This window comes from Pelobates fuscus, chromosome 13 (genome assembly GCF_036172605.1).
Source record: "Pelobates fuscus isolate aPelFus1 chromosome 13, aPelFus1.pri, whole genome shotgun sequence".
In the NCBI taxonomy this organism is placed as follows: domain Eukaryota; kingdom Metazoa; phylum Chordata; class Amphibia; order Anura; family Pelobatidae; genus Pelobates; species Pelobates fuscus.
In genome coordinates this window covers 53,186,578-53,330,756 of record NC_086329.1, presented here as the reverse complement: position 1 = coordinate 53,330,756, position 144,179 = coordinate 53,186,578, and the positions used below count along the sequence as shown (strand labels likewise).

The 144,179-nt window shown below is 40.7% G+C and overlaps 1 protein-coding gene across 1 annotated transcript; it reads left to right on the top strand.

Moving 5' to 3' along the window:
• Nucleotides 1–53,970: 53,970 nt before the first annotated feature.
• On the top strand, nt 53,971–143,961 carry CCDC85C (coiled-coil domain containing 85C). Its single transcript, XM_063440194.1, has 6 exons — nt 53,971–55,085; nt 121,393–121,469; nt 128,235–128,339; nt 138,751–138,846; nt 140,828–140,926; nt 143,536–143,961. Exons 1-6 carry the CDS (start codon nt 54,365–54,367, stop codon nt 143,623–143,625), a joined length of 1,188 nt encoding a protein of 395 aa, XP_063296264.1. The 5' UTR covers nt 53,971–54,364; the 3' UTR covers nt 143,626–143,961.
• The last annotated feature ends 218 nt before the right edge of the window (nt 143,962–144,179 follow it).

The window sequence follows — 144,179 nt, the reverse complement described above, 5'->3', positions numbered from 1 at the left end:
GCAGGGACAGAGAGGGTGTGTTTTGTCATCACCAATGACAAACACGCCCCCTCTCAAAGTGAGCATGTTGGTTCAATGCTCTTCCAGGGCAGACCATGCGCAGAACTCTGCTAAAGAGCTCTAGCATGAGAAGAAAAGTCCTGTATTTGTTCTGCACAGTGCAAGCAAATTTAACAACATGCTTTCACTGTGTTTCCTTGCAACTTGTCTCTGTTGTGTATATAAATGGATACCAGGAGACAAAAGGGCCAGGAAAGAGTATTGTGCATGTGTTTGGAGCCTGCTTGAGGGATTGCGTGTGTGTAGAGTGAGCTGATTTTCGTGTGGTATTGTGTAATAAGGTTGGTTTTAGCCGTGTTGTGTTTTTGGTGTAATGTAATGCATTTATGGCTAAGGACTGTAGAGAATGTGTGTATAGGGGATGTAGTAAGTGTGTGCATACAGGCTATAGTGTGTGTGTGTGTGTGTGTGTGTGTATAGGTGATGTAGTGTTTGTAGAGGTTGTATAGAGTGTGTGTTTAGGGGTGTAGTATGTGTTTGTTTACAATTAATCTAGTGTGTTTATAAGGGATCCAGAGGGTGTATTTTAGGAATGTAGTGTGTGTGTGTGTGTCTGTGTGTGTGTGCAGATGGTGCAGTGTGTGTGTATACAGGAGTCTAGTGTGTATTTGAAGGACCCAGAATTTGTAGGAGATCTAGTGATCCAATGGCCAGTCCGGGCGCCTGGAAAGACCTATGGGATCATTTTCCTCTGGGAAAACACTGGATTGGTTGAGATCATCAGTTTGGATGATCTCAGCCCAGGTGGTGGAGCTTCCCCATGGAGAATGGCGCTGCAAGGTAGAAAATGCAAGTTAAATATTTTTTTTCACTCCTTGCTGGTGGGGTCCGGCTCCAAAACAGCCAATGGGCATTATAGCTATATGAATACATATTTGTATTCCTAACACTATAGTGTTCCCTTAAATAAAAGCAGACTGATTTTATTCTGCAAACCTCAATGCCATTAATATATAAAATAACATGGAAATCTATTTATTCAGGATTCCTCTGAGGCCAAAAATTGTGAATAGAGATTAGAAACCTATTTCTTGAGTACTGCATTGCTCTGGTGCCCACTCAGTAAGGATTATGAAAAAGAAAACAAGATAGAGGCCAATCATTGTAATGGACAATAAACTGGCTCATTGCTCAGCGGTGTTCTGTAAATATGGGATTTTATTGCCTTGACATTAAACTGTGATAATTGCTTTTCCCCGCTGTATCTACTTCTATGTTGAAGTTTAATATTTAGTGCCCAATATCTTCTGCCACCATAAAGTGTTTGCATTTAATGACATCCTATGTGCTGATTCAACCTTTTTTTCCTTTGGCGCAAAAATCGCAGACATATTCTGGCCAAAAAGGCTTGCCAAAAGCACCGGCAGTATCTGTCCTGCAAAACAAACTTGATGAAACTATCTCTTCTCAGTGGTTTATCCGTTTAATGAAGAATAACGGAGATTGCAAATTCTAGTCCAAAATAGCTTAGCTGGGATATATAGTCGATGATAATTTATTTAGTTGTGCTTAAGTTTAGTAATTTCCATATCTACTTTTAACCAATTCCCCAGCTTAGTGAATTAGTATTGGTTGCATGGAGATTGGTTTCCCACTGCAATAGAGGACAATTTTCGGGGCAAGTAGGTGGTCAGCTGTACTATTAATTTGCAAGCCACCACCTACCAGAATCTCGGAGAAACCATTTTGAAACCATGTTGTGTGAGTCTGGACATCTTTAGTTTGGTTCTTGATTCTGAGTTCCAGGATGAAATGGATAAGAGGCTGTTTTTTTTTGGATGTGGGCAAATAAGTAGATTAGGTTTCCATGATGGAGCAAACTTCTGGTCATTCTTGTGGGCTGGATCTCCTACCAAATCAACAAAAAAGATGGTTAGAAGACAGCCAAATAATGTTGCTTTTATTCACAGGTCAAGACGTACTGTGATGTAATTCCAGTAAAATACAAGTTTAGCAGGCTAAGATTGCCACAAGGCATATGTATGTATATGTGTTTGTAGTATCAGTTAGTTAATAACACGTAGCTAAGATACTGTCATCACTGTACTGACCAGGTGCAGGAATGTAAGAACTGGAATTACGCGTCCCTCTCCTTTGTATCAGATGAGCCACGTGGTTAGACCGGATGGATGAGTTTAGACTCTATTTATTAAATAGGTTAAGGGTATGTGTGGGTGTAGTTAATTGTGGGAGGAGCTACAGTGCTATATAAGGAATGTACTCTATGTATTCAGTACTCAGACTTTGCTGTATTTTGGTGACGCTAGTCCCTCTGAGTCCCGATCGGTGATCCAATAAAGAATCTCTTCCTTCCTGAAGAAACCTGTGTCCATCTCTCTGTGCTTGGCTTCCGTCAGTTTCTCCGGTATCATTTGGTGCATTGGCCGGGAAGCTCATCGTTCAACGGTAGCTGAGAGGCAGAGGCGTGAGACGGTCTATCTTTGCCCACGTTCTCTACGGCTGCACCCCTGAACTTCTGCGTGGACCTCCCTTCGTCTCGGCGCCACTGGTCTGTTGTCCAGGAGATCATCGGCCTCTACGTGAGAAGTGCTGGGGTGTCCCCGTCGATGAGTGTGAACTCAGGTTCAGGAACGAGGAGGTAAGATAACTGCTGTTTTAGACGGCAGGACCCGCTAGGGGTATACCGATTGTGCGGTAGGCCCAAAGGGGTTTTTGAATCTGTATCTGCCCCCTCTGTCGGAGGGAAGGAGCGAAGGCGCACCGCTCGATCGAACGCTCTTTAGTCAGACCGTTTGATTTGGTTAGTCAGGCGGGGTCCTGGTGTAAGATAGCCCTAGCCGGACACCGGTGTCTTGTCTAGACTAGCGTTCTAGGGTGTATATTACGTTCGCTAGGTCGGAGGGACCGGGAGACTAAGCGGCGCCTGTGTAAATTCGGTTCGCTAGTTCTCATCCTATCTGGGCTAAGTGGGAAGGCGTGTAAATTTGGAACCCACTAGACTTTTGATAGTACGACTAAGAGGCGCCTGTGTAAATTCGGATCTCTAGCTCGTTGTATAGTGCGACTAAGAGGCGCCTGTGTAAATTCGGTTCTCTAGCTCGCTATGTATATGTGGTGATTGGGCAGTGTGGCTAACCAAAACGGGTGTATATAGTTTTAGGTAGTCCATTCAAGGTACTGGCCAATAGTTTAGTTGGGAATTGTAAATGTGTTAACGATTGTTTTAGTAAAGTGTATATCTTGTTAGATAGCGCGAGCTCAGCCGTCTAGCGAGAGTGTTAATAGTGTGTTGCTGTATTATAGTGCACGGTACCATAACCCTGTATATTTACTGACATTATATAATAAGTACTAATCATTGTCGTCCATTGCATGTTTAACACCATAACCACTAATAATTGTATTGTGACCTTAACTTGTGCTTTGACCTATGCTAACCGTACTGTAACCGCTATTTGTAAAAGACGATGTTACTGGGGTGTGTTATAGACGGGTAATTCGTATATAGAGAATTATAGCGTGGGTGACTGTGTAGTTACGCCAAAGGGCATAATATTGATTATATAGTGACTGGTGTAGCAGCTGTGTGTGTACGGGAATTCCCTGAGTGTTTATTGTTATTGTGTACGTTTCACTTGGTAACCGTACCACGTGGTGCTGTTGCCAGAGGAAACGGGTGTGACTGTTGAATAGTACGCGTGTATAGTATTCGTTGTCGACGACGTTCCATTGTTAAGTATGGGTGCGTCGCAGTCAACGATTCCGGATCCCTTAGGATGTATGGTTAAGAATTTTAAAAAGGGATTCAAAGTTTGTGATTTTGGGGTAAAGATGTCTCCTGTACGTTTGGTCACTTTGTGTACTAGGGAGTGGCCTACTTTGGTTGCGGCATGGCCGCCACGTGGCAGTTTGGATCCAACTCTGGTACAGCGCTTACACGTGGCTGTATCGGGTAGGCCTGAACTTTACGGCCAGTTTCCTTATATTGACTGTTGGAGACAGGCCGTAAATGACTCGCCAAAATGGCTCCAGACATGCCACGAGGAGCAGTGTCGCCTCATGGTAGCTAGGACTTGCTCGTCCACTAGGACTGGTGTTAGGCCCATTTTGGACACGCCCCCTGAGTCCGAGATCCCTTTGCCGCCCCCTTACTTTCCGGTAAGAGGAAGTGACGCAAATACAGGAAGTCCTGTAACCCCTCCCCTCATTACCCTCATCCACTTCCGCTTCCTCCTCCAGTACAGGATCCACCCCCCCTCGTACTAAATCTCCCCTTCCGGAACCAGAATCCACCCCCATTAGAAACGAATATCCTGATTTGGCGCCACTTCAGACTTCCGGTCAAGCTTCATCTAGCTCGGCCCGAAGTGTTCTATTTACGACCTTTTCCCAAAACCGACCTCCCACATCCCCATACCCTATCTCTCCCCGACCGGAACCCATGACTGACGCCTCTCTACGTAGCCCCATCCAAACCCGACAGTTGACTGGTGCCCAACAATTAAAGCACTATCAGATGCCTCTTCGTCTGAATCCCGGGTCAGCTTATATCGATGCCGCAGGTCAAATGGCACACGCTGACCCAGTCTTCGTATATGTCCCATTTACCACAACCGATCTTTTAAACTGGAAGACCCATAATTCCTCGTATACTGAGAAACCACAAGCTATGACTGATCTGTTCACCTCAATAGTACAGACGCATAATCCGACATGGGCTGATTGCCAGCAGTTACTAATGACTTTATTTAACAATGAGGAAAGGACAAGAATAAATCAAGCAGCCATTAAAGCATTAGAGGATAGAGCCCGTGCTTTGAACCAAGCCAATCCAGCAGCATGGGCCGCGACACACTATCCCAACACCGATCCCGATTGGAACGTAAATGGTGCTGATATGGTTCAACTCAGAGCCTATAGAGACGCTATAATTGCTGGCATGAAAGCCGGAGGAAAGAAAGCCATTAACATGTCGAAGACAGTTGAGGTGATCCAGAAAAGCGATGAAGCGCCCAGTGTCTTTTATGACCGATTATTGGAGGCATACCGCTTGTATACCCCCTTTAATCCGGAAGACGCAGACAATTCCCGAATGGTTAACTCCGCCTTTGTCAGCCAAGCATACGGAGATATTAAGCGCAAGCTACAAAAGTTAGAAGGGTTTGCAGGTATGTCAATCTCCCAACTAATGGAGGTAGCTAATAAGGTCTATATGAATAGGGAAACAGAAAGCAAGAAAGAGGAGGAGCGCAAGATGCGTAAAAAGGCTGATATGCTAGCGGTAGCGATCGCAGGCGTAGATAAACGGGGCCCAGATAGAGGCAATAATAGATGGAGTAGGGAGCCTTTGAGTAGGGATCAATGCGCGTATTGCAAGGAAGAAGGGCATTGGAGGAACGAATGTCCGCAAAGAGAGCAGTACGAGAGAGACCAACCCAGGGCAGGCTACGGAAACTTTAGAGGTAGAGCGAGAGGTAGAGGAGGCCCCGGAGGGAGTAATGGTTATAGAGGGAGTAATGGGAACAGAGGAAGTGTTAGGGAAGACAGGTATATTCCAGCAGCGCAAAGGTCCCGCGATAGAGAAGGTAGGGACTTTGTAGGATTGGCTGACACTGTCATGGAGGACTATTGATACCGACCGGGCTCCATCCCCCTTGGTCGAGCGGAGCCTATGGTCGATGTATCAATAGGGGGGAAAAGGAGTGCGTTCATGATCGACACTGGTGCTGAACATTCAGTGGTGACTAATCTAGTTGCTCCTCCATCTGGAAGGACTATTACTGTGATAGGAGCAACTGGAAGAAGTGCTGAAAGACCGGTTCTTAAAAGTCGACTCTGTACATTGGGAGGCCACGTAGTAAAACACCAATTCCTTTATATGCCTGAATGTCCAGTCCAATTGCTGGGACGTGATATGCTATCAAAATTACAAGCGCAGATTACGTTCCTACCAAATGGAACAACATCCTTAAAGTTTAATGGACCTTCAGGTATTATGACTTTATCCGTACCAAAGGAAGAAGAGTGGCGACTTTATACAGTGTTGACTAGCCAAAACCCTAGGAGTGATGAGACATTGTTTAACATACCAGGAGTTTGGGCAGAGAACAACCCACCAGGACTGGCCCGCAATATTCCACCAATAAAAATTGAACTGAAACATGGGGTTTATCCAGTGAGCCTAAGACAATATCACATTCCGCAGAAGGCTAAGAAGAACATCCAATCCTATCTGGATAAGTTCATACGGTATGGTATCCTAAAATTCTGTACTTCCCCCTGGAACACCCCATTGCTGCCTGTTCAAAAGCCCGGTACAGATGAGTATCGACCTGTACAGGACTTAAGAGCAGTCAATGATGCGGTTGTTGGCATACATCCAGTTGTACCCAATCCATATAACCTGCTTGCTTTAATTCCGGGCGGGGCTACTTACTTCACAGTCTTAGATCTCAAAGATGCCTTCTTTTGCCTCCGAATTGCCGCAGAAAGCCAATGTATTTTCGCTTTCCAATGGGAGAACGCTGTAACGGGCTCAAAACGCCAAATGACTTGGACAAGACTGCCCCAAGGGTTTAAAAATTTACCTACCCTATTTGGTTCAGCCCTAAGTCAAGATCTATTGGATTTCGAGTCCATCCCAGGAGAGTGTGTATTGTTACAATATGTAGATGACTTGTTGATAGCAGCAGTTACAAAAGAAATCTGTCAGCAAGCAACGCACGATCTACTACACATTCTCTGGAAGGCAGGATACAAGGTGTCTAGAAAGAAGGCTCAGTTGTGTTTGCCAACTGTCAAGTATCTGGGATTCCATATCTCTGAAGGTCAAAGAATTATGGGGCCAGAGAGAAAAGAAGCTGTCTGCCAAATACCAATACCCAAGAATAGAAGACAAGTGCGAGAATTCTTGGGGGCAGCAGGCTTCTGTAGGATATGGATTCCCAGCTATGCGATACTAGCAAAACCTCTGTACGCAGCTATCAAAGGTACAGAGCACGACCCCTTCTTATGGACCCAAGAACAGCAAACGGCATTTGAAGATGTGAAGAAGGCTTTGATGAGTGCCCCAGCATTAGGTCTACCTGATCACACACGACCATTCTACTTATATGTACACGAGCAAAGAAGAATGGCTGTGGGAGTATTGACACAGTACTTGGGATCATGGCAAAGACCTGTTGCCTACATGTCTAAGCAACTGGATGCAGTGGCCAGCGGACTTCCACCTTGTCTAAGAGCCGTAGCTGCAGCCGCCCTGCTAGTAGCTGAAGCCGATAAACTCACTCTGGGTCAAGAACTTTATGTACGAGTCCCACATGCAGTACAGACGTTGTTGGATTACAAAGGAAATCATTGGTTTAGTAACAGCCGTATGACCAAGTATCAAGCAATGTTGTGTGAAAACCCAAGAGTGCATTTAGAGACTGTAAACACCTTAAATCCAGCTACCCTTTTGCCACAACCTACTGAAAGTCAACATGATTGTTTGGAAGTAATGGATGAAGTATTCTCAAGTAGACCAGATCTTCGTGATTTTCCCATCCAGAACCCCGATGTTCAATATTACACCGACGGCAGTAGTTATGTGAAAGAAGGGATCCGCTATGCAGGATATGCAGTGACAACAATAGACAAGGTGATAGAAGCTCGGCCACTGGCGAAAGGAACATCAGCACAAAAGGCAGAATTAATAGCACTAACACGAGCGTTACAATTGGCTGAAGGTTTAAGAGTAAATATCTATACGGACTCTAAGTATGCGTTTTTAACCACTCATGCCCACGGAGCTTTGTATAAAGAAAGAGGACTACTGAATTCAGAAGGCAAAGAAATCAAGTACGCAGCCGAAATCCTACAACTATTGGAAGCAGTGTGGGAGCCGAAAGAAGTCGGTATCATACATTGTCGAGCGCATCTGAGAGGAGATGGTGATGTAACCAAAGGAAATCGGATGGCAGATAGTGCAGCTAAGCGTGCTGCTGAATCAGGAAGACAGGAGTATGTGGGGCATATAGCTGCTCTTATACCAACTCCACTGTCCCAATGGACTCCAGTTTATACAGCTCAAGAAGAGGAGTGGTTAAAGACTGAACCGGGAAAGTATTTGGAGAACAAGTGGTATCAGCTAGAAGATGGAAGAATAGTCATACCAGCATCACTAGCGGTAGAAATTGTCCAAAATTATCACAACGGGACACATTCTGGGAGAGACAGTACTGAAGAATCTCTCAGGAAACATTTCTACATACCAAGATTGTCCAACTTGACTCAGGCCATTGTACGCAGATGTGTAACGTGTGCTAAGAATAATGCAAGACAAGGACCAGTAAAGCCACCAGGAGTCCAGTTTATGGGGGGACTCCCCATGTCCGATCTACAAATAGACTTTACAGTAATGCCTAAATCGGGTGGACATCGTTACCTGTTGGTAATTGTGTGCACCTATTCAGGCTGGGTAGAAGCATGTCCTACTCGTACAGAGAAAGCAGGAGAAGTTGTAAGATTCCTGCTACGAGAAATAATACCCCGATATGGACTACCCTGTTCTATAGGATCGGACAATGGTCCAGCTTTTGTTCATCAGTGCCTACAACAACTGACTCATATGCTTGGTATAAAGTGGAGGCTTCATACTGCATATAGACCCCAGAGTTCTGGTAAGGTAGAGAGAATGAATAGAACTATAAAGAACCAGTTGGCTAAAATGTGTCAGGAAACCCAACTTAAGTGGAACGTTCTCTTACCCATAGCTTTATTGCGAATCCGCAGTACCCCTACCAGAAGGATGGGCCTCGCTCCTTTTGAAATCATGTATGGGCGACCACCTCCCGTACTTGGTAACTTAAGGGGGGACTTGAGTCAGTTGGGAGAAGGAATTACCCGGCAGCAGGTTGTAGAGTTGGGTAAGACTATGGAGGAGGTACAGAAATGGGTACAAGATAGATTACCTGTGAATATTTATCCCCCTGTTCATAGTTATCATCCAGGAGATCAAGTGTGGATTAAAGAGTGGAATAATGTACCGTTAGGGCCCAAGTGGAGAGGTCCTTATGTTGTTCTTTTGTCTACCCCTACAGCGATAAAAGTAGCCGAAGTAACTCCGTGGATACATCACTCCAGGGTTAAGCCAGCAGCAGTTGATTCTTGGCAAGTTACAGCAGATCCAGAGAATCCCTGCAGGATCCGGTTGAAACGCACTACTCAGTCGGAGTAACGAGGAATTATTGTGGATTACAAATTTTATTGTTACAGGTGTGAGTGAGAAGGCCATAATAAAGCCTGTCCGCTTACCATCACATAGTGTATAAGCCAGGAAAGTCTCGAAGGGACACCTGTGAAGATGAGCAGAACTCCATTCCCTGCAGCCCTCACATCCTGGAAGCTGAGGTTCCATCGCACGGACGAAGACTGAGGATGACGGCGAAAGATGTGCTTTTGATTGTGTTTATTTATATGTGTTTTTATATTCAGGAAGGTAGAGGTACCGACACTCCTAGCTGTGAGGTATGCATTAAGACTACGAGAACAGGTAACCATATTTCCCAAACCCTAATTTGGCATTCACAATACGAATGTAAAGGAGAGGTATCAAGATGTAGATACCTAAATATAGACTATAGTGTGTGCCATTTAGGAGTAGGAGAACCTAAGTGCTTCAGTCCAGAGTATCAACCTCGTACAATTTGGTTGACTCTCAGGAATGGAGATCCTCAGGGGACCCTAATTAATAAGACGGTGTTAGAATCCGTATATTCTTCGGGTGTTCTGCTATTTGATGCATGTAAGGCGATATCAAGTGGTAGAAAACCGTGGAATGTATGTGGGGATCTTAGATGGGAGAGGACGTATGGGTCTAATGATAAATATATTTGTCCCAGTAGTAAAAATAAATATGTGAGTCCTAGATGCCCAAATAAAGACTATAACTTTTGTCCATATTGGTCTTGTGTGGGGTGGGCGACTTGGGGACAGACAGTAGATAAAGACATGATAGTGACTAAGTTGCCGACTAGCCCTTATTGTAAGTCTATGGAATGCAACCCAGTCCATATACTTATTAATAACCCCGACAAGTTCCTAGATAAGTATGGAAATTTATTTGGGTTTCAGATATACGGGACGGGTTTAGATCCTGGGACATTATTGTTTATAGGAATAGAGACTGATACGGTATCCTCCCAGACTCAAGTATACCATTCCTTTTATGAAGAGATGAGTATAGATAATAAGATCCCCCATAACGCTAAAAACCTGTTCATTGACCTAGCTGAAAGTATTGCCGGTAGTCTTAATGTTACCAACTGCTATGTGTGTGGAGGTACTAACATGGGAGACCAATGGCCTTGGGAAGCAAAGGAGGTAATGTCCGGTTCTGAGGCAGTTGACCAACTAATATCTACACAAGCCGATTATCATTTGAGTGTTAGAGGTAAATCTGAGTGGAGATTAAAGACCTCCATCATAGGTTATGTTTGCATAGCAAGGAAAGGAATAATGTATAATACTTCTGTAGGAGAATTAACTTGTCTAGGGCAAAAAGCTTATGATGATGATACAAAGAATACAACTTGGTGGTCGGCTTCAAATGTCTCAGAACCATCTAACCCGTTTGCTAGATATGCCAATTTAAAGGATGTGTGGTTTGATCTATCCATCACATCTACCTGGAGAGCCCCAGCAAATTTGTACTGGATCTGTGGTAAGAAAGCCTATTCGGAGTTGCCACAGGACTGGGAAGGGGCATGTGTGTTGGGTATGCTCAAACCATCCTTCTTCTTGTTACCGATTGAAACAGGTGAGACTTTAGGTGTTAAAGTGTATGATGTGAATCATAGGAAGAAAAGGGGACCCATAGAGATAGGCGCCTGGGAAGATGATGAATGGCCTCCCCAGCGTATTATAGATTACTATGGGCCAGCCACGTGGGCTGAAGATGGTACCTTTGGTTATAGAACCCCAATTTATATGCTCAACCGTATTATAAGATTACAGGCGGTGGTTGAGATTATCACAAATGAGACATCACAAGCGCTCAATCTTCTAGCGAAGCATAACACCAGGATGAGGACAGCAGTCTACCAAAATAGATTAGCCTTGGATTACCTTTTGGCAGTAGAGGGAGGTGTATGTGGGAAGTTTAACCTGAGCAATTGCTGTCTTCAAATAGATGACGAAGGGCAAGCAATAGCTGAGCTTACTAGCCATATGGTTAAACTAGCGCATGTGCCTACTCAGGTATGGAAAGGGTACAATCCAAGTAGTTGGTTTGGTAGCTGGTATGAGTGGTTTGGAGGGCTTAAGGCAGTGGTAGGTGGAGTCCTACTGATTTTACTGTTGTGTCTACTCCTACCGTGTCTTATACCCTTAGTAGTTAGGTCTGTGCAAAGCCTGATAGGAAGTATAGCAGAGAGGAAGGCTGCTGCACAGATAATGGCGATATATAAGTATAAGGCTCTAGATCAAGGAGAACCAATGCAGGAAGATGAGTGTTAAAAGATTCACATCATAAGATAAGTCTGGTCTGGTTCATGGTAACCTGAGGTATATGCAAACCAAGGTTAAGTGATGCCTCAAGTAATTGTGAAATATCAGAGGCATCAAAGGGGGGAATGTGATGTAATTCCAGTAAAATACAAGTTTAGCAGGCTAAGATTGCCACAAGGCATATGTATGTATATGTGTTTGTAGTATCAGTTAGTTAATAACACGTAGCTAAGATACTGTCATCACTGTACTGACCAGGTGCAGGAATGTAAGAACTGGAATTACGCGTCCCTCTCCTTTGTATCAGATGAGCCACGTGGTTAGACCGGATGGATGAGTTTAGACTCTATTTATTAAATAGGTTAAGGGTATGTGTGGGTGTAGTTAATTGTGGGAGGAGCTACAGTGCTATATAAGGAATGTACTCTATGTATTCAGTACTCAGACTTTGCTGTATTTTGGTGACGCTAGTCCCTCTGAGTCCCGATCGGTGATCCAATAAAGAATCTCTTCCTTCCTGAAGAAACCTGTGTCCATCTCTCTGTGCTTGGCTTCCGTCAGTTTCTCCGGTATCAGTACTTGAAAACCAGAGTAATCTGAATGTACTTCTCCTGGTTAAATACTTTGTTATTACATGGAATTATCTTCCTTTAAATAGTTTGTCTTATCTGATTCTAGAAACATTTTTATAAAACTCATAGATTTTTTTTTTTTTTTTCCGAAACAAAATATTAAAGGACATCATTAATATGTATATGAACAGGTTGTTGCTCCAAGGAGAAGTCTGATTTCCATTATGGAGTCAAGAAGGATTTTTTTTTTTTTCGTTTTTGTGGCACAATTGTAAATAGCTACAATTGTCTTCTTTTGCCTTCTGTTGGAATCACAGCATAAAATAATAGGGTTTAAGATCAGTGGCGTACACACAATCCATGGAGCCCCATGCATAACATACCCCTTGACGTGCGGCCCCGGGCAATTATACCATGCGGCCGGGGCACCCGGTGGCAGGGGTCCGCAGGGCGGCCGGGCCCCCCGGAGTGACGAGACTAGGTCACAGCTGCGACCCCTGCGACCACAGTATATACGCCACTGTTTAAGGTTAAACTTGATGTACTATAGTATTTTTTCAACCTGGAGTGTTATGTAACTACGCAAGTATTATTGCTGTGACGATGTGTTAGACACGCCAACAATATACCGCTCCTAAAAAATATTCATTCAGTATTTTTGAATACATTTTTCAAGTTATTTATTATTTTAAATAAACCTTTAAAGTGATATTTTTTTCTCAAAATATTAAAATTTTCAAAAGTATTTAATATATATATATATATATATATATATATATATAAGTTTTTTATATATTTTTCTAAATATTAGATAATTTTAAAAGTTTATCCCAAAATATTTAAATGATATGGAAAGCTTATGCAAACATTTTTAATTTAGGCCTAAGATAGAAAAGAGGGACAGAAGGATTTGGTCTCAGAATAGGGACTGTCCCTCCAAAACAGGAACACTAAATCAGGACGGATGGCTAGAAGGCAAAGGATAAATTAGGAACAAAGGAATTGGCACTAGGGTAATAAAAAGGTCAGACTTCAAAGATGGTATAAAGGCATAAAAGACAGACAGATAGATGGATGAACCAACAAACAGCAAGAGATCTACCAGATCAATCTTTCAAGTTTGAAGAAATATATTATATTCTACTGAGGTGGAAGGTTTTATAGATCCCGAAATGTCCTCCCTGTCTACAAAAATAAATCTGCTGGTAGTGTGAATGACAAATGCCTGGAGTTTAGTGACCTCTGTTCTGGGATACACAGAATCTCAGGTCAAAGTCTTAAAGTTTTACTATTTAATACATCACCTATTACTTTGGTTAAAAGGGATTTGTCAATTCTCAGGATTTGTTGTTGTTTTTTTAATTTAATTAAATGTTTTGTTAGTGAAACAGCAAAAGAGTCAAACCATGCAATTCACAAAATAAAGCAAAGTCAGCAGTTAATTCTCAGTTTTATATTATGTTTACTTAAGTCCAATTAATAAGAATTTTTACGGTGTGAAAATGTTTTAAATTAAATAACAGAGAGCCGTCATGCTAACTTCCTAGCGACCTGTCAATCAATGTTAGAAGCATGGTCCTTTGCACCTAGCAGTCAGCATAGGGAAAAAGGGGAGATAAGGCAATGTCTCTAATTCTGCTGGTTTGCAATGTTTGGATTGTGCTGAATTGTGATGTAATTTGCTGAATTATTACTATATATATTTAAAACAAAATGGAATATCCTATGAAAAAAGTTATTGGTGATTTACACAATGCTCTTCTCTAAATTCAGAATTTTCACATATTAAAAAATCCGAATGGCAAAACTGATGCAAAAATAGCCAAGATGTGACTATGGCTAGATTGTAGAATCTTGCCAGAACAGCTACTTTTGTCTGAGTTTTTCCATTCATCGATAAAAAATAAATAAATCACTATTTAGTAGATATACATCCAATGAAAGTATTGCACTTATTGCTGCATTTTTCATTGGGGGTATAAATTGAAAAACAAATTGCAAAAGCCTTTACAAGCCCTCAGTCTAAGCAAGTTTGCCCAATACATCACACTTGACATGACTAGTGCACAATCTCTAGTGGACTTGTGGTGAATATCATGTACCCTGAGCCTTAAAGGGACACTATAGTCACCCAGACCACTTCAGCTCAATGAAGTGGTCGGGTGCCAGGTCCGTCAGGTTTTAACCCTTCAGATGTAAACATAACAGTTTCAGAGAAACTGCTATGTCTACATTTGGGGGTTAATCCAGCCTCTAGTGGAGCGCAGAGCGTTGATAGGAAAGCATTGAGAAATGCTTTCCTATGGACTGTTTGAATGCGCACGCAGGACTTGCCGCGCATGCACATTCGGCTCCAGTAACGTCGGATGCAGTGGCAGATCCAGGGGGGGCAATTGCAGGTCTGGCAGAGAGGGAGAGAGGACCCAGGAGCTCAGCCTGCAGCTCCTCCGGGTCCTACTCTTGCGAGCACGGAGTGTTGCCGCAGTTACCACGGCAACGCTCCAAATCTCGCGAGAGTAAACTCTAGCCCTGGAGCTGCGGGCTAGAGTTCACTCTCACCACTAGAACCAACAGGGAATCCCCACCAGACCACCAGGGACTAAGACATGTTCCCCCTCCCAGTAAAGGTAAGAAGGGAGGGGGGACATAAATATATTGATTTTATTAAATACATTATTGTTTTTTTATTAAAAAGCCTCCCTACCCTCCTTCCCCCCCATACAAACACTGCCCCCATACACACACTACACACACTGCCCCACAAACACCACCCCATACACACACTAAACACACTGCCCCACAAACACTGCCCCATTCACATTCTGCACACCCATACACACACTGCCCCACAAACACTGCCCCCCATACACACTGCACACCCAAACACACACTGCCCCACAAACACTGCCGCCCGCACACACATTGCCACACATACACACATTGCCCACACACACATACAGTGCCCCCATACACACACTCCTCCAAACACACATACAGTGCCCCCCATACACACACTGCCCCAAAGACACATACACCGCAAGCCTCACACACACACTGCACTGCTCACACACACACATTGCAGCTCTCTCACACACACCCGGGAGCTCTCTCACACACACTGCAGCTCTCTCACAAACACACTACCCCACACATACACTGCCCCCTAACACACACACTGCAACCCTGACATACACTGCCACCCTCACGCACTCGCACACACACTTCACCGCTCACACACACACACTTTACCCCTAACACATACCACTGCTCCTATGCCCTGTATCCCAGCAGACCCCAGGTAAGTTTTCAAACTGTTCTTAAATGGTTTGACTACTTACTCTGGGATAGGATCCTGGCACTACGGGCACCATAACTACTACACTGAGCTGTAGTGGTTATTGTGCCTGGATTATTTCTTTAAATAATCTACAAGTGCCCCTCCCGAGATCAGGCTCTGGATCTGCCACTGGTCGGATGGGGGAGCTGACGTCGGATGAAGAGGAGAGGTCACCAGCACCGAGAGAGCCCGGCGCTGGATTAAGGTAAGTGGCTGAAGGGGTTTTAACCCCTTCAGCGCCGCGGGAGGGGGACCCTGAGGGTGGGGGCACCTTCAGGGCACTATAGTGTCAGGAAATCAGCATTGTTTTCCTGACACTATAGTGATCATTTAATTATAAAAAATATTTATAGGATAAGCTGTCTGTCTGGTAAAAGAAGAGTGAAAACGTAAAAGTGTATTAAAGGGACACTATAGTCACCCAGACCACTTCAGCTCAACGAAGTGGTCTGGGTGCAATGTCCCTCAGGTTTTAATCCTTCACATGTAAACATAGCAGTTTCAGAGAAAGGGGTTAAGCCAACCCCTAGTGGCTGTCTTCCTGACAGCCGCTAAAGGCGCATCTGCGACGCTGGATGCGAATTTCAAATCCATTGCGCAGAGCGTCCATAGGAAAGCATTGAGAAATGCTTTGCTATGGACTGTTTGAATGCGCGCGTGGCACTTGCCGCACATGCGCATTCAGCTCCACTTGGGAGCTGACATCGGCGGGGGAGGAGAGGTAACCAGCGCCGAGGAAGCCCAGCGCTGGATTAAGGTAAGCTGCTGACCCTCCCACTTTGTTTTCCTGACACTATAGTGATCCTTTAAGGTGTTCAAGGCCAACAAGGGTGTGAGGAGTTGTCCTACTTCCAATGTAAGGAGTTACCATATTCCCAATTAGAAGTCTACATTACTATTAGGAGAATAGACAAAGAATGGTATATGCCAAGCCTGCCAAGATAACATTTCTTTATGTTTTTTTGTTTTTTCTTTCACTGATACAATGTATCATTATTCTGCCCTCTGACTGTTTCATTTCATTTTCAATGCCTTTCAGATGGTATTGACTATTTGGCTAACAGAAGGAGATGGCAAGTGAGGCTAGACATATATGGTAAGATGGGAATGAGAAATGAGGAGAGACAGGTGGGGTGTAATGTGGAGGAACAGGTGGGCAAAGAGAAAGGGGAGAGAGGTGAATAATATAGAGATATACAGATGGTGAATTTAATAGGGAGAGACAATTTGGGGGAGAAATGGGTAGGGACAGGATGTGTGGCAGGAAATAATGTTGTGCATATATGTGTAGTTGTTGAGGACCTCTAGACTGTAAGCTCATTCGAGTAGGGCCCTCATCTACCTATTGTTCCTGTGTCACTGTGTAATTGTCTCATTTGTTGTAAATTCTCCCCCCACCCCCTTCATAATATTGTAAGCAATGCGAAATTAGTTGGGGCTCTATAAATACTACTAATAATAATAATCTATGTTTTGGCCACCCTTGCTGCATTGGTGATGGCATGGAATCTTGCACTGTGGTCCTCTGTTTCTTAGTTCCACTGCTTGTGTGTCTAGTAACAAACCCACACGAAAAGACAAGTGTGAAATATTGTTACATAGTTACATATAATTACATAGCTGAAAAGAGACTTGCGTACATCAAGTTCAGCCTTCCTCACATTTGTTTTTGCAATTGTAAGATTGATATTCACTTTGAATTCTAACTTACGTAAATAAACCATTGAATATCTAATAGCTGTGAAAATTATCTGTAATTACATCATTTCATCGCTAGATGGAGCTTCTGAGGCAAATGTGTTAACCATTTCACTCAATTTCAAACCTGAATTGCTGAGCATTCACCTGGGTCAGTGGTTCCCAACCCAGTCCTCAGGTACCCCCTACCAGTCCAGGATTTAGGGATTACCCTTTTGTATCTAAAGTGTTTTTTTTTCTTTCTTTCTAAAAACACCTTAGGCACAACTGGGTAATCCCTAAATCCTGGACTGTTAGGGGGTACTTGAGGACTGGGTTGGGAACCACTGACCTCGGTAAGGCACATTTAAGTAAAATTTGCCCAGCTAAGACAACAATTTGTGTTTCCAATGTGTCTATTACAGTCTAAAATTTACATTTCATAAGTGAAGTAAAACAAAATCACATTTTAGCGAATAACCCTTTAAAAAGTCACTTGGGTAGCCACTCGTGCAATTTCAATTTTTTTTTTTTTTTTTTATTATCTGGCATATAAAATTTTGATAATGTTTTTTGGGCACCTACTACCATGACAAAATACAGGGCATTAAATTCAATAACGTGTGTCTAGTTCTTTTTAAAAATAGGATCATAAAAACCTTATAGAACTGCATTTAGCATTAGTTCACCTTTCTAAAAGACTATCAGCTAGGATTATTCAGATATATTCTCTATTAATCATGAGTTGAATTTAAAAACTGTTTTGTGAGATATGTATATATATTGTGACCGAAAGCAAGGCCTTGTGCTTTATGGAGTGTATATATCTCCCCAAATTCTGCAAGGTGTAATGCAGAAGATTTTGTGCAATGTGTAAGATTACCCCCAGGGAAATGTGCTGTTTTAAAATGAATATTGCACTTTATATAAGTGTATGTTTGGGCCCTGGGGTGAAGCACTTAGAGAGTAGGGTGGGCCAGTGCTCCACTCCACATTTTGGAGGTTGCTTGGAAACTGCAGGTGAGGAGTCCAGTTCCAAAGTTTCAACATTCTGATTTACCTCACCTGAAAAAGATTGTTAATTGCAGGTGCTATTAAGTACTCCCTTGCCAAAGGAGGAGTGGAGAGTGTGTTTGATTCCTGTGAGTGAGAAAGCTGAGAGAACCTAAAACAGTAATGTGGATATTTATGTTGCGAAATCGACAAGCCATCCAAACCCAGTTAGTTTATTATTTTGTAAGTTAGTGCTCAGAAGGGCAAGGATTTAGTTTTTCTTTATTTTGTTACACTTTACTGCACATTTTCTTTATTTTTGTTACACCTTACTACACATTTTGGAACCACAAGAGAAAGAGCAAGTCCTTTTACTTTATCCAGTGTGTGCAGTGTCTCGGACGTCTGAAAAGACTGTGTGTGACAGCCTAATTCCAGGACAAGGTACCAAAGGACAGTACTTTTGTCACAATAAAGGTGAGGCTACCTACAGAGGATAGATGCAGATCTTTGGCACAACATATTTGTGTATTAGGGAGGATAGGTAGGTAGTAACAGCATTTCTTAGAGATTTGTAAGCACTTAGCAGAATTTTAAATTGAGTCCTATATTTGATGGGAATCTAATGTAGAGACTGACAGAGGTAGGAAGCATTGGAGGTGCGGTAGGACAGGAAGATGAGCCCCACCATCACATTCATTATAGACTGTAACAGGGCATCTTGGGAACACTTAAGACCGATAAGAAGTCAAGGCGACAGAGAATAGCAGCACGAACAAGTACATTAACTGCGTCCGTCATTAAATTGGGGGAAGATGAGCGCAATGTTTTTATGCTGGAAGAAGCAGGATTTGGTGATTGACTGAAAGTGAAGGGGGAAGGAGAGGTTGGAGTCAAAGAGTTCACCTAGGCAGTGAGCCTGCATGGTGGAACTGATGGTAGTGCCTAGTTGGAGATAGACACGGGAGTTGCAACACTTGAGGTAGGAAAGACAAGAGGTTCTGTTTTGGACAGGTTAAGTTTAAGTGAGTGAGCAGCCATCAAGTTAGAAATAGCAGAGAGCAAGTCATAGACACAAGTCAAGAGGGGCTGCGAGAGATCGGGAGTGGATTAATAGATTTCTGTGTCATCTGCACACATACTGTTCCACCATGTTGCTGAAATGCTGCCTCCTGCTAAGACGTTCCATATCAGATGGTGGTGCTGGTTGTTGTGGTGTGCTGACAAAGCTTTTCCACATTTCGGCCATGCTAACCCTGCCTTCTGAGGGTCTGGCAGTGCCCCAGCTGCGTTGGCGACCTCTTCCTCCTCCTCTGCCTTCACCTTGTGCCAGATGGGAATGCCCTCAGCAGCGCCTCTACCAGCGTGCGCTTGTAGTTGCGCATCTTCCGATCACGCTCCAGTGAGGGAATTAAGGACGGCACGTTGTCCTTGTAACGGGGATCCAGCAGGGTGGCCTTCCAGCAATCAGCACAAGTTAGAAAATGGGCAACTCGGCAGTCATTGCACAGGCACTGCAGCATGTAGTCGCTCATGTGTGCCAGGCTGCCCAGAAGCAAGGACAAGCTGTCCTATGTGAGAGGTGTATTGTTTGTGTCCTCCGTAACCCCCCAGCCACGCTCCAGTGATGCCCACGAGCTGCGTTGGGTGCCACCCTGCTGTGAACACTGTTCCTCCTCATCCTCCAGAACTGTGCCCTGGCTGGACAATTGTGTACCTGGCCTATGCTGGTGCAGGAACCCACCCTCCAAGCCACTTGTGAATAACTGGCCTGATAACCGTGGAAATGACCCCTCTTCCTCCTCCTCTTCCTCCTGTGCCACATCCTCTTCCATCATCGCCCGCAGCGTTTTTCAAGGAGACATAGAAGTGGGATACTAAGGCTGAGAACGGCGTCATCGGCACTGGCCATGTTGGTGGAGTACTCGAAACAGTGCAAAATGGCACACAGGTCTCGCATGGAGGCCCACTCATTGGTGGTGAAGTGGTGCTGTTCCACAGAGCGACTGACCCGTGCGTGCTGCATCTGAAACTCCACTATCGCCTGCTGCTGCTCGCACAGTCTCTCCAGCATGTGCAAGGTGGAGTTCCACCTTGTGGGTATGTCGCACATGAGGTGGTGAGCGGGAAGGCCGAAGTTACGCTGCAGCACAGACAGGCAAGCAACAGCAGGGTGAGAATGCCGAAAGCGCGCACAAACAGCATGCACTTTCTGCAGCAGCTCTGATATATATGGGTAGTTTTTCAGGAATTTATGCACCACCAAATTCAGCACATGCGCCAGGCAAGGGATGTGAATCAAACCAGCTAGGCCCAGAGCTGCTACGAGGTTTCGCCCATTATCGCACACCACCAGGTCGGGCTTAAGGCTCAGTGGCAACAACCACTCATCGGTCTGTTGTTCCATGCCCGCCCACAGCTCCTGCGCAGTGTGGGGTTTCCCCCCCCAAACATATGAGTTTTAAGACCGCCTGCTGTCGTTTCCCCCTGGCTGTGCTGAAGTTGGTGGTGAAGGTGTTACGCTGCCCGGATGATGTTGTGGTAGAGGAGGAGGAAGCGGAGGAGGAGGCAACAGGAGGCAAAGAGAAATGCCCTGCTATCCGCCTCAGGCCCAGCCGCCATTACATTTGCCCAGTGTGCAGTTAGGGAGATATAGCTTCCATGCCCGTGCTTGCTGGTCCATGTATCTGTGGTTATGTGGACCTTGCCACAGATGGAGTTGTGCAGTGCACACCTGATTTTCAGGCCCGTCGCTACCCGACAGGCAAAACAAGAAACTGCTTGGGGCCCCGAGCTGGCCCGGGGCCCCATGCAGAGCCGGCAGGGGCATGCGGTCCTGGGGGGCCCGGACTGCTCAGGTCGTCCGGGCCCCACATTCAGTGGGTACATACCGGGTCGCATACCTCTGAGTGCTTCCTCTTCAGCTCCCTCGCGCACCGTACTGATGCCGGAGCCGGAAGATGACGTGATTTTGGTGTGCTCGGTCCCTGGGTGTGGTGGGCAGTACCTGCTCTGCTCCCTCTTATGCTGTGCTAGTGCCTCTGAGCGACCACCGCCTCTTCCTCTAAACTGCACACGTCACTCACATGACCTTGATTCCATGTGGGGTCTAGGACCTCATCATCCTCTACATCATCTTCAACCCACTCCTCAACCCTGCCCTCCTTGCCGGTCTGCACACTGCAAAAAGCCACAGTAGTTGGCACCTGTGTTTCGTCATCATCAGAGACATGCTGCGGTGGTCCTTGCATGTCTACATCCTGACACATAAGTGGTTGTGCATCAGTGCACTCAATCTCTTCCACTTCTGGGGCAGGGCTAGGTGAATGGCCCACAGAAACCCCGCCAGCAGAGTCATCAAAAAGCATAAGAGACTGCTGCATGACTTGTGGCTCAGACTCCTTTGCTGATTTGCAAGGGCTGCAGATGCCAACTCTGAGCTTTCAGCAGGGGGCTGGGCGGGAGACAATGTGCAGGAACTGGAGGCACTGTCAGCCATCCAATCTTCTATCGCCTGTATTTGTTCTGGCCTCACCATTCGTAGAGCGGCATTGGGACCTACCAAATAACGCTGAAGGTTCTGTCGCCTACTCGCACCTGAGGAAGGTGTTTTACTTGTGCATGTAGCTGGCACAGATCGATCATGTCCTCTCCTTGCAACAGGAGCTCCACCAACACCAGCAGCACCACGACCAGGGCCACGTCCCTTATTTGACGCTCTCCTCATTCTTTGCGTTCTCCGACTAAACTAACAGGCGGTTTATGTCAGACGACAATGTAACCGCCAATAGTCAACAATTTATTTATTTTTTTATCTTTTTTTCTTTTCGTTTATTGGACTGCAAGAAATGCACCGCAGGCCGCAAATGTACTGTTTAGCACCCAGAAAATAAGAATGTTTACAACTGCGCAGTAAGCGCACTATTTGACTCTCAGATATGAAGTGCACCCCCAAAATGTACTGTTTAGCACCAAAACAATAAGAATGTTTACAATTGCGCTGTAAGCGCACTATTAGACGCTTCTATTTGACTCTCAGATATGAAGAGCAGGCCCCAAAATGTACTGTTTAGCACCAAAACAATTAGAATGTTTACAATTGTGCTGTAACCGCAGTATTGGATGCTTCTATTTGACTCTCAGATATGAAGTGCACCCCACTAATGTACTAGTTTGCAGAATTATTTCCTAAGCTGTCCCTCACAGTGGCAGCATTCTCTCCCTACACTAATAAGAGCTCATGTTCGTGCGGCGCTACGCAACTCCAGCTTATATATAGAGGCTGGGTCACATGCTGCACTAGCCAATCACAGCCATGCCATTAGGCTGTGATGGCTTCTAAGGGCACACGAGTCAAACGCTTGTTGATTGGCTGCCTGCAGCCTTTCAAAACGCGCCATTAAATCGCCGAACTCCAACCCGAACATACAGTGATATGTCAGTGTTTGGGTCCAGTGTACAAAAAAAGTAATGTTCGGTACAAACCCGAACTTTACAGTCCGGGTTCGCTCAACTCTACTGGCAATCCATTACAGTTATAATATTATGTTCAAGTTCCTTTTGGTATTTGGTATTTCGGTGCATATTTATGAAGACATTTTAATACATCTTAAATGTTTTATGTTAATGTAATCATATTCTTTCAATCCTAGTAATACAAAGTAAATCTATGCAGTATTTGGGGATTTTAATGGTTATAATTATGTGTTATTCTATATTTAAAACTTTTTTTATGCAAATGGTCACTTACTTTGTTGATGCATTAATATTGTACATTTTATACTATACTTCAACTTAATATTGATCATTATTTAGTACTTATTTGCACATGAAGTGATGGAGCCTGAGAACTAGTTTGTATATATATCACTAATTAGGGTTGTGTTTCACTCCTTAATGCTGGTGTTGGCTTTGAAATGCATTGTATTAAAGGGACACAATAGGTGCTGACACAACTTTCTCTTAATGAACCAGTTATGGTGCATAGATCATGCCCCTGCAGTCTCACTTCTCAATTCTCTGATATTTAGTAATTAGTGATGTCCCGGTTCGCTGGCAAGTAGCTCCCGGCGAACATCGCTTGTTCGCGTTCGCCACGGATGGCAAACATATGCGATGTTCGGTCCGACCCCTATTTGTCATCATTGAGTAAACTTTGACCCTGTACCTCACAGTCAGCAGACACATTCCAGCCAATCAGCAGCAGACCCTCCCTCCCAGACCCTCCCACCTCCTAGACAGCATACAATTTAAATTAATTCTGAAGCTGCATTCTTTTTTTTTGTATTATTATTATTATTTTTTTTGTTTGTTTATTATACATTATCTCCTCCATAGCCAGTAACCTGTGTTTATTATACATTATCTCCTCCATAGCCCGTAACCCGTGTTTATTATACATAATCCCCCCCATAGCCAGTAACCTGTGTTTATTATACATTATCCCCCCCATAGCCAGTAACCTGTGCTTATTATACATTATCCTCCCATAGCCAGTAACCTGTGTTTATTATACATTATCCCCTCATAGCCAGTAACCTGTGTTTATTATACATTATCCCCCCATAGCCAGTAACCTGTGTTTATTATACATTACCCCCCCATAGCCAGTAACCTGTGCTTATTATACATTATCCTCCCATAGCCAGTAACCTGTGTTTATTATACATTATCCCCCCCATAGCCAGTAACCTGTGCTTATTATACATTATCCCCCCATAGCCAGTAACCTGTGTTTATTATACATTATCCCCTCATAGCCAGTAACCTGTGTTTATTATACATTATCCCCCCATAGCCAGTAACCTGTGTTTATTATACATTACCCCCCCATAGCCAGTAACCTGTGCTTATTATACATTATCCTCCCATAGCCAGTAACCTGTGTTTATTATACATTATCCCCCCCATAGCCAGTAACCTGTGCTTATTATACATTATCCCCCATAGTCATTTAACGTTGGACCTAGGCAGCATGTCTTAGGCCGGCCCAGAGAGTGCGTGAGTGAATAATATATATGTTCAGAAACATATTAGTAACATATGTAAATCGGGTTCATGCAAAGAGGGTGAAAAGGTATTAAAGAAAAACACACTTATTGCATCAAATTTACAAAGCCAAACTTTTCAAAGCTTTCCTCATTTCTTTCTCGGGATGAGGAATATATCGGTTGTAGACTGAGGATTTCCATCTGTCCAATCTTTTAATAATATGCACTGGAGTGTCAGTGTTGAAGGAGACCGAAGCTGCCCCTATTCTAAATGAAAGACCCGAGACATGGATACAACCCAATCTTAGGAGTAGTGTTCTGATGTAGAAGATGAATTTAGCCGTAGTCAGAGGGATTCAGTGAGAGTAGTGGTGAAATGTGTGTGGCATGACTGAGTGTGGGTAAGTAAGAGTCAAGTATTTTAACTGGGCACTAGTTCTAGGTGGGATAAAGTGGTATAGCGGATGGATGAGTAGTTTGGTTCGTTTTAGAGGTTTGTAGAGAAAGTATATAGTGATCATGATTTTTAACGATATCCAATATTTTTAAGGTGGTCTCAAACAAACATAAAATGCTATGTAAAATTTGTGGGAATATCGAATAGTCGTGTACAGTAAATCAGAGAGGGCTCATAATATCGAACCATCGATCGGTAACCTGGATGAAGTAGGGGGTCTATCTGTTTTATTAAATACGCGGTAATATGCTTTTAATGGGATAGGACGTTAGGAAAGGTGTGTGTGATTGGGATACGTGGTTGTGGCTGTATTTACCTTTTCCTGGGACCGACCTGGCTCCTAAGCTTGAGCCGCGCGTGGCTGGATCACTCCTGCCCTCACACGAGCCGCATGCGGCTTGATCTCCTCTTCTGACTTAGCCGCGTGCACTGACCACAGTGATCAGTCACGTGGCCCGCCTGGCACTAGGACGACGGCTCGAGTCACGAGCTCGCTCTTAAAGGGGCAGTGGGAGCCAAAAGTTGATTCAGGCTCCCATTGGCCCACGTCATTCCAGCACCCCCACACACGAACGTTTTGGGGGCACAGTAGCTTGCATTTAAAGGGCAGACAGCTGGGTCAGTTGTGCTGGCGGCCGCAGGGGGGAGCTGGCTCTTCTGGCGGCCGCAGGGGGAGCTGGCTGTGCTGTCTCTGTTCCCCTGCGCGCAGCTTAACGAGACCGGGGCCGGAATATGACGTCATATTCTGGCCCCGTTCCTATTAAGTAGCGCGGGGGAGCAGAGACAGCACAGTCAGCTCCCCTCTGCAGCCGCCAGAAGAGCCAGCTCCCCCCTGCGGCCGCCAGAAGAGTCAGCTGTCTGTCCGGCCCCAGGTGCCAACGGCCCACTGGGAAATTTCCTAGTATCCCGGTGGGCCAGTCCGGCCCTGAACTCAGAGCCAGGTTTATAGGCTCTGATTAAGGTGAGCAGTTCTATTTATTTCTCTCCACTCACAAATATTCTCGGACACACTGCATCAGATATTGTTTTTTATCTTTAAAGGGAAAACCCAGGAGTCATCATCTTAAGGTTCCGTGTCACCTAAAACACGTATGCCAAAGTGATCTGAGCCTGTCCTGTTGAGGCTCAGTACCATGTGAGTGAATCCATATATATCTATTATATCATCACTCACTCAAAACGTACCACACCATTCTCTTTTATTCCCCCCCGTCAGGTCATCCACAAGTCCAGGGGGGTGAGTTATTCAACTCTGAGCGCTCCACCTTATTGACTGGTGTCGGTTTTTACACCATACAATTAATCAATTTAGGTAGTCCCTGTTTTTCCTCACTTGTGCCATTACAGTAAGATTGAGAAAGCCGACAGGGTAAAACGCATCTTGGACTGTCTACAGGTTTAATCACTATATTCCATTATAGTTAGAAGGGCAGTCCCGACCTGAAATGCTCAGCACAAGAGATATAACAATGCCAAATGATCATTTTGGCCTTCTTTGGGCCTGCTCAGCAAGGTGTATTGGAAATCCCTCTAGGCACAGTGAACATAGGGTCCATGTCATTGTCTGGATTACCACTTAATTTAGGAAGAGCCTTAGTAAATGCATTGCAATAAAACCAGAGAATATGAGAACGAGCAAAAGCTCAGATAAACCTCAGTAGCTTGCCCTCTGGTGCTTTTATTAATTTAAGGTTCAAAAAGCTGTTTATTGAGCAAGGTTATAGCAGTCAACAGTACAATTGAGTATGCAACAGATAAACTATGGCTGGTACATGTTAACAGATTAAGCTGCATATTGCAGCCAACATGGTTCCTATAATTCAGGCTAAGTATCCTTATAACAAGTAACATTTTGCAGTAACAGCAGGGATTGTATAATGATCGTTTCAATGTAACGGGACAGCAATACGTTTGTGAGGCAATTTCAACATTCAGTGATTCGGTTGTAAGTGTAGCAAACACATTAGATACATAGGTCCAAATGACAAGCTAAAGTCAATATCGGAAGCGGCAAAGAAGCTGTCATCAATGCATGCTAAGTGTCAGTGTAGTGTATATTATTGTTCAGGAATAATAGGGGCAGTATCTTGGCTCGCTCCATGCAGCAGGAGGTGAGTAAGGATGTTGCATCTTATGTAGTATAACATTACTAATTGCGTAGCGTTCAATGTTAGAAGAGCCGTCAGTGCGGGTATACGGCAGTGGGTTTGCGGAGTGTCTGTTGGTTGCTGTGTCTGTAAGCAGTTTAGTATCACCTCTCCCTGCCATGTGAAGGGCAAGTGTAGGTACAGGAGCTCGAAAATATTTTTGCTCACTTGTGCCATTACAGAATAAACTTATACTATTTGCACATCAGACTGATCCTGCCCATAAGGACAGTCCAGATCTAAAATGCTAGCAAGAAATACAAAAAAAACAGACTATTGTTACAGCCTTCTAAGGGCCTTGGCAGCAAGGTGTTGCTGATACCCCTCTAGTCACATTGAACATTGGGTCCACTTCCGAATTACCATTTTAAATATTGAGACTATAAGTAAATGCATTGAAGCAAGTACACAGAATATGAGAAGACAGAGAATGAACAATATATCATAAAAACCAATAGCATGCCCTTCGGGTAGTACTCCTCTGGTCCCAAAAAGTTCCTTAGATTCTGTGTTTTTGCTTCCATTAATTCAATGCATATCCTTAATGTGGGGGGAAAGCAGACGTAGATTGTGATAACAACGGTATGAATCATAAAGAGGAGGCAGTGTATGAGATATAAAAAGACCATCAGAAGAAGGGAACATAAAAGGTCTGTGAAAAAAACGCTAAATTCCTAATGTCAAATTGGGTCAACTGAAAAAAGCATAACTGCTTGTATAGTAGCTGCTCATACAAAACTATTTTAGCTGGTTCACGACCATGTAATGACATTGTAAGAAAAGGAATGGAACAGGTAAAATAAAAGGGATGGTAAATTGCTGGAATTTTTTTTTTTTTTTAAATATGATTTTTTATTGAACGGTTGTTGTATCATACACAGACTTATGCATGGGGATCAGACAGCGTGCATGGTGACTAGCAGGTCTCTACGATATATACCATATGCCGTATGCATCCATGTGTGCTCGCAGGCTCGACTTTTATTAATTTATTTTTTTAGGTTTATTTTGAGCAATTGTTGTTTAATACAAAGATTTATGCATGGGGATCAGATGGTGTGCACGGAGACTCGCAGGTCTCTATCGTATATTCCACATACCATATGTACCTGTGTGAGCTCGCAGGCTCCATGGTTTTCAGTGCTGTGTTTTGGCTCGCGGGCCTCCTGTCTCACCTGGTATGTGTTCTCTCGTGCCCATGTCTTACAACCTTCCCTTTTTGCTATCTGTGATGTGCGTTTTTTTCTGTTGCGATGTAGGGTCTGCGTGACTATACAAGCGTGTCCGGTGGCCTCTCTTTTATATTAGGGGTTTGATATTTCCCGGAGTAATTGCTCTTTTGCGTTCTTGTGTGTCTATCTCCTCACCTCCGTCTCCCTGTGTTCTTCTTAGCTGTTAGTCTGATCAGTTATCGTCTATGGGTGTCTGGTAGTTTGTTATTGTGCGTGGGCGGTGTTGTGACGTGAGGTGTTGTCCACCTCATATTCTTTAGCTGTTATTGCGTTTCCTGTGTGTGTTATCTTGTCCGGTTTTGCCTGTTGTGTTCGTGTCCCTGCGTGTGAGTTAGTGCGCGTTTGTGGGTGTTTGCAACTATATTGTGCCTCTGTCACCCAAACTCAATAAAGATATAATAAGCAAGGCAAACATAGTATACTAAACCCAAAGCATAGACCAAGACCCAAGGGCAGAGACAATCAATAATATAAATCTGTTAGGGACTGACATGCTCCTTGGATCATCTTAAATAATCCATCAAAGGATGAACAAACTTCTTTAAAATCTAATACAAAAATGGGTAAATGCTGCAGAAAAGATAAATATTTGTGTCTACAGCCACTACAACTTTAGATACATCCACCTTCCGGCATCAAATTGAGATGAGAAATCCTTTTTAAAGATCTCTCCAATTAGGCCTCGATATAATAATGCTCTAAAAGCTTTCTAAATTATTTAATATTTCTGGGTAAACTTTTAAATTATTTAATAGCATGAAAAATATTTTAATTTTGTAATATTTTTTTATATATTGATATATATATTTTTAAAGAAATATATGTTTTGATATTTTGCTGTATTGAAAAAATTATTTGAAAAGTTTATCCAAAAATAATAAATTGAGGCCCTTGTGTGTTATATTTGATTTAATACTTCAATCTGAATCCTACAATGCGAAACACCGGCTGCACTATTCCTAAAGGAACAACTGATCCATTCTATACTGGAAGATTTACAGTAGGAAACACAGCCTAGGACAGCATCCAATATATGTAGGTGGTCTGCAAAGAGAAGGACATAAATAAATAGTGAGGTAATGCAATAACAAGTGGAATCATCACCATGACAAACACTAACATCATTATGAAACCATAGGCAGTAGTCCATACAGAAAAAATAAATCACACGTTGTGGCATGCAGTGGGAAGAAATAACAGGATACATGTAATATTCTAGAGATGCTGCAGCTCTTGCAAATGTCTAGAACTGTTAGGCAGGATTGTCAGCGTAGCTTCTGCATAGACAGGACAATGACACCAGACATTATGTGTCCAAGGAAAGAACCTTGGGTAACACCAACAGTGGAGAAGAGGCAGTGGAATAGAGGCAGAGCCAAAGAAAGAAATGCTGACAGAGCGCTAGGAGAGGTAGGAGGAACACCAGGAAATAGCAGTATCTAGTAGACCAAGATTACGGAGATGAGAAGAAGTTGTTGATGATCAATAGTGTCAAAAGCAGCAAAAAGGTCAAGGAGAAGTAGCATAGAATAGTCACCATTGATTTTGCAGCAATTAAAGCATTGGATACTTTGGTCAGGACCATTTTGACAATGACGAGTGCGGAATCTAGACTCAAGTGAATCAAGCTGACATGGTCACTATGTGTTCACTGGTCTTCCTGAGGTTCTGCTATCTTGGATAAAGTGCTACAAAGTTAAAGCTACTAGGAGGGATTTGGAAAACCAAGGACTTTTCGCAAGTTAAAAGCCATAAGCCAATTAGAGGTTATTTTGTAAAAACATGTACATTGTTCAAACAACAGTAAAACAGACAGGTACTGAAAATAACAACACAAATCGCAACATTGGGAACAACAAATAAGCTGACGTTAGCTGACAAGGACCGTAACGTTATTTACTGCAAGATGCCAGTTAAAATTCCTTACTAGCCAAGAAACATCGACTGACAATCCAATAGCTTCTTTTATGAGCACTTTAATAAGTGTGGTCTCTTCTTGGCAAGAACGTTCCAAAAGAAGCAAAAACTGTGACATTTCTACCAGATTTCCATAGGTGTCAGAGATACAAGCTTCCGCCCTGAAGGAATTGGCTCTGAGTTCCAGGTATTTTATGCATCCCTGTATAATTTTCAGGGCTCATTAACAGAAATATAGTTTGTGACTAGGAGAAAAAAAACTCAACAATATCTAGTTAAATATGTACCTAGAGCCCTAGACAAGGACTTAATGTCCAGCTTAAAAGTGGAGATAACAGAGGAGGAATTGAAAGCTACAGTTAAGTATTCCTACACCAACAAACCCCCTGGCCCACATAGTCTGCCCATCCATTGCTATAAGACCATTGAATATATCCTGTATCCACATAGACTACAAGCATTTACTAGCCTGCTACAGGGAAATAGCTTTCATAGGGACTCTCTCCTAGCAAAATAATAATTATCCTCAAATATGGGAAAGATCAAAATCTATGCAAGAGCTATAGACCCCTCTCTCTGCTTAACGCAGACTTGAAATTATCCCCTAAGGTCTTAGCAATGAGGTCCCTGACCTAGTTGGCTCAGACCTGGTAGAGAGGCAAGGGAGAACACAACTAGGGTCTTTAATATTATGGCCCCTAGCTCTTTGGGAGCATCCTATGGTAAGGGCGATCCTGCTGGTGTGGAGTGCCCTCCACTTTAAAATGGAACTAATCACAGTACCGGGTCCAATGCTGCCACTTATTAAAAAAAAAAAACACCAGCTACTAAAGGGAATGTCCCTCAGATGTTTGAACCAAGACGGGGGAGATGGGAATCCCCATCTGAGAGACATATGCTTGGTTAAAGGTATTGTGCAGATAACTTGTCTTATCCAAGATAGAGTGCAGACTGCCCTCTAGTGGTTTTGTTAAAACCAATTTCAGCGCTCCTATCCCCTGGACACAACTTACTCTGACCACTGATAGGCTTTCAACAATGCATGAACATCTAGACAGAAGAATATTTACTATATACAGACTTCTATTTAATGTAGTATAAACCCCATCCTAGAGGTTTACACCAGCCTTCTGCTAGCACATATGTCTACCCTAGACTCTAAAATTCAAAAGGTGAATTATAAGCTCCTTACACAGTGGTATTTAACACCGGTGGCTCTAAATACGTTTGCTCCAATTGTCTCCCCTATATGCTGATGATGCTGAGGTACTGAAGGTACCCCACTCCATATATGGTGGACCTGTGCATTTATTGCTTCCTTCTGGAAATCAGTGGGAAAATGGCTAAGATACTGTGAGAAGCTCCTACGTTCACACCTGTAACTGTACTACTCCACCTAACACTCGAAATACAACAAGAGCATAACAGGACACCCTCTAAATGCTGCAAAGACCTTAATACCAATCTCATGGAAACAACGGTGGGTTCCCACACTACAGCAGTGAAGAGAAAGGGAAAAGCAGATGTATGGCATGGAATCACTGGCAGCGGAACTCCAAGGCAGAGCTGAAAAATGTTCTGATATGTAAATGCCAAACAGCTTGATAAATATCCCTGAAGAGATTGAAATGTTGCTGTATCTGTCATGTTTTTCCAATAAATCTACTGATGTATGAAGACCTTGAGTGCCTGAACTACTTTGCCGCCGCTCAGGGGTGGGGGCCGGGGGGAGGACAATAGCCCCCCCCCTATTGGTATTTAGGGCCCCCACCCGCCGCTCAGGGGTGGGGGCCGGATGGGGAGGACAATAGGTACCCCCCCTTTTTTTACTTTAGGGCCACCACCCGCTCAGGGAGGGGGGACCCTTTTTTTTTTTAAACAGTGAGCAGCCACAGGCTGCTCACTGTTTAATAGACATGCCCCTACTCGCGGTATTGCGAGTAGGGGCACAATTTACTAATACTAAGTAATTTTTACCTATTAGTAAATTTGGCTGAAAGACCACAAAAAAGAAAAAAATAATAATAATACAAAAAAAATTAATGCAGCTTCAGAATTAATTTAAATTGTATGCTGTCTAGGAGGTGGGAGGGTCTGGGAGGGAGGGTCTGCTGCTGATTGGCTGGAATGTGTCTGCTGACTGTGAAGTACAGGGTCAAAGTTTACTCAATGATGACGAATAGGGGGCGGACCGAACAACGCATATGTTCGCCATCCATGGCGAACGCAAACACGCGATGTTCACCTGGAACTATTCGCCAGCGAACCGTTCGGGACATTACTAGTCATTTTTTTTTTAATTCTTTATTTTTGCACACGATAGGCAATGCAAGAATAATACAACTTGAAGGCTTGCGCAGAAGCCAAAATATAAAAGAACACACATAGAAATACAAATAAGTCGACATTAGCACATACGACAAGCCACTCTATGAATTCCATACCAATTGCCCCCTATCGAGGATTTTCGTTTTTCTATAGTTACATCATTTAAATTCCTTGCTTTTGCTTACAAGAGGTATAGCGAGAACAACTCTGTGATGAAGCTTGCGCAGAAGTAGACAATGTTAGATATCATCCTCCAGAACTCAAATTAAAACATTGACCCTAAAGGCAAGCCTCCTCAGGAATTCTAGACTACCTGCCTCCCATCGAGGATGTTGTAGTGCTAATCAGGCCATGTACCCTAAACAGGAGCCCTAATTCTACCCAAATAGGGGTGTACTTTAGGCAACCCCAGCTCTCCGTCAGGACACTCATGCCTGAGCGAGGAAAGAAAACAATGAAAATATGGACTGAGACAATATTAGAAAGAACAAGTAAAAAATGAGAGGTACCCTTGTATACCAAGGGTTATGTAACAAGAAGAAGAAAAGTGAAAAAGAGAGAAAGAGAAACGTAAGAGTGAAGGGATATTACTAGTCATTTGTTGTGTTTGCAGCATATTTACTGAAATCAAAAGCTATTCCAATCAAACTTATAACAACATTTTAACCTTTTAAACATTTTAACAGGTCATGTTACATTTTAACATAGGACATGTTTGATAGCAGCTTCACAAGTCTTGCATCCATTGAACTTGTGAGTTTTTGGACAGTTTCTGCTTGAATTTGTTTGCAAGATGTCAGAATAGCCTCCCAGAGCTGCTGTTTGGATGTAAACTGCCTCCCACCCTCATAGATCTTTTGCTTGAGGATGCTCCAAAGGTTCTCAATATGATTGAGGTCAGGAGAGGATGGAGGCTACACCATGACTTTCTCTCCTTTTATCCCCATAGCAGCCATTGATACAGAGGTATTCTTTGCAGCATGAGATGGTGCATTGTCATGCATGAAGATGATTTCATTACGGAAAGCATAGTTCTTCTTTCTGTACCAGGGAAGAAAGTGGTCAGTCAGAAACTCCACATACTTTGCAGAGGTCATCTTTACACATTCGGGGACCCTAAAGGGTCCGACCAGCTCTCTTCCCATGATTCCGGCCCAAAACATGACTCCTCCACCGCCTTGCTGACGTCGCAGCCTTGTTGGAACAGGGTGGCCGTCCACCAACCATCCACTACTCCATCCATCTGGACCATCCAGGGTTGCACGGCACTCATCAGTGAACAGGACTGTTTGAAAATTAGTCTTCATGTATTTTTCTGCCCAATGCAGCCGTTTCTGCTTGTGAGCATTAGTTAGTGGTGGCCGAATAGAAGGTTTATGCACAGTTGGAAGACTCTGGAGGACTCTACACCTTGATATGCGTGGGACTCCAGAGGCACCAGCAGCTTCAAATATCTATTTGCTGCTATGTAATGGTATCTTAGCAGCTGCTCTCTTGATCCGATGCATGGATTTGGAAGAAGTGTCCTCAATGTGCCTTTATCTACACAAACCCGTCTGTGCTCTGAATCCGCCACAAATCTCTTAATAGTGCGATGATCACGCTTAAGTTTTCGTGAAATATGTAGTGTTTTCATACCTCGTCCAAGGCATTGAACTATTTCACTCTTTTCGGCAGCAGAGAGATCCTTTTTCTCCCCATATTGCATGAAAATGGTGCTCTGCTTAATAATGTGGAACACCCTCCTTTAGTAGTTTTTCCTTAAATTGGGCTCACCTGGCAATCTAATTATCACAGGTGTCCGAAATTGTTTTCAGTGATCAAACGAGCCCTGAGACACAATGCCATCCATGAGTTAAACTGAAAAACTAAATATTTAATCTTTGTGACACTTAACTAGAATTTGCATGATAATTTGGAACAGGGTATATATTATTCCTTATATGGTGTCCACAATTCATAGCTTAATGTAAAAAAGCGGGTAAGATTGTTACCTATCCACCTATATATGCCCAAACCCCTATAATAGAGTGCATTCAAGAACCCTGTCACTTTGCCACTCATAGTGCCAACCACTCACATATAGATTGATAGACAGATACCATGCTCCCCCCACCACCAGGGCCTGAAGGCCTGGGTCAATAAGTAAACTACAATGTCAATTCAGTTGGGTGATGTAATTATTAAATATCCATAGACTCCAAAAGCAGAAGTGCTGCTTTATCATGCCAGATACAGAAGAATACTTATTATTGTCATTAAAGATAGGGGAACATAAGTGTTACTCTTAAAGGGACCCTATAGGAAATAAAACAGTTTTTAGTTCAATCTCATTGAATTGGTTATAGTGTCTGGAGTCATAAGCTGCTCTCTGATTATGGGATTTAAGTAGCCGCCAAAGGCTGCTCGTGCTCACTGGGGTTTTGCAGACATACACAGACATACACACACATACATACAGAGACACATACATACAGACAGCCATATGATTGAAAATAGAACTTTGCCTACAGATATATCAGAGAGATATATCTATAAGTGTCGCACAGTGAAAAAAGTGGAGAGGTACTATCGTGCAAATTATATATAATTGATAGACCCTAAAATAAAAGGAAAGAAAATGGAAAAGAAAAAAATATATATTCAGCCACATACACGTTGGAGGTTAGCAACAAATATCTCAGCTCATATCTTAAACGAAAACTTTGTTTCAGATCCCTTTCACGTTTCAAATGGAACTAGGCAGGGGTCACCATTATTGTAAGTCTTGTCATTAGAACCACTGGCAGCAGCAAAAAGAACTGACACATCTATCTACGAAGTGACCATAGGAGAGAAAGAATACAAACTAAATGTATTTAATGATTATGTCCTCCTTACTCTATTCCAGCCATTGATATCTCTCCTGAATCTAGAAAAACAGTTGCAGGAATATATCACTCATTCTTATTATAAACTAAATATAAGTAAAACGCAAGCCTTAGGGATTGAGTTAGAAGAAAAGGTGATAAACAAGCTTTAAGAATCTTTTAACTTTGACTGGAGATCAACACACTTAACCTCTCTGAGTTAAATTTACAAAAAAATCCACAGATCTGTTTCAACGTAATTACAAACCAATAATGCAGGAGTTTGAAACATTCGAGACATGGGAGGGGAAAATAATTTCCTGGATAGGGCACATAGTTGCAGTGAAGTTGTGCCTTTTACCAAAATTACGGCATCTATTCCGATGCTTAAAAATACCCTTACCAAAAAATCTGCCTAGTTTAAAAAAATATTAGTACGATTCATTTGGCTAAACAAAAAAGTAAGAGTAGCTATGAGACTTCTTTAACAGTCAGTGGGATTAGGAGGTCTTGGCTTCCCAGCCCTCAAGCCTATCATAAAGCGGCTGTAGTGAGTACCATGGTTTCAGCCCATAAAATGACCAATCCGCCCCAATGGGTAACCACAGAGTCCCACTGGACAATAAAAAAGAGATCTTGTTATCTTTTCTGGGTGTTGCAAAAAATGAGCTACTGTCACATAAAATTCTGCCCTCCACCATAATTACCCTAAAAATATGGGACCAAGCACGGTCTACTCTGTGTAGATATCATCCGGTCCCCCGAAAAAGTTATTTTCTATAACTCGAGGAGTACCAAGCTTAAATAGCAGTATGTGAATACAAAAAACACAGATTTGAAAGTGCAACACAAATTTATCATTGACTACTATTTTCCTCTATCTGCGGCTTAAATCATACTTAGCTAACATGAAAACCTGCCCCTATTGGCAAGAGTTTGAACTGCTTTAATTTTCCTTCCCCAAATTTTTTTTTACAACTGAGTAATTGTAGAAAGGCGAGTTAATGGGGATGGACCACATTCAGCCCTGGGTACATTGATGCTTGGTACAAATACTTTGGACAATCATTATCACATTACACAATGGGAGAGGTCATTAAGTATTCATAAAAATTCTGACATCCTCTGTGTCCCACTTAGAACTCATGAGTAAAACACTATACCGATCGTATTTGGTCCCCTTGCTCTGATCTATCCGGCTAGTTTGAATATATATGTACAACATATAGCGGACATTCCCACAAATAATGCCATACTGGTCGCAGGCATGGGCGTCCACAGGGGGGGCAAGGGGGGGCACTTGCCCCCCCCCTGGATTTTTCAGCTTGTTCTGCTATTTTTCGTGTGAGATTTAAAATGAACTGCAATACCGGCTTATGGAGAGAGACAGGGACAGGAAGCTGCATCTATCCCTGCTTCTCTCTGCTGAGTGTAACCGCAGGGGAACAACACATGCAGCCAGAGACAGCCTACAGACCAGGTAAGTGAGGGATGGGGTGAGGGGGTTTAAAATAGCCTACAGATTAGGGGAGTGAGGGATGGGGGGGCAGCCTATATATTAGGGGAGTGAGGGATGGGGGGGCAGCCTATAGATTAGGCAAGTGAGGCATGGGGGGAGGGGGAAGGCTAAATGAAGAGCCAGCAAGGAGCAGGGGCAGCAAGGAGCAGGAAGGGTCTGTAAGGAGCAGGGCAGCAAGGAGCAGGAAGGGTCTGCAAGGAGCAGGGGCAGCAAGGAGCAGAAAAGAATCAGAATGAGAAAGGAGCAGAAGGAGCCAAATATAGAAGACAGTGTCAGAAGAAAAAGAAGACTGTCAAATGAAGGAGAAGGAAAGGAGATTGGTGCAGGAAGGACAAATGAAGTGAACCCTCCACTTTATTCTGGACACCACATGATAAGGCTTTGGTATCTGGGCCTGGCAGGGAAACTTTGGACCTTCTCATCTCCCCAGGTAAAAAAAATATCAGTGTTAATGTGTTCACTTTTATTTACTGAGTGTCAGGAAGCACAGAATGCCGCTGGGTAGGGGTGTTGCTGATTGGCTAGAGCGGTCAGCTGGCACTCTAAGCCAATCAGTAGCTCCCCATTCATAAAAAAAAGTTAAAAAAAATTATGAACCGGGAACTAGCGGTTGGCTTAGAGCGTCAACTGTCAACTCTAGCCAATCAGCGGCACCCATGCCTGACGTCAATCTGCACTTCCTGACACTCCGTTTCAGATGCCATTTCAGATACCACTGAGGGACCTGGAGCTGGAGGAAGCCTTTGGGGATAAACCATTTGAGAGCGGTTTAACCCCTTAAAGGAAAGAGCACCCAGGGGCTTCCTGGCATCATAGCATTTTCATTTAGATGACGTTGTTATGGTGACCAGAATGTTCCTTTAATTTGCTTAAAGGAACACTATAGTGTCAGGAATACAAACATGTATTCCTGACACCATAGTTGTGAAAACGCTATTCACCCTGGCTTTATGTGATAATCACTATGCTCCTCCCCTTCATGACACTGTCAAAAAGGGGCCAAGCATAGATGTCATTACAATTATGCCCCCCCCCCCCCCCCCCCCCACCGGAAAAATTCCTGCGGACGCCCATGGTCGCAGGTTGCCCAGCCTTTCTAATCACAGACTTCCCAATGCAGCTCAATGAGAAGTCTTTGCAAGACAGGTACTCTGGGCAACTGCTGCCTCTTGAGTTTAGCTCCACTGAGCTAACCAAACCAGGAAGTAACAGGACCTGTTGTCTGATTGACAGCCAGGATAAATTAGAAAAGTGCCAATTTTTATTGAAATCTGCACTTTTTGTAAATTGAAAAAAAAAAGAGGAAACACTCTTCACACATAAAGCACTTCAGCAAGTTAAAGTGCTTGGGGCACTTGGAGAGCCCCTTTAATGAATAAAACAAGGCCCAAATAATTATATGTGTAGATCATGCTTTTATTGCATATGGAGAACTTGCTACTCTTCCTGCCTGCTCAGATTTGTCCTTACACCTTCTGAATATAATGCAGGTCCATTAACCATTCCAGTAAAATTTTACCTCTCTGGCACTTGAAGGGTTTTTAATACTTGTTCAGTTTCCCTCTCAGTTTCGCGTTCTTTATTTGAAAGCGCAGTATCGCTAGGCAACCTCCGCCACATGTCGGGGAGCAAGTGTGAGACGGCGGTGAGAGGCTATTTTTAGATGCTTGCCAATAATTCGCATTCATTACAAGAAAATAGTGTTCTTGAGAAGCGAGCGTTCAGCTGAGAGAGGGATGCTTCATCAAGCAGAAAGAAAAGTCTATAACAAATTGATGGGAATGCTTGATGTGAGACGTGATGCAATGTTTATGGGTGCTGGGCACTGGAGATCTGACAGCCAACCATGTTTTTTTGTTTTTGTTTTATTTCATCAATTTTTTGGTCAAAAATTGTAAAATTCACTTTAAAATCCTGGTAATTTACACTTCAGCGAATAACCCTGTGTATTTTGCTGAATTCATACAGAATTACAAAGTTTGAACTAAAACATCGACGTGGGAAAACATCTACAACTGAGCCGTTTTATCTAAAATGTGCTTAAAGGTGCATGTTAAGTACCATGACCACTACAACTAACCATAATGATCCTTTTCCCCCCAGTTTTCTATTAAACCATTTGGGAGCTATTTATAAAACCGTGAGTCCTCCACCTGTAGCTCACCCTCTCTGCAGCCAAGCTTATAATGTGTAAACTACATTTCTGTGTTATCCTGTGTGAATCTGTTCAAAATTAGAAGACGATTACAGGTTGAGAACACTGGGGGCATATTCATTTAATAAAGTCTTTGCTGAGCTGAATCCTTGCTGTCTATTGGTGAGGAATAAAACCTGTATTTCCCACCAAGAAAGAATGTATACTCACCTACTCAACTTTTGAGTGCCCGGTTCTTTCCCAGTGTATTGATATTTAGAGTGCTATTCATAAATACACACACACACACAAGCGCAGCTCTAGAGATTGTGAAGCAAAAGTTGAACATAAGACCCTATTGACACTCATAAAGAAAAAAGATCCCCAAATGTTGTAAAACTACAATTCCCATGATGTTTTGCATACCTTTAGAATGATAAACATCATGGAAGCTGTAGTTTTAAACCATCTGGGTCTCTACCTTTTGGGGACCCTTGTTGTAATGGATCTGTGCCATCACCAGATGCTATATTTGTTTAGTCATGCTCTGATACGATATGCTATCTCATGAATCCCTAAAGGAAAGCATGGTAAGCGGTCAGTGTGTGTTTATAGAAAGAAAAAAAAAAGGAGAATTGTGGTCACACCCGGACCATGCATTTCTAAATAGTGGCAGGCATGTAAAGACCAAATTATATACAAAATATAAATTGGGAACAACGCCCACACACACAAAAAAATTACAATGTTTAAAAAATACAGTTTTAATTTTGACAAGGCTACATAAAATCACCTACGGCCGGTGAGATAGCTCAGTGGGCTAATGCATCAACACTTGAATCTGTCCAATCCTTGGTCAACTCAGCCCTTCATCCTTCTGAGGTAGATAAAATGAGAACCATTAAATTGGGTAATAGTATCATCCCCTGGATGTGGGGAAAAACTAACATCCCCAGTACATACTTGAAAACCAGAGCAATCTGAATGTAACTGTCCTGGTTAAATACTTTATTATTATTATTATCTTTGCAAACAAATATGGTGATTCAGTTCCACCATATTGTATTAAGTCTACCACTATGTCACAGTACCCCAATATCGGTGGGTCCTACACTCATTTATCATAGGAGATTAACATGCTAACTGGAACACTTACTGCTTAATCTGCTTCCAGAGATTTACCACAAACTTATACTACAGATGCCCCTTTGGAGGTGACCACAAGCATAAACTGACGGGAAACAAGTTCAGTTCCCAGTTTGTTTTAAAAAAAAATTTACCCATCCCCCTATCTTTTTTGATGCCTAGTGCAATGTTTTGTTTTGTTTTTTCACGTTAAGATTTGTTTTTTTGTTTTTTTGTTTGTTTTTAATTCTTTATTTTTGTGTGCAGAGTAATACAAATGGCTTTGCAAGGCCACAATAGCATTAGCAAGCATACGAGAAGACATGCATAACAGATTCATGGTCTTGATAAGTAAGCACATTTTTGTTAATAAGATGATTGCTACAGGCTAGCTAGCATACGTCCAGATTGCTATATTGCAGTATATTCTCAATTTTGTTTACCAACTGGACTGTGAGAGTAGATTAAGGAACTGTGTAATACAACTATTATCAAAGATATATGATCCTCAGTGCGCATAGATTGGGTGATCCTACCATGCCATCGGGTATATGTCACGTATAGGCTGACTAGAGGACATATAAATCAGGCTTAACTCGCTGAGCAGGGTGGGTGCCATTTAAGTGGGACTGTCATATATGCGTGAAAACCTGTCATTCTTGCCAGTAGGCAAGTTACACTGAGGTTTTTGATTGGAGACACATGTTAAGACTACACAGAGTATCAAGAACCAAATAAAAGGGAGAGTTCTAACAGAGTAGTGTAGCAGGGGAAAGTTAGGGTAAAGTAAGGGTGGAAAGAATAGAAACTGCTGGGGTCCCCCAAACAACATGAAACTTTTAACAGCTCAAATACACAAGCTGAGATACAAATGTCCCATAGCCAGTCAGTTTCAGCCCACACCAACCCGATAGAGGTTAGGTGAGAGTTCCAGAGTCCCCAGCAAGGCATCCCTCCTGTCCCAGACCATGTTGTTTGACTTGCAGCTCCATCCGTTTTCGTCGATTATCAGCTTCTTGTACATGCCATGTGTTCCCAGGGAGTGCGCCATGGAGGGGATAGGGACCCCAAGCAGATTGCGTTTTGGGTGTGTGGTAGTGCAGCTGGGCTTCCGACGGCGCTGGTCCCGCTTCGGTCTCTCCCGCAGTTGTCGTTTCTTCGTGTGGGGCATTCTGCCATGTGAGGTCGGCCATCCCCGGAGGAGACCTCACGCCGTCTTAGGTGAGTGTGGCAGGGGCTTCCCAGTACTCATGGTCGCTGCAGTACCGGGTGGATCTCGTAGGAGTGGTTTGGGCACTGTGTGTGTTTGCGGGCGCTGGCTTATTTGGAGCCAAAATTACTGGCATAGCTGCTCGAACCTTGCCTCGAACATAGCTGCCCAGTTCTGGTGCTCTGGGATGGATTGTTGTGATGGGGGTTGCACACCACGCTGTCTCAGGATCAGCTTCTTTCGGCTCAGCTGTGAGGTGAGTTCCCCAGCAGGGACCGGGATATCCCCCACCGGTCCAGAGGGGGGGGGGAGAGTGAGTCGCTGTGAGCTACACGGCCCCAGGTGGGAGAGAGGCCGTCTCTCCTCACCGATGGGTCCACAGTCTCTTTAGGCCAGACGATGGATTGCTGCTCCAGATTAGGATTTTTGAGGGTTATAAACGTCCCCTCCTGTAGCGTTTCGTGTTCTGGATCGAGTTCCGTTGCTGCTTAGTCTGTTTAGACCATTTTAAGACGGTTTTAAGATTTCAGTGGCCGGAGCTGCTAGCAAATGCGTCCGGCCATCTTGAGAGTCAGGCCCCGCCCCCCGCCTAGTGCAATGTTGTGATTCTACAACCCATATCTCTGCTGTTTATTATGGTGTGCCTGCCCTGAGTAATATTGTAATAAATCTGCACTACAAGGATACTCGTTCTCCCGATATCTCTTCTTTTTCTTAAGTTCTTATGAGTACAGTATTGCTATTTTGTGAGAATTTATAGAAGTGTTGCAGTTAGTATGTTACTCTCCCATGCTAAAATAAGTGTAGGACACACTGATAATGGGGTATTGTGACGTGGTGGTGGGCTTAACACAATATGGCCATATGGTGGAACTTAAGGCTTTTTGCAGTAAACACTGTCTTATCAGACAAGATGCAGTGTTTACATTACAGCCTAGCCCTAGGGATACCTCCAGTGGTCACTCCTCAGATGGCTACCAGAGGTGCATCCTCTGAATGGAGACACTGAACTTTCCTTATTATTATTATTTTATTATTTATATAGCACCAACAAATTCCGTAGCGCTGTACAATGGGTGGACTAACAGACACATAATTGAGATCAGACCACTGGACGTACAAGAACAGAGGGGGTTGAGGCCCTGCTCGATGAGCTTACATGCTAGAGGGAGTGGGGTATAGTGACACAAAGGGTTAAAGTAGGGGAATTAAATGGTTTGTTAGAGAAGGGTTTATTGAGTGCTTGGTAGGTCATTTTTGACAATTGCAGGAAAGGAGTCATGGGGTGGGGGATGAGAAACCTGCTGACAGTTTAATTGATACGCTATAATGAAGAAGTGAGCTTTCAAAGATTTTTTTGAAGGAGTGGAGGCTGGGTGAAAGTCTGATTGAGGAGGCAAGGGAGTTCCACAGAATAGGTGCAGCCCTGGAGAAGTCTTGAAGGCGAGCATCAGAGGTGGGGATCCGGGCAGAGGAGAGTCGTAGGTCTTGGGCTGAGCGCAGGGGTCTCGAGGGGACATACTTGTGTATGAGGGAGGATAGGTATGTTGGAGCAGCATTATGTAGGGATTTGTAAGCAACCGCCAGAATTTTGAATTGGGCCCTATATCTAACTGGAAGCACATGCAGGGACTGACAGAGCGTGGAGGTGTGGGAGGTGCGACCGGACAGGAAAATAAGCCTCACAGCCGCATTAATTATAGATTGCAGCGGTGCAAGCTGGGAACATGTAAGACCGGTGAGAAGGGGATTGCAGTAGTCGAGGCGAGAGAGAACAGCAGCATGAACCAGTATCTTAGCCGCGTCCGTTCTTGAGTTGGAAGCAACAGGATTTGACTATCGATTGGACATGGGGAGTAAAAGAGAGGTCAGAATCAAAAAGAACCCCTAGGCAGCGAGCCTGCGAGGTAGAGGTGATAGTAGCGCCGTTGACTTGGATGGAGAGAGACACGGGAGTAGCAGCACTTGAGGGAGGACAAACTAGAAGTTCTGTTTTGGACAGGTTGAGTTTAAGGAAGTGAGCAGCCATCCAGTTGGAAATAGCAGAGAGGCAGTCAGAAACACCAGTCAAGGTGGGCGGGGAGAGATCAGGGGAGGACAGGTAGATTTGCGTGTCATCTCCATATAAATGATATTGGAAGCCAAAGGAGGAGAGAACAGTAGGGGGCCGAGGACAGAACTTTGGGGGACGCCGACAGAGAGGGGTTAGGGAGAAGAGGCAGTACCAGAGACATAAACACTGAAAGAGCACTGGGAGAGGTAGGAGGAGCACCAGGAGAGAGCAGTATCCCGTAGGCCAAAGTTACGAAGAATGTGAAGAAGCTGTTGATGATCAACAGTGTCAAAGGTAGCAGAAAGATCAAGGAGGATTAGGATAGAGTATTGGCCGTGAGATTTAGCAGAAATAAAATCGTTGGATACTTTGGTCACAGCAGTTTCGACAGAGTGACCAGCACGGAATCCAGACTGAAGGGGGTCAAGCAGAGAGTTGGATTCGAGGAAGTCTGTCAATCTGGCGTACACAACTCTCTCGAGGATATTGGAGGCAAATGGCAGTAGCGAGATAGGGCAGTAGTTGGATGGGGAGTTGGGATCAAGGTTGGGCTTTTTCAGGGTTACGGTTGCATGTTTGAAGGGTGAGGGAAATGTGCCAGAGGAAAGGGACGGATTGAAAATGTTAGCGAGAGGAAGAGCAAGAGAGGGAGACAAAGTGTGGATGAGATGCGAGGGAATAGGATCGAGGGAGCAGGTGGTGGGGCAGCAGGACAGGAGCAGAGCAGAAACCTCTAGTGCTGTAGCAGGTGCAAATGAGCATAGGATGGTAGGGGGAGTGGGGTTGGGTGATGTATTGATAGGGGTAGGAGATAGATTAGAGATCTCTTTCCTGATAGTAGAGATCTTCTCAGTGAAATGAGATGCAAAGTTTGTGGCGGACAAGGTGGTGGAAGGAGGGGTAGTCACAGGGCGAAGAATAGCATCAAAAGTGTGAAACAGGTGTTTGGGTTGATGGGACAGTGTGTTTATGAGGGTGTTGAAGTAGTTTACTTTTGCAGAGGAAAGAGCCATGCTGTAGGAGCGCAGCATAAATTTATAGTGGACAAAGTCAGATGCAAAGTGAGACTTTCTCCAGCAGCGTTCAGCAGTTCTGGAACATTTTTGGAGGTAACGGGTCAGCTTGGTGTGCCAGGGTTGTAGTTGGAGGCGCTTGCTGCGTTTAACTGTAGGAGGTGCCATGATGTCAAGTTGAGAGGAGAGAGTGGAGTTGTAGAGTGAGGTTGCAGAGTTAGGGCAGTTGAGATTTGAGATGGGTAAAAGGAGTGTTTGGAGTTCGGTGGAGAAGTGCTGGAGATCGAGGGAGTTGAGGTTTCTGTGAGGTTGGAGAGTTGATGGTGGTGACATTTTGGTATAGGGTATGCAGATGTTAAATGTTAGCAGATGGTGGTCAGACAAAGGAAATGGAACAGTGGAGAGATCAGAGGTGGTACAGAGATTGGTGAAGATGGGGTCAAGAGTGTTTCCTGCAGTGTGAGTTGCTGAGGAAGAAATCTGTGTGAGTCCAAAGGAGGAGGTTACAGAGAGCAGACAAGAGGCATCAGGGCAGTTGAGCTTGTTGATGGGGATATTAAAGTCCCCAAGTATGAGAGAGGGAGTGCTAGAGGAAAGAAAGTGGGGTAACCAGGAGGAAAAGTGTTCAATAAATAGTTTAGGGTGACCGGGGGGGCAATAGAGACGCATTGATTTATTGTATCTCTATGAAGATATGCTGATTGGCCAGGGCTGTGTTTGGCTTATGCTGGCTCTGCCCCTGAACTGCCTCCTTAACAAACTCATCCAATCCAATGCTTTCCTATGTGAAATCATTATGATTGGCTCAGAGAATGACTTCTGATGATGTCAGCCAAGCAGGCAGATCATGGGCAGAGCCAGCAGCAGCAGCAGACTGAAATAAAGGTAAGATTTTTCTTTATTTAGGGGGGTAAGGAGGGACCGAGGTTTTAACACTATAGTTTCAGAAATACATGTTTTGTATCTTTGTTTTTTGGTTGTAGTAAGCTGTTAAAAATGCGTATATACAGGAAATATTAGTGTTGGCTTCAATTGCTGCCCCTCTTGTGTGCGGAGCTATTGTCCATTGTCTTAATGGCTTGCTGCTTGCTAAAATGTCCTGATCCACTGATATTTGGTTGTAACAATGAAACAAAAAGAGCATGAATAGATAATGGCTTCATTAATGCTTTGCACGTAGCCAATAGAAGGACATCGTGAAATCCCCTTTCTGGCTCTATGCGACGTCCTTGGTTGGAGTGTAAAGCATTTCCCCAGTGTATGGTCTCTAATTAAAGGCAACTATAAAATGAATGGTTCCACGTGACTGACCAGCTAATGTTACTTTCCTCTTCAGTTCTTTTAAAGGATCTCTTATCTCTGTAATCCACACTTTGCCACCACAGACTATCTATTTAAAACTCCAGATATCACCTTGCAGATCTGGTGCTTCTGGAAAATCTCTCATCCACCTTTCCAGACAAACAATGGGCTTGTTAAACACATGCATTTACCTTATCTCAGTGAGCAATCTCTTTAAAGGACAAACACCATGTGCTACCACACACATTCCTGCAGTCAGTACCAGTCTGTCCCAGGACATACCAAGAACAGCAAACATTTCTTTGACTGAAAACGGCCTCAGATTTACCTACAAAAAATACCTCATTTGCAGAGGAAAACGTATAGGATTATATTTTGAGTCCTGGACCCACTGTATGCATGTTAACGGGTTTCGACAATTTTACACTATTATTTAATGTAGTTAATGCTAATGTATTACAATAGATATAGGCAAAAAATTTAAATGAAAAATGAAATACACATTAAATTACACAGCATGATGAGATGCTCCAATCAGTATCATCTAATTCTGGTTTATAGGGACCAATCGTATCCCATAATCTCCTATACAGGAGATGATAATGGAATAAGTGGTCTATCCCCAATAAAACAGTTCCAATCATCACAGTGACCTGCTTTTTAAAGGAATAGTAATACTAATACTAATAGACTAGTAGCTATAGCAAATCTACCGTCATTTTATAAAGAATAGAATACAAAGGAGATGGCACTTTCCCAGTGGGGCTTTTCCCCCTGTCTCCTCAATTCATATTACTGGACCACAGTGTTAGCTCCTCTTGCTTGTTTGTCCTGTATGCAGTACCTGGGGTTTTACTGCACTAATTGAAGGAATGGGAAAGATCTTCAAAGACATAGAAACATAGAATGTGATGGCAGTTAATCTTTTGGCCCATCTAGTCTGCCTAATTTTCTAAATACTTTCATTAGTCCCTGGCCTTATCTTAAGTCTAGGATAGCTTTACGCCTATCCCACACATGCTTAAACTCCCTCACTGTGTTAACCTCTACCATTTCAGCTGGAAGGCTATTCCACATGCATCCACTACCCGCTCTGTAAAGTAATATACTTTTTTTTAAAAAAAAAACCTCCGCCCCCCTAATTTATGTCCTCTTGTTGCGGTAGGCTTTCTTCTTTTAAATAAGGAGGTTCCCTAACTGGGATTTTAAAAAACCCATACTAATAATTCAGAATCCTAGCAAATAGAATGCAACAAAATATGTAATATGTGTATCGTCATCTTTTAGTTATAATTGCTTTTATGCACTATAGGCATGCACCAATAAAGCCTGACTTGTGAATTTAAATTGCTACATTTTGATACTTAAAGGAACACTATAGGGTCAGGAATACAAACATATATACCTGACCCTATAGTGTTAAAACCACAATCTGGTCCCCCCCCCCCTCCCCCATATGTCTCCCTAAATATAGTAAAGTCTTACTTGTATTCCAGTCTACAGCTGATGCCGCTGCTCCTGATGTACCTGCTTGGCTGACATCGTTAAAAGTCGTAGTCTGAGCCAATCACAATGCTTCCCCATAGAATTGGCTGAGACTGTCAATGAGGGGCAGAGCCAGCATGATTCAAACACAGCCCTGGCCAATCAGCATCTCCTCATAGAGATGCATTGAATCAATGCATCTCCATGAGTAAAGTTCAGTGTCTCCATGCAGAGGGCGGATACTCTAAATGGCCGTGCTGCACAGTCCCAGGAAGCACCTCTAGTAGCCATCTTACAAGTGGCCATTGGAGTTATCACTCAGTTGTAATGTAAACACTGCATTTTCTCTGAAAATACACTGTTTACCGCAAAAAGCCTGAAGGAAATTATTCTACTCACCAGAACAAATACAATAAGCTGTAGTCTGGTGAATATAGTGACCCTTTAAGAGTGAAAATACACACACTACTTCTTTTCTTGCATTCTATTAGCTTGGATTCTGAATTATTAGTACGGGTCTTTAAAGTACCAGTTAGGGAACCTCTTTTTGACTATCTTTCCAGTTCTTTCACTATATTGTTTATTACTTGGGGTACATGCACATACACAATCGTTGTCTTTTCACTTGTGGTGTTTTATAGTGTTGTAGTGGTTTTACTGCACTGATCGTTGGTATTTTCTGTTCAAAGTTTACCTTAACAACTAATTGGTGTTTTGATTATGTTGTTATTGATAATATCCTAATAGACACCTGCTATGCATTTTCCTGTTCTGCATTTGCTCAGGAAAGTTTATTATGTCAAATATTGTCATTCCTTTCTTTTCTTGTAGTACTGCTAGTTATGCTGCTTAATAATTATTGGAAACAAAAGAGATGGCAGTCACCAAGTGCATCGGTAAAATAATAGGTTTGGAGAACACAGGATCGGGTGGCATTCCTAGTGTAAATGATGCAATGAAGATCTGTCCCACAAACTTTTAAATCTGTAATTTCTCTAGACACAAACCAGCAATGTTTGAACCTTTTCACAGCGACAATGAGGGCTTATCTCAAGCTGTCCCAAGGCTTGGGAAATGCCTTATTTATGTTGAAATGTTACTGTTGTGTTCGTAATAAAATTGCTGTTTTGTGAGTTTGTGATTATCAGATCTTTTTTCTTGCAACAATTTATACACAGTCAATGTGACTAATACTCCCTGGCCACACTAGGTCCTATTATTTCCCTGTTACATACCATATTTAAAATGTTATTCCTTTGGCACACAATTATTGTGTTTCTTTGGGAAAGTTTGTGTGTTCAGTAGAAAAGATTACAGGTTTATAAGAGTGGCACTTCCACCATTTCCACAAGGGGGCAGGCCCAGCAAGTAAAGTCCAAACACATCATCACCCAATTTACCAGTATTCTATATGTTTTATCTCACGCTCTTTCTCTTACATTCTATTGATACTGAATTTCAGAATCCGTTGATCCTAGTGCAAATATATGCAAGCATACCTCCCAACAGTCCTGGATTTGATGTAATAGTTCTGAATGTAGGCTTCTGTCCCATCATTCCAGGTTTCCTGTCTGCTAGCCCAAATCTCTTAGTCCTCGGCTCATCGGCTACTCTCATTGGGTGTGGCCAGCGCTGGGGCTAGTGATTGTACATGTATATAGGCCCCTTTTTTCAGATCGTCTTTATCCTTTGTTCATAAACTATTTCCAGTCCCATGCCAGTTCCATACCTCCCAAATTTGTAAGGCATGCGATGAAGGGTTTCTAGAGACATCATAATGTGCCATTGGACCAAAAGTTATTATGATGTTCTTTATATTAAACATATTATTGCTATTCAGGGGTGTTCACGAAAGTGTAAATTGTTGGGAATTCAAAGTGAATTAAGTAACTATTTGAAATCTTTGGTCAAATGGAAAACATACCTGGCTGCCATTTTTTTCAGTTTCACTAATTTGGCTAATTTTAAGATCCATTTGAATTCAGAGCGATTTTCAAATTGGTAAATAACCCTGACAATTACAATGCAATTCACTAAACCACTAGTTCACTGACGTCCATGATCTATTTAGTAGGATGTTCTTCTAATTAAATACAAGTGTAAATATTCAATAAAGAATAAGATATACTTAAAAGAAAATAAAGCAAATTCTACATAATATTATACTCAGTGTTGGATGACCTATAGAGAGGTGCCCACCATTTTGGTGTAGCCTTTCAAATGAAATAGATTGTGAAAGTCCGTGAACTAGTAGAATTAACCTAGTTGAAAAATTTAAAGTTCCTATGTATTTATGCTGATATAAATTAATGTTCCTGTTGAACTGCGTGGATGAGTACAATCATTTAACAGATGGCAAATGAGTCCCCCTCCCATGGGCAGAACCAATTGGAAACCAAGATAAGATATTTATGTTTTGACAATCTTTATTTTTGATTCATTTCAGTACATTTTATTAAACAGAGGTATGAGACCAAAAGAGGATTATTATATCAATCTCCAGCCTGTCAGAGCATTACCGTGGGTTACTACAGCAACGCTCTGACTGAAGATCGCGAGACTTACCATGTGGTCTGCAGCTGTGCACCCGGCGGAGCTGCAGACCCGAGAGAGAGAGGGCACCCACCAGACCACCAGGGGAATCCACCGGACCACCAGTGAATCGTTTTAATAATAATAATTAAAAAAAAAAAAAGATATTTATGAACCCCCTCTACCCCCTGTCACTGCTCCTCTACCTCCTGTCACTGCCCCTCCACCCCCCTTACCCCTGTGACTGCTCCTCCACCCCACCTAGTCACAGTCCCCCTGTACCCTGTCACAGTCCGTCCACCGTCTCACCTCCCACTCTGTCACAGCCCCTCCAATCTGTCACAGCCCCACCAACCTGTCACAGTCCCCCCCCCCACCCTGTCACAGTCCTCCCCACCCTGTCACAGCCCCCCTTACTGGCTGTGGGATGACAGTACCCCCACCCTGTCACCCCTCCACACACACACACCCTGTCACCTCTTCACACACACAAACCCTGCCCCCCCATACACACACACACACCCTGTAACAGCCACCCTCCACACACCCTGTCACCCCCACACACCCTGCGACAGCCCCCTCCACACACCCTGTCACCCCTACACACACACTGTCCCCCACACACGCACACACTGTCACCACATACACCATTCAGCTCCAACACACTGTCACCCCCTTCACCCAGCCACACTCACATTAAATCCTCCTAATCCTGTCACTGGCCATCACAGACACCTGACGTGAACCTCATAGAAAATATGGGGTGGGTTTTGAAGAAAGCAGTTGCAGCACGCAAACCCATGAATATTACTGTATTGGAGGCCAAGGGCAGAGTTCACAGGAACGCTGCGAGACACTGGTGTCTGGCTATGCATCTTGTTTGCAGCAGGTGATTGCAGGTCAGCAAAAGGGTGCTCTGCTTAGTACTGAAGATGATTGCCAGAAAGGGTTGAAGAATTTTGAGACTGGAGAAGTCATTACAAGTTGCATTTTCAGTTGAATTTGAGGCAACCACTTGAAGCATGTGCTGTGTTGAGCTATTTCAATTGCTTTTGTTTGATTTGTCCATGTCAAAGTCTGTACATTTTGACAATAAACCTGATTTTCAATGGGGGTTGAATAATTTTAATAACAACTGTATATCCTAGATCAGGGGTCCTCAAACTCCGGCCCCCCAGATGTTGCTGAACTACAACTCCCATGATTCTCTGGCTATCTATGTAATTCAAAGAATCATGGTAGTTGTAGTTCAGCAACATCTGGGGGGCCGGAGTTTGAGGACCCCTGTCCTAGATTGTAAGCTCACTTGTACAGGGCTTTCTTTACCTGTTCTTATGTCAACATTATTATGTTTATAAATTGTTGTTTTATGTCTCAGTCCAAAAGCTGTAGCACACTGTGGAGTATGTTACTGCTACAATACAGTGAACACAATATAACGAAACAGGGAGAGCACAGCATGCAACTTACATTACTGATCCGTCAATCATTCATTGTGAATGAGTAGTTTGTGGGATTCTATATGAGGGGGGGGGGGGGGGTGAGAGATGCACTTGTAAGAATATTTAATATTATGAAAAATATCTTAATTTTGTAATATTTTCATATATTGATATATTTTTATATAGGGTATATTTTTTCATATTTTAATATGTTAAAAAAAATATTGTATACGTTTTATTGCATTTAAAAAAAAATATATTTAAAAGCTTACTTATCAACATTAATTTGGAGCCATAGGTAGCTACTTTTTCTGACCAGCAATTTTAGTCTAAAATATAAATTCACTTTTTTTTCCAACAATTTGCACTTTGATTAACCCTGTGAAAGTCTTGAAAGTGAAACTTGCACTTTACTCACTTGCATTATTTAAAACATGTGGAATTAATTGAACAAATGTGTTGCCGCAGGAAGTTTCCCGTGAATGGAAAAAATTATCACAATGTATACTACTATAGTTTGTATTTCATGAAAAGGATCTACCTTTAAGAGAAGGGACATAGGCAGAAACTGGTGTGAGTTTAAATCAATCTCAATGATGGGGAGGTAGGAATGGAGGAGGGAGGTGTATTTAAAGAGACTCTTTGCACAGTGGGGGATGTGTGGGACTCAGACACCCCCAACTGAACTTAAACAATAAGATTTTTCCATTCACAGTCAGTACCAACACTTTCTAGGAATTTATAGCCCTATTTTTCACTAAAAACTACAGACCACATTACTATGATTTTTTTAAAAATTCTTTATAAAGTCAAATCAGATCTTTATGAATATACATAAGCTGCTTTTTAAAAATAATTTTTGTTATGTATATTTTTATCTCGCTTATTATGATTATTATTAGTAAAAGTACTGAGGTTCATTCTTAATTTTTTTTTTTAATCATTTGTACCTTTAAAGAAAAAAAATATGAGAATACATATTTTTTTTCAACAAGTAAATTTTAGTAATTATAGACAAAGCTACATCCGAAAGTCAGATTTCTTTGGACTGTCGTTTCAATCACGTACAGGCAAAGTTATGCACAGTATATTGCAGGGAATTAAATCCAATTGACAAAACTGAGGTTTTAAAAAAAAAAAATCTGATTTAGAGACATTCTACCACTCAGTTATTCACCAAAGTGGAAAATTCAAAGTAAATTCATAGTTTTTTCTTTAAATTTAAGGTCAGAATAACTGAACTGGAAAAGTTCTCTAAGTCAGCTATGCTTTTAGTTCGGCTACTCTGGTCTTAATTTTAATTTTAAATTCAACTTGAATTCACTTTAAATTCTCACTTTATTAATTAACCCATTGTTTAAGTCAGGCTTTGCAGCTTGGATTTACTTAGTTAAAATGAAAGTATCAAGCTGTGATTTTATAGGTCTGCATTAATCAATACTAACTTTAAAGGAACACTATAAGAACCCAGACCACTTCATGTCAGGCATGCAAAGAATCATGGGAGTGGTAGTTCTACAACATCTGGGATCTACCTTCTGGGCACCTCTCCACTAGAGGATGGGTTTCCAGGAAGTAGCAGACTAAAAGTCTGCTATTTCAGCCGGATGGTCCGAGAAGACCATTTGATTGGCACATTGCAGCTTTTTGCAGCGCATGTGCCTTAGCCTCCTAATACATTTCTATGGGAAAGCATTGTATTGGCTCGATGATCTCAGCCAAGGAGTCAGGTACAGAACAGCGGGGTGTAGGAAACAAGGCAAGATAACTCTCGAGGACTTAACTTTTAGCACTCGTCGGGGATGGGGTGGTAACCTCAAGACTCATTTGTAGTCCTAAAGCTACATTGTTCCTTTAAATATTGATAAAACTCTCACCAGACTCATACATACATATATAAACTTATGTCACTCAAGTTGATGAGATCTATCACTCCCATCATGCACAATCACTCCCTTGCTTTCCAACTACTGCACTTCAGTCTATGAGGGCTGCAATTTATGTTAAATTCGTTTTTATTGAGACAATTTTAGAAACCGTGTTCTCTCGCAGGGGATGTAGTGCATATACAGCTAACAATATATTAAACAGTTATGGCAAAGCATTGATATACTGATGTTCGCCTGTGCAGAGGCTATATATGCGTTATCTCTAACATAACGGCCAACAAGGCAAACAGGTTTCCCATGCAGGGGACGTATCGTAGGCCGTGCAGGGAATTTTAGGGTATAGTTTCAAATTTGGTGTTAGATCAGTGGTTATGATATGGAGCATAAACCAAAATTCCCATGCTGGGGAGGCAATGCACATTTAGGGAGCAGTATAGGGTCCATTATTGGTATCGCTTTGGTACCTCAATATTTGCCTGCGCAGAGGCATAGTATATTCTAAATCCACGGTTGTTCTGATTGATCTGTTAGCCTAGTTTCAAGCATTTTACAAATAAAAGGGTTTATTTACTAAGCACAACATTTTTAAAGGGTTTGAAAACAAACCTGGAAAATGAGGTCAAAATAATTAACTTGGAGAAAATAAAATCCCAGATTGTGAAATCACAACGAGTCACTGTATAAAATAATAAACCCTTAGGTGTAATAAATAAGTACATGACTTGTACATCCAAAGATAAATCTGACTAGCAGTTTGGAAGTCAAGAAGGATTCCCCCACCCCAAATTGTGAAATGGTTAAAAGGTTTGGATGATAATGCATTTGTTTTACCAAAGGGAATGAGAAATCACTTTGATGAGACATAAACCACAGTATTAGGTTTATTATGCATGTGATCATTCAGTAAACAAGCTACAGAATAAGTGAATCCAATATTTACATATAGGTATTAGTCTGACAATACAAAGTGTGGTTTATTTACAAATCCTGCTTCAAACAGAATATAATGTATCGTTGCATGGAATGCAGGCTGATCCAGTGCCATATTGCAGCTCCCTTTCCTTCCTGAGATGTATCTATCTGTTTCTATAATTCGGCTGTTGTTATTTTTTAACCAGAGCTGAACGTTGACCTAGTTTTGTGTAAGAGCCTCCTGCTCACCCTTCTTCAAATCCCATGTGCTGTGTCAGGATCAATAAAGCTCGTTGAGTAAAAAAAAAAGTAAAAAAAAAAAAAAAAGGCAGTCACACATAGAGAAGCACAGAGGGCTGGGAGGGCTTAGATGTGTTTGAGACACCAAGGCTGTGAGATCCTGCCTGGCTCTTGCAAGGGATTATCAGCAAGCTGGAGACTTCAACTGGATCCTGATCCTCATGAGAACTGCAAATAAGAAACTGGGGGATATCTGGCATTCTGTTTAGGAACTCACTCACTAGCTGAGTGTTACTCTCAGCAAGCTTGTTGTGAGCCAAGTTCCTGGAACTCTAGGACCTGTCAGCAATGAATGAGGGTTTGGTCACTGGCTTTTGCTGTATTGCATATTTTAATATACAGCAATAAGATGCTTTGCAGGTGCAAATAAGGGGAGGTTTATTTGGTCCCCCCCCCCAAAAAAAAAAAAAAAAACACCTCCAGCTTTTATCCTTGGAGACCATGGCCAAGCAGGTCCTGAGCCAATGTGGATCTGCAGAAGATCTGAGCAAGCTTTCAGATGAGGAGCTTATGAGGTGGAGCAAGGAGGACATTGTGAAGAGGCTGAGAAAAGTGGAGACTGAGAAGATAAATTTGATGGTGGAGCATGGGAACCTGATGAAGGATGTGAACAGGAGGCTGCAGGTCCACCTGCATGAGATCAGGGGATTGAAGGAGGTCAACCAGAAACTTCAGAATGATAACCAGGAGTTAAGGGAGCTGTGCTGTTTTTTGGATGATGACAGGCAGAAAGGCAAGAAACTGGCCAGGGAATGGCAGAGGTTTGGGAGGCACACTGCCAGTGTCATGTGGAAAGAGGTCGGGGCTTACCAGCAGAAGCTCAAGGAGCTGGAACTAAAGCAGGAGTCCCTCGTGAGAGACAATCTGGAACTCAAGGAGATAGTTATCATGATGGATGAGGAGAGGAACGGTGCTGGGTCCAGGAGCTCCATTGATAGTCAAACCAGTTTGACTAATTTGAATGGGGGGTCTGGCACTAGAGATGTAGGAGATGGAAGTAGCACATCCAGCACGGGCAGTGCAGGGAGCCCTGACCATCATCATCACCACCACCACATCCCTCACTCTAAACCACTGGAGAACAAAGCTGGCACTATCAGGAGGTCTGCAGATGACTTAACCACCCAACCTCACCACAGGAGTATCCCCAATGGTCTTAATGGTGAGTCTATCCTGCTCCTTTTCCAATCACTCTCTTAGGCTTGTTACCCTGGTGATCAGAGTTGTAACTTCTCAGGAACAAAATAACGTTGTCGTTAAGATACCATATGGGGTAGATGGGAGATCAGTTGTCCTAAATGTTTTAAAAACAAAAAACGTTTGTGTATATTTATTTTAACTGTATTATTGTTGTAGCCTGGAAGAAAAAAAAAGGTTTATTTAAAAATAAACCAAAGCAGGAAGATGTTGCATTTGAAAGTGACAGCATGTACATTTTTGTTGTGTTTAATTAGCATAACCTAAACTCCTTAAATACATGTATTTTTTTTATTGTGCAAGGTTTAGTATATAGGTAAATTTATTTGTTGCTGTTTTTCATTGTACAGCACTGCTGACTATTTTGGCTTTTTATAAATAATTTGTGTAAATGCACAATGTATAACCGTACAGCGGAAATTCTTATAAATGTGTTCTAATGGACATAGCATTAATATCTGTTGGTTTCTATAGCAATTACTTAATTATATTACTTCATTTTCCACACACCTGACAATCCTCCATGTTGTATGTATGTACTATTTTTTTTGTGTATGTGGTGTCACATTATCTACCTGTCATTAACCCCTTAAGGACACATGACATGTGTGACATGTCATGATTCCCTTTTATTCCAGAAGTTTGGTCCCTAAGGGGTTAAACCTGGGTTTGGCTGGAAAACCAAGAGCGTTTCGGAATTCAGGAGTTTGAATTGTGATAATTCATTGGAAGGGTTAATGTATAGGGAACTTATCATTTGGAAAGTTGGGAAAGTGGAGCAGTTGCCATGGAAATCAATGAAATGTTACTGCTGATTGATTCAACTTTGCCTCCAGAATTGCTCTCAATAAATAATTACAATTATTTATATAGCGCCAACATATTCTGCAGCGCTGTACAAAACATGATTGACATACTCGAACAGTTGGTAAATTGGGCCCTGCCCCAACAAACTTGCAATCTAAAACCTCCGTCCGCCCTATAAAGGAAGGGGTTCTCAGTGATTTTCAAATTTAAGGCTAAAATAGCAAAACTGGAAAAGTCCGCTATGCATCTAGTTCAGCTACTATGGACTTAAATTCCCGACAATATTCACTTTAGTGAATAAATCGGTTTTATTTGATGTAACAGGATGGACTAGGCTCGATTTGTTGCCTGAATGTAGTTTAACAGTTGCTTCTGTACTATAGATCCCCAAATCATTAGTCGGATCATGGCAGGTCAGATACTGGCTGATTGTCATGGGAGTTGCCATTTTAAAAACGTAACTGTTGCTTATTCCTATGCAAAGGCAACAGTTTTAGTAAATGTTCAGTTAAAGATATCCCATACTGTAATCGCAGACTTCAGCAATTTCTGTATTTGCAACTTCTGCTGGGCATCTCTCCAATGGATGTACTACTCCTGCTGCACTGTAGTGAAATGCATTCTCTCTTTACCCATTAGATTACCACCTGAAAACTCCAGATCATGGCACCTTGTTGGAACTTTTTACAAAAATGTATTTTAATACAATTATTAGTTTTGTAGAATCAATATTTGCACATAAAAAAAGGAATTGCTTGCAGATTCTAAAACCAGTTGTGGATACAGGGGAGGGTATTCAAGCAAAGGTGGTAGAGGCTTTTAATTAACTGTAAAGGAATTACCTGGGATTGGCATAAGGCTGATCTGGCTCGGAGGTGAAATATAGTTAAATCTGCAGATTAGATATGCAGAGTGGCTTTTCTATGCTGTCAAATATCCATCTATATTCTGTCCTCCTGAGGTTTAGAGGTTTTTTTTCTTTTTTTTTTTTTTTTTTGGGGGTCATGCATAAAATCTTTGTTGAAGCGCAGTTTTCCCATCTCCTGTCTGATCATGTTGAATTTTTTTCAGAGTAATTAGACAAGCTCATAAAACATATTAAGTATTCCTTCAGAAATACTTGATGTATATTAAAATTCAAGCAGATTTAGTGCCATGCAAAACACAATACACAAACCAGAATTGTATGGAAGAACATATCTATCTAAATATATATCTATCTATTTTTTTTTTTTTGTGTGTGTGTGTGTAAACCTTTTTGTTGCATTGTTTGTTTAAGAAGGTCATAAATGCTGCAGCTATTGCAGCTTACTACAGCCGACTTTGATCATTTTTCCAGAATTGCCATTTTTGCCTAAATATTGACATTATTTAAATTACTACATACTACAGTTTAGTGAACATCCCAGTATGCAATTTGGGATTTTTAATTTTATTATTTTTATCCAAAGTTAATGGATAGATTTTTTTTTTTTCTTCTTCAGATGATTTGGCTTTCAGAGTATACAGTAAAAAATAATAATAATTGTGTTGTAAAAGTGAGTTAAAAATTGTATGCTATCAGGGAGATGCTGTTATAACGTATGTAATGATTTACCAAACCTTGTAGTGAATTGAAAAGTGAACATTTTTTGGTCTGGATTGACCATGCTGCAACTGTCAATGAGTAGTAGAGTTAAAACGCTGTGTGTTTGTATTTGCTCTCACATTACACATCTATGTTACATTGCTGCTTTCCACTCCATGTGTACCCATGTGCTACCCCTTACTCTCGCTAGAGATTTTACAGTTAGGTGAAAGTGACAGTGTGAATTGTTGGCGTAGGACCTTGATGTTGGCAGGTGAGCTAAATTTGCACAGGGATTTTGGAGAGTGTATGGGATACCCACTCCCCCTAATTGACTATTTGCCCTACATTTTTACAATTCTGTTTCAATTTCCCTTTTTAGTGCATAAACCCCAAAGTGTTAAGAGTTAGGGTACCCCCCAACCTCCGTTATAATGCTTTGGTTTGGAGACAATTTGCCTGTTTGTAGTTAGAGGGTAAAAGCTACTGTCATGTCTCAGGCTCTTGGAGATAATGGGCAGATTCTCATGCTGTTGGAGTGAATTGACAGATTTGCGGGGTGAATGGTCACGTTCTCTGGGTAAATGGGCAGATTTCCATGACTTCAGGGCAAATGGACACACCAGCGTGTCTGGATGAATGGGGTAGGTTCTTGGGGTGACTGGGCAGACTCTCAAACTCAGTCCTTCTGACACAATTTCTCCATTGGCTTAAAGGAACACTCAAGCACCACAACCACTGTAGTGATTGTGGTGCTAGGAGTGCCCTGTCTATCTTTCAAGGATCTTACACTAAGCACAGTTCCAAAGGTTGTATGATTAATAATTAACCCTTGCCATTGTTTATAATGCCTGCACGCTGTATCCGCTGGTAAGATGATAATTCTATAGGTAGGATTAAAACTTCTGTTGTAGTGACAGAGGTCACATACTCTGTACTGCTTATTTTTTGTAGTGGCGTTAGTTCCCTGTGCTGGATTTAGTTATCGAAGGTGCGCTGTGAGATAGAATGGGTGGAACTGCATCTTTTAAAGTTGTGGAGTGCAGAGTTAATTTACTAGAGGTTATGTTTGAGGGTCACATGACAAGCTGGGGGTGAATCGTTTTCCAGGAAACACCTTGTACTATACACCAGCCTATGGAACATCATAGGGGAGCTTGGCATTGTACATGTATAACATGCAGGTGCAATGCATGTAATCCAGCTAGTCCAGTTGGGAATAAATACCTTTTTTATTGTAATCGATTCCCCCATGCATTGCTTTCTGTACTGTAACCACCAGATTTGTGTGTAAGCCAAGATTAACACTTTGCGGCCTGGAGGGGGGATGCCAGAGTAAAGATTTAGTGTGTTGGAGCAAGGGTTAGCCTCATATGGAAGGAGATGAAAACCAGAGCGCAATTTTTGGACCTGAGGGATAAGCAAAAAATCTGATCTTTTGAGGGCTGGAGCGATGAGGGTTTTAAAAAGGGTTTAAAAAAAACAACCAAAAAAAAACCAATAACAAAGTACTCTGTGTAAAATAGGCGCTTAAGTACAAGTGAATATACGGTAAAATGAAAAAAAATGCAGATTCTACACTAATGTAAATCTCTCCCTGACGACACACACAATCATAATCCTGAAAAAGGTATACGGAGTGTCTTAAACTACCACCAGTGCATATAGTGCAGCGCTAAATGGCATACTTACCCTTACACAATAGGGAGTGTGGTATACAGCAAAGACTAAACAAAACAAAAAGGAACCATATGGTGCAAACTAGTCTATAGGTAAGTATATTAATCCACTATATTAACTCCTGTCATGGCTGGACCTATGACAAGAGTCTTGGTTAACGCTCTGAGGTGAAAAAGGGGACAGATGGCGACTATGGGTTTAGCCCTTTTAAAGCTCAAGGGATATGGGCACAGCCTGTTAACCCTTTTGAGACATGAGCATAAAGATATGATTAATCGATTGAGATACTGAGAGATGAGAGAACACAAATGGCTTATTACAGGGCCTAATGGGTGAACATAATGCTAAGGCTACTCATTTGTAAAGGGTTGTTAAATTTTGTTCAGGCAAAGCAGTTTCTTCCGGCCTATCTTGGGCCGTCAGGAGGTCCTGTTTAATTGAAAAGTCTGTTATAGTTGCTATCAATGGATCTGGGTTACCAGGAAATATATCCTCAGCTGTTGTAGAACTACAACTCCCATGACAAGTCTTTAGGTTTAGTGGTTAGTAAGATGTGCTTTCCCCCCCCCACCCCTTTTTCATTTTATTTATTTTTTGATGCAACTTTGTAGAGAGGGATGCAATTGTAACCTATTCTACCCCGAAGGATGAGGTTTTTTTTATTTTTATATTTATTTATTTGTTTTATTTGGGGGCTGTTTTGATCATTTTGGATGGGAGTTTACTGTAAGACCAAAGGAAATGAAAAGTGTAGAGGAAATTACTTTTACCAGAATGCTTGTCATGAGATCTCAAATATCTTCCATCGCTTCAAGGAATGAAATATTTTACATAGGTACATGAATGACATTTGTTATAGATCCGACTTGCTAAAAGGAATTCCAATATACGGTGAAACTTTTGTAGAGCAAACAGATGTTTTTATTATATACAACTTTAACCTGTCACGTGCCAAAGTGCTGTCCTATCAGCTGCATTCCTGCGCGTAAACAATGGGGACAATGTTTAACTCCACTGTTCTGGGTGTATGGGATCCCATCCCTTGTCTTCTGAATTAAAAGGATTAATAATGTGTCTTATTTGAAATAGTGGGGAAACCTAAAATAAGATTAAGATAAAACAGAAAAATAAATCCTAAAAGGGTACCCCACTCCTTCATTTGCTTTTTATCCTGTTTTTATCTTATTTCTTTCATTAACCCCTTAAGGACACATGACATGTGTGACATGTCATGATTCCCTTTTATTCCAGAAGTTTGGTCCTTAAGGGGTTAAACCTTTCTGTCGACTTCTCTACCCAGTCTTTCCTCAGTAATTTTGTTCGGCATGTTGTGGTTATTCAGATTACCTTGCTTGTTTTAATACAGGTTCTGTGCCGTCTAATTATTTATTTTTATTTTTTTATGATGTTTTGTTTCTCTGCTTCTTGTCTATATTTGATTCATTCTGCTAAAACTTGTGAAAACTTTAATAAACCCTTTAATTACAAGGTATAAATCTTCTAAAGGGAAACTGTCACATCACTGTTTATTTTATCTTGGGTTTACTTATCCTTTTATTTTACAAATCTGTTTGAGAGAAGTCCTGAAAAATGAAATTTTACTCCAACCCACTGTAGTGGTTATGATGTTACGAGTATCCTGACCCTGTTTCCAAGTAATGGGGCAAAGCATTTTGCAATGGCTTGCCATGTTACCTGGGCCCCCAATTGCCACTGACACCTGGCTTCTGCAGAGTTGCAGAAACCAGAAGTCGATCATGCTGGCCATCCATTAAATGATAGTCAGCTGACCATTCTCAGCCAATTAATGCATTTCAGCACCAGCAAATATGCACAGAATTGACATTGTCCCAGGCTGGCTAACGATTCCCCTATGACGCTCCCAGAGGTGAAGTTACACTTTCGGCAAAAAAGTTATGTATGTGCAGCATTTCCGAGTGGAGTAACTTTTTTTTTTTTTTTTTTAAATGTTGAAATTGCTGTATTTATCCTCAGCTGCCTCCATCTCGGCTCTCTTTTTGTTATTATAAATCCTGCCTTTTTCTATCATTGGACATAGCATAGTGAGGTGGAGCGAAGATAAACCAACAATGTTTTGGTGGTGTTTTTTTTTTTTTTCCTCCCTCCAATGCATTGTTTGCCCTGGCTGTGCCTGAACTAAACCGGATTCTGATTTCAACTGCTAAATCTTCAAAGTACATTTAAAAGCTAGCGGGGCATCGCTTGAATAAAAGGTTGACAGAAGTTTTATATATGATTTTTAGTGTAATTTCCATAAAGTGCCACTTCCCTTTCCCTCTCTTTGCAGTCACTCTTGGGGTAACATACATGACAAGATATACTTGTGATAGAAAATCAACTTGACTTAAAGTTGAAGAGCCGACAGCTCAATCTACAAAAGCTTTTGAACTTGTCATTCCTGGAAGGTTGAAATGCAGATTACAGCACAGCCCACAATCATTTCAGATTCTTTAGAGAGCTGGCCTTGTAGAAAAAGGGAAAGCAAAACTATTTGGCACCAGTTAGCTGTGAGTAAGCACAGGCCGAAGGTCGGCTAGCAACTTTGCCACCCTAAGGCTGTTAACCCTTTAGTACAATCAGGGAATTATCGGTGCTTTGACACCCAAAAAGGCTCGAGCAGCATAAAACTATCTCCCCAAAACTTCACATCATGTGGATGCCAAGATCAATTCGTCAGCAGATCCATAATATCTGATCGCTGTGACAAATGTATAACTCAAAGTAAATATTTGTATTAATTTTTTGTTTATTGTTCGCCATCGTGTTTTTTTTTTTTAAGATGGAGGTTGGTTTTTAATTTTTTTATTATATTTTTTTTAATATTTTTTTTTGTGAGTTCGCATAGTGGACTAAAATTCCATTGACGTATTCAAATGTTGCAACAACCCTGACATTAAAATGGTTAATACTAAAATGTATCTACTGGTAACGACATGATGTTGGCTGCTATCCTGTATATGTTACTGGCATCCTGTTACGTGTCTCCAGGCAGACATATTAATTATGGTTTTCTATTTAGACAGGAGTTAATCCTGAATTAGGCCTCTCTGCTCTCACTGGCGTCGGATCTCTTATAAGTAACGCTCCTCGGCATGCAATGAGGACTATCATATCAATGTTGTGTGATTCGTAATGTGTTCTGTTGAAGAGGGCTTGTTGCAAAGTACTGACAGCAAACTGTCGCTAGTACTTTTCATTACTTTACTCTAACACACATGTGCTCTTGGGTAGCTCCGGGGGATAGTGTTGTTTTAATAATGAGTATGTAACCATGGTAACACTGAGGTTTTTCACAGTGCTATGTATTCCCATATAAAATGACTTTGTGTCACCTTGAGTTGTAACTACAGATGTTTTATAAATGTACCTCAAATTTGGACCAAAAGGAATTATTTGTTTTTGACTTCTCACAATTTTAAGAAAATGTTGCAGTAAATTGATTATCATTTTTTTTTTTTTTTTTAAATTGGGGAGGTCAAAAGGTAGGCCCCAATGTCACAATGAAACTTGTCAAACGTTTTTTGAATGGTTTGATAACTTAACTGGATCCTGTCAGGCAACCCCAGGGATGCCCCTCCCCCCCCCCCCTATTTCCTTTCCTTTTAAACCATGTTAAACATACTGAGGATTATATAGGGCTACATTTATTGTCTGAGAATGTCAACGGACCGTGCATAGCTGATTAGTGATTGTGCTTTTCCTTTAGGAATAGACTGGACGTGGGGCAAGTGCCATGGGGAACCTGATCATTTGTCAAATCATTTTGAAACGATATGATATTATACTGAAACAATGCCAGGTTACCTGGCACCATAATCCTATAGCAGGCTTCATCTCAATTAAGTTGTTATGGTGTCAGGACGTCCGGCGCTGTGTCTTGCCTTAAGAGCATGGTAATGATTTAACTTCAAAGTTGTGAAGATGGTGTCTGCCCTAACTCTTGGTTTCCAGCGGTAGTCTGATGATTCAGTGAGGAAGCCCCTGACTAGGCACTGCTTATAGGTTACGAGAGCATCAGCTGACACCCCCTGCCTATCACTAGTTTCCCATCCCCAAAACGGTACAAGAAAGGTACATACCTTTTTCACACAGTCAGTTCCATCCAGCCAGAGACTTCTTGATTAAGGCCTCTGTCCATCGCTGAAAAGGAGCAAACAGATGGTCGCCATTTTCACAACTTTGGAGTTAATCAGTTTATGAACCCCTTAATGTAACACGGCACCTAGGCCTCCTGACACCATAACAACTTAAATGAAATGCCTATTCCTTTTAGTGCATGTTTTATTTTGTCGTTAAAGAGCAGCTTACTTTTTGGCCAACCCAATTTTCCATTTTTAAAGTATTTCTCTACAGATATCCAGGCAGTTTACCTAACCCCCTGGGCTGTATTTTTAAGTAACTAGATTGACTCTCCCTGAGGTACAATCATTCCCTGCAGTAGTGACCCATATCTACTTCCCAGAGCACGTAATATTATGCTCTGAGCGTGTCGGAGAAAACTACACACATTCCCTTTGGGATTTGTATTGATCTCATTTACAGCTCCATCATGCTAATCCCAATCTTTAACCTGGTTTATCCATAAGCGCCAGTAGATGAAATATCTTTTTTTTTTATTATTGTAATTAAATTATTTTGACTGTTTTTAAACGGTTAATCAGGTCATGGAAAATGGCTGGATCTATGATATAGACTTTTTACTTATGCTATATCTGAAGTGTTGCTGTGCACTTAAAAGCTTTGGTGTTTAAAGCATTCTCAGAAAACACATTTTGTGACTTCTCCCCCTTAGACTGGATGGCTGAGAGAAATGGGAATAGTTTTCACTATAAAAAAAAAAGAAAATTCTTGTGGATATATATAATTATTACCATTCAGTCTCTGGTAAAATCAAATTGGAAATAAATCGTATCCATTTCAGGATAGGGGGGAGCAGTCCTTAATTGTGGAGTCCCGTAGCAGGGAGTGGGGGGAACTGTATCTCCCCTCTGTCATGCTATTCTCTATGTTGTAACAAGGTGCATCAGAGAAGGAGCCTGCACGCCAGAGTGCCAGGTTTCTTGGCACTGTAAAAATGAAAATGGAGTGCTAACATTGATATCTAGTTACACCACTACTTGCCACCATAGGTGCTTCCCGTGTCAGTGCTGCACAGTGTGCCGCACTGGCGTTCAGCGTCTCCACGCTCTGCATGGAGGCACTGAGCAATCTTCATAAAGATGCATTCATTCAATGCATCTCTGAGAAAATGCTGATTGGTGTAGTGTGGCACTTTCCTATGGAAGAAGCATTGGATTGGCTGAGATCATCAAAATTGATTATCTCAGCCAAGGAGGCAGAGCCAGCTGCGGTCAGACCAGCTCGGTGTGGGAGAAAAGGTGAATAAAATCCAATTAAATGGGGAAACCTTTTGTCCTCCGAAGGTTGACTTTTTGAGATGACCTGAAGAATTAAACTTTCAGCCACAAGCAATAGGCAATAGAAGTACTGTAACCATAACCACACAGTTATCTCACCAACTTACCTGAAAATTAACAGGTAGGAAGAGAATAAATGGAGCACAGTACTAGAACAGTTGAAGGTCTTGCCTACTCGTATCATATTTTTGTAAGGGGAGGTTTGGTTTTCTGCAAAGAGCTCCCAGATGGCAGACTTATTGCTGTTGGCAAAACAGGAGTTACAGCAAACAAGTGCCTGCAAATGTTGTTTCACATATACTACACTTGTAATGGCAGCAACTTCTACCAGGCTTTTACAAAAACAAAAGGGAAAAATAAATTTGCGCAGAATGGGAGCTGACCCATTTCTACAAATAGATCTCTCAAGGCAGAGCAACTCGCATTGTCTGAGGGAATTTTAGATTTGAGCGAGTGCTGTAGCAGAGGCCAGGATGGATCACGTTCTGTATATTCCTCTGCAGCAGCAGAAATATTCTTGAGTAAAAATGCTCCTACCTTCACTGCTCAGGGAGCACTGTCTGTTCTCATTACTGTCTTCAGTTTATGTGTTCATGAAAAATAAATTAAAAAGCATAATCTGTAAAATGTATATGTTTCCTTAGCTGCTAGAGAGCAAATGAAGAATCTGAAAAGTGTGTTTGTTGTGGAATCCTCAAAGACATGTATACACTAAGCTGACATTTTTATGACGAATTGTGGGTCAAAATCACCAAATTGGCGAATTTTTAGTTTTATTTTGTGGCCTATTCTCTTCCAATTTCTTTAGAATTTCCAGTTTGGGTATTGGAACATAAAGGAATTTATTCACTTACATTTTTTTTTTCCTCCAGATTTCAGACTAAAATTGTCACTACAGTATTTTGGTGATCTCTTGCTCCCCCTACCATATTGGCTATTTTCCCCTTAACTTTGGAAATCTGTTTTCATTTTGGCATTTTGCGATTAAGCTCTATTGTCTTATTTTGTTTGATATTGTGGGAACTTTAAACACAACGTGCTGTGACAATTGGCTATATTTTTTTAGGTCCAAATAACAGGAACCTAGTCCAATGCAAAGCTGCTCATGACTTTTAGAGGATTGCTTCCTGGGTCTGTTTAAAGCAACACTATAGGCACCCAAACCACTTCAGCTAATTGAAGTGGTCTGGGTGGACTGGCCAGTTTAACCCTGAAGTTGTATTCCAGTTATTAAGAAACTGCAATAATTACTAACCAGGGTTAACTCCACCTCTAGCTTTATTTATTTGAGGGACTTCCGGGTGGTTAGGCGACTTTTGGTCACCTAACTGACGCTGGACATCCTTACACTATGCATGAGGACATACGGCGTCACCCAAAGTCCCATAGTAAAGCATTATACAATGGGGGGCACTATGGACAGCTATAGTGCTAGGAATACAATATTGTATTCCTAGCCTTTAGTTTCTCTGTTAAATTTTCTGCTTTTGGGTTTAAAAAAAAAAAGTTAATGCAATAAATTATGCCATAATTCACACTTTCTTCTGGCACTACCGTGACTATCAGCTCTTGGCTGATCAGGGAATTTATACTGACGTTCATCCACCTGTACAAAGCTTTTGAGCGTAATGTTGAGTGACATCCTTATGTATAGAGGTACAGAGAGCTGTTGACAGATTGAGGAAGCAATCGTGAGATTACTGTTGGGTGAAATGGAACTGAAATGGTTTTGGTTAACCCGTTATGGTACTGTAAGGGGTGTAAGAAAAGTATTGTGTATCAAGAAATAATGGCGGCGGGATAAATGGGCTTGTTTGCTGTGGTTTAATGTGTTTGTTGTGATTTTATCAGAATGAAAGGTTTTTTTCAATAAAACATTTGGACATCTATTTCCTGCCTCTATCAGAGGTTTCTCCCCCTCTCCAGAATGTGTATGTGCACGCACGCGTAACACATTATTGACGTGGCTTGGGTGCTGTCTGTCAGCTTCTTAAAGGATCACTTCAAACACCATAACTAATAATGCTGCAGTGATTGTGGTGCCAGTGGTACCTGCCCCCTCTTCCCTCTCCCCCTTCTCTCTCCACCCTCCGCGCTGCAAGTTGAAAGTAATTAATACATCTATTTTAGAATGGTTTGACATCTTGCTTGGGGTCTGCTAAACTCTGCTCCCCACCTTGAATACAATTGACAGTGAAACAAAATCTGAGATTGACAGAGTGACCAGCCGATGCGCTCAGCCAATGAGCTAGATCTGCACTGCAGGGCTTAGCTCAGGAGAGCCAACGGAAACGTCTTAAACAGTTTAGCTACTTACAATGGTGGAGAGAGTTAACATTGCACTCCTGGCACGGAATCACTGGAGCATTCTGTTGTGGTTATGGTGTTTAGAATGTTTCATTAATTTCATGTTCATTGTACAAAGGTCATACACATTTATAGGCAACGATAGGTTGTGAGTGCTTATAGGGAGGACTGGATCAGTGCTCTCAGGCTATCATTGCTATCTAAGGTTGGACAGCTTTCTGCAATTATTTCTCCATAATCTTGGCAGCAGCAGAGTGCCTGGAGTTTGATTGCTGGGAGCACCCTATTTTTTCCTTTTCAAAGCTTTGAAGTGTTTTAAATAATAACAGAGGGAGTGGACTCAACAAATGATTGCACCATAACCACTACAGTATGCTGTAGTTGTTCTGGTGCTTGGAGTGTTACCAAACAAAAACTGTATTGTGTGCAAAAAAATATTAACAACGTGCACTCCAGTTGATATTCTTTATTGATTAAAGTGCCTATTATGAGGTGTCTAAGATTTTCTTGAAGAAAGAGCGCGTCTCCCCACTTTATCGTTATGATTTCCTTGTACAGGGCAAAGACCTGATTGGAGAAGAGCTGGAATAAGTGGAAACGAGGGTTAGGGGAAATGCCATTCCAGCGCCCTCCGAGCCCATCCCCCTCTCCCCTTTAGGCCCACTAAAGAGCTGACCCATTGGGCTTCCCCCTCTCCCCAAACTAGATCCAATCTTGGCAAAGTATAGATTAATAGGAAAATGTAAAGAATATACGTAAGGTTTACTTTGAGAAATGTTTTTTTGTTTTTTTCACAGTTTAAGAATAGGAGCCAATTTGAAAGAAATGGCATAAAACGACAGAGCGTGTCGCAGTGAGTCTCCTTAACCCTTTGAGATCTGCAAGCTTTAGGTTTCCGCTGGCATTCAGCTCTTGTCTTGTTCCAAGTTTGATCGCCTGACCTCCAGGGCTGCGCTTGTTATCATCGGAGTTAAATGCGAAATGAAAAGCAAACGACACATGCAAGTTATATTTGGTGTCTTTCACAAGCTGGTTGCGTAACGCAGCAAGGTGTGATGAGATGACTCATCGGCCTGCAGAAAGTACCTTGAGAGTGTTCTAAGCCCCGCTGTGCAGCTATTGTGTTGTAGTTTGTAGGCAGAATACATCGGTACGACAGCGGGTAAAATGAAGGCTTACAAGTCAAACGGTCTAAAAATCTTTAGCGCTGGATACTTTCTGCTGTGTCCAGAACTCATTACTCTTTTTAAAATCTGACGTTTTGCTGTCATTTAGCCTGAAAAGAATCTGCAGTTTTCTATGTTGTAAAAACAATGTTGTCCCTAAAGTTTGACCTCTGGCACGGAATGACAGGATTGTCAAAAAATTTTCCTAATGGGTGTAAATCTTTTTCTGTCCTTTAGAGCAGTTTTACTGCCTAAAATAAATTTAAAGAAAATGACTAACCACTTTAGCTGAATTATTATATATATATTTTTTTTTATTTTTTTTAATGCATGTAGGGTGTTGGGCAGAGTTTGATAGGAAATGTTAGTCCAAACAGCACATGGGAAGGTGATTGATACTGCCATACGTTGCATGTCTCCTTTCTGATAGAAATGCTGCATTTTGTCAGTTTTGCACCTGTTTTGTTAGCGCTAGCAGGAAATCCGTCTGTTATTGGGTAAACATTCTGCTGTTTGTCGTACTTGGCGCCCATAAGGGAGAGGAACAGAAAAGCTATTGATTTGCCGTCTTAACCGTCTGCATCGCATTGTGACGTTGGCAAGGAACACAAACTCCTGTCTGCTCCGCACTCTGCTTATCCTCTTAACTCCTTATACATACATAGCCTATTGTGCAGACTATCCAGAACTGGTACTTAAATAATCTGAAATACCATACCTCCCAAGTGTTAATATTTAGGAAGGAAAGTCCCTATTCTGAGCTGCAATCCTTCTGACTTTTTTTTGTTAATTTTTTTTTTTTTTTACCATCAGTTGCATACTTCTGGTGTATTTTTCCCCTTTAAAATTGTTTTTTCCATAATGAGAAAAAAAGCATTGGTGTTGGATTAAAGGAAGAAAGCATTGAGTATTTGGTAAAAGAACAAAGCATTGAGGGCCATTTTCTAAAAACACCCTCTGTTGGAAGTGTTAAATCTACATAATTAATGGTGGTTGGGTGTTAGGGGTAATATTTTTAAAAATATATTTTTATTTATAATTTTACAGGAAGTGGAAGGATTATCCTTATGATTCTAGGAAGCTGGGTGATTCCCTCTTACCCTCTCAGTTCCTGTTGTGTTGACATGTGGCTTAATGGTGGGAAGTTATTTGTTAAGGAATAGAAAGAAAAGCCGCACGACACAAAGAAAGTGGAACTAGGTAGACATATCCAGGTGGAAGCGTAAAATGGCGGACGTGAGCTTTTGGTTAAGGAGCTGCAGCTGGTGGAGAGTTTAAGTATTTTGGACATTAATTGTTCAATAAAGCTGTGGCCTAACCCTCTTGGCAGTATATAAAGTTGTTTGTCGTTGTTCATTGTGAGCGTTATATGGTTGTGTCTGCTTGCCATAGTCCTGAACAGTAAAGAAAACAAACGAGGAAGAAGAAAGTAATTTGCTTCATCATGTTTTGCTTTGCACAGAATTAGTGTCACATTCAGTACTTTAAAGAGGAAATGTCACTTCTCTATAAGTGACAGTTCCTCCTTTCCCAACACCAGTAAACTTTCTACAGTGTTTACTGTAGTGGGGAGAAAAAAAAGCACCAAAGGTATTTTAACAATACACTTCCTTCCATTATTATATTATACATTGTGGGCAAATTTGCCACCATATGATATCTTGGGTAAGCTCATTCATGCACTGGCATCTACACAAAAGTGCATGCATGCTTGGACATGGCAAATAAATAAAAATGAAATAAATAGAAGCTACTAAAGAAAAAAAAACAGATAAAGATTGAATAGCACAAGCAAGAGCTAACTTTTGGTGCGCCGTTTTAAGTCAACTGCTCGTTCTGTGAATTTTGGCCCATGCCCATAGATTACAATCTGCATTGTAATTATAGTTTGTGTGAGGCATGTCATGGTTACGGGCTGTGAAAGCTTTGACTTGAGCAGCCCGCAAGCATGTGTTTCTAATTTTTTTTTCTTCTAACCTGTACAAGTGGATAAATTCCCTATTTTTTTAAATATTTTTTTTCTAACTTCATCAGGGCCTGTGATCTGCCAGGACTAACAAGTTCCTGAAGTGGTTAAGCCAGTATGTGATAACAAACACAGGCTTGGAACTCAATGCGAAATCTGAGCCTTCTGTGTCTTAAAGGAAATTTTGAAATTTTAAACGGACACATTGAAATAAAGACACACAGAGCCTCATTGAATGGGTTGGAATAAAATCTGTCTTGTATTGAATAGACCTGGTCTTGCTGCTGGCCCACGTCCTGTAAGTGAACCCTTAAGCTTAGTAGACTGTGCCTGGGGGATCACTAATCCACTGGAAACTAAAGGGTTTATTCTGGAATCGATAGTGGATAGCTCCCAAGAGCCCTGCAAATTATATAACAAATAGACTAAACATTATGTAGCTCCGTTAACTTTGCCAAAAATGGCAAATTTTACATCAAAATTGTCCAGTATGAACAAAGATCAACCTTTCTTTCCAGCTCAGCCAATTTGGCCTTAAATTTGCTTTTCCATGGTGAGTTCCCAACAATTAATGGTTTGGTTAACAAGTCTGATTCGCTTTTACAAGGTTTTTGTCAGTTAAAGGGTTACTCCAAGCACCATGACCACTTCAGTGATTTCAAATGCTTGTGGTGCGTAGAGTGCCTTTATACAGCCTTTCAGTAATGCCGCACAAATGAAGTTTAACACCACTGCTGCCGGACGTGAAACTCTATCTCTGGCAATATCATAGGGAGTCACTAGCTAGTCCTGAAAAGCTCTGGCCTGGGTTATATCAATTCTGTGTAAAATTATCTGACGACAGCAAGTGGCACACCCGCTCCCACCCTCAGGGATCCTCCATAGACCTCAATGCTGTACTCTCACACATGTGCGAAAGTACAGCACTTACGTTGGCACCTGGCATCTCATGGGTCAGGAGCTAAAAAGGATGGTAGCGCCTCAAGAGACTGGTCCAGTTATGTAAATCTCACCTTTGCCTAGACAATTACAGTTCTGCTTTAAGTATGCGTATGTTTTGGGTTTGTCAAAATGCCTTTTATTTTATGAGGCATGCATATGCAAGGTGGTGAAAATGTTATACTTTAGTTCACACACTTATGCCGTCAACGTAGGGATGTACTCAAGCAATAGGCATTGTGGGAGTGCAGAGCACAATTGTTTACGTCAGGATAGTTTATCCTTTAATATATACATTTGCTTGTAATTTTTGCACAGGTTGTAGTTTCCTTTATATTTCATACTTGAAACTGACTTTGCCATCCGAACATTTGTGGAAATTTCAGCGTATAGTTCTGAATGGTGATTTGCAGCGGCATTGTGCAAGGGATTTAACGTAGCGCAGACAGGTATTAGTTGGGTGAGCCAGAGGTCACTTGTTAAATAATGACACTGGGATATGAAAGAGCTGGAAGCTTTTCCAGGTGGGTGAGCAGCATTGGCTCCCGGGTGCACAGCTCGCTAAATTATAGAGAACAATGTGTCAAGGGGGGGGGGGTGTTATAGTGTGCTTTGCATTCTCTCAGATAATACATCAATAAAACTGCAGAGCTGATACAGGGGAAATGGAGGACATTGCTTGTAGTCCAAACTAGGGGTGTTTAAATGTGTCCCTTCCCAGAATTCTTTGCTAGCTAACCGCAGCAAAACCTCACTTGGTTGGGCACTCCTGATCTGAAATAATATGGGTGCGCAAAATAAATAAGGCGGGGATACTTCACAAAGCCATTGAGTGGATTTTAATATGGGAGTATATTAAAATTAATAAACCTCAGAAATTTTTAATGTTGAGCTAACTGCAGAGACAATGATTTATAGTCCATGAATTAACTTCATTAATTAGCTTTTCATAACAATGCATTTCTAGCTGTTTGTCTACCACATCACACTCCTAGATTTGCCACATGGATGTTTATAGCCAGGAAGGTTAATGACATTTTTTACAAAAAAAAATGAATTAAAGGGACACTATAGTCACCAACACAAGTTTAGCCTAATGAAGCAGATTTGGGTATAGATCATGCCTCTGAAGTTTCAGTGCCCAATGCTTTGCCATTTAGGATGAAATCACTTTTTCTGTTTATGGAGTCCTAGCCACACCTCCCCTGGCTGTGACTGACACAGTCTGCATGAAAACCAAAATGGGTTAATTTGATATCAGATGTGACTTGCTTTAAAAGTTTTATATCCTGTGCTGTAAATTGAATCTTAACTACATACAGAAGGCTCTTGCACGGCCCAACAAGCGATTAACAGAGCAGGAGATAAGAAATTTTAATTATTTGCAATAAAGGAAGTCTAAACATTGACTCTTTACAGGTAGTGTTTAGGAAGGCTGTGCAAGTCACTTGCAGTGAGGTGTTACTAGGACTGTATAAACAAATTGATTTAACTCCTAAGTGGCAGAGGATTCTGCAGGGTACAAGATCTATACACCAAAACAGCTTCATTAAGCTACAGTTCTTTTGGTGATTATAGTGTCCCTTTAAAAAAAATAAAAAAAAAATATGATGATAATTATAAGCGTGATACAATGTTCAGGACCAGTGCGCTTGCAGTATTTTGCCTCAGTAAATATTCCTAGTAAGTAGATTTTCCCCATCACTGCCCAAACAATATTCTAGCACAAATTAAAGCACTGACATTGTTGGACATAATGGGCTCATCTTCCTGAAAGCCCAGCTGACTTACTTTAAGTGCTGCTTTCCCAGGCTTTAGATATAATTTTCCCAGAGTCAGCCATGCCTTTTAATACAGTACTTTTACTAGAAAAGGCCCATTGCATGGGACGCTGTACAAGCAGTTACACCTGAATGCTCAGTGAATGACAGTGCAGTAAAACCGCACCTTGCTCCTTCATGTACAAGAATGGCTTGCACAAGGAAATACATTCATTGCATTGTTCCCATGCACAAAGCTTTTACAGCAGAGATTGAGCTACAATGGGTTTCTGTTTAAAAAGTTCCTTCGTTGCATCCTTCTTTTGAAGTCTTTACATTAGTTAACCACTAATCCTTCTTATACCCAGAGCTGAATATTCTAAGGTGGCAGTCACCCATGGGTCTACTGAACCCATTAAAGTGGCATTGTCATTTCTCTGTTCTTCATTTCTTGATATAGAGAGAATCTTTTTTGAAAAACGATCACTATATTGAGTTTATGTTTAAAAATAATCAAAAGGTTTCTAAAAACAGAAGGACTACTCGGTCTTGTGTTTGCCCTTAGAAATGCCTAAAATGAAACCGTGAATGTTTTTGCTACTTCCTGTCGGCTGTTGCAAAATTTCTGTTTGACTGAAATGCGCATGCACAAGTTATAGTAATAGATCTTCTAACTTAATAACTTAAGTGTTTGACTTTATTGCTTATACAGGTGAAGGCATGAACAGAATTTATTGGATGCCAGTAGCATTTCCTTCAAGTCACAATTTCCGCATTTATTCCTCCTAACTCCAAAGCCTTTAGTGGTTGGTGCATTAACTTACAAACCTGCTCTGCTCCAGGGGCTATTCATAAATCCCTTTCTGAATATCCCTCTTTCATCCTTTGTGCTGAAATGCTGTAGAATTTGGAACAATGTTTAGACTAAAACAAAGCAGTGGGTTGTATTGGAAGATTGGGAGCTGGATGTCCCTGGTGTTTCTCTGAGCCCACTCCTGGTCTGTCCTCATTGTGGCATTAATTGGATTTCAGACGATTGTCCGGGACGATTGGAAACGTGAGCAGTGAGTAGAGTTGGATGGAATCGCTGACAATGTGAAAGTGATGACAAGGCCAAGAGAAGGAACAAAGAAACACGGCTCTACGAGAGCCTTCCATCTCTAACCCCAGGGAGAAGAACCCGTTCACACGGAACCAAAACAATTAGCGTGCGAAGGTTGTGTCCGTGTGACAATATGCAAATGGCTCGTAAGGGAAGTTTTCGAAATGGAAGTAATTAGACACAGCACAGAGAAAATCTGTTGTACAAGTAATACATTGTTCCCAGCAAAGAAGGGTTAACGTTCTACTTCCCTTTTATTTTGTAGACATGGGAAAAAGAAAATTATATTTGCATATAATTTTAAATGCTATAATTGTAACTATAATGAATAGAATTTTTTTTTCATATTTGGCCACTTTTGTTACAACTCCCTATAAGGGATGTAAACATCCATTAGAAGCAAATTAAGCACCATGTTTCTAATTGTTTGTTAGTAATTCTAGTGAAAGTAAAGCCATTTCGAAGTGGTTTTCAAGATTTGACTAAAACCTGTACTCTCACGGTACCCAAAGACTTCTGCTGCTCATGTCATTTTTCTTTTCTCATTTTAAAATGTTTTTTTGTTTGGGCATTGCCTGTACCACATTTCAGATCTTGCATAGGAATTACATGCTTACAGGGGATTCTATAGTGTAAAGAATACAAATAAATACTATAAAAGATTTGAAAACCCTTTTAGTCACTTACTCGATTCCAGCGCCAATATCCCTCGGCACAGGATCAGCGTTCCGCCTTCTCGGTCATCAGACGGGGGGGCTAATGCGCATGTGCGGTGAGCACCACAAGCATATTAGACCCTCCCTATAGGAAAGCATTGTTTCAATACTTTCCTATGCGGGTTTTACAAATGCTGGATGTCCTCATGCAGGGCATGGGGACATCCAGCATCAGTTAGACAACCAAAAGTCCGTTCACAACCAGGAAGTGCCTCTACTACCTATCTGACAGTCACTAGAGGCAGTCTTATTCCTGCAATGTAATTATTGCAATCTTTCAAAAACTGCAATGATTTACATTGCAGTAGTGAGTGGGACTGGGACACTGCATCTAGGCCACTTCATTGAGATGACGTGATGTGGGTGACTATAGTGTTCCTAAGAAATTAAATGTCTCTAGATGTCAAAGGTAACCTTTTTTCTATTTATTTTTTATTACGGTATATTCCAACAGCCAATCTTAGAAAGTCCTACTACTTTTAATTTGAAGTAGCAATAGGCGCATAGTGTTGGTGGTGCGTCTGCAAGTGGCATTATACAATATATCGCATAATACCTACAGAGTGCCATGGCTCTCTGTGTAGGCCCATGTTATCCAAATTTTCCTCTGTAATGGATTGTTTAACTTATTTAAACCTATAACAGGCTGGGCATAGTTCATGCATGCAGCCTGTATGTAAAAACATGACCGTTTCACATCCATATTGTAGAGAAGATAATATTAAACAAAAGCACGAGAAAAGCAGAGTTCAGGTGATATCGTAATTGGCTACTCTGATTTAGAGTGCAAGCATACTGGACCACTTTGGTGTCTTCAGGTATGTGATGGATGTTTGTAAATCATTTCAAATACATTTTTACATGGTATAAATTCATCTCCCAGATGTTGGCATGTGAGGACCTGTTGACCTTATAACCCTTTTCAAGCCTTTAAAACTTAGAGGCATGAAATTGACATCATTATTCCCTGGCAGGATGATCCCAGACTGTCTGCAGCAGAGGTTAAACAAACAAGTGTAAGATTGAGAAAACCCAGATCATCATCACATTGCAGACTGTAAACTGGAGAGATTTAAGTTGCCCTCTCATAAATTACATTCTCCTAGCATCTGGGAATAACCTCAATAAATAGAGAAATCATGGGGCATGCTCAAAGCATCTTCAAATTCTACCCTTCCAAAATAGACAGTGAAATCGGAATCCCTGAGAATGTGTTCTTGCATGGTTCTTACAATAAATTGTATGTTTATGGGTATAGAGGGAACATAAATTGGACTGATCAGATAATCTTGGTTCCATTAGAAATAGATAAGTTGCTTTTCAAAATAATATCTCTTTAGCACTAAAATAATTGAGGGAATAGAATGGGTTTTTTTTTTATCATTGATATTTTGCATTGATTTGGATGAGACAATAATGCTACATTACTTTTAAGTTCTATCAAAGGAACACAAACATAGTGGTAAATTAACAGTGTAGGTCTCTTTACATTAAAAAAGTGAGTTTACTTCCCTTATCTCTGAAAAGGCAGTGTTTACATTTAAAAAGCCTGCAGGTACATGATAGATAGATATATATATATATATATATATATATATATATATATATATATATATATATATATATATATATATATATATATATATATATATATATATATATATATATATATATATATATATATATATATATATATATATATATATATAGACAGAGACATAAAAATAAAAAAAATGCATTAAGCTGTGGTTGTTCTGGTGTCTGTAGTGTCCCTTTAAATTCATTGGTGAGCCAAGGAGAAATCTCACATTGCTTTTAGGAACAGTCCATAGTAGGGGAATCGGGACTATACGTGCACATGCCTCCCGTGTGTCCCTGTTTAGGAGGGACAGTCCCTAGTTTGTGCCCTAATCCTCTTTTCTACCCTTACATTCTTCCTTTTCTAAGAGCACCATATTATTGGTGTGTCTGAGTGTATAACAGAGCTCCAGAGCAATAATACAGAAATGCGTTTTTAGAAATAATAAATATGTATAGAAATCAGTCTGTGTAAATAATAATAATTTGGTAGCCTAAATTACTGTTGGTAAGTCGCCTTAAATTTCTCAGAACAGCCTCGCCCCGGCCACATCCTCACTCACACCCTTAAAATTAAAGTGTCTCTATTTGTACATTTCAACTGTCCTGGTACATACCAGGAAACCTGGAAACTGTCTCCGAGCATCACAGCGCAAGTGCATCGTATCCAAAACGGATTGAGAAATGCACGTTTTTTCCTCAAACCGTTTCTATGAATTCAGAATCCCTGATTAGCTGAGTGTCAGCCAAACACTCTAAGCCAAACAGCGGCTTCCCCGCCTGAGGCAGTCCTAGACTTCCGTTTTCATGCTTTCCATCAAGTGGAGGTTGAAGGGGGCAGAGCGATCTGGCGTTGAAGAGGGCACTTGAGGTTTAAACAATTCGTGAATAGTTTAACCACTAAAGGTAAGCTAGCGCCAGGGTCCTCTTGGCACCATAACAACTTAATTTTGATTAAGTTAGTTTAGTTTCCCTTTTAAGATTTTGGGATAAATGCATTTAACAAATATTATGATATTATCTTTATTATAATTTTTTTTTAATATATATAATTTACATTATTTTTTATTTTAAAAAAATAAATAAAAATTGTTTATCCTAAAACATTGGATTTAGGACTGTGTTGGCATTTTTTTTTTATATACCAGCAAAGATAAATAATGGTAATCAGTAGCACTGTAGGCATGTGGACTCGTGTTGTGTCCCTAGTGATGTGAAATACAGCTGTAATCCCATTAACCAATTCCCACAGATGCTTCTTGCTGTGTAGGTCACGTGCAATCCCATTTTTGGGTGTGGAAACCATTGATATAAGTGTTTGTGTTGCTGTGTGCGGCTAGTTCATACAGCGTAATCTCTTCTAGTCACAGCCATGACCACCAGCTAATCCTGTTCGAATGAAGAGTGGATGGAAAATGCACGATAGGATCTGGCTAATTAAGGATTTTGAGCATATGGGTTCTTTTATTTTTTTTTAGATTTATCAAGTAATACATGTAGCAAGATTAAAAGCATGCAGAAACCATTCGTATTTTCAACAGTTTGAAGCTCAAAACAGGTCTTAATTTTTGTGTCCTACCAATGGCATATTAAATACATGTAATACCGTTTTCTCCCTTAAAGTGCTGTAGGGGCGCTATTATTTTTTCGTTTTCTTCAGTAATCTCTCTGTTTTTGGTGGCACTTCTGGTGTATAGGAAAGGTAGTTGATGGTGATTTCAGATGCCTGAGTGTATATTTTGTAACATAAATGCATTTGTTAACAATGACTCTGCATATAGGGACACTATAGTCACCAGAACAACTGCAGCTTAATGTAGTTGTTCTGGTGAGTCCAATAGCTCCCTTCAGGCATTTTCATGTAAACACCGCCTTCTCAGAGAAAAGGCGGTGTTTACATTGCCCCTAGGGACACCGCCAAGTGGCCACTCCTTAGATGGCCACTGGAGGTGCTTTCTGGCTCAGTGCTGCACAGTAAGCAGCCCTGCCGTTCAGCGTCCCCACGCTCCACACGGAGACGCTGAATTTTGGCCCCGCCCCGTTGTGTTCCTGACCCTACAGTGGTCCTTTAAGATATAGACTTAAACCCATATTGAAATGTCCTGCAACATTTAACATGAATTGTGATGCATCTTTATTCCTTATAGGCACAGGAAAAATAATGGGAAACATTTTATTTTTGAAACCTTTTTATTAACACACAATCTCACATTAATTACCACTGTAAATAAACCGAGGTTCTCGTGTGTGTGTGTGTTGGGGATTTTCCATACAACCGCCATGGCTATTACAGGATATCCGTGTGCTTCTTACAATTGCAGTGTGTTTATAGCATCGGTTAAATGAAAAGTCCCTTCACAGCCACTAGAAAGACTCCACACCTTTTTATTTTTTAACCAACATTTAATAACATCAAGTACTATCAATAGGCCAGTGAAGTTCGCACCTTGTTGAGGGTAGTTCAACACGCTTCACACCCTTGTGCTGATCCTTAATAAAAGGCTCACCAAATTGGAAGCTCAATCATTTGGAACTAAAGTTGGAGAATTCAAAGCATTCCTAATAATCCGGCCTTACGTCGTTCAGTAGAGAGGGCGACATATGCATTCCCCAGGAGGCAGAAGGAGCATGGAGCACATATACATTTCCAGGTGGGATCTGATTTTTAAGCCCTCCTCAATTTGGTCCAGGACGTGAAGATGTGGACCATGGAGCCAAATTCTGGAATCTGTGCCACTTTATCTCAAAGGATGGGTCTTGGCATTCAGCATGCAGACCAATACACACCACATCCTCAGCAGGTTGGGGGAGACTTGTGTCCCTCCAGGTGTATGGGGCTCATCCACAATAGATTCCCTGACAATTTTGAGGCTCATCATCCCACTATTTATCCTCGTTTGAGGCAGAGTGGTGTTTGGCTGGCCACTCCTCCGTGACAGATGAGGAAGGAGAAAATTTTGTCTGCGTCATCCAAAGAGAGCGACTTTCCCCTCCTCATTGCCTACTTGTTTGACCCTCTTGATCTAAATAAAGTTGTTATAGTGCAGGAGGCTACTGGGCCGAACAGTTCAACCCCAAAGGTTGCCTCCAGTGTTAATCTACAGGTTACCCAGATGGCATTTGGCTTCTGAATCCTAGTTACAGGAAGAGCGTAGTCCTGTTGGACAGGGGCGCCGCTGATTGGCTACAGCAGTCAGCTAATGCTCTAAGCCAATCAGTAGCTTCCCATTCATAAAATAATTTATGCAGAGTCCCCAGCAAATCAATCTCCTCTGTGCTGCTTGATCTATTAGCCTAAGTAGCAATGGGTGGCTGTAATTGGCTGAGAGTGTCAGGTGGCTGCTTTCAGATGGGCACAGTGAACATTCCTGGTGTGATGAGAAGGAAGTGTGTAATCTCTGCCTTAGCCATATGTCCAGTAAGGGGCTGGATATGGGTGGAACCCATCCTCATTCAGTTTGAAACTGCTTAAACCCGTCCTCCTTGAGCTTTGGGTATATGAATCTTCCCAAGCTTGTAAGGCTGGTGCTCACTTATGGTTTGTCTTGCCTTCTGCCTAGCCTGTTATATAGCCCAGACAGGAAGGCGGTGGCTACTAAACCTTACTGATATTTATCTTGCCTATCCCTACTTACAGTTTGTTTGTTTCAGGCACACTATTCATGTCTAGACACGGATATCTACCTATGAGTCTTATTTTTGGCTAAGCTAAGACATGAACATTTAGCCTGACTATATATAAATGTAAAAATATGTGCAGTACTCTCAAACTGTCTCAAGATCATGATGCTCTGTATCTTGTTACACTTGCTTCTGCTATTCTGGCATTGTATGTTAAATATTACTTCTATGCACATTCAAAATAAAAGAATACTTTTTTTTTTTTTAAAGTAGTCGCTGCTAATCATCCCTGGTCTCCTCCAATCAATTTTTTTCAGAATCAATGTAGTGGATCTAGGCATGCACAGTCAAATGACTTTCGCTCTGTTCTGGAGGAAGAAGGGCCTCCTATGGGCTGTATAAACAAAGTGATTTAACTCCATAATGGTGGAGAATTGAAAAGGGAGACTGCAGAGGCATTATCTATACACCAACACTGCTTCATTAGGCTACAATGGTTTTGGTGCCTATAGTGTCCCTTTAAAATTTTTCCATTTTTTTTTCTCTTCTGGACTACAGTAAAACCTTTATGCAATCTCTTCATCACACCTTAATCTGCAGTCTTCTTTACAGCCTGCATGTATATCTCATAACATTTTCTTGTCTTTACCCTTTTTTTTTATCACTTAGCGGAGAGCAACCCTTCTATTACAGGGAAAATCGGCAGATCAGTGAAAGAGCTACAGTTTAGATTATCATAGGTCCAAAGTCTTGTCCTCAAGCATTGTAAAAATGTGTTATCGTATATATTTGCCGTATTGATTGCAGTTTACTGTAACTCTGTAATAATTTGGCAGATGATGTTAATTCGGGGTAATTTCCTCCTGCTGTTGTGGCTTATAATTTGTACAACCTTAATTATACCTCATTAAAGATATCCTGCCTGCAATTGTCATGGTAATTCGCTAAACACCGTTATTAGAAATTGCATGCCCCAGTATTTTGACTTTTCCCTTTCATAGTGTAATCAGCACTATAAACAGTCTACGTGGGTAGCTACCAAGAGAGTGTTATGTTTTCACAAATATAACATTTAAGTAGATCTTCTTTGTTTGTGTGTTTTTTTTTTTTTAGGCCTGTCAACTTTAGAACTAGTTTTATTTATATAAATTTTAAAGAAATATTTGTTGTCAGATCAGAGTTACATGGGAAATGCTATATATGTTTCTCTGGCAACACATTTTTATTTATATTTTTTTTTTTAACCACCATCAACCACGATAATCGGCTTTCAATCTCCATGTCTTTTCCCCTCAGCATCCGCTTAGAAGAAAACGAGTTAGGCGCTCACTATAGTGATAAATATAGAATAATATTGGGCAGCAGTAACCGGTACAAGGATTCCCAACCTTGTGAGTGTTGGCGTATTGAGAAAAAGAGGAGGAGACCGCGCCCCAGACTGTATAATTAGAAATTGTATACGAACACAAATCTTTTGTGGTGTTGTGTATATACAATTGACCTCAAAAACAAAAGGACATAAAGAAATAATAGTGCAATATGATGTATTCAGTGAGTAGGTGTTAAAGTAATCCTATATGGTATCACTCACATTTGCCAGAGCTCAGCTGTAGTGCGCGTGGACGGAACAATCCCCGTCTAAGGATATATGCAGATATTGGCTTCTTTGGTAGTCTCAGACAAAGTGCAGTATACAGGTCATATATAAAGAGACATAGTGAAGTAAGTACTTACAAATGTTGAACAAATATAAAGTAATGTACTCACATATACTAGAGCAAAACTATTTCTAGTGTATACTGCATAGGTGGTATAATCCCCACCTGGGAATATGATGGTAGCCAGGAAATAAAAAATGAAGGTTTAGAGTAAATTTTTAAAGAAAACAAATTTACAATTTATTAACAAAAACAATAAAACCTATGTAGAATATCTTCAAAGGGTCCCACTTTACGCGTTTCACCTGTGGAGGCTTCTTCAGAGTTAGCTCTGGCAAATGTGGGTGATACCATATAGGATTACTTGAACACCTACTCACTGAATATATCACATTGCACTATTATTTCTTTATATCCTTTTTGTTTTTGAGGTTTATTGTATATACAACACCACAAAAGATTTGTGTACGTATACAATTTCTAATTATACAGTCTGGGGCGCGGTCTCCTCCTCTTTTTCTCTATCTGCTTCGAAGAGCCATCTTCTAAGATGCTTTTATATGGAATCTCTTGGAAAGATATATAGAGAATTCTGCAGTCCAGCAAGATTTTCCATAGATCCCCAATTTTGTATTCTTCTTTTTTTTTTAATTATTTGTTTTTCGTCATCACCACCACCACAAACTGGTCTTTGTAAAAGATGCAGAGATCTCACAAGTCATTGTATAGTTTTCAAGATGCCCAGATGATTCCTTTTGATTTCCCTGCTTGGTTAACAAATGTATTTCTTAAATTTGTATTTTACTTTTATTTTTCATTTTATTTTTTATTTTTTTTCTTGGAGAGGGTAATACAGAAAGTTTCTGAAAGACTTTGTAGTGCCATGTAGTATTGATTTAATTTATATTGTTTTTTTTTTTTTTTTTCCCTCTTTTTTTCGGGGAGGTGTGATACTCGCTGGTTAAATTCCCCAGAGCTTTTAAGTTTTGTCTAAAGTGCTTCACAGTTGGGTGTTCATTCTGTGTTCTGATCTCCCTCTGGCTCCCTCTAAACTGGAGAGAATTGAAAATCCCCTGCCTGAAATTGCAATTCCTGGGGGATCGAGAACGGACTGCAGCAGATTTAACGGCTGCTGGAGAGAATTACATTCGAAGATATGTAGAAAGTGATGAAAGTACTGTAAAGGAATTCTGAGCATCTTTTGTTTATGTGAACGATTCTAAAAATAATTTTCTAACTTTAATGACGTAAAGTAACAATTTTATTAGAGGCGAATATTATGCTTTAACTTTCTTTATTACTCACGTAGCCGCAAACAGAGAAAAACATTTTTTACAGTGCAAACAAACTTGAAAAGGTATAACATAGGAGAAACATGCTGAATAATGGGTATAATGAACCACCAATAACAGTCTATATAGGGGAACAGCATAGCTACCCAGTCCTCTTTATTTGATGGAGAGGATCAACAATATAGTAGAATGAAGATTAATAAGAAAATGATTAACTGGATCCAAAACTTATTTCAGAAAGAAGAAATTATTTTGATCTTGTTTCTACTGGGGGGAAAAAAGGAATAAGTAAACATACATCAGTCAGTATTTAGAAAAATGTGGAGGGTATACAAAAAGAAAATATAAGTATGAGTGATGGAATAATACATTCTGTCCTAATAAAATTGTGATTTTGTGAATTTACATCATTAAAGTTAGAATTATCTTGAATTTTCATTGAAAGCTAAAAATCGTTACTTTAATACATGCATACTGACACGAGGGAAAGGTTTAACCACTTCCCGACCTTTGACGTACCAGGTACGACCAACAAAATAATGACCGATACGTCCAATAGTAAATCCCCACTTACCTGATCGCTGGCGATCCCTGGGTCTGCCTGGGAGGTAAGGCAGACCCCCTCTGCCCAATCCGGCCCTCCTGTGCCATGTGATCAAGGGGGCCTCGCGACTACATGGCCGGAATAGCTGGCTTGTGCAGTGCCTGCAGGGGAGTGCCTGAGCTCCCAGGCTGTCCCCCTCATGCCTGCACAAAAGTTTAAAAAGTTAATAAAAGTTGTTATTAAGTTTAATAAAGATAAAAGTACTTGGAATATATATATATATTCTCTTAAGTACTTTTATATGCACATACATAAATCATTAAGTGTATTTTAATATTAATCTATATAATTATATATTAATTTGAAAAAATAAAATGTAAATTAAAAAAATTATATATGGGTTTAAATTTGTTCTTACTGTATTTGGATATTAATATACATATGTATTTAAATCAAAATCCATTTAGAATGACGTTATAAATACATATACCCCCTTAACAACCGCGGACGTACTGGGTAAAAAAACAAAAACAAACGGTTGTTAAGGAGCCCTGGACTTAACTGGACCGTCGATCTGCGGTGATCACGGTCGGGGGACAGCTACTAGATGCATACTTGCAAAAACAGAATATTCAAGGATATAATCTTTCAATGTAGTGTAATAACTGCTTGATCCAAGGATACATCTGGCTGCCATTCTGGGGTCAAGAAGGGATTTTTTTCCTAGCTTGTTGCAAAATTGGAAGTGCTTCAAACTGCAAACAACAAATGTGAGGAAGGCTGAAATTGATGGAAGCAAGTCTCTTTTCAGCTATGTAACTATGTAATAAGCTCCAACAATAGAGATTTCAATGCCTGCAAGATACATGACGAATTTTAACCATCTAGCAATATTGGCCCTATATACTAAAAGGTAACGTTATGGAAAGAATGTTAAAAGTTGGAAACATAGGATTTCTTAATGAAGCCGGTTGCAATTCGTACATTTTTAAGCATTAAACAAAACCTAGTTTAGGCTTTTGAAGGAACGCAGGATTATATAGAAGACCGATCAGTCCTAGTACGTCTTACATTTGGAAACTGAAGCCATCTGGAAAGTAAATTCTATTATGGATATCAAGTACTTTGACATCTGATACATGTTTGAAAGAAATGAGACTTTGATAACATGACGAGTTTAAATTAATTTTTCATTTTAATGATACATTTTTATTATCTTCCCAAGAATTAAATACATGTTTAGGAATATTTTGGGCAAGCAGGCTGTTCGAAGCGAAAACCTCTAATAAGTTGCAAACTATCAGAAAGAAATGCACCTTTTCCAAGCCAGTTTTGTGAATGGAGATTCACTGATCAGCCAATCTGAAGCACACCCCTGCCTAGCGACACTCCGTGCAAGCCGGAGAGCGTCTGTGGGAAGTTGAGATCGGCACCATAAAAACTTAATTTAGATGAAGTTGTTTTTGGTGCCCAAGCTGTCTTTTTAAATGAGCATGTAAAGGCTCTTTAGAATGAGATAAAGCTAAGGAAATAGACTTGGTCAAAGTCTCCTGCATGTTAAAAGACCACTATAGTGTCAGGAAAACAAACTTGTTTTCCTGGCACTATATAGTCCTTAGCCCCCCCCCCCCCTCCCCTCACCCTCAGGGCCCCCCTCCAGCTGGGCTGAAATGGTTAAAACTCCTTCAGCCACTTACCTTAATTGAGCTTAGGGCTCCCTCGGCGATGGTAACCTCTCCTCCCCCTTGGACGTGAGCTCCCAAGTGGAGCCGTATGTGCATGCGCAGCCAGACCCGTGCGCGCATTCAAATCACCCATAGGAAAGCATTACTCAATGCTTTGCTATGGACGTTCTGCGTGCTCAATGCGACTTTCGCATTGAGCGTCGCGGAAGCGCCTCTAGCGGCTGTCAGGAAGACAGCCACTAGAGGTTGGATTAACCCGGCAATGTAAACATAGCAGTTCCTCTGAAACTGCTATGTTTACAGCTGCAGGGTTAAAACCTGGGGGACCTGGCACCCAGACCACTTCATCTGGGTGACTATTGTGGTCCGTTAACCATTGCTGATGAAACAGTTTGCTGAACAGATTTTTGCACAGATTCATCTAATAAAGCCTTAATCTGTTCTTCAGGCATATTTTCAACTACATCTGCCAGATCCTCATTAGAGGGGATTTTTTTGAAGTCATGATTGAAATGTTAAATTAAAATAATAAATGGCAAACTGTTTTTGAACAGGTTGAGTGTGTGTGTATATGTGTGTATATATATATATATATATATATATATATATATATATATATATATATATATATGTATTTTATTTATTTGAGGTAAAATGTAACAAACTGAGGGGAATAAAATAGAACAAGCAAGTTGTAACAATAACAAACTTGAAACAAAATATAACAGAAGTAAAACTGAATGAAATATTGCCGATCTGAAGAGTGGTGGCCCCAATTCCCTGCTACTGAGGTGATCATAAGATTCAATTTGTGGCACTTGCGAGCTCTCTGTGTCAGAAATGTTTGCTTTCCTGTGCTTTCTAAATATATTAATTATATATTTTAGTAAATTTCCTTGCTTAATCAGCCCTCAGGCAGTCACTAGGGCTATGGAGGGAGAGAAAAAGACAATGTTTATGTTTCTCTGAAAATGCTATGTTTACAGCTGCAGGGTTAAAACTAGAGGGACCTGGCACCCAGACCACTTCATTGAGCTGAAGTGGTCTGGATGCCTATAGTGGTCCTTTAAAGCAGATGAAATTAACATAAACTGTGGAAAAACAAAGTAAGATAAACAGGAAAAAAATGATAAGGGTCTTGCACCGACAAGCTTACAATCTATAGTAAGCTTACAATCTATAGCATACAACTCACAACATTTTTTTGAGGTATGTCATCAGGTCGGGGTGGGGTTTTTGCTTTGTTGCTGCCAGGAGAGAAACCGGAAATATATATATTAACTCTAACCATCTGCTGTTGTGACTCCATATTTGTCCTAAAAATAATTAATTCCTCTGAGACCCTTGTCATTTCCAGTTCCATGAATGGGGGTCTCCGTTCCCCTGTATCATAGGAGAATTCTTTATTTTCTTAAATGATGTGAATGAACTAACGTCATGTTGGTATCTTGGCAAAAAAACAAACGTGCTCAGCAGTTTGAGTTGCCAGATGCAAAGTACTGACCTTGTAAAACTAAAATAATATACCATGTGACAGGGGAGATTACAAGTTCGCTTTGTGAGTGACCTGCAATTCACTCATTGTTACAAAGAAACGCGTTTCTCATATTTGGCTTAGCAGGCCCTCATTCCAGTCTTTTTTGTTACTTTTATATTTTTTTTCATTTTTTTGTAATTCATTATGTAGTTACAGAAATCCTTTTCCTTTTTTGTCCTGTGAATTCCCTTAGTCTAACACACCTTTAATATGTTGAATCTCAGTGGATTTATTTTATTTCTGTAATTTAAAATCAAAAGCTCCCGAGAGCAAGAAAGGTCATTCTTTACACAGAGATGAATTTGGGCCATTCTTTGCCTTAGCAAATAAGAGTTGAAAGCATCTCCAATCCAGTTACCTTATTCCGTTCACTGGGAAAATGTAATCCTTTTAAGATGCTCTGTAGACTGTGAAGTCAGATCCCACTGTTAATTTGTGTCTCTACTTTCTCGCTCTCAAAGACGGAACAACCTCTAAAACTTTTTTTATTTTTTTCAGCTAGGTAAACTTGTACTGCAGTCAATTTGCACAAGATGTTCAGATAAGGCTCGTCTGTTTGTTAATGAAGTTCTGCTTGTGTCCATTTGCAGACGCAGGCCTTGTACAAATGTGTAGTTATTTATTTATTGCTGGCATTATAAAGCACCAACTTATTCCACAGCGCTGTACAATGGGGCCTATACAAAATGTAGAGAGGACTCTAAGCGTGAGCTGAGATCTATCCATTGAAGCTTTTATACAAAGAAAGTGCCTAGTTAAAAAGCCCGTGAGCTTACACACAATTGGCCTATAATAATTTTTTTTTTTTCCCCTTCCCCAAAATGAACTGAATTTAATTTTTTCAATATCATTTATACTACCGTGTTGGTGACCAGATAGAGCCCAATATGATGGATTTTTGTTTGAATGACTGCAGTCTTATCCAAAATATATTTTGGTTTCTTTTTTTATTCATTAAACGTTTTGAATAACATGTATGTATGTATGTATGTATAATGGGTATCTACATATATTTGCACGCTTTGTAGAACTACTAAGACTACTCAATGTGTGTGTAGACAGGGGCCCTAATCATGTTCCTCACAGGATAAGACCAGCTGAAGAGGGGCGTAAATTACAATCAGACCCATTCCTATAGGCTTCTACTGATAGACTAGATTATATCCATACATATAGCATTGTCCTTCATTGGGTCAATAAATCAAACTCTGTATAACTCCTTAACATGCATCCATTTTTATGTGATTTTTTTTTCGTAGAGCCGTGCCTCCCAATATTTTAAATGGCCAAAGAGGAACACTTTCTTTTTATGAGGTGTGGCTGAAGGTATGTCCAGGGCGCACTTATGCTAAGATATTGAGGCAATATAAATTATTTAAACTGCACGTTTAATTTCAAACAAGATCAGAGAATCTCCTATACAGAGATATTTGTAAATACATTGACGTTTATAGACACGTTATGGCGAGTTTTATTGTTGTGAAGCTCGGTTATACGATTTAACTCCCCAAATAGAAAAGAGGGACATTATGATAAAAAAGACAGACTGGCCTAACTACCGTATACACTCGAGTATAAGCCGACCCGAATATAAGCCGAGGCCCCTAATTTTACCCAAAAAAACTGGGAAAACGTATTGACTCGAGTATAGGACTAGGGTGGGAAATGCAGCAGCTACTGGTAAATTTCTAAATAAAGTTAGATCCTAAAAAAAATTATATTAATTGAATATTTATTTACAGTGTGTGTATATAATGAATGCAGTGTGTGTGTGTGTGTGTGAGTGTGTGTGTGTGTATATGAGTGCAGTGTGTGATGCGTGTGTGTGTGTATGAGTGCAGTGTGTGATGCAGTGCGTGTGTTTGTGTATGTGTTGGTGGGGGGTGGGCATTTTGATTATTGTTATTTTATTTATTATTTTAATCATTTGTTTTGTTCTATTTATTTTATTAATTATTATTTTAATTTGTTTTTGTTATATTGTTGTTTTTTTAAATTATTATTATTTTTAATATTATTATATATATTTTTTTCGTCCCCCCCCTACCTGCTTGATACATGGCAGGGAGGGGGGCTGGCTGAGAGCACTTACCTCTCCTGCAGCTCCTGTCAGCTCCCTTCTCCCCCGCGCCGGTCTGGTCAGCTCCCCTGTCAGCTCACACTGTAAGTCTCGCGAGAGCCGCACTATGACCCCGCGGCTCTCGCGAGACTTACACTGGGAGCTGACAGAGGTGCTGAAAGGACTGGTGCGGAGGAGAAGGGAGCTGACAGGAGCTGCAGGAGAGGTAAGTAAACGCTCTGCAGCCCCCACAGCCCCCAGTCTGTATTATGGCAATGTAAATTGACATAATACAGACACTGACTCGAGTATAAGCCGAGTTGGGGTTTTTCAGCACAAAAAATGTGCTGAAAAACTCTGCTTATACTCGAGTATATACGGTAAATGGATATTTGTGGGGTATTATATGATCATAGTATGAAGGCACTTACTTGTTCCTAAATGCTATAAATTTATGTAATACTGTAGTACAGTTACAAGCTATATGGCTGAAATCTTTTTATTACAAAAACAAATTGGTACAGTACATGAGAGCAGGATTGTATGCAGTAAAGATAATAATTTATAATAAAAACCTAGCTCATAATCGACAAATCTTTATTGTAGGTAATTGCATGTGAAACCTTGTTCTCATTGTGATTTAAATATGTAGATGGACCATTCTAGAGTCAACACAAAATTGAGTTCATGGCGAACCCTGAAGTTTGAAAGTTAATCTATAGATTTATTGGTAACCACGGCAACGTGTTAATCCTACAGCAGGATTCTAAAATGCTCAATACAACCAGAGGGTAAAAGAATGATAATACATAGATATTTTCTTAGTCTGATGTGTATTATAAAAAAAAACTTCATACATGTAAATTGAACAAAAAATACAACATAGAAGATACAAATTTAAATTAGTTTAATTAAATCATATACCCTGTGTATATGAAATGAGTAAATTAAATTGGAAAGGAAAACATGTAATCTTTTGAAACTACATGGGGGGTGGCAGTCAGGGAACATATTCAGCAATATTTCAAGAATTCCAAAATACTGAAGATATTTCAGACAAGTTAAAATTTCATGAAAATTAAAAAGGTGGAGGGGGGGAATTATGTTTTTTGCTTTTAGCTCATATATTTAGCACAATTATAGACTAAACTTAAAATTTAAAATATCTTGTTCTTGATTGCAAGCAGCATAAACTCATTCATCCTAATTTCTGATTAGCAGCTTAATGTTTCTTTCTAAAAAAATTGAGCCTCCGGTCATTATCTATTTAATGTAGCCAGATTTACTGGTTGTGTAACGACAGCTGATACCAACCATCATACATGTGTTTGTGGCCAACATAATGAGCTGCTTGAGCCCTGTAGTATTGGGTATTGGTGCCCTATACAAAATGAGCTAAACCTATTTCTTTGATTTAGTAGTATGGCCTAATTCACTAAACTGCTAATTGTATAGCATATAGCAGAATTATGTCCAAGATGGCTTATCTGGAATAAATGTTTAATTGAAAAATAATCTTATTCCCGATATTTGTTTGCAATTTCTTTGTCAATTTTTGAAATGTAGGTAATAACCATATAATGTCTAATTAAAAAAATAAAAATAAAAATAAATAAATTCATTTTAAATGTGAAGATCTGTATCGAGTTGTTGCATTTGAATACTTAAATGCTGTACGTAAGTGTTGATAGAGTTGGACCCTGCTAAGTATTTTGTTTGAAACAAATTGTCTTGGTGTGATGCTTTGTTGAAATGAGTCACTGTGTTCCGACTATAGGTGCCTCTTGTGAACCAATTGCTGATATTTTCCCACCAAGTCTCTTTGATAAGTGTGAAAGGTTTTGCAAGGCAATGTGACAAAGTGGCTGTGATTTAAGGCTGTCTATGGACTAGTGTTGATCTGGGGATGGCTGCGTAGCAGATGCAGTCATCTCTGGATAATTTGTGGATGTACGGTTCTTGATCTGGCTACATGTTTCCCTGATCCCCGCTGTCTCTGACCAGGGTGACTGATTATTAAACGCTGGGGTGATTCACGCATCCCCTGCCATCTGTGCGGGCCTTTTGTCTGTCGAACAAAGAGAGTTGAGAATGGAGGTCTCTGCCTTTCAAATGGCAGCGATTAACTTGGGGCCTTCTCCTGCATGAATCAGATCAGCAAGGCTGCAGCTTGTGACAGCGGTGAGACCCTCAATACTGAATCACTAGTGTCCCAAAATTAGTTTCAAAAGAAGTGTGTATTCCACATTGAACATTGTCCATTAAATCTGGTACAAGAAACATGTTGCAAATATCTGGCTGCACTTACATGATGCAGAGAGCACTGTTGGAATGTAGACTCCTGAAAAGTTTACATTTATCTAATTTTTTATTTTATTTTATTTTTTTCCCCCAAGAAAGTTTTGGACTTGCACGCATGCTCTATTCATTGTCCCCCATCTATGAATGCATGGCATGGCACAACATACTGTATGTCATCGTTTAATCTGTCGGCACACGTGTTCTCGGTGATAGATGTGTGTTTTTGTCTCTGAGAAGCCCTGTATTCAGTGTATTAAAGGGTTACTCCAAGCACCATAATCTCTTAAGTCAGTCCTGGCCTGGGCCCAGTTTGTGGTTATGGCCCAAACCGTTTTGTAACGGTTTACTTTAATTGTCTGCCTTCCCGCCAGCCACCGAGGGTTCTCTATGGCTTGTGACGTAATCTGTCCCGGAAGTTGATTCCGTCGACCATTTATTGGCTGACCGCATCATCTGACTGATCTCTGCCAACAAATGCAATTCTTTTTCAAATAATTTTTATTAAAGTTTTCAAATTTAAAGTTATAAAGTTATAACAAGTAATAATAATACAAACATTGTATTAGGGGTAGGAAAGAAAGGGGAACTTGGAAATGGGAAGATTATCAATCCATCATTGAAATAGGCATAACAATGTATATGGCAAAAATGTTGTACATCAATGCACTTTAACAATAAATATATCAAAGACCATAAACGTTTTTGATTTTTTCTTCCGATTTATCCCAATTATATTTTAATATTGGGAAACCATGCATATTAGCTCTATGCGATAATTTGTGTGCCTTGTTTTCTAGAATCAAATTAAAAACTTCTCTGAGAGATGGCACATTGTGGGACTTCCAATGTCTAGGTAAACAGGATGTAGCAGCGATCAGAATGTAGCCTATGATTATTTTATCTGATCTATTAACGGACTCCGGGAGATTTTTTTTTTAAATAAGGCTAGTTCCGAAGTTAGAATGCTAATGATTCTGTCCACTTTAATAATTAGATCATGAATCATTTTCCAATATTTAGTTAATTTGGGGCAGAACCACCAGATATGGTCCATATTGCCCACACCCCCACAGTCTCTCCAACACCGGTCAGAATACATATTGTTCATGTTGGGCAATCTAGACGGAGCCAGGTACCAGCGACATAAAATTTTATGATTTTCAAAATGGTTGGTGCAATACGAAATACCTTTTAAAGCTTAAAAAAAAAAAAGAACCATTCTTCTAAATCGTACTGGGCACCCAACTCCGTCTCCCATGACAACATATGTTTTAATTTAACTAAAGGTTTGGCATTATAAAATGAATAACATAAGGATATCATATCATACCTTTACTAGCGGGGCTGTATAAAAAAAACTTTCTCTAAAGGAGATATCTCAAGTGATTTATAGTTTTTATCTGTTTCAGGTACCTGGTATAGTTCTTTCAATTTGTCAATGATTAGCATACATTCCAGTTCACATACATTTGTTAATCCATACTTAAGCTTCAATTTTCCCAAAGAAAGAGTAGCATTGCCATAAAAAAAAATTATCCAGATTAGTTATAGAGCAATCCTTCAACAGTTCTATTTTTAAGGATGGTATAAAATCTTTCAATAACTCAATCGGCATTTCTCTATATAAACTGGGAGAATGGTCCTTTTTAAAATCAATGTCCCAGGCCTTAAGCGTAGTCTTGGTAGATAAAAATCATTTTGTAATTCCAGGTCTTTTCTTAGGATTTAACCAAGGTAATTCTGACAATCTAACCGGTAACATTTTCGATTCTTCTATTTCCATCCATCTGTGTTTATCAACCTGGTTATTAAAGCTCACAACCACTGCAGCGTTCGTGGCTAAATAATATTTGCAAATATCGGGGACACCGATACCGCCATTCGATTTATGGTGCAGGAAAGTGAGCCTTACTCGAGTAGGCTTGTTCCCCCAGATGAACTTCAGCATTGTCGAGTGAACTTTATTAAAAAATGATAATGGGATGGACAGGGGAATGGTCCTAAAAATATATATAACATTTTTGGAAGTATCGTCATTTTAATAGATGCGACCCTCCCCAGCCATGAGAGTTCCATCTAACAAATGCAATTCTGTGCATAGTTTTGACATGAAAGGAACACTCCAGGAAGCAAAAAAAGTTAAGCTTAAAGGGACACCCTAGTCACCAGAACAACTACAGCTTATTGCATTTGTTCTAGAATCATTTACTTTGGGCTTTTTGCTGTAAATACTGTCTTTTCAGAGAAAATGCAGAGTTTACAATACAGCCTAGTGAAAACTTCACTGGCCACTCCTTAGATGGCTGCTAGAGCTGCTTCCTATCTCAGTCTTGCCTAGTTTGAATCACAACATTCAGTATTTCCTCCCTCTGCATGCAGACACTGAACTTTCCTCCTAGAGATGCATTGATTCAATCCATCTCTATGAAGAGATGCTGATTGGTCAGGGCTGTGTTTGACTTGTGCGGGTTCTGCCTCTAATCTGCCTCCTTCACAATCTCAGCCAATCCTATGGGGAACAACACTTTTGATGATGTCAGCAGGCAGCTTGCTGTTCTGAGGCAAACACGGACAAAACCAGCAGCTTCAGGCTTGAATACAAGTAAGATTTTACTATATTTAGGAAGGCAAGAGAGGGCAGGGGAACTAGATGGTGGTAGTAACACTATACGGTCAGAAATATGTTTGTGTTCCTGACCCTATAGTGCTCCTTTAAATTAACGCTAATAAGATCAAATACCTGTGATGAATTTCTTTTAGTTTTGGGTAGTTCTCTTGCAATGCTGTAAAATATTTCGCTGTTTTCAGCAATGTAACCCAGCCTCCTTAGCCACCCCCTCTCAAATTCAACATGTTCCTAATTCCCAGGAAGAAACGTACCTTTTCAGCCAATGAAAATCGAGGCATGTCTTGTCTAGTGGACAGGAACAGACTGCACTATAGAGAAAAGGTCTGAGCCCATATGTGCTCCTCTTCCTCCCTCCCTGTAATGCAAGTAATAAATTCTCCTCCTGTACCGGGCAGCCAACCTCCCTACCCACTGTTAACCCCTTCCCTGTCAGCCAACCTCCCTAACCACTGTTGACCACTTCCCTGTCAGCCAACCTCCCTACCCACTGTTAACCCCTTCCCTGTCAGCCAACCTCCCTAACCACTGTTGACCACTTCCCTGTCAGCCAACCTCCCTACCCACTGTTAACCCCTTCCCCTCCAACCCTGTTAATCAATCTTGATAGGTATATAATATACAGATTTATGTATTTATATATATATATATATATATATATATATATATATATATTACACAAAGCTCTATAGGTGTTTATAGGTGTTTAGAATTTGTCTCATTATATTTATTTATAATCAACATATGACCATATGATACATAATGTGGTGAAGAAATGTGTGTGTGTGTGTGTGTGAGAGAGAGAGAGAGAGAGATGTGGTATGTATCTGAGCGCTGTATTTGTAGTGTAACTAAGGTTGAGTACTTCTTGGGCAGGCATTGTGGGCATGTTGAATAATGCAAATTACATCATGAAGCTCTGGTACGCCCCATAAGGCGTGTCATTACTGATTCATAGAGAATCCCTGGAGCATGGCCATTGGTGGACCGTCTGAATGAAATACAGAAAGTAGGGAGAAAGCAAAGGGGAAAATAACATGCAATCAGAGGAGGAGCAGACAATCTGATCAATAAAGTTGCTTGTAGAGCTCATTTTACACTATTTGGGGGCAAAAGACATTTAGTGGCAGTAGGTTTACGGGGGGGGGGGGGGGGGGGGGGGGGAGAAAGAGCAGTTTTTTTTTTTTTTTTTTTAACCTATACAGTATTTAATTCTGGGCTGACAGATGACACCCTGGTGATGCTGCCGGAGGTGGAGTTACAACTCTGGAAGTTGAGTTAAACTCCGTATGTGTAGCATTTCAAAGGATAGTTGAAGTGGTTATAGTGTGTGAACTAGCCCTTTAAATTAAAAACCTATCCAGCTCTGTTTCCTATGTTATTACTGATAATTATGTAAAAAGATAGTATTTTGTATAATTCTATGGCTATTATGGAATATAGAGTTTGCTTGTAAATGCGTATAGATGAACCATTGAGAATTGAAGGTAGTTTCTTCTCGTTCATAAAACCGGGGAAAAAATACCCATTCAAAGGAAGATGTTTATGTTCAGCTAATTGGTGCATGAAATTGTCACTTAGCATCGTGTCTGGCTGGATGAAGAAGCCGGTGGCAGAATGAGCATTCCCGATTCATCTGCGGAAGAGAACACGTGGTAACGTGCCTGCAAACTCAGAATGTCACTGACTTTTCTATCGATTCCCACAAATCACCTGATTTCTGACATTGTGGCTTCTGTCATTTGAATCATAAAAGATCTGTGTGTTTATTTACTAAACCGTGAGCTGTGATGAGTTGAAAACGAAAGATAATATAACTATGCAAGAGTAATATCTCTAAAGTAGCAGGGATGGATAGGTTTTCGCAAGTAATTGATTTTAGTGCGACTGTTCAGTCACAACAATTCACTGTTTAGTGAATAAACACATTTAAAAATTGCAGCTGAAATGCCAAGCCACTGAGCTATTTAAGCCATCCTTTAATTATGCTGAGCTTCCTTTTTCCAATTATATATTTATCGCACAGTCCAATAATTAAAGGAACACTAGAGGGTCAGGAAAACAAACATGTGTTAAAAACACCATCTAGCCCCCCTGATACCACCCACACCCTTGGCCTCCTAAATATAGCAAAATCTTACCTTTATTCCAGTACAGCTGCTGGCTCTGCCTGCTTGGCTGACATCATTAAAAGTGTTGCTGAAAGCCAATCACAATGATTTTTCATTGAGCCAGCACAAGTCAAACACAGCCTTGGGCAATCAGCATCTCCTCATAGAGATGCATTGAATCAATGCATCTCTGTAAGGAAAGCTCAGTGTCTCCATACAGAGGGCGGAGACACTGAATGGAAGTGCTGCACACTGCCCCAGGAAGCACCTCTAGTAGCTCTCTGAGGAGTGGACTATGGAGGTATCCCTAGGCTGTGGTGTAAACACTGCCTTTTCTCTTAAAAGGCAGTGTTTACTTTAAGAAGCCTGTAGGTAATGATGATACCCATCAAAACAAATGCAATAAGCTGTAATTGTTCTGGTGACTATAGTATCCCTTTAAATCAGAAGAACCGAAGAATGGATTGACAGGTGGGAGAAAAAACTATTTTTGAATAGATTTTTCTCCTGATCTAGAATTTACTAGCAAACCTGCTAGCACAATGTATAGATGAAACTTGGTGCTTTTTTAAAAATAGCAAAAGTAGTTTTGGTCATGATAGGTGCCCTTTAACGCATGGTTAAATTAGGGCACTGCTGTGTCATCACAGAAATTTTCTACAATGGGATCCTGTGAAATTGTATATTAAATGGTTATCTATGCGAATGAAGAGTCTATGCGAATTGAGACTGGGTTTAAGGAACATTAAAAAGTAGTTTAATGGTTTCATTCGGTAAAATGGACATTGCTATTTTACATGAACCTTGTTTTGATACGAGATGCAGACATTTACTGCCTCCTGGCAATGGGGAAAGCCTCGGCAAATGAGCCATTTTTTTTTTTTTTTGGTAATCACAGTTGGGCTGCTTAGATTGTAGTATGTTGCCCTACGGCTCATTGTCTGATGATGTACAGCCTGTCACGCAAGCACCATCAAGGGAGAGCGCAGTCTACACCTTGTGTCACCAACAGATTAATAAAACATCTGTTTTGAGACGCCAAGCACTATGTATCATGTTCTGTATTACGCTGTCTCAGGGCTATGCAGTGCTTTCTGTAGATTACAAATTACAGTGCCAAAATGATGGTAGTGTCGGAGTATACTTGCATATGCTTTATATAACATCCATATTGTAGAGGGTTGGAAAGAATGCTTGATAGAGGGTAGAAATGGCATAAACTGTATTAACAATAGTGCATGTGAAGAATGCTTTTAAATGCATTAGCATCGTTGACATAAGATATGCCAATAGACTTGTAGTAGTTAGTTTGCGTGCTTATACCCCAGTGGGGAGGCAATAAAGATTTATTTTTTTCCCCTCTTCACTAGACATTTTGCTTTTGATTGTGCATGGACACAGCTCCTCATTTCAGATTATCATGGAATCGATTTGTTAGCAGACTATTTTTTTCCCAAACATTTCTGTGCTGAGTAATATCTGTAGCCCACTTTAACCAGAGGGTCACCCGATAACAAAGCATTCTATCATTTACTGCACATGCATTTGTGTTAAATCCGTTTTTATTGAAATCAATTTAGAAAATAATTTTCCCATGCATGGGATGCAATGCATTCTTGGCGGATAGAATAAGAAGCAGTGTAGGTATAGCAGTGGTACAGCGACTTTTGCCTGCACCGAGGCACATGATGTGTTAAATCAGTTGTGATCGCTTTCAACGAGTTAAACAGGTTTCCCACGCAAGGGAAGTACCGCGTACGTTGCAATTAGTATGAGACGTGGTTTCAGCTGTTGTTTTGGTTTGCTCATATTGAGAATTAACGTATTCGCTTTGTTGCACACGCATTTGGACAAACAGTTGTATTTGTTTTTTGATGTTAATTTCACTAGCTTTTCTAGACCCACTCAATTTAGTTTCTAAAACGTCTCCTGAGTTAATGAGAAAACTATGGGAATCTCGATCAGTGGAGATCTGCTAAGCAGAGAACATGCGAACTTCATTGATAAAATATTGAAAAATTAGTTATTTGAGAATCACATTTGGATAAAGTGCCTGCTTTTGTATAATTTCGTCAGTCCATGCTGGAATTCTTTCTGGAGTAAGAAAATAGATTTGTGCTACTGAACGTGCCAACCTCACTGATGCACTGCTTGGCAACCATCAATGCCAGTATCTAGTGGTAATTTAAGTATAAAAAGGTATTGTGTTTTTTTTTTTTTTACTACATATGAATATTTTGTTGTGGCCTACCATGTTTTTTTTGTTGGTCCAGAACTCAAACTAGTCTTCAGTCTACGATAGCAAAGCAAATTCTGCAGAATATTCCTGTACGGGTCTCTTGTTTGATATTGTGAGGATTGTGATAAGCCATGTAGAACCCTGCAGTAAGAAGTCTGATCGGCATCTGCAATTTCTAAGATGTTTCTACTGTAGACAAGGTCATTCTTTTCCCCAGGTGTTTCACGGTTGGGTACCTTTTCTCTAAGCTATGCTTTTCTATGCATTGAAAGTGTGTGTCTTCTTGACCTTCTAATGATTGACTATCACATGTTCAATCTATGTATTGCAATAATTGCTGTGCTTTGTAGGTCCAGACCTTGACATAAGAAATTCTTGTGTTTAACAGGAAACATAATGGTTTGGTTGATTCTGTTGAATGATCTTGTTCTGAGATTTTTTTTGAACAGAAGCTCACCCTTAAACAATCTTGTCCCATCATGTTATTTACTTTTATTATCGTAGCACGGATTCCCTGCAGATCCAGGTCGTATAAGACCATAACGGACAAATCCCAATGGAATTTTAAAGCATGGACAAAGTGATCCTGCTACAATAAATCCTAATGGCTACCAAAGAGTTGTAAGAATAGTAGCCAACAATTGCAGACATCCATGGTCAAGTTTGGCTATGTTGGGGAGGATTCTACTCCAGTGCAATTTGTGAGGCTGTTCAACATTATAGGGATATGCTGCTAATTCTCATTTCATCTGGGCTATAAGATCATATTGCTACCTCTGTTTTTAAATAGAAGAGAATTCGGAGAAGAATAATAAATATGTGCTCGATGGACCAAGATGTAATAGAATGGCTGTGTATGGTGTTGTACTGGAGGGAATAGGCACCACATAATTTAGAGAGAGCGTAACCTGATATAAATTGTAGTAATAAATCCTGAAATCTTGACCATTATGGAGTCTCTGGTGAGAGCCAACATTATTATTCCACTAACATTTGGAGTGCTGGTTTGTGTCCTTGCAAAGCGGATGCAGTACGTTCTAGTATACATACATTGAGTGTTTTCAATGATTTCTTGTTAAAATCAGAAGCTGCCTAAATGCTAAGAGTGCATTACACATAACTACAATGTTTTTAAGTTAAAGGGACACTATAGTCGCCAGAGCAACTACAGCTTAATGTAGTTGTTCTGGTGAGTATAACGGCTCCCTTCAGGTATTTTCATGTAAACACTGCCTTTTCAGAGTAAAGGCAGTGTTTACATTGCCCCTAGGGACACCTCCAAGTGGCCACTCCATAGATGGCCACTGGAGGTACTTCCTGGCTCAGGGCTGCACAATAAGCAGCCCTGACGTTCAGCGTCCCCATGCTCTGCATGGAGACGGTGACATTTCCTCATAGAGATGCATTGATTCAATGCATCTCTATGAGGAGGTCCTGATAAGTAAAAACGGCATTTGGCCCCGCTACATGCTGATTTTAGCCAATCCAATGTTTTCCCAAGGAAAAGCATTGGATTGGCTAAAAAAATCAGCCATTTTGATGATGTCACAAAGGAGCAGAGCCAGCGCCAGCGGACCTGCGTGGCGCTGGAAATAAGGTGAGTTTTAAACTAAAGGAGGGCAAGCCACCTAAATGGTGGGTTTAGCACTATTGGGTCAGGAATGCATGTTTGTGTTCCTGACCCTATAGTGATCCTTTAACACTGGAATGTAAGGCATTATGTTAATCCATCATTTATAAAAACTGGATACTTTATGCTATGCTGTAGCTACAATTTAATGTAAAGATATTTTTCAATTTATTTGGCTGGGCTGTTCTTTGAAATAGAACATACTCTAGCATTTCTGTTTGTGAGTGTTAGGAGTTGGTAGTTATTTCCACAATCTCAGATGATGATCTAATTAAATGTATTTTTAATTGGATTATTAAAAAACTATTAAAAGGCCATAGATAGGGGCCTTTTAAAATTCTATGCATAATTCATTTAACTAGAAAATCCAGAAAAGGTAGCCAACGGCTAAACTTCTATCCACAAAGTGCCTGCAAAATCTATTAATATTCAATACACCTGTCTCCCTCATACTGAACAATAAACTCTTCTCAAAGTATAACCGTATCCTATCAGGTACTCACGTTTGTGTCAGCAAAATAAAGATAGTCAGGCCTGAAAAAAATGTCTTCACGCAGACCGGAACAATTCTTAAAATCCATGACTTTTTAAAATCATTTTTAATAACTTTAGCTCAAAGTTTTTTAAAAATGGCAAAAAAAAATCGACACAACAGTGCTGTTTGTCCAAAATAGGTAGCAAAAACAAATCGGTTTATGCGTTTCGTCCAAAATTAGTTTGTATGTAAAACTTGGCAGGCTCGGTTGACTTGAGTTAGAACGTTCATCTCCCATGTTAAACTTAGTGTAGGACCCACCAATATTGAGATACTGTGAATTAGTGGTGGGCTTAATATGATATGGCTATACGGTAATTGAATTACCATATTTGTTTGCCAAGATAGGTGATATTAAGTAACCTTTCAAAATTGAAAGCTATATTATTATTTTTTGTTTGTGTGTGTGTGTGTGTGTGTGTGTGCTGTTCTTTTATCTGTATTTTTTTTTTTTTTTTTACCAACTTTGTTCTTGTGGCTCTTCCTCGAGTATAGAGCCATTCTTGAACTGTTTAACCCTGAAGTCTGTGTCCCAGCTCCGATCTCTATCTTTGCGAAAAGCTCAGATTGATGGATCTGCTATAAATGGGCAGTGATTGGCACAGGCTAGGGCAAATAATTGTATGAATCCATTTACTGCAGTGTTATACTGGAAAAATTACAAGACTGCGGTATCTTTCTTATTACTAGAAATTTGCATTAAATTGCCAATTTGGCAAACCATATAAGTAACGGGTTGCAGAAGTCTGCCTTTATCTCTGCCAATGATTAGCATGCTGACTGTGCAGTATTTATAAAGCGTTGTGTGGATCCAAGGGATACGTTTTATGATCTTGTCCTTTCTGCAGAAGTGTTTTTATTTTATTTTTTCCTTCTATTAGCATCTAAACAATACTTTTAATTTGCTTTCTTTTACTTTTCCTATTCCACCTTATTAGCAAACCTGGTGCTGGTATTTGCAAGCAAATGACTAATTTACACCAAAATACAAATTATTTGAATACGGTTTGCTTAAAAATGGTGAATTTGAATTAGGAGAAATTTTGATTATTGTAATTTTGCTTCCATAAAAAGCAACTTATTAAAAGCAAAAATAAATTTTCAAGATGTAAAGCGGGCACACATTTTAAAGGGATCCTATAATGCCATGAAAGCACTATAGGCTCTTAGAGTGCCCACCTCCCTCAGCATTAAAACCCCTTCAGCCACTTACCTTGATCCAGCGCGGCACCGGTGACCTCTCCTACCCTGCCGACGTTGGATCCCGAATGGAACCGAATTTGCATGCGCGGCCAGAGGTGCTCGCGCGCATTCAAACCCGCCCATAGGAAAGCATTACTCAGTGCTTTTCTATGGGGATCTTACTAGACACTGAACTCCGTGAGGACATCCAGCGTCAAATAAGCGCAATTTACTCAGTGTAAATTGCGGAAGCGCCTCAGGGAGAAAGTCACTAGAGGCTGGATTAACCCTGCAGTGTAAACATAGCAGTTTCTCTGAAACTACTATGTTTTCCGATGCAGGGTTAAAACTAGGGGGACCTGGCACCCAGAGCACTTTAGTGCGCTGAAGTGGTCTGGGTGCCTATAGTGATTCTTTAAGTGCAAAAGTAAGGTTAGGTTTGATTTTTAGCTAAACTAAGTGATTATTATTTTTATTTTACTAGTTTTGCTTCCTAGGCCCACTCTTTATACCTCTTCCAACATGCAGTGCTTTTTGCTTTCCAGGTACGGTTATTATACTTCATATGATGGGAGTGGTCGTTGAGCAGAAAGCTGACAATTGAACCATGACACATGTAAACCTGTGCTGTGGCCAAAAAGCACTGCCCTTGGGATAAGCCAAGTTGTGCTGAAAAAGTTAAGCGAGGCATCAGTCACTTCCTTTTTGGCAAGAGCTCACTTCGTAAGCAACAAAACCTTTGGCCGTTGGCCAACAATTGCAGATCTGCAAATAATTTATATATATTTTTTTAAATTCATGCATCAAAAACGAATACATTCACTCAAGCCTGTAGTTTAAGGACATTGATGTTCCTATCTATATGCTCCATATGTCACATTGGTAAATTCACTGGTTGTAAATGTGAGTGAAACCATAAATTTCTACTGTACGTTCCTTATGCCAGACTACCAACACTGTATTTCACTTCGTACATATAAATCAAGACTCTGGTTATATGCCCTGACACCAATACTACTAGCTGCGTTGACTTATTTTATCTGTGGGATTTTTTCCTCCAGCGCATCATATATCGCCGTTAAAGGGGAACCGTTACTGTCTGGAATATATCCTGGAACTGAATGTCTCCATCATGGCTCCCTGTCAATCACTGTTATAAGCTTTGCATCTGTCTATCAGTGTAGGAAGAGGAGGAGGAACCAAAACAACGCTTCGGCCTCCTCGTCCTTTGCACTGTGTGCCCTGCTGTGCCAGGAGCGAACAGCATTTTGATGTTGGGTACTAAATCCTAAATATACATTGAAGATGGAGCATCAAATGAAGATCCTGTTAACACTAGCTAAGGGTGATTTCAATATTTTATTCAATGCATTAATGTCCAGAAAAGAGACAGTTCCCACTTTAACTGAATATGCACAGCATCAGGGAAAGTCCTCTCTGACCAACACTTTTTAATTCTTGCAAAGACAAGTGATTTATTTCCCCAAAATCTCAGGGAGTGTCTGGTCAGGAATGTGACTTCTTTATACTGTGTCTACAATCTCTGTACAGCACCAGCGGAGGAAGCAGGATAAGATTACACAATGTGTATGAGTGGGCAGGGCAGGCAGACACTTAACTTTTTATTTACGAACGTTTTCAGGTAACCAATAGCAACAGTGAATACAACGTTAAATGCCAGACACTTCAGAAGAGAGAGAGTTAGAAATTACAGCTAAATCCTGCCACTCGTGTTTACAGAGCCATTGTGGCTTTACTGTTCTGTACTGATGGTTGTAGCAGAATCCATTCCCTTGTGTTCGATTGTCCGCACCCCCTTGTTAATCTCCCAAATGACTAGTGTGTAGTCCCCTTGTTATGCCCCAGAGAACACCGACCTCCCCTGTCTATTAACCACAAATTAACAACTTAACCGCTTTCCTTGGGTTGCCTCCCAAACGCAGGCAGCGGTACATGGTCGTAGAACACCTGAAACATTTTTTTACCTTGCGTCTCTACGAACAAGGGCAAAGATGGCACCACTGTCCGTCCCACTTCCTGACCAACTAGACGAACGGCGTTCGGGAGATATGATCTATCGAACAGGGGGAGCATTCCATTGGTTTTCGCACTGGAACCCCCGAAAGCAGACCAGCCATCCTGTCAAATCCTCTGGAATGGTTTTGGGCTATCCCCTTGTGGCCGGTTAAGCAAAACTTTATTTGAAAAGAACTTTCGTTCTACCAAACCGATCTGAGTGCTTTTTGGATATGTTGTGCGCTCAGATCGGAGCTATTCGGGAATATGATGATGGGGTTTCTGTATTTTTTTAATGTATTTTTGGGGTATGTTAAAAATGTATGTACGTTTCTGTGTTTGAGAGATAATAGAGTTATCCTAATTTGAGCTCCATTATCTCTAAAACTCAAACGCTCTTGGGAAAGAGAACCTGTGTTCTTGATGTGGAAACGCCATGCTAGGGGCAATGCATATAAGCCGTGTATGGCAGAATAAACTTCAGTTGTACTCCCAGAACTGTGTGTCGTCCAGTTACTGGGGAGGAGGTGGGCTATATACTTAGCAATTTCTTGTTCCTGATTTCTACTCTGGGTGATGGGACGGCAACACACCGGTTTCATTGCCAGCATGCCTCTGAGGTTGTGTGATTATTCAGATCATTCAGTACTGTCAGTAGCTGAGCTGTGTACATGCCTTTTTAACAAGGAAGTCTTTCTGGAGTGAAGGGGTGTGGCTAGAGAGGCAGGCTTATTGTGCAGCATTTTGAAAAACGTTTTAATATATATATTTTTTTTATAAATGATGAATATTTGAGCATGCAAAAAAAACAGCATATTAATGAAGCCAAAACCTTTAAATTGGCTGTCACCTTCTGCGGTCTTTGCATATTTACCTTGCCACATGCAGTGCAGTGGCTGCATGGTGCAGGGAAAGGTGTGTTTTACTTGCCTGAGCCAGTATCTCATGGCTGCCGCCATGTTCAGGTAAGGATACTCATTGGCTCCGGGCACCAAATCTGTCAGGAGCTCACTTCAGTGCTATACTCATTATAACAACACTCCTGTGGGAGCTACCATAGACAAGTCTTGTTTCTTGACAGAGGCGGCTCCGCTTTTTTGTCAAGCGCAGAAAAAATAAATATGACAAAGTAGTCCCTGCTTAGTCTTACAATATCTTTTTACGGCGTTGGAATTTTATCTTTATGAAATACTCATTTGTGAATCGGGGGAGAGAGACGCTTCTGTGATTTCAACACAAGCCTCCTCTGAGGTGGCAACACACCGGTTTCATTGCCAGCATGCCTCCGTCTGAACAGAGTGAAGTCATGTGACTCTGTTCCTATACTCCTAGCCAGTGCTAGCAGCGTGAGCCAGTAAGTTTCCATGGAAACCACAGCGCATGCACAGTGGTTGCTATGTATAGAGAGCAGAAAGACTGACTGTGTGGGAGGTCTTTTCTGCTTTGACGTTGTCAGTCAATTCTTCAGCATAGAGTCTATGCCGAATATTTGACTGACAGTTGGGAGAAAGACCTATTTTTAAATAATCCTTCCTCCCCCTCACCCCCCCAAATTGTACATTTGCAAACATTTGCTTTTAATTACATGTTGGAAAAAGCCCAGGACTTTTCTAGGATTTGTGGAAAGGTTTGGCAGTCAGTTTTTTACTCCTTATGAAAACGATCAGCTGTGACAATAAAAAAACAAAACAAAACATGAAAAGTTAAAAAAATGTATGTGCACTATTTTTTTTTTATTATTGTTGCAAATGTATGCATTTATAAGTTTGTTCTTTTGGAATGGAAACTATTTTGTGATTTATTCACTAAACGGTGAATTAAAAGCAGACTAGCAAAATTGTCTAAAATTTTCAATAAATGACTAACTGCATAGCCGATTTGTAATACATCTCTAATCAATTATGCATCTTACCCCGTCCGTAATTTACATCAAATCATTCATAAATGTATAAACCCCTCAAGTGTTTTTTATTTTATTTTTTATTTTATTTATTTATTATTTATTATTTATTTTTTTTTTTTTACACCTGTTTAAATTACAAGGAAATTCCTTATTTTCCGTGGGTAAGGACACAACTTTGTGATGTGTCAGAGGGTGTTACTTGTTAAATTCAATTAACAACTTTCCTTAAATCACAAAAAGAAAGAGATAATATAATATAATATAATATAATATAATCGCCCAGGGAGTGTATGCACGAATATATCAAAGTAACTTGTTTGTTGTTCGCCTTTCTCCTTTAATCAGGAGTAGAGTTAGTTTAATTCCTACAAACATATCATGTGTTGGGACGAGAACGACATGCTTACTATGGAAACCACTCACGCCATGTAATGAAAGGTATCGCTCTGGGTTTCTGTAAGCCTCTAATCAGCTTATTTGTGGGGCTGGGTCATGTGACTGCGAGTAACCACATGTTGTTTGGATTAAACTAGAAGAAGGAATTAAGATCCTTAATCTGGAGGGCACTCGACGGGTCAATTTAACTGTTAAAAACCTGGTCTTGAAAGGCTGTGCAATTTTTACCCTCCCAAGAAAAACTTAAGGGACACTCTTAGCACCATAACTACTTGCTTAATGTAGTGGCTCTTGGCACAGAGACTGTTCTTAAAGTTAAAGTTGTTTTGTTTTCCTAGCACTGTCTCCCTTTAGTGCGCCTTTCTCCCCTCATCCCCCCCGGTGCTGCCTTTGCTACTCCTCATCGGCAGGATGGACCTAATGCGCATGGGCGGCAGGCGCCGCAATCGCATTAGGACTAATGCTTTTCTATGGAATTTTGGGTATTGCTGGATGTCTTCATACAGAACATGAACATTTTAGCGGTATTAAAGACAGCCACTACAGGTGGAGTTAACCCTGCAAGGTCATCATTGCCATTTATCAAAAACGGCAATAATTACAATTGCAGGGTTAAGGGGTCTATGACACTATAGTGTTTCCCTTTAATAACGGACTGACTTTTGTGAACGCTTTCCATATAGATGCATTGAATCAGTGCATCTCTATGAGGATATGCTGGTTGGAGCAGCGTGGAGAATTTCCGTGCATGCGCACTAGTCCTCAGTTACCAGTTTACTAAATGAACAAAGAAACTACCTACTCTTGGGACAACTGGCCAAAATCTCAACAGGCTATTCACGAACTTGACTATCTATCCAGCTCTTCTACTAATGCCCATGACTTTGCAATTCTTAGCCTAATAACACCAGGGTAAACTGAATTCTACATAGGACCGCAAAACTCCTGTAAGTGAAGGATATTGAGTTGAGGAGTTAGCAGGCAGTGTGCTCTCATGATGTCCAACCGCTTGGACTGTGCAGTGAAAGAGCTAGCCCTCCCCATATGATCTGACATTTGGGAGTGGTGCCTGGTGCCGAACAGGAAGAATAAATATGTGGAAACTGTGACTATTTAAAGGAACACTGTAATGTGTAATTAGTTTAGTTTAGTTTATTTTTTATTTTTAGGATTTATGCAAACCCTTTATTCTAACATTGTCAACAGTGCCCTCGTGTCACTCTAGCTCACCCCTTTTTAAGTCATTACATCAGACGACATTGGTCCAATCCAATGTTTCTTATACAGGAGCACTGAGGACTTTGGACAAATGTGCAGCTCTGTACAGGATGTGCCAATCAAATGGTTTCTGTGTTGTTAATGAGAACGGACTTTATTTTAATGTCCTCACCACTGCAAGCCTGGAGGGTCTATTAAACACTCATTATGGGTGGATTTTTACTTGCCAAGGTTGAATTTCACTCCTCGGTGGCTAGTGGGGGAGTTGAAATTCTGAGCATTGTATGGGATACATACCTGTATTCAGGGTCGGACTGGGGATACAAAGCAGCACTGGGAGCAAAACAAATCTATGCCAGCCCCATAAGTCATTGCGCCATATAGTGTCACATGCAATATGTCTTGCCATCCCAGATGATTGACTAATGTATAAACATTTTATATATATATATATATATATACTTCAGACTTGAGAAAGGGAGGTTATCCCGAAAGCTTGTCATTAAAAAATTCTGTTAGTCCAATAAAAAAGGTATTACAAGATACAAATTTTATCTGTTTTTTTACACACATATATATATCTTTTTCTAAAATATATAGAGCAAAACGTTTATTTATACAGTAAGCATAATCACATGCAGACAAAAAAAACTCACTGACACATACAAGTTCATTGATACACAGCCTCATAGACAAACAAACTCACTGATATACATAAGCTTATTGACCTAAAAACACAAACTCACATAGGCTCACTGATGGACAATCTCACTGACACACACAGACAAGCATATTGGTATACACACAAACATAGTACAGACAAACTCTGACACGCACAAGCTTTCTACAGACAGGCTCACTGTCACACACGCTCACTACAAAATAGCTCACTGATACACACATGCTTCTTACAGACAAGCTCACTGACACACGCAAGATCACTCTAGACAAGCTCACTGTCACACAAATGCTCAGTACAGACAGGTTTACTGACACACACATGCTCCCCACAGAAAAGTTTGTAATAAACATGGTCTAGATATTCTGTGGTCACAATTTATTTTTTCCTGCGAACGAGTCATTGGCAAAATGCCACACCTACAATGGAACAGATATGATGGTATGCTTCTAAAACCTCGCTTTAGAGGGATCTGGTTATATATGAAGTGGAGAACCTCAGACCGTTCCAAAACAATCTGACCAAATTCATGAGCAGTCTGAACCAATTAGTAGAGCTATAACCAATGTCACACGTACACACACAAGCTCACTTACTAGCAGTCACACATACACACCAGCTCACTCACTAGTAGACACACACACAAGCTCAGTTACTAGCATGCACACACACACACACACACACGCGCGCATGCAAGCAAGCAAGCTCACCCACTAGCAGGCACACACACACACACACACACACATACAGCTTAATGTAGTGGTTCTGGTGTCTATAGCCTGTCCCTGCAGGCTTTTCAATGTAAACACTGACTTTTCAGAGAAAAGGCAGTGTTTACATTGCTTCCTAATGACACCTCTAGTGACAGTCACTCAGACGGTCACTAGAGGTGCTTCCTGTGTCGGTGCTGCACCTACATTCAGCGCCTCCACGCTGTGCATGGAAGCGCTTAACGTTCCCCATGGAGATACATTGATTCAGTGCATCTCTATGAGGAGATGCTGATTGGTTTAGCATTTTGCATTTGCAAAACATTGAATTGGCTGAGATCATCAAGCTTGATGATCTCAGCCATAGAGGCAGGGCCAGTCGAGGGGAGACCAGCGCGGTGTGGGGGGAATAAAGGGCGAGTAAAAACACTATTCCCTTGCCAATGGAAAGGGTTTGATAACCTAAGCGCGCGCGCACACACACACATATACCATGACACAGACATACACCATCATCACGCGCACACACACACATATACCATGACACAGACATGCACACTCACACATATACCATGACAGACCCATACACTCACACTGACAGACTGACTCACATATTATTGCTACCTGTGGGATCCAGTGGGCGACCGGCTAGGGGTTTGTGCAGGTGGGCGGCATGCTGGGTGGTCGTGCAGGGCAGGCGGCTGGTGGCGCATATATGGAGCTGTGCTGTCTCTGCTCCCCAGCATGCAACTGAATGAGACCAGGGCCGGAATAAGACGTCATATTCCGGCACTAGTGTCATTAAATAGCACGCGGGGGAGCAGAGCAGAGACAGCACAGGTCTCCCTCCGGCTGCCAGCACACCAGCTGTCTGCCCTGCCCCAGGTGCTGCTGCCCACCGGGAAACTTCCCGGTATCCCGGTGGGCCAGTCTGGCCCTGCCTGTGTTTCACCTGTGGCTCGTCATTGGGACTCCAGATGTTTTTAGCAATGATAAGCTGTATGCTGTGAGAGCATGTAACCCCGCTAAGTACCAAAAGTGTTTTATGTCTGCTCTTGGGCTGGCTCAGTATCATGAGTGTGGAGCCTTCTCTCTAGCTGGCTCAGCACATTTAGAGCACTGGGCCTTCCTTTTGCAGATTGATCACCATGAGATCACCAAACCTAGCTGAATGCCATGGAACCAGAAAGCCTGGCTGACTGGGGATGATGAGAAATGTAGTCCACAACAGCTGGATAGGCAAGGATTCGTCATCACTGACTGAATTCCTCTGTCGTGGCCATTGAAGCCAAATTAAACAATCCACACCTAAATGTTTTAAGACGATCCTCTGCCAGCAGTTTTGGCTTTTCTTGCTCGTCCTTAACCATTTTCTTACCCTTCTTAATTATATGTAGAGTATCGTTCTGTAGCAGCTGTGTTTTTATGTGTTTGTTTTTTTTTCCTCTCTTCCTTTTGAAGTTGACTTGCCAATGAAGACAGTCTTTCTCGAAAATGTATATACATCCCTTCTACCTCTCCTTAAAACTATACTTTGAGGATTTTTCGCTTGAGAATTCAAAGTGAATTTGTAATTTAAGATCAAAATATCCCAACTGTAAACATTCTCCAAGTCACCTTTGCTTTGTTTCTATTTTTACCTTAAATTTGGAATTTTCACTTTATTGAATAACCCTCAATTTGTCATTCTGAACCAATACTTAAAATGGAATGCTAACATCTAAAGTAACACAACCTCTTCAATAACTAGAAAAAAATAGCTATTCATTGTGTGAAATGTTTAACAAAAATCTTTGTGTTGATGTGATGGCAGGGTCAGTCTCTGACTATTTTGAACTGGAGCTCCATGTGCTCCTGGCGTACCCCTTGCTTTTGGTGTGCATACCACAGGTTAAGAAACCAGAGTTTCAGATACAGCAAATGTTATGCTTGTGGGGTAAAGGGACAATATAGTCACCCAAAAAAATGGTGTACAGATCATGTCCGTGCAGTGTCACTGCTCAATTCTCTGCCATTTCTGAGTAAATCACTTTTGAGTATGTTTATCCAGCTCATGCCAACCTCTCCTGGCTGTGACTCTCACAGCCTGCATAAAAAGAAAATTGGTCAATACAAATAATGAAATATGTGACCATAGTCACAATATGAACATCAGTAGTACAAAAAAAAAATCATACATAAGTATAAAAATAGATACTAATACCAAATATTTGGATATTGGACTTATTGAATTGTTTCTTATTTTATTTTGTTTTATTTTCATTTATTGTTCCTGTACTCTGCTGCTCAAATTGGATTTGTGCCTGTGATCTCTACACTGCCTTCCAGTTCCACTGAGAGTGGAGACATGCTTACCACTACTTTATGTCTGTAAGTGTAACCAATAAATTCCTTTTATACATTTTTATACATACTTCACCATGTATGGCTCTTTTTATCCATTTCTTTGAAGACACTTCTATGTTTGGATCTACTATCAAGTCCAACACTGCATATACCCCAGGGGGGGTGAGAGGCCTGATTTATACTTTGGTTTGTGAGTGCATTACTTACTTCTCATTTCACTATTATACCTCAATTGTGTTACGCTATGATATATATTTTTTTATCATTCCAGATTTTATTATATTCTGATATAGAATATTCCAATTTTGGATATATTCTCCAGGTTGTATTTCAACTATATGCTTATTTGAATGTGGTTTCCACTTTGTTGCTGTTTGTCCCCATAGGAAAGCATGAATTCAATGCTTTCCTATTGGGAGGTCTAATGCGTGCCGTGATCCAGCGCCCAGGGACATCGGCGCTGGGGTAATGTCAGTAAATAAAGGGTTTTTAACACTTTTATTCATGTTGGTGAGGGGAAGGCAGAGGAAGCTATAGTGACAGGAATACAACTTTGTATTCCTGGCAGTTATAGTATCCCTTTTAACTGATATAGCATTCTTGGGCAACAGCTTTTTTTTTTTTTTTTTTTTTTTTTGGAATTACATTTAGCAATTACAGTGAATAATTTACAAAACAAATGCATATTATAAGGGTATGTTTTGTAGAAGATAAAGAATGCAGACAGCCATCTGCATTGTACCGTTTGCAAATTACAGAAATAGTTTCTCTATATTGATGATCTGATACTATGTCTGTCTGTTTCTTTTGTCATTTTTATGTGGTCTGGCTTTCTGTATCCTGGTACCTCCATTATTTAAAATGACCTCCTACAAAAGAACAGAGGAGTTTGGGGGATGAGGTGGGACAGACCCTCTAAAGTTTAACTTACTCTGGACTGTATCATGACGGCGTTATCTGTACATTCCATGTAACTTTGACATAAGCCATGTCCTTGTTGTGTTTTCATAGCAGCTGATCCTGTGTGCTCCTCTTCCTGCATTACCTGTTTCTTTTAATCAGAAATCAAAGTCTCAACCTGTCTCTCTGTTTATTCTGCCCCCCAGGATAGATATGTCATTGTGCACTCTTGGTTTCCCACGGTGGTGTTTAAAGGAAACCAGTCATGGAAAACTTGTTTTCATGGCCTGTACTTTTAAATGTAGTTCGGAATTATGACACATGTTCTTTTTAAATGTTTTGCTGATGTAGTATATATATATATATTTTTTTTTTCTTCTTCGTCTTAATGTTTTTTAGTCTCTAATACGCAATACACCGGGGTTTGTTCACTAAGAATGAAATCATAGAGAATTGAAAACCAAATAGTACAATTTGCCATAGGTAAAAAGAGCTGATTCTGGGCTATTTACTAAAGTGAGAATTCAAAGGGAATTTCACATTTAAAGCCCAAGTTGCAAAACTTAAAGGACCCAGACCACCTCCTCTTGAGAATTGGTCTGGGTGCAGTGGCCCTTTACAGTTTTAACCCTGCAATTTAAAACCTGTCAGTATTGTTAAAACTGCAATGTTTAAATTGAAGGGTTAAATACATCCTCACGTGGCGGTCTTCCTGACAATCGCTAGAGGTGCATCTCGTGTGAAATCCGAATCCATTTAAATCAGATGCTGCTCCCAGAGCATATAATTGGTGCAGAGAGGTTTGCTGTGGACACTGGTTGCCCCGATGCTTCCCCATGGGCAAACATTAGATTGGCTGAAATCATCAAAATTGATGCCAGCCTTGGCGTTGAACCGGTGAGACTAACTCTGCTATGGTCACAACTTTGCTATTTTTAGAAATCTTTTATTAATTTATTATTTATATATCGCCAGCAAATTCTGTAGCGCTGTACAATGGGATAATTATTGGATATATTGATATACGGGATGTTACTCCTTTCACTACAGCCTGGTGTTTCATTAACAAATACACAACGTTCAATTCAGCACATAAAAGAAGCAAACACATATGTGAGTCTTTTTTGTCTTATTATGAATGGAACCTTGACAGAGAAGACACTCCATGTATATTAACCCATTGATCCTGCTGGCAAACAAAGCTCACCTTTAGAACCGATATTATTGGACCGATAGGCTCTCTATATAACAAAGCAAATTTGACTGTTAAGCTTAAAGGGATACTCCAGGCACCAAAACAACTTCAATGCATTTAATACATTTTGTCTTCATTAAGATGCTGTATTTTTTTTTGCATGCTTAAACCTTTATAGTTTATGCACTAAAAAGGTTTTGCTGAATGCTGTATCATAAGCCTGTCTCCTAAGCGACGTCTCTCATGTCAGAAAGACTTCTTATCAAACATATGCTCAAAGTCTCAGTCACAACAGCACTAAGTGACAGTCTTAAGTCACAACCTGGCTGCAGACAGTCTGAGAAACTACAAACAGGTAGTGATATCCTTGATTTATGCCTACCTGTGTGTCTTCTCCTTCTAATGCAGGTTGTTTGATTATTCAGATCATTCAGCATTGTCACTAGCTGAGCTGTGTACATATCTTTGAAAAGGAAGGACAGAACTAAAGAAGACAGGACCCTGGTGCAAGCGTGGCCAAAATATAGATTTCCCATCTGTCGTACAACTCCCACAATGCTTTGCCAGCTGGGGATTTTACCATTTGTCCATCCTTGCAGGGTTGTATTTAGTACGGAGACGTTTTTTTTCTGTGTTTGAATGTAAGCATGTTTGTATGTTGTATGTGCGTGTGTGAATGTAGGATCGAATTTGTGTGTAGTGTTGGGTGTTTTTATGTACTGTTTTTAAAAGTTTAGTAAAAGTATATGTATATATAATATATATATACACACGCACACTGATGCACATGCAAATGCAGAGACGCACACTAACAAACATACAGATATACACAAGCAGAAACACAGACGCACAGATACACACACTGACACATGTAGATACACATACAAGGACGCACAGAAACACACTGACGCCCATGCAAATATGCACACACACACTAACACATATGCAGGTACACAGACACACAGAATGATACAGACACACAAACACACACACATGCAACATCTACATTTCTTAGCCACTCTCTTGTTTCCTACCTTTAGGAGGCAGGAGGATGGATTCCCTGGGGTCCAGACAGCTGCTTATAACTAATGGGATTGGGAGTCTCTCCCAGTCCACACTACCCTTTCTCCGTCTTACTCCCGTGCATCTCTGTGTTAGCTGGAAGTAAATGACCGGTCAACAGAAGGGTCCCCTCAGCATGCGTGCCCCAGTGCAGCTGCACCAACAGTTATTCCGCCGCTGTACAGCATAATAAGAACAGAATCTATCAAATGCATTACAATCGTGTTGACGCCTGGAGTGTCCCTTTAAGCAAATGTGGCCCATAAGTTCTTGGTAGCCATATTTGAAATTGTAAATTAATTTAAAGAATAAAATAAATAAAGCACATGTTAGTAGAGATTAAAATGTATTAAATCAGATCATTTGCATCATATTCAGCACTACATGCCCATCCACTCCTATCTCTGCTACCTTATCTCCAGTACCACATCCTGCTATGGATGTTGCTATGCAGGGTCATTTGGATGGGCACTATTTGTCAAATATATACAACATTGAAAATATCTTATAAGAATAGTATCACTCACTAGAGGAATCCAAAATAGTAAACTCTCATGTTTGAAAGGTCATTTCTAAGCAGAATGGTTCCCATGACTACCACATGTCTTAAGGATATCATGACTACATCTCTGAGCAAAGGTAAACTGAGGTCTCAATTGTGGTAATATTGTCACTGCTTGTTATGGCCAGCTAAGCATCATGGAAGTTGTTTTACAACAGCTGGGTGCATGGATGCAGTGTGGAGGACCAGGGTGATGAAATTCAAGAAGGGGGAGAGATGGATACGACCCCTCCTGCCCACCCCTCAAATCATGATGGTGTCACTTTTTAAAGGACCACTAAAGTCACCCAGACAATACAATACCTATAAAGTGATCTTGGTGCAGTTATCCTTCAATTTAAACTCTGCAATTTAAAATATATTGCAGTTTTGTACAAAGTTAAATACACCTAGTGGTGGTCTTCCTCTACAACAATTGAATAAAATGGACATAACATTGCAACTCATAGAAAATCAATGCTTTACTATGAGAAACAGGTGCGCTTGCTGCACCTGCACACCAGTTCCTCCAACACTCCTCTATGAGGAACAATAGATGGGACCAGCAATGGATGAAGAGATGCCTCCTATATGACGTCCAGGCAGCATCCTTTAATTTCTTCATTGTCCAGCCATGCTCACATCCCCATTGAAGGTGGTCATCATTGCCACACTGACTGGTCTGCAGCTAGGCGGGATCCATACACCGTAAACTGCAATGCATTGTGTTTCCTCACACCTTTCTATCATGGCCAGCATTAAGTTTTTCAGCAATTTGAGCTACAGTTACTCTTCTGTCTGATCGGACCAGACGGGTTAGCCTTTGATTCCCACTTGCATAAATGTGCCTAATTGTGCCTTGGGCGCCCATAACCCTGATGTCCGTTCACCAGTTGATCTTCCTTGCATCACCTTTGGTATGTTCTAACCACTGCATACCGGGAACAACCCACAAGAATTTAAATTTTGGAGATGCTCTGACCTAGTCATCTAACCATCACTATTTGGTCCATTTTTCCTGCATCTTGCATATGAAACTCACTGTTCACTTGCTGCCCAATATGTTCCACTCCTTCACAGATGCCATTGTAACGCTATAACCACTTAACCAGTCATAGGTTTTAATGTTGTGGCTGATATGTGTATATATAAAATGTGTAGCTATAAAATAAAAGATCGGTCAGGTAGCCTAAATAATCCTAGTAATGGCCTCCTCATTGATATTGTATCATTTTGCCTATAGAAAACTGCATTGTTTAACACGTGCTCCCTAGGGGGCACATATTTGTTATGAAGGGCTGTCCCCCCAGATTTTCTTAGGTTCGTATGCCGATGGCTGTTTTTTTTTATTTTTTTTAAATCTTTTGGCTGCTTTTCTGCTTCTGCTAATACAAGATCAGTTTGGGGATCTGACATGTGAATTTACTAACCTGCTGTAAAAAAAAAAATCAAACCACAGGAGCCTTGTTATCTGGCATTTACAGGCTGACTTCGAAATGTGAAGCCTGAAGACAGGCTTAATGAAGTGAAATGGAGTATTAATTATCTAGATGGGCATGGTTGAAGCTTCACGAGATGAGCATTGATGGTACACGCACAAGACAAGTCTTCTTTGTAGTGACTACATTTTTTGTTGTATGCATCTGGAGACCCTTCAGACCTTTTAATAAATACTTGCACTGAATCTATGTAGCTCGTTCTCAGTTCTGATAATCAAGGGATCGAATACGAATCCTTCTGAACATAGCAACTTGGCTGGACTTATTTGTATTCTTAAAGGAACACTCCAAGCAACATCACTACTACACTGCTTTGTATTGGTTATAGAACCAGGAGTGCTCTAAAATTCCCCCTCCCCATGGTACTCTTACCCAAGGGCCTGCCCCCCTTTTAGAATAGTTTTACTTTTTATTTGGGGTCTGCTGGGCACAGCTTGGCACTTCCACTACATCCACAAGAGAACTTCTCCTGCTTAGGAGTTTTCTTTGGCTGTCCTGATGAGCCATCAGCTGATTCCTCTCACCCAATGAGCTTAGCCCTGCACTGCCAATGCTATCTAAGACAGAAAGCTTCTTGCCCTACGTCAGTAGTAGAGGCAGGTAGCAGTGCCCAGCAATCCATAGGTTAGATGTCAAAGTGTTCTAAAACCATTCTATAAAAAATCACTGAATCCAATGATTCTCATAGAGAAACTTTGAGTGCACACAGTGACTGTTGTCAACATAATGGCATCGGACATCAAAATGTGTTTGTAATTGAATCATTTGAATTGTGTTTAGTCAGGAGCCTCTAGGCTTGGAAAACGCAAAAGGTAAACGGCCATGTCTACAACAGTAAGTCTGAAGGTCAGCAACTGTGCTCCAAAATCTCTTCATTAAGCTGAAACGGCTAGCATGTAGGCTCAATGAGCAGGGCCCTCAACCCCTCTGTTCCTGTGCGTCCATTTGTCTAGTTACAATTACATGTCTGTTAGTCCACCCATTGTACAGCGCTACGGAATTTGCTGACGCTATATAACTAATAAAATAATAATAATTTGTGTGCTTAGACTGACCCTTCTAAATTCCTGACAAGTAACTGTTCTGCTCCTACGAACACACAGTGTAATGTGCCTGCATGTGTTGCTTTCTGGGTAATAACAATTTCTTATCTATCTATTCGTATTACTTATCAGATAGTTATATAGTTGGCATCAAAGCAGATCTAAATAGATGTCCAAATTTCTTTTTCCAAGTAGCAATGTGTACCGGCAGGCAATGAATCTATATCAAGGTTGATAATTCGAATATACTGCCTTTGAAGACCTCTGTGTGTGGGCTGGCTGTACAATGGAGGGGTCATGGGGAGGGTACATGTGATAAGGGAAAGGTCAGGGCAAGAATTTCTGGGAATGTGGTGCGGAGACTTAGGAGAAGAATTCTTCTTTAGACATTACATCAGGTCTCTGGGAATAATGTTTATTTTACCGTGGTTTGGGAATGGTTTTCTGTCAGATGTGAAATGTATTAATAGATCTCTGCCCATTATTCATCATTAAAAGGGGAGGGGTCATAAGGGATAATGCTCCTAATGGAGTATAGATTTGTAGAATGGTTGTTCAGCAGACCAAGTAGGCCAATAGTTTAAAAAAGTTCTAGTGTTCCGCATGTCATGTGTACAACAAGATCACAATCTAGTGTTCCGCATTCTTTAAAAGTTTCAATATGACTTTCCAGAAAGTATTGAAATGTCCACCAGATTGAGCTCTGAAAGGATCTGCCACTCTGAAGCTGTGATTTAACCATATGTACAATAAGTGCTACTCTTCAAATATTTGTTGTTGGGATATTTTTTAACCATAAAAGGAATAAAGCTCACACCTCTTAATGGGTACTCCTCTGATGCAATGTTCTCACATATAATGTATACATGCGTGTCTGCAGCCAGCTTCCACACTCATTCTCAGGAGATTTTGTTTATTTGTTTTACCTTTGTTTGATTCTTCTATGCAAACTACAATTCCCATCATGCCAGATATAAAATCAAATATTGGGGCACTAAGTCACCTAGTAGGGGGAAGGGCTACTGCACAACCCATTTTAGCAACCCCGTCATTCATAATTTCATTAGTGATTAGTGAAGGTCAAAGTTAGCAAATTGGAATAATAGCCAACGTGGTACCATAGATACATTTATTAATAATAATAATAATAATTGGCCAGGTGCCTGCAATCAGTGAGGGACTTAGTACTGTTTTTGGGTGGCAAAAGAGACTTGCTCCCAGACACCTCATAACCTTGCTGTGCCTCGTCCTTCCCCCCTCCCCTTTCCCATTCCCATTATTCCTACCCTGTTTTTGTTTTTACTGTTTTTCCAACAGTTATGTAGGAAAGTATATCATAGATTTCTCTCATTCAATAAACCCCAAACTGTGTAGGATTTAAATGCAAATTGCAACATTTGGGCACAGCTGGCTGATTTGGAAAAATTCTTTGTTGGCTAGTCATAGTTTGGCCAATTTTAACCTCAAAATGTCCATTCGGAATAGAGTTGAGAATTGAGTTAATAAGCATCTTCGTGTATTGGATTGACAACGAGTATTACCAAAGTAACAAAATCCTATTGTGCGGTTAGACAGACTGGTGGAACTTTTATGAGCCAATGGGCTAAAAAGCCTCCCCCTCCCATTGCTTTCATTGATTGTGCATTGTTCTATTTTAGTTTGAATATTAATGGGTATTTGCCTCATCTGCTGGCATAAATTGATATATGACAGGATACTAAAAACACGAGTATCATGAATAATATAGTTCACAAATACCTATCAAATACACCAGCGCGATTATTCACTAGAGTGTAAACTGTCAGGGTTAAAACTTCAGGGTTTAAAAGCAAAATATCAGGATTGTTTGATGTAGGATGAATTTAAAAGGTGGAGAGAAAATATAACTACTGAAAAAATGTGAACGCACCATCATGATAAGCTAAATAAAAATATTTAGACCTAATACAGCCCTTGCAGACAGATGGTTGGAGGAGACACATGGATGCGTGCCCGTCTGACAGGTTTTGAGGCTAATAAACATTTTAATTATGTACACATGCTTCTCTAGGCCTGATATGCACCATTATGCATATTCGATGCCAAATGGGGCACACGAGTAGCCTTGCAAATCAAAAGTGGTACCCGGAGGACAGTATTAAATACTTGTACCAAAGATTAAAACTGAATACTCCCACCTGCATTAGGCTAACATTTCATTATTTTCTAGTTCAGTAATCTGTTGATTTTCAAATCTTTGAAAACAAGACTGAGAAACGTCCTCCTCCAAAATAAGTAGTGAACATTTCCGACCTATCGGTGCTGTTTTTATATGTGTTACATGTTACAGGGATAGCATTACTCTGTCTTGCTGGAAAATGGGAATGAGCTAACATCTTCAATAATTAACTTGCAAAAACACAATATTCAGAGAGATCATTTTTCATTTGTGGGTTATTAGCTTCTTAATCCAAGGAGATATCGGACAGCCATTCTGGGGCCAAGAAGTCATTTTTTTCCCTAGTTTGTTGTAAAATTGGAAAGTGCTTCAAACTTTTTTTTTTTTTTGCCTTCTTTTGGATCAACAGCAAAACAACATGTGTGGAAGGCTGAACTTGATGGACACACGTCTCTTTTCAACTATGTAAAGAAATATTTTAATGCAGATTTTTGGGGTATTAGAGCAAGAGGGATAATGCTCCTAATGGAGTATAGATTTGTACAATGGTTGTTCAGCAGACTAAGTAGGCCAATAGTTTAAAAAAGTTCTAGTGTTCCGCATGTCATGTGTACAACAAGATCACAATCAGGTGGGCAAGCATTTATTTTATATACACTCTGCATGTGAAACTGCCAACTGATGTTTAAATTTAAGGGGCACTAAAACCCTATCCACGAATTGAATTGTTTCTAGTGCCTGGCGGCCCCTCATCCTATCCCTCCATTCAGTGTTGAACTATTTTTAAGTAGTTTAACACTAAATGAGGGTCCCTGGTCTACTGCCTAGCCCCACTGGATTGGCAGATATACTACACTTCCTTTCCATACCAGAAATGGGCAGCCTGGAATAGGCTTAAAGTGGTCAGCTGACACTCTCGGCCATTTAATGCTACCCGTCGCTGCTAATGTTTCCTCATTAGCCCAAGCAGCAAAGATTGGTTGGACTGCTAGGGACTCTCATTTAGCATTAAATGCTGAACGGGAGGGCTATGCCAAGGGACTCCAGATAATAAAATCACTTCAGTGAGATGATACCATTACATTGCCTACAGCGTCTCTTTGTTGAATTGAATTTCCCTTTTCTTACCCAACAGGGCTTTCTTAAAAGCATAGACACTGTATCCTTTCGGAGCAGGATGGTTGAATGCACCATTACAAGGCTGCACAATGCGTTCATGAATCTTGCGATGTAAAGATATGTAATAAAGTTATTTTCAACTTTTTGCCCTCTTTTATTACAGGCTTACCCGATACGTCGGTTTCGGCACACCACAACCGACTTGCTCATATATCTACCGTAACTTGTCACAAATACAGCTTTTGTCCCCGACTACAAATATATACTTATTTTTCTCTCTCTTCCCCCCCTCTCTCCGTGATCTTCACACAAGATATTTACGACCCTCTATGAGAATGGTGCCTATTTTCTAGTAAACCTGTGTCTTATCTGCACTCCGGTTGCTTTAACCCCCTCTATCACAACTAAACTTTGAATTCTTTGTCGTCTTGCTCAGAAATGCTTGAGATTTGATAAAGGGAAGTTCTCCCAAAAGCTTGTTTGATACAAATTTGATCTGTTTTTTTTGCTAGCAATTTGCCTTGTGTAATATATACAACAATTTTAATGTTTAACAATGACAACAAATCACTTTTTTCTTCACATTAATGTCTTCGCTTTTGCCCATGGACAATAATGGCATTTGCAATTAAGTAAAAATGATGGCTTGCTGCAGACAGGATTTGTCCTCATTTTTATGCTCATATTTGTGCATTAATCTCCGTTTTTTCCTCTGCATTAAAATAATCTTTGAGGACTTTCTTGGCATTTTATAGATTTTATAATGTAGCATTATCTAAGAAATAATTTAGTGGTTTTTTTTTATTTTAATGGCAAATCTACTTTTGCTTTTTTATTTTCTATCATAATGTGCATCGGTGCTGTTTTTACAGTAATGGGCACTCCACTCATCCTAACCATTATAGCTTGTATTGTTGCAGCTAATTTTGTTATTCTGGTTTATTGCAGTGGTTATGGTGCTAGCAAGCTGGTTTTAAAAAACGTAAGGTTTTAAGTTCTCAGTTTCCGTGATTTGTGCATTGTGAACCAGCATAGCAAAGTGCTGCATGCTACACTGATCAGGAAATGTCCATGTACACACTACAACACAACATTTGGATGTGAAGGAGTCTGATTTCATTGGTGTGAGCAGACTTACGCTGCCCAAAACAGTTGAATGGGAAAGATAGACTTCCCCAAATGATGTCCGGTAAAAGGGGAGAAAACTGGGGGGGGGGGAAATCTGGGAAGTTTTAAAAAAAGATTTTCAGCGGTTCGTAGCATCATAATCTCTACAACAAGCGGTTATAGACATGGTGCGTTGGTCTGTCGAACCCCATAAGGACACGATAATGGGCTACCTTGGGATTTACTGGTTTTATTTGAATTTCTTGTTGCAAAATGTTTTGGAATGTTCCACTCACTTTGTGATTTGATTAGATTTTTTTTTATTTTCTTTCAGATTCCTCGTCCAACTACATCCGCCAGTTGGAAACCAAAGTCAAACTCCTCGAGGACGACAATAAGGTTTTAACACAGGTACTGTAGCTTTTTATTTTTTTTATTTAATTTCTTCATTTTATTGCTCAACATTTATTCCATTCTAATACCATAACTGGGCAATTAATCCACATGTAATCACTTTTAGGCCTACGTTGGGAATACGTTAATTAAACTGTAAATTGATTTTATTTATTTTTTCCATTGCTTCTAATTTAATTTATTTTATTCTGGAAAGAAATCCAAATTCTTTATTGCTGCACTTGTAACGGTTACTATAATTGCTGGTAATTGGACTGTCGATTAATTCCTTAAATCTGTTCAGGGACTTGTGAAGGACTAAATCATACCATACTTTTTATTTTTATTTTATTTTTTATGTTGGGAGATGTGTGACAAAAAAAGGGTAGTTTGAACTGAACATTTCTTATATCTATATAATTTTCTGGTCTAATCTAGGTGGGACTTAGGTAGCCCTGTCCCCCCTTTTAAATCCTAGAATTAAAGTGTCACTCTTTGTTCATTTGAAATGTTTGGAGCTATGAAATCATGAGACAATTTTGGCAAAAAAAAAAAAAAAATTAAACCTTGCTTTTCTTTATACCTATGCGTGAGGTTTGACCGGAATAAACACAGAATTAATTCTGTAACTGCAAATTCTGCTTTGGATAAATCATTGGTCCAAAATAGACCACTTTTTTCACGGATGTTTGTTCTACATGTTTTACGTAGTCTCTCTCTGTTTATATAGAGACTATATAACAAGAATTTAGTTGAGACATTGTAGCTTGCAGTAATGCTATCAAAATAGTCCTAATTGTGATGTATACACGCTAAAATTGCCAAAAGAACAAAGCGTTTATATGTGAACTTTGTGCAGATCCTCGTTATAACAAAACAAACAAAAAAATCTAATCTATAATTTTTTTTTTTTAGGGGGAGGGCTGTAAGTCATGTTGCTTTGTTCAATGAATTCTTAGGAATATGTCAGTTTAATGTATGATTTATGGAGTATTTTAATAATATAAACTCCCTAAATAAGTCCTATTGCTGAACATGTGCAGCCCTTTTTCTGGGACCCTAGATTAGACAATCTTGCAGAATTCCCAACTCGTGCTTAAATAAATACTCCCACCCCACAACAATTAAATTGCATTATAGGGGGAGGAGTGTCGGGAACCATTTTGCCTTCCTTCTATTCTTTTCCATATGGTTTACATACTATTTCTCTCAATTGGTGGGCAGTGATAGGCTGAGAGTGTTAGCCTATCACTGTCTGCTCAGTAAACAATCCTTACACTGCAGAGGCTGGTAGGACAAAATAATGGAGGCAGAGAATTCGGGGCTTTTGGCTTAAACCTTGGAAAACTGTCTAAACCCTGTAGTTAAGATGGCACCCAGACAGTCCTGCCCTATAACACCTCACCCGTCAAGTAAACACACACAAATACTCATTCATATACAGAGACTAGCAATACTAACCCCCAGCAAGTAGCATGCATGCACAGGCAGGCACACACAAATGTACTTTGGAAGATGAATGCATGTACACATATATATATACAGACTTTTACATGCACACGCAACACTCAGACACACACACACACCACTGTCCACAATCCAGAAATGTGAAATTGCTCCGTTAAGCCTTTCTCACTTGTGATCTAGGCTAGGGCTCTGACCAAGGAGCGGGGGACTTCAGTCCTGACACAGTCAGGGCAGAGTCTGATTAAGATTGCCCAGCGCCCTAGGTGCCATTTTGGGGACCCCACCTAGAGCCCTGGGCTCTGTTTCTGTGAGTGTTGGGTTTGTGCATAGTGGCTGAGAGCTGTAGGTGGGAAGGCTCATTGTGCCTGTGTGAGCTGACTGCATGCAGTGTGTTTGTAGTGTCTGAGTGTGTATGTTTTGATATCCTCTTACCTGCCTTTCCTTACTGAAAGGGGAGCTGGGCCCCTGGTGCTCTGTTAATAATTCGGAGTTCTTGGTTGCTGCAAGCTCTTGAGGGGACACAAGGATGAGCACGGAGATCTTTTGATCTTCCTGTTGGCTCAAGGAGGGCCCTTCACAACCAGAGCTGGAGTTGTATGCACAGAGGAGCCCATTGAATCCCTGTTTGAGCCTGGGCCCTAGGTGGCCTCCTATGCTGCCATAGACTTGATATGGAAGTGCATGCAGCCGGGACAAGTGCAGATACGTTTTTAAAATTGTGTGACCTACTAGTTCTGCATTTTTGTGCTGCAATAATCCCCTGTATTTTAGACAAAACAGATAATTAGAGTTTCAGGGAAAGAGAAGAAAAATACGAAACCCTCTCCCTTCACCAACACACATAACTGAACCATATAATATTCGGTATTTTGATTGGTTGGCTGTTTTTTGTTTCTAGCCACCTAGAATTAAAATGACAATTATCTCAAAATAATATTAAAAAAAGAATAGGTCTGCTCCATAACTAGAGCAACCTCATGGCCAGGGAATATTCCAGGCTATCTATATCATCACGTGTCTGACATTTCATTTCCCATACTAACCTCTTAGCTGACCTGCTTTTTTCCCTATATACATTGAAAAATTGAGTACATTTCTAAATAAATGTCACTTAAATTGCTATCTCTGTGCATGGATAAGGTTTTCACTTGTGGTCATGTTTTTATCTACGTGTATTTTTCACATGCTGCCTTCTTTATAAATACATGCAATGTTTTCACTTTTTACATACATGGTGTGGTTTTTTTTGTTTGTTTGTTTGTCGGTGCCATTTTCATGTATTGCCATGTTTGCGTACAGATGCTGTTTTTGCATGCCACTGTCTTTGTATACACATGATGTGCACATTAACTCACAAGTGGCACACAAGGAGTCATAGAAAATCACTAATTCTTAATGTAGTCAATGCGCTAGGCTCATGAACGTTTTGTTTGAATTTACATGAAGATCATGTAGATGTACCTGCTGAAACAAGTATCCAATGGGTTAATTCCAGCTGGGATGAGAAATGCCAGAATCTGTTAATCTTCGCAATCTCAGCTACCTTAATAGGCTTTGCATCTATGTTAACTGCATCAGTGCCAGTTTATCTCCAGAATCTGAATGTGCTGTGCAGGCACCTCAGGTCTTCAGTGCTTCTCTGTGAGAAGCATCTAATTGGACCAGAGATCATGAAGCATCTCACCTTGATCAGATTAGGCTTCAGCGAGAAGATTTTGTAAGTGCTAGATTACAGGTAAACTCTTTTTAAATCTAACATTTAATAAGTAATGCATCAAACTTAAAAATCAATATTAACAATAAATATATTTATTTGAAGCGAGAGAGTGGGTTATTTACTAAAGAGAGAATTCAAAGTGATTTTAAAATTTAAGAGTAGCCGAACTGACAGCATAGCGTAGATTTATTTCTGATATTTTTACCTTAAATTTAAAATTCGTTTTTAATTCACTTTGTAATCTCACTTTAGTGAATAAACCTGTCCGTATTCCTTTAAAACGTAAAAAAGTATCACCAGGATGTCGGTGGCTGCTGGCTGTCTAAGTCCAGCAGTCACTCTAGTCCTATCTCACAGAATATGTCTAGCAGTGGAGTCCACTCTCGGAAGATTTTCAAGATGACAGATGCTACAGGCATAAGACAGCAGTTCCGTTGTGCCGGCGATACAGGAGATTAGCGTAGGAAGCACATGCCCCACGATGATGCCTTCTGTCTCTTGGTCTTTAAGCCAGCTGGGCACAGTTTAGATCTAATGGTGTGCGTGGAACGGCACAGCGTGCAATTTAATGCACACCGGATTGTTTTCAAATTTCATATTCTCAGCTAGTCTGAGTTGTGTGCTTGGCAAAAGCTGCTATTCACTCTAAAAAATATATATATATTTTTGTATAAATTTTCAGTTCATGCTTTGTAATTCTTCAAAGGAACGCTACAGCGTTTGGAGTACAAATATCTATTCCTAATATTATAGTGTTCTGCTGCCTTTTTTTTTTTTTAAAAAGAGAGAGAGAAAGATTTACTCCACTTTAAACTGCGCTGGTCCCCGTGCTGCCGCTATCTCCTCCTTGGCTGAGATCCTCAATCTTGATGTTTTGCTCCAATCCAGTGGCTCCCATATGGAAGCACTCGGAGGCTATCACCACGTTGTGCCAGATAGCATCCCTTCTCAGAGATGCATAGAATGTCTGTACTTCATCCAGGTATTTCCTCTAGTGACTGTCTGAGTGACAGCCACTTAGACTTATGCAGCATTATAAACCATGTTTTTTCTATGAAAAAGCAGTGTTTACACTGCTGACTCTGCAATGACAGGCTATACTCTCCAGAGCAGCCACATTGAGCTCTATTTGTTCTGATGACTATAGTGTCCATTTAATTGTTTTACTTCTCGTTCGTGAAGGTTGTACTTTTGTATGCCATGGGGAACCCTGATTATTCTGGACAGCGTAAATACTTTGCTTAATCTCTGGCCTCCTTGGCGGCCACTGCTCATCAATCTTTCTCAAAAACGTCAGTCTACGATACATAACCTCAAAGAACTCGTCTATATTTCCCTGATGGGGAAGGAAAAAATAGAAGGGGGAAAAAAAGGCTTAATCTCTAAAGCACCAGTCATATTTACAGACGTGTTAAATTACACAATTTTTTTGCATGATGTTTTTCACACAATCCTCTCAATAACCTGACCAAGTGGATTGATTCTGTCACTTGATGTCAGGAGGACTATTCTAAACTGCAGTGCAAGTAAATGTTAAATCAACTATGTACTCGGAGTCAAACGCAAGCGGTTTAGCCCATTCATGAGCAGCACAGTGCTCAGCGTATGGACAGATTCTTATCCGAGCTCCCTTTACATATATGTATTTTGCCCCTGATTTCAATTACTGTTCCTCTCTCCTCCCACCAGGATAGCATTTGTGCATTTATCACAACTTGTTCTGAAGATCTGCCTGTTTTGTTGGACAAAAAGTTTATACAGTTTATAACTGTTCAAGTGGAAATATAATGATGTCCAAATTAAATTCAAGTCCACTGCTCTGTGACTCAAGACTTCCTTCTTGTACATCTTTTGGGTTCTATTGGTATTTAACAGGAATAGATGGATTATGGAGTAGAGTGCCCTCTGCTGGGAGCCTGCTTTATAGTCATCACCTGCTTGTAGATATGCATTAAACTCTGTGTTCCAATTTATCATGTCTGTCTGTCTATATTGTTTTTGCGAGATAAGAAATACATTGTAATGTCATGTGAAATCCCATTGTAAAGAATTTATTGGCACTTTATAGATAACAATGACACAAAAAATGAATCTCGAGTTTCACAAATGTTTAAGAGCTCTTCCTGCACAGCTAACTGCTAAACTAAGCAATAAGACCCGGTACTATGGAACCACCGGCAACGCAGGATATACTGCACGGAGCGCTCCGGTTCACATAGGATATTCTATCTACCTAGTCCACTGGCAATTCTCTATGAGTAACTACTCTATAGTGGACGACAAACCACAATAAACCTGGATGCTTCATGAGACACACAAGCTCCTTCTTGGTAAATCACGAACACACTTTATTCCGCTTCATAGACAGAATATATGACACTTCTCCAAATAACATCTAAACAACAATCCGTGACCAATCAGGGACATGAGAGGCCCAGGGAAAAACTAAATAAATTATAACAAGGTAAATCTCAACCAATAGAGAGCCTACCTTAAAACGGGTAATTTAATTCAGGAACAACAGGTAACGTTATAAAAAAAAATTCAAATGCTCATTAATAAAATAAACTAGGTACAGGTAATATGAGAAGGGGGGGGAAAACAATGAATCCACTTAACAGACGCCACTCTATTTCCCTAATTGTGTACAGGGCATGTGCCTGCACTGCAGGGGGTAAACCATCAACCATTGTCCCTGACTCATTTACTGTGGCACAATGTAATCCTGTAGAGTCTGCTGTACCTTTAACCCCTTAAGGACACAACTTCTGGAATAAAAGGGAATCATGACGTAATATTTCCATCATGTGTCCTTAAGGGGTTAATATTATGCATTGTACATGAGGCAAAACAAGAGACAACATAGGTCTGAGATGATGCCCGACCAGCAACAAAACCATAGTTCTGTCACAGTTATGTTTTTTTTTTTTTCATGAAATAATAAATCATGATCATCTCTCATGACCTGGTTATCTCTACAACAAATCTACATGAAAAATTAATTTCAAATGCTTAAAGTTTACACTGTAATTCTTGCTGTGTGCCTTCTTTAAGGTAATGTGTTGTGCTTTGAACTAGAGAATGAAGGGAAAATTAAGTTAATTTGCATGAAATGCCCCGTCTATGCCTTTTCAAAAGGGTAGTTGTCATGTACATCTGTTTTTATATAAAAATTAAAACCAAAAAATAGCCATGTATAAAAAGGGTAACATGTACATTGTATTCAGAGTTATTGTAATCTCAAACATGACCGTTTCTCTTAACCCCTTAAGGACCAAACTTCTGGTCCCCTGTGTCTTTAACCCCTTAAGGACACATGACATGTGTGACATGTCATGATTCCCTTTTATTCCAGAAGTTTGGTCCTTAAGGGGTTAAGGGGTTAAAGGATCAGATGAGTATTCTTATTTATTATTTTGTATTCCCCTGGTGTCTGAAAAGGTGCTTCTCCATCAGTTTTTTATCTAGTTAATGTGAACGGACATGTTTTTACATGGTGAGAGAAGGGAGCGGAGAAAGATCAGTATGTGTTTTCATGGAAGCCCCCATGTCTTTGTATCTCACTTACACAGACTCTTTATTTGTGTGTTCTATTTCAGCACTCAAGCCACGGGGAGTTAAGGACTTTAAGAAAAGGTTTATCCCCTTACCACTCTGAATCCCAGCTGTCATCGATATCACAGTATCAGGATCCCCTACAAAACGTAAGCAAAGCTCCCTGCGAATCTCAATTACCCAAAACAAGACTGTGCCGAATGCTACAGACTTACGAGTAGGGCTCTGAGACAGGCCTTCATTCTCTGTTGAGGCAAGATGAATATTTATGAACAGTTACAATGGCAAGGAAGTATTGTTAGCTCATAATAAAAGGACCCATGAATATTTACCACCTGAACCCCAAAGTTCACATTATTTGCTGCTGAATTTTCCCGTAAGTCACTCCGCTCTCATGTGCAGGAGAACGTTCCTATGAAAGAGCGAACTGTTAACACTTAGGGGCTTATTCACTATACTAGGCAGTGCAAATAATTGACTGGATTTAAATTTGTTGGTCTATTCTGGGTTAAAACAACACTCCATACACCATAACCACTTCAATGCATTGTAAACGTTATGGTGCCAGAAGTGTCCTCCATTGCAAAGAGTCAAACCCTTTAGAACTGTTTGATTTCTTACTTGGGGTTCACCTGGCGCCCATCTCTGTCTCCACTACTTCTCACAGAGAGCTGGAAGCTGTAGTTCTTATAGTGACTGCAGCGTTTTTGTATTTCCCTTAAGAATTCTCTATTTCCCAGTTTAGTAAATAAACCATTTGTCAGGATAGCTGATTGAGAAGTGTGGGGGCCATGACCCCTATCCCTGGTAAAATTACATTTCTGAGAAGGAATGAAATGATTGCCTAATGCTTCGCCTCTTGAAATGTCATGCATGATCTCCAGCAGGTTACTGCACTGGAACTTGGGTCATTGTGTGCTTTTGTGATGAGGCCAGAGTAATATTGACATAAAGGAAGATCAGAAAACAACTGTTGTAAAACTACTAAGTTTCTTGATACTCTGCCAGGTTTAAAGGGACACTATAGGCAACCAGACCACTTCAGCTCATGGTGCAGTGTCCCAGGTCCCTTAACCCTTTAAAGATAATTATTGTAGTTTATTAAAAACTGCATTAATTACCTTTGCAGGGTTAATGCCACCTCTAGTGGCTGTCTACCAGAGAGCCGCTAGAGGGACATTAGGGTCGCCGCCTAACTGACACTGTCCTTACACTATGCATGGGGACATCCAGCATCACACAAATCCCCCATAAGAAAGCATTATATAATGCCGTGCATGTGCGTTTAGTCTCCCCGCCGGCTGACATTGGTGGGAGAATGAACCAGCGCGGTTTTCCTGGCACTATAGTTTCCCAAAGGCTGGAAAAGCTTTGTGGAACTTTTAGTTTTCAATTTGGCAACTCGTGTTGGAGAGAGAATGACGCTGACAGGTGACCATATTGATTACATTGTTACAATGACACCTGTCATGGGGTGGGATATATTACACAGCAAGTGAACAGTCAGTTCTAAAATTCCATTTGTTGGAACTAGGAAAAATGGGCACGCAAAAAGATCTGAGTGACTTTGACAAGCTCCAAATAGTGATGGATAGACAGCTGGGTAAGAGCATCTCCAAAATGACCTGTTTTATGGGGTGTTCCTGGTATGCAGTGGTTAGTACCTACCAAAAGTGGTGCAAGGAAGGACAACCAGTAAACTGGTGTCAGGGTTATGAGCGACCAAGGATCACTGATGCATGTTTGGGAGCGAAGGCTTGCCTGTCTGATCACACAACAAATCTACTGTAGCTCAAATTGCTGAAAAATGTAATGCTAGATAGAGTGATCGAAAAGTGCCAGAACACACAGTGCGTTGCAGTTTGCTGACTATGGGGCTGAAGAGTCGCAGACCGGTCAATGTGTACATGTCCGCCAAAAAGGCCTTCAGTGGGAATGTGAGCATCAGAACTGGACCATGGAGGAACGGTTGCCTGGTCTGACAAATCCCGTTCTGGGAAACCTTGTGTTCTAGCATTCATGTGGATGTTGATTTGGCATGTACCACTTACCTAGAGATTGTTGCAGACCACGTACACCCCTTTGTGACATTGGTGTTCCCTGATGGCAGTGTTCTCTAGGATAATGCACCCTGCCACACTGCAAAAATTGTTCAGGCATGGCTTGAGGAACATGACGGTGTTCAGGGTATTGCCTTGGCTTCCAACTTTCCCAGATCTCAATCCAATTAAGCATCTGTTTAGCGTGCTGCTAAAAATTGGATCCATATAGGCCCCGCTGATATCCATAATTCAACACATCAAAGCTGTTTTGGCAGCACGGGGGGCGTACAAAATATTAGGCAGTATTAGGCATGTGGTTTTAATATTTTGGCTGATCACTGTAGATAAAGATACCTCTTAATGAGTATGTTTTGTCTGCAAGTTCATATGCAGTGATATCAATTTCACATAAGAAATCGAGCAGATCACAGCCAATTAGTCTTTCCTTAGCGTTCAATGGGAGCACTATTTGTAACCCTTTTTGGTCTTTCTCATCAACATGTGAATAAAATGAAAAACGAAAAAAAATATAAAAAAATAGATAAATACTTTGTTCCTTTCAGATGCATTCTTGAACTTTATGTACAGTAAGGATTATCTCTAAGTCATAATTTGTGTAAAAATCTGTGTTAAAGTATTCTTCAAAGTGAAATTTGTGTGCCATCAATTTTATTTCCATCATTATTATTTAGAAAAGCCCCTCCACTTTCTGCTGTTCTGTACAATGCGTACACTAGACATACAAATTAGTTGAACACACAAGTTTAACTTACTCAGAAGTAGTGAGAGTACTAACGAGCTTACAATCTAAAGATATACCTAATGTCAATGTACACACCTGACTGAAAACCTTTTAGAAACGATAGATGGGGCAGGAGCAAAGCTTCCATCATTTTTTGCCTATCTTGATAGGATGGTTCTAATCCCAAAACGTCATAAAACATTTATTAATTTAGTGTCTGTTGCCTACTCAAATTTTCCTTTATAAAATCCTCGCTGAGTTCAATAGGCAGGATGTTTTCCTGGACTCGATCTAAAGCTGCGTTAGACAACAAGACGACCCTGTTTTTAAAATCCATGTCTCTGTAGTATAAATTTAAATTGTCTCCCGTTGCTTTTCTCAAACATATCGTAATCTACAACAAATGTTTTTTATTTTTTTAATTGGACGTATTGTGGAATCTCGGCATAGTGAAGCACAGTTTGAAGTCACCTGTTCTTTCGTTACTTTCCTGACTTAAGACATCAAAGCTTGTTTCCTTTCTTCCCTCTGCCCCAAGCATTTTCTTAAATTCGTGAAAAGCTATTGACTCAACCCAATCATTGTTACATTTCCTGCTTGATCGACTGATTCTGCTGTTTCTGAAATCCACTTCTATTGATATAAGAAACTGAAAATTGTATATACCATTGTTCGCATTTCAGTATATTTCCACTTCGAATAATCATACAGTGTGATTTTTATCAGCGGTGTTTTTATTTATAATGAAATTACATGTTAGTAAAATTAATCTATTATACAGAGTTTTCAAAGGAAATTTGGTGCGGTTTTTGTTTACTTCAAATCTTATGTAATAAATTTGAAGTAGTGGTTTGGGGGCAAGCGATATTTGTGCGTGCTTGATACTTACTGTTATATTTTACTTCAATTCCTGCCTAGGGAGTTTGAGAATGTTCATTGTCTAGATAGATTCTGATGCTTTTAAAAAGACAAACTCAACTGGTGAACTTTTTGAATGCAATGAAGAAAGAAAGCTTAAACATACTTAAAGCATACAGATCAATCCACACAGGTTTCTAGTTCTAATGTTTTTTTTCTTTATATTTGAAAATGTAAAGTCCTACAGGAAAATAAAATGCGTTGCTGTGCAGAAAAGGTCGTAATATCTCCAACACTCCGCTTTTTAACTGGGTCAATGCAAGAATAAATGTTTTTTTTTTTTTTTTTTTTTTAAATTCTTTATTTTTGTAGTGCGTGAGGTAATAACAAGCAGTTAAGAGGTACCCCAAAGGCATTCCTCCAACGTATCGTCATATGAACATAGGGGTACATGTGGAAAACAAGCACATTTTTGTATTTAAGGATTCTCGTTGTAGTTTTAGCAGGTTAGGGTTGCCACAGTAGTTTGTGTTATCTAGCAGATTATTAGTTAAACGTTTACATGGCAATAGTAGATGATTTGAAGCTAGCGTGGCTCCAGTCTAGACATACATTCCAATTTACGTACAAGCTTGAATCATTCTAATGAGGAAACACGTTAAGAGTTGAGCAAGCAGAAGATCGCTTAAAATACATCGGGTTTGGGTGTAAGTTACGCCATGTTGGGCGGTAGTCGCATGTCAATGTCTGCCTTGCTATGTGTATTTTTAGGCTAGGGGACATGTGAAGGGTTAAAACAGCTTGTATGTATAAACAGTATGGTGAAGTTTAACACATATGGTATGTTGTATGCACTGCTGATTAATATATTAGTGCCCTCGGTAGCTCGAGTGGAGCAGAGCTGGATACCAGTTGCGCTGTGCACTATACGCAAGAGTGGAGAGTGAAACATGTGGCCTAGGGCGTTATCAGGACTGGCTGTAGGATGGTATTAGACAGGCCATGCTCTGACTTATATTGCTACAAGCAGTAATAAAGATTCTATATGTTTGGCCTATAGTGTTATAACATTGTTACAGTAGTCGACAATTGGTGACATTTCTGGTGTCAGTTTCAAGATACGTTACACTCTTTTTTTTTTTTTTTTAAAAAGGAATTCAAGAGTAAGCATAGATAGGAACAACAATCAGGTTGTACATGCTGTCTAAAACAATTTTGCTTGAGATAATTTTTCCATTGTTAGCCATATGTTGCAAGCGATCTGCACAATTTTAAATGCTTAGTTACTCATGGGTTAACTATAGGGTGTCTGTGAGCATAAGAGACAAACCAGGAATCACAGGGTAAACCAATATGTCTGCATATTAGTCAGGTGCTTTGCATTTTGATAATACATGAGTTCTTATGCATTTTGCGTGGGGTTGGAAAGACTCTTTCTTAAGTGAAACAAATAACATAAATTTTGAACTTCTTAAACTTGCTGTTTGAGTTTGCATCGCTGGGTTGTGTGTAGCCTCGGTTAGGGACCCTGTCTAGAGACAAGTTACGGCTATCAACCAGCTCCCGTAAGTAATCAGTCATCCGATTCCCTGACTGGGGTTCCATCTTCCTTGTGTGCCATGTCTAGAATTTTCCCGCCAGGGTGAGAGTCGGTTGGGCCGCAAGTTGCAGAGGTCTGTGGACAGTCCGCTCGGGCTCCCTCCTGTAGGTTGTGGGTGGGCCCTCTGTTTGTTGTGTCTGCCGGCAACCATCCTCTCTGCCACCCGGTCAGCCTGGGCAGTCGACAGGGAGGCAGGTCTTGCACGTTGGCGGTTCCCGCTCTGAAGCATGGGGGCGCGAGTGTTGGTGCTCAGCAAGCCCGGCGCCGCTCTCTGCCGCGGCGGTCTTCTGCTTTGCTCCCCTCGGGGGGCCGCTCTGGAGCCACGAGGGGGTTTCCCGTCCAAGTGCCGCCGTGTTGCCGGGCGGATCCAGGCCGTCGCCTCTTTCAGCGCCAGCTTGAAGGCTTGTCTCCGGGCGTTTAGCCGCTTCCAGAGGCTGGCACGTAATCGTTCGCAGAACTCCCATATGTGCGCGGGAGGCTTGGTAAGTGTGCGCTTTTTCTTGGGCTGTGTTAGAGTCGCCATCTTGGTTTGGCCTTCGCAATCCAGTTTGGTCGTTTTTTTCGATTGGTCTAGTTTTGCTGCTGAGGCTTTCGTCTCCAGCTTGGACCGGGATGTCCCCCGCCGGTCCAGAGGGGGGGGAAGCAGGGCTGTGTTGTGTTCATGCTGGGAAGCGCGGCTCACGGCGGGGGATCGGCCGCCTCCCCCGGACCGCAGGCTCCGTTCTGGTGTAGGCCGCATGGTCGGCATTGGGTTTCCTGCCGCGTATCGGCTCCGGAGAGGTACTGTTTTGTGGCTCTTGGCATCGTGAGTCGTTCCCCGGTCACCTTGTGCCACCATCGTTGGCAATTTCGTTGGTATCGTTGTGATTGTGCCCGTTATGGCAGGAGCTTGCAGATTGTGCGGCCGACCATCTTGGCTGTCAGGCCCCGCCCCCCGGTTCTTTGCAATTTTAACATTATTCCCTTGGAACATGCTACTATTTAAGTAAGTACAGAGTTAAATTCCTGATCACAGCAGAATTGATACCTGGGCTCCCCTCTGTCAGCTGGGGCCATATTTAAGGCCTCAGACTGACCAATTTGAGTGCTCCACACAGACCTTTAAAACTGTATAAATCCCAACCATTGCGATTCTCAAGCTAAACCTGCCCAGTGGGAGACTCCCAAGGTCTGAAAAGACTCTGCATGCTCCCCTCTCCTTAATCCCTTGCTGACTGTCAATAAATGTTTTTTCAATGCATTTCTTTTTGCGTAGTTCAACATTGTCTTCCAAAGGGTTAATGCCAACTACATGACAACAAATATTTGCTCCAGAGGGGAACAAGTGGATTTTCACAGAGGGAGATCATCACATCTAATTTTTGGCTATTTCTCAGTCTTCGTTTACTCATAATCCTCAATAATGGTAACTACAAAGCCTCTCATAAGTATTCCCCTTCCCTCCCTCTGCTTTGCGTTGCGTTGAAAGATCCGTTTTTTTTTTTTTGTCTCTTTGTGCATTTCTGAACAGATCTTAAATAAATACCCTGACTATGTGGAGTTGAAACAACAGAATTTCTAAATAGAAGTACGTGATTACATCTACAAATCATCTTGCTTCCATGTATATAGAAAAAGGCAATAGACCATCTTTTAAAGTATATCTTTAAATGGAATCACTCATTCTGTAATACTGTAACACTACTCACTGCAAAATCTCGTCTCCTTTACCTTTCTGCTGCTTTTGAAACTGTTGATAATCAACAGCTTTTTCTTATCCTTCGTAATCTCGGTCTACGAGGTATTGCTCTCTCCTGGTGCCCCTTTTACCACTCCCAGCGCTCTTTTAGTGTTTTGTTCTCTGGCTCTGCCTCTTCTCACCAACCCCGCTCTGTTGGTGTTCCCCAAGGTTCAGTCCTCGGTCCTCTACTGTTCTCGATCTATATTACCTTCTTCGGAAAACTCATCGGCTCTTTTGACTGCCAATATCAAATATCCCCACCCCTCTTGACTAGTGTTTCTGACTGCTTCTCTGCTATTTCTAACTGGTTGGCTGCTCACTTCCTTAACTCAACCTGTCAAAAACAGAACTTCTGGTCTTTCCTCAAGTGTTGCTACTCCCGTTTCTGTCTCCCTCCACGTTAATGGTGCTACCATCAGCACCACCACACAGGCTTGCTGCCTAGATGTTCTCTTTGATTCCAACCTCTCCTTTACTCCTCATATCCTACTCCTCATATCCCGTTGATCGCCAAATCCTGCCGCTTCCATCTCAAAAACACTGTGCGCATACACCCTTACTAAACTCCAGACGTGGCTAAGGTGCTGGTCCATTCCACTGTCCTTTCTCGCCTCGACTACTGCAATCTACTACTCAGTGCTCCCAACTTGCCCCATTACAGTCTTTAATGAATACGGCAGTGAGGCTCATCTTCCTATCCTCCCGCACCTCCCACGCTTCACCCCTCTCAGTCCCTGCATTGGCTTCCCATCTAACTTTGTGCATATATTAGTGCTTTGCCTTGGTCCCTTCAAGGCTGAGGAGTTCCAGGGCTAAACGGTAATAATAGGTTTGTAATTAGGTGCAGACTGGTTGCCCTAAAGTAGCAGGCTGAGTACCTGGGTCAAATCATGGGACTCTATAGTGTTTAAAAGCACTGTGGTAATCACTGTCCCAATTGTTAATCCAGTTCTGGTGCAGCAATGTTATGTTGGTGAATAGAGGACTGTGAGTGTATACCTTTTTCTAGTAGGATGGATCCCAAACACTGTGTCCCCACTCCTTAATTTGTATGTGAGTCATTCCTTTACTTGCCTGTATGTCTCTCACCGTGGCTGTATGACAGTGAAAGCATATGTGACTTGTGCCTGCACATACATGTTCATAAGGGCTTGAGGACAGAGATGCATCATATTTTGAGTTTGGCTCAAGTTCCAGATATTTTTAGGACCTAACTATACCCCTGATGATACCCTATGAACTGGCGCACGATGGACACTAGGGACAAACCTATATTCCTAGTACTATAGTGTCTTGTTGCCCGATGAGTTTTAGGTCACCCCCATTTTACTGTAAAAACTTGAGATTTAAAAAAAAAAAAGGGTTTTTTACTTAAAAAAATGAATAATAATAATTTAAAGGCCAATCACAGAGACACCCGCAGCTCCTCCCACAAAGTCAACTGGATCTCTCTGCAATGGTCAATCTAATGTTTCATTAAGACAAAATGGTCTGGATTGCTTTAGTTCTCCTTTAACCATTTAATTTCCTTCTGTCACACTGGGACCAGTTACATTACTTTGTATAGAATTTCACTTCTGTCTTTAAGACATCACAGATAAAAATCAAACTGCAATGGAACAGTCATGACAAGTGACAGTGCTGGATTCCAATTACCTCGATAATTACTTGATGCCTCTTCTAACAGATATTATTTCCTGATTGGTCGGAATGATGAAAATGTAGCTTTTGTCCTTACAGTAATTCACTGGGAAAAGACAAGTCTGACTTGTCCTGAAACATGAGTATTCCGTGTTCTGGAGAGGGAGAATACCAATCTCTGCTGTATTTGAGTTAACCACATTGTATTCTGAGTAAGAGGTTATCTTGATCAGAATCTATGGACAATTCTTCTATTTCTGTGGTGGCAGATTTTATTATTCAACTGCAATTGCACAAAGAATTTTCTATTTCATTTAAAAAAAAAAAAAAAAACATGTTTATCTCTTCTTTTTTTTTTATTATGCAATCTATAGGAGGGTTTTCACAAAGCTGAGACTTTAGTTATTGAGTGGTTGCTAAAGCATGAGCTCACTCAAATGTAGTTGATAGGTTGAACTTGGGGAATTTTCTTTATTGGGGAGTTTGGCCCACATGGGTCAATATTTCTGTAGAGTCCAGGTTTTTAAGCAGACCCTTAGTGATAGGAAATGAAATCTGCTCTGATTCTTTTTGAAAGTATGATGCATTAGCAAGCGGGTAGGAAACAAACAACACTCCAGCTATTCTGGAGAATGACCACCATTTTGTTCCAGTAGGCAAGGTTTGCAGGGCATCATGGTAGTCTTGTCATGCTAAAAGTTTCCTGTTTCTGATGTTTCAAAGCAAATCTCGTATAAATATACTGATTAGACATACAAGAACATAAGTAACCGTATAAACCATGCATTTGTATGAGCAGAATCTGGGGGGAAAAAAGGTATAATTCATTAAATTGTGACTTTGGACCAAAAGTAGGGACTACTATGTTTAGTGAAATCCTTCAAAAACAAGAGCTTACAAGAACACTGAAAATAGATTGCTCAGGAAACTTGCCCTTCGGTGGGTCCCTGCTTAGGTCTCATACACGTAGCTCACTTGTGCCATTACAAAGCAAACCTTAGCCACTTGCATACAGTAGATGATGTGTTCGGTGGAAGGGTGAGCCGCCCTGTGTTAAATTGGCACATTGCTGGTGGGAATGCTGGGAGGGATGTGACTGCTCTGGGAGGTGTTGTGATCTGATGCTGGGATGTACTTCCAAACAGTTGGTTTGGAGGGTGCAGCGTAAAACACAAAAGTAAATTCTACTATTTGGGGGGGAGACGTGTACCAAAATACATTTCTCTCCTGGGTACCATGTAACCTAGGTATGTTGATACCGGAGAAACTGACGGAAGCCAAGCACAAAGAGATGGACACAGGTTTCTTCAGGAAGGAAGAGATTCTTTATTCGGTTCACCGATCGAGACTCAGAGGGACTAATGTCACCAAAATACAGCAAGTTCTGAGCCCCGGACAATAATGCAGGCTCCTTATATAGGCATATAACTCCTCCCATATTAAGCTCCACCCGCACATTCTCTTGACCAATCAATACAAATAAGAATTAACTTCCTGTTTGACCGCATGGCTTGTCCAGCACAATGGAGGAGGGGAATACCACATCCTGTATTCTCGCACATGCTCCGTACACTACTGATCGTATCTTGCCACGTGCAACCAACTGATCGATACGTCAGCATATGCACGTACACATGCCACGTGGTAATCTCTGCCTACTAAATTTATTTTTACCGAGATTCCACCACAATGTCTCTGGTCGCATATCAGACTAATCCCCCACGTACAATGACAATCCAGATCCGAAATGTTAGCAATTCCCCTTTGCATAAGAGATACCGCAAGCCCCGATTCATTGAACCTTGTATAGCTGATACCCCTCTCATCACAGTGAGCGAGGGATCCATGCCTGGATTACCTTTTTGTTTTTGGGAGGCCAAAGTCATGTTTTTGATGAGATAATTGTTGCTTGTAAATGGTAATTGTCTTTCTAATACGATGACTCTTGTGGTGACAGGGCCCAGCTCGGATAACGACAGAGATGTCTTCCGCAGGGCCAGCTGGATATGTCCCAGTGGTACAGAAACCAGAAGCGGTTGTGCATGCAATGAAGGTATGAGAACAAATATCAATCAGCATGGTTCAGATAACACATTTTAAATCTGTAAAAGGAACACTATAGGGTCTGACCGACAAACCTTTATTCCAGACCCTATAGCAGGGGTAGGCAACCTTCAGCACTCCAGATGCTGTGGACTAAATCTCCCACAATGTTCTTGCAGCCATAATGGTGGCAAAGCATCATGGGAGGTGTAGTCCAAAACATCTGCAGTGCCGAAGGTTGCCAGCCCCTGCCCTATAGTGTCAAAACCACCGCCATTGCTGGCCCACACCCATTATCCGCCTCCTTGCTGACATCAAAATTTATGATTTTTAGCCAATCCAATATTTTCCCATAGGAAGAAAAGCATTGGATTGGCTGAAATCAACAACGAGGCAGGATGGGGGGCGTGGCCAATCAGCACCTTCTCATAGAGATGCATTGAATCAATGCATCTCTATGAGGAATGTTCACATCGCCATGCAAAGCGTATAGACATTGGCAGTGCTGCACACTCTGCTTCCTGTGCAGCACTGACCCTAGAAGCACCTCTAGTGGCCATTTGAGGAGTGGCCACTAGAGGTGTCCCTAGGGGACAATGTAAACATTGCATTTTCTCTGAAAACACTGCTTACTGCAAAAAGCTGTACTGACTGATGGACTGATTATATTGTAACATAATACTCACCAGAATAAATGTATTTATTTATAATAAGGATCCGTTTTGTTTTGTTTTTAATTTAATTTTGTATTTAACTTTTAAAATTTCGGCTTTGACATTTTGATTAATTGAATAAGATGTAGCTCTCCGATTGTGTTTTTTTTTTTTGTTTTTTTTAAAGGTTTCATATAAATATTTTTTTGCTACAAACAACTCCTGTGATGCCTAGTTTGCCATGACCATGTTTTATGCAACTCTTCTAAATTTTGATGTAGAAGAAAGCGAGAAGCTTTCAATCTTTATCAGCTCATTACTTTTTCACTAATTATTGAAGCAAAGAAAAGGCACATGTATAGGGTTGTAGACTAAGCCATGAATTGTCAGGCATTGACCTAGGAATGTAAACAATTAGGGTGAAATGGCAGATTGGAATAATTTTCTGACTCGCCTATGTTTTTGTCATGGCTACTTTGGCGTGAAATTTGTTGGTTCTTTTCTGGCAATTCATGGTTTAGTGACTGACTTGAAGTGCAGTTTAAAGACTGAAATTAGTTTTAATCGTTTTTGAAAACCATCAATTACAGGTGGTCCTCGTTTTGCGACCTAGCTGCTTTACGATGGCTCGCACTTACTTGGTAAGTGTGAACCGTCGTGGGAATTGGAGGGATTCCCTGCTCTGCTGCGTTCTTCTATGTTCGTGGACATTTACCCGAACATAGAAGAACACAGCAGAGCAGGGAATCCCTTAACGCCTCACTTATCGATCAATTCGTTCTACGATTGGGTCTAGGAACGGAACGGAACCCAGTCGGTAAGTGAGGCGTGTCTGTAGTCTCTATGGTCTTCTATGCTTCACACTCTGCACAGAAACAAGGAAGACCATAGACTTGTCAAACACTCTCTGCCCAAAGGTGCATGTATATGGCTTAAGGATCCTGTCATATACTAAAGGTAGGGATGAGTTTTTCTCAATTTGTTTTTATACATGTACTCCCCTTAAAAATCTATTTCCTTTCAATGCTTGATTAATATATAAAAACATATTTATAGGGTGACAGATGTCCTTTAAATCACTAGATGGGAAATTGGAGCAAGTTGAAAAATCTAGGCCAAAAAGAAAATCAAGATGGAAAAACTGACTTATCATTCCAATGTGCAGCTACTGGATTTTGGCCAAAAAGTAGCAATTCAGTTTCAAATGAATTGTTAACTAGTAAATAAACCATAAAGTGCATGCCCCGGGTAGTGAAATGAACAGACATTTAAAATTCCATTTGCTATAATGGATTTTAATACATTGATATATATTCACCTTTATTTTGTTCTCCCCAGGTTCTTGAAGTCCATGAAAATTTGGACAGGCCGATACCAGACAGCTATGAGGAAGACCTCAGTGAGAAAGAAAAGGCGATTGTTCGAGAAATGTGTAACGTGAGTGTATATACCGTGTGGAAATGGTTTAAAGGGACACTCCATTGCCCAAATACAAAAAAAAAGTCCCTGTGTTAGGATATGTGCCCCAAATGAAAACTTGCATGCATTTAATTATACATTTTTTTTCATGATGGTATATCTAAAAAGAAGCTTGCATAAGCTGCAGTTACCTGGCCGGGAGCCTTACCAAGCCCTCCCCTTCTATCCTTTCTGTGGTTGTCCAATCACAGACTCCCAACGCAGCACAATGAGAAGTCTTCTCAAGTGCTCTAAACAATTGCTGCCTCTTGAGTTTAGCTTTACTGAGCTAAACAACCAAGAAGTAACAGGACCTGTTGTCTGCTTAAAACCAGGGGGTGTAACCAGTTAATTTATAAAAGTGTCAATTTCTACTAAAAGAGAAAGGGAAAAAAGGACAGACTATTCACACATAAAGCATTTCAGCAAGCTAAAGTGCTTTAAGGGTCCAGAGTGTCCCTTTAACGTCTGGTGTGAACTCCCTGAATCAGAGGGACGTTTTCACTAATAATTTAGTGAATTGAAAACAAATTTCAAAAATTGTAGATTGAAATAGCCACGCTGTGATTATAGGGAAATTGGAGATTTTATTTCCCAATCAGTAATTACTGCTTACATTTTGCAGTTCGGTTCTCAATTCACTGCCACTTAGTTTTTAGTCTATAAATTCTTAACTGTTTTCCCCGGAATTTGATTGCTCTATCCGACATGTTTCCTGGACTCATCACTTCTTCTTGCCAATGGGCAATACATGAAAAGAGATGCCCTGTCGTATGTAGAATACATTTGTTCCTGGGTTAAAACCCATTTACAGAAAAAAGTTCTTCTAGACCACCTCCATGATTAAGGAATGAATTTCCATTTAACAGCATATGAATGCTATATGCTGTGGTGCATCACGTTATCATGTGCTGCCTATCCACATAAAGAAGTGATTTGTGTCCTTGAAAAATGGATGATAGAGATGCATTTGCTTGGCGGAGTGGCGTGATTGCAATCCATGTACTGTGCATCCTCAATGCTTCTGATCCTCTTTGTATTTTATTTATTTTTAACAATAATTGAGATGATTGAGCAGTGAAACTCCGGTGGCATGATCTATACATCAAAACTGCTTCATGGAGCTAAAGCTGGGTTAGCGCTCAGAGTATCCCTAAAATAAATGTGTTTAGAGGTCAGATGGTGTAAAATAAAATGTGTTTGTGTATGTATATCTATATTTCATACAAGATCCAGCGCACTCACTCATTCACTAAACAGCAATTTCAAGTGGTTATATATATGTCACTTTAGAGCTGTCTTCGCTCTATTGCACCCCACCCACCTCACCCTTTAGCAAACCATCTATTTGGTGAGCCCTCTTTATTTATACAGGCTTACCCGAACGTTGGTTTTGGCACGACACAACCAACTAATTTCATTCTCTACCTTTGTTCCAGACTACAAATAAATATATATATACAGTTTCGATAGAAGAGCGAGCACTCAAGGACTTGTGCAAAAAAAAAAAATAGTGGCTTTTAATCCAATCGGTCAACGTTTCAGTTTATAATTTGAACTTTCTTCAGGACATAAAGAAAATTCTAAATTGTGAACTGAAACATTCACCAGTTGGATTAAAAGCCACTATATTTTTTGCACAAGTCCTTGAGTGCTGGCTCTTCTATCGAAACTGTATTTTTGTGCAGCTGAGCACCAGGCAGAAACACAGAGGAAAGCTGGAGTGCAAAACCTCTACTAATGGGGGGTGGGGTGTGTGTGTGTGTGTGTGTATATATATATATATATATATATATATATATATATATATCTCAAAAAAAGAATTACCGGCACTCTTGGAATAAATTCATCCAGTTTATTTGTAGGTAGAATAAGTCAACGTTTCAGCTCCCGGTCGGAGCTTTCATCCGGACACACAAGGCCTTGTGTGTCCTGATGAAAGCTCCGACCGGGAGCTGAAACGTTGACTTATTCTACCTACAAATAAACTGGATGAATTTATTCCAAGAGTGCCGGTAATTCTTTTTTTGATTTATATATTATTGGGACTTGGCACCTGGTTACATTATTTAAGTAGGAGTGCAAGAGGCTCTTTCTTATTTGTATGTATGTATGTATATATATCTCATTGCTAAACAAATACACAGTCAAGCCATAATACTTTATTTTCCCACAGAAATCTCACTTTAACAGTGCTCTCACTACTGCAAGGGATTTTGGGTAGGCGTATGCAAATGAGTTCAACAAAGAACCAGTCTTATGGCTTGGGGTGTGTGTTATCTTGTTCCATATTACATTTTCAGTTGCATAAATCGGTGTAAGTAGATTATGAACTACCCTAAAATGTTCTGCAATAGCTACACCCCCTAATATGAAAGTGTTCTTCTTTGGTCATTCGAACTTTGCACAGTTACAACCAGTGGAATGTAGGGCTTAGATTTGGGACTGCTCAGGCACAGGTCACTTCCATGCAGCCTGCACAGTCTGGTAATGGAGATTCCACCTCCGTATCAGTCAGTTGGCTTTCATTTGGAATCTATAAAGGTCACAGTGTCTGGAAATTAATTTCTATATTTGTTCTCCGGCAGGTGGTGTGGCGAAAGCTGGGTGACGCCGCGAACTCCAAACCATCCATCAGACAGCATCTTTCAGGAAATCAATTCAAAGGGCCTTTGTAGGATCTCCCTTCCTCCTTGATTTTTAAAGAAATAAACTTAAGGCAGGTGGTGTACACCACAAAAAAGGCAAACTGTGAACAATGTAAATACACAAGCTCACGAACAATGTGTAAGCGGGAGATGGGCACAATATACTGTATATATGTTTAGTCATTGGAATATGAGACTTAAATATTTTGTAATGTAGTTCACTCACTGTACAGATCCTGTAGATAAGAATTATTAAGAAAACACTAGCCTGTGAACTAGTCTTAAGATTTTTTTAAAATTGTACAAACAATTGTTTATGGATTACAATCTTTGTCTTGACAAAAAGACATAAATTGTTTCAAAAAAAGAGAATAATGCACGGGGTTTGCATTTTTTTCCCCCCATTTTGCCGGGAAGAAGCTGCATATTAAAAAAATATATATATATTTTTTTTTTGGAGGTCCGAAGCTCTTTTTAGTCAGCCCCGGTAATCTTCTCCCTTGATCAAGTGCCAGGAAATTCCGTAGGTGGTTGGCTCAGTTACTATTTGCTTGACTCGCAGGTGACAGCAGCCTTCTGCACTC

Coding starts and splice junctions, on each gene's coding strand:
- CCDC85C (XM_063440194.1), top strand. CDS start 54,365: ATGGCCAAGCAGGTCCTGAGCCAATGTGGATCTGCAGAAGATCTGAGC. Junction 121,470..128,234: donor ACAATAAGGTTTTAACACAG/GTACTGTAGCTT, acceptor GTTCTATTTCAG/CACTCAAGCCACGGGGAGTT. Junction 138,847..140,827: donor CGGTTGTGCATGCAATGAAG/GTATGAGAACAA, acceptor TGTTCTCCCCAG/GTTCTTGAAGTCCATGAAAA.